General features: G+C 40.7%; 1 protein-coding gene, 1 long non-coding RNA gene and 2 other non-coding genes across 6 annotated transcripts; 1 reads left to right on the top strand and 3 right to left on the bottom strand.

The window, feature by feature from the left end:
- Positions 1-15,076: 15,076 nt before the first annotated feature.
- TRNAA-AGC lies at positions 15,077-15,148 on the bottom strand. Its single transcript has one exon. It is a non-coding gene; the product is annotated as a tRNA-Ala (tRNA).
- Positions 15,149-17,349: 2,201 nt separating this feature from the next.
- NDUFAF6 (NADH:ubiquinone oxidoreductase complex assembly factor 6) lies at positions 17,350-46,481 on the bottom strand. Of its 3 annotated transcripts, none has more exons than XM_032468308.1 (9): positions 46,228-46,481; positions 41,948-42,047; positions 34,208-34,330; positions 30,119-30,175; positions 28,478-28,580; positions 26,728-26,861; positions 25,962-26,063; positions 22,986-23,042; positions 17,350-20,758 (listed from the first exon to the last, which is right to left on the bottom strand). In XM_032468308.1, the coding sequence occupies exons 1-9, from the start codon at positions 46,422-46,424 to the stop codon at positions 20,630-20,632; spliced, it is 1,002 nt and encodes a 333-aa protein (XP_032324199.1). In that variant the 5' UTR covers positions 46,425-46,481; the 3' UTR covers positions 17,350-20,629. The 3 variants fall into 3 exon arrangements, with proteins under 3 accessions (XP_032324199.1, XP_032324200.1, XP_032324201.1); XM_032468309.1 differs by having other exon boundaries at positions 41,944-42,047; positions 46,228-46,366; XM_032468310.1 differs by lacking the exons at positions 34,208-34,330; positions 41,948-42,047; positions 46,228-46,481 and adding an exon at positions 33,342-33,599.
- On the bottom strand, positions 24,936-25,069 carry LOC116659928. Its single transcript, XR_004315300.1, has one exon. It is a non-coding gene; the product is annotated as a small nucleolar RNA SNORA14 (small nucleolar RNA).
- LOC106730553 lies at positions 46,461-81,595 on the top strand. The gene is made up of 3 exons (XR_001367016.2): positions 46,461-46,697; positions 78,274-78,347; positions 80,119-81,595. It is a non-coding gene; the product is annotated as an uncharacterized LOC106730553 (long non-coding RNA).
- The last annotated feature ends 31,991 nt before the right edge of the window (positions 81,596-113,586 follow it).

Here is a 113,586-nt window from a genome sequence, read left to right on the forward strand (position 1 = left end):
AGGGCGTGTGCTGCCCTGGGGGAGGTGAGGCTCAGATCCAATGGGTGGGAGGGGAAGGAAAGGCCTGCCAGGCGGAGGGGAGGCAGCAGGAGGCCCAGAGCCCAGGGAGCATGGTGAGCAAATGCCCTGGCCTCTGCCTCCCCTCCAGTTCTCCAGTCATCCAGGTAGTTTGTCTGATGTGCTGAGTCTGGGAAGGACATGAAGAGGGACAAGTGTCTCGAGCTTAATTAGCCACACTTGACGTCCCCTCCCTACCATTTTGAGGAAAAGAAACAAAGACTCAGCAGAGTCCAGCACGATGGGCCCTGGGCCCAGCAGGAACCCTCCCAGCTCTGCCAGCTCCAGCAGCCCCGGGGTGCCTGCGGCTGCCCCTCCACCTCGGAGTCCTTCCTCCGGCTCCTTCTGCCCCTACTGACTGCTTACTCTGATCTCTTCTGCGCCATGTGGCTTTGGTTTATGAGTGGCCTCTGTGGTCCCAGGGCTGTTGCCTCGCTGCCATCTTTCAGTGGCTCCCAGCTGCTTCTGCCTTGTTGGCTCTGAAAGGGAGCAGGACCTTGTGGGCCCCCACCCCACCCCCAGCGCTTGCTTGTGGCAAAGTCTCCCAGGCCTCCTTGACTCACAGAAGAGCAGGCTTAAGCAATTGATCAGGACAAGCCTGCAGGCGCTGGGAGTTGGGAATGACTCTGGCCACTTGTCTCAATGATTAGCTAAGATTATTCCTTCATTTCCCTTTAAAATTTTCATGACTGAACAGGATCTTCGGAGATGGCTTTCTGGGGGTTGCTGAGTCCATCAGATTGCACCACTTTTTTTTGTTACTAAGGCTGTTGCCCCCAGGATCATACCTCTGCCCCTCCCTCAAATAGAAACCAATTACTCTTATCTAAGTATCAGGAGGCAGCTGCTGAGAAGAAACAAGAATTGGTCAGAACCCAGTCCAGGATGGTGGAGGATTTGACTTCCAGTGGACCTTGAGCCTTATTATATGCTCATTGTAAGATAATAGCATGCTAAGTGACACACCACCAGCGCCATGACAGTTGACAATTGCCATGACAACAACCGGCAAAGCCATAAAAGGACTGAAAAATTCAAACAAGGACTGATTGGCTCCATCACATCCAGAACGAGGACATGATGGTGGAAGCCTCTTATAAAGATCCAGGTGGCGGCCTAATCAGGACCAGAGCAGTTCTCACCGCCCATCTTAGCTGACCGCTCCCAGCTCGAGCGCCTTTTCCCCACTTGAGAGCTTTCTCTTCCCTTCCTGCTCAAGCACTTCCCTTCCTTTTCCCCTTCTGAGCAATAAAGCAGCTGTTCACTTTGTCCCTTTGCCTCTGCTGTGTGAATTCTTTCACAGTCGGTGGCAAGAACCCACACTGTGGTGGGCCTCCTAATTGAGGGGTCCCTCCATCCGCTAACAGCTCCACCTGCTAAGAGCGGTGTGCTCGGCTCAGCTGACCACTCCATAAGCCCTTCTCCCTAGATCCTGGTCTGCCCCCGTGGCCTGGCTGTCGCCGGCTCCCTTTAGATCAGGTGGGAGCAGGAAACGGAGCTGCACATCTAGACTCCTCGTCCGGAGCGCTGTCTCTGGGCATCCTTGCTTATGCGGAGAGCAGGCACTTCTCAAGAGCTTTACAACCAGAAGTAAATCCCCGTCGTCTCCCACAAGTGGGGCAGATGCCTCCCCCGTCATAGCATTTACAAGGTTGGACTGTACCTGCCTCTTTTCTCCCTGGCCTCCCCCCACCGGCCCCAGAGTGTGCTAGTTTGCTAAGGAGGCCATAACAAAGCACCACAGACTAGGTGGCTTACACGACACGTTTATTTTCCCATAATTTTGGAGGCTAGATGTCGAGTATCAAAGCATGGACAGGGTGGGTTCCCCTGAGGCCTTCTCTCCTTGGCTCATTGTAAATACTGAAATATTTCTTGTGAAAGCTATGACGTTGGGAATTTGCTTCAAAATAGTAATGCAGGGAGAACTGGGTGAGGGTTGGAGTGAAATAATATTGAAGAGGGACCTTCCTTACCAGAACCAACTGGAAAATTCCAGGGAAACACTGATCAGGTCATCTACCCACTCCTGCCCGAGGAGATGCCTAAGGTCAACCTGGGGAGAAAAATCACTCCTCAGAAAAGGGGGTGCTGATCTAGGTGGATAAAGTAATAGTCCGTTTTGAGGCCTCAAAGAAATTGTTTTTATTTCCAAGCATTTTGAGGCTGTATGTTTGGTCCTAGTGACCTGATAGGTTAAATTTTCCCAGACAGTCCCAATTTTATTTAATATAATTTTTTCTCAGTAAAGATGATTTTTAAGTATATAACTAAATATGACTTGTTTTTGTACACCTTTGTACAACTTCATATGAACAAATGAATGGCAAAATCTGAAAGTCACTTGTCAAGTCTTGTGTCCTTGGTTTAAAAAACCTGGTGTGTTGCTCTACTGTTGAGCACGCTAGAGAAATTAGCAATAATCTCTGAATCTTTCTTCTTTACTTCTGTCATGTGAGCTTTTCATCTGTCTCTTGACCCACTTGAACGGGATCCTGGTGACCTTAGATTCTGCTTGTGATTGTCCAGGTCTAGGTGTTGCTGACCTACCAAAAATTGGTGAAGGATGTTTGCTCAGCAGTTGAGAAATAATGGTTTCCACATTAGGCCGTATTTGAGAAGTGCTGGCTGCCTGAGGATCATCATTCTAACTTTCTTTGAATGAGACTCTTAAGATGTGAGGGCAGGAATTTGGGGTTTACAAAGCCTAAATCAAGATCCCCCTCTTAGGCTGAGACTCAATACAAGGCCCTGATCTAACCGCTCTCTCTAATGGTGGAGGGCAGGGGCGGAGGCTGGAAGGAGGACCCTAAGGGCAGGAAAAGGGCAAGGAGGCAAGTGCACACAGGAGGAAACCACACCGGGCTTGGACGCGAACTATGAGAGGGGAGAGGAAGAGACGAATCTGAGAAACTGCGAAAGAAGAATCCATAGAACTTGGTAACCAAATGGACCTACAGAGAGGAGAGGAGGGGAGTCGAGACGACTAGATGGTTTTCATCTGTGACACAGGCAAGGGCTGCGCCCAGCCATTAAAAGCAATGCAGAAGCTGGGAGCGAGCACACGTGCTGCAAGACCCTGAGACTGGAGGAGACAGAAAACCACCTTCAGGTGGTTGGAACCCCAGGCTCACTTCTAGTTAATGTTCAGGAGGGAAGGGCAGGGAGGTAGACTCCCCAGCCCCAAGTCAAAGACCAGCCCAGTTAGGGGTCAGAGGGCACCAGAGCAGCCGCACAAGTCGGCACCACAAGGGACTCCCGGGGATCTTCACGTACTTGTATATGGCCCTGAAAATGCTGAGGCTAATCAGCTCAAACAGATCCATTTTTTTCTTTCCTTTTCTCTTCCTTTTATTTTTTTTTTACTACGGAAAATTCTTAAACAAAAGTGGAAATAATATAATGAACCCCACATGTTCCCATCGCCCAGCCTCAACAAGGATCAAATTGTGGTTAATATTGTTTCATTCCCAACCCTCACCCACTTCTCCCTGCATTAGTATTTCGAAGCAAATTTCTGTGTGTCGCAGCTTTCACAGTAAATGTTTCAGTATGAATTTCAAAAGATAAGGACTCTTAAAAAAAATAAGCACAACACCATTACCTTAAAAACACACCTGCCATTATATTTAAAAATTAAAAACATGCCTTTAAAACTAACAATGATTTATCAAATATCCAGTTGGGTTGAAATTTTCATTTTTTAAAAGACAGTTTATTTGAATTGGGATCCGAATGAGAACACAGATTGGGACTGACTGATACATTCTTAAATCTCTTTTACTCTATGGATTCTCTCTCTCCCATCCCCTCTCTCCACGTCCCTTCCAATTTATTTTTGAAGAAATGAATTTGTTTGCCCATGGAGTTCCCACTCTGGACCTTTCTGGCTGCATTCCCTTGGTGTATGTTGGCATGTTCCTCTATCCTCTGTATGTCCTATAAATTGGAAGCCCTGATCAGATTCAGACCCATTTTTATTATAAACGTTATGCAAAAAGATGCCCAGTGAAGATGCTGGGGGGAGCCACGGCAGTGCACGGGATTAGCAGGGAAGGGTGTAAAGTGAGGGGGGTCTGAGGACAGACCCCTGAGGAAGGGTGACATTTAAGGGACAGGCAGAGGGGGGGACTCCTGGGAAGGAGGGGTAGAGAGGCAGCCAGGGTGAGGTGGGATCACGGGGCTCAGATGGGGTGATCCCTGGGGAGCGCACAGGTGTCTTCACCCTAGTGCCTCCCCAGTCCCAGCCCGCACAGGGGAGCTGAGTCCCAGACCCCGGCAGCTGGAGGTGTTGCTAACCCCGCCTTACCTGCAGCAGAATCTAGCAACCAGCCGTTCTTCTGAAGGTGCTTCTGGCAGCTCAAGAGAGAAAATGGACAGAAACCTGCTTGGCCTCTGGAAGCACAGAAACCCTGCCGGGGATGACCCAACACACACAGCTCCTGGCTTCGGTCGGCATCCCTTGGCCCCCAGGAGACGGGTGGCTCAATGCCAGATGCCCCTCCATTTGAACGAGGCCAGGCGGTGTCCTCCTGGCCCTTAGTGTGTCCACCTCTTGCAACAGTCCCTGCAGCGGCCGTTGCAATTACACCCTCGCCCGCTGGCTGGCTGGCCTGGCACCTCCCTGCAGAGGGCTCATGCTTCCCCAGCTGGTGCCGGGCTCCTTTTTCCGGTGCTGGAGAGATTGGGTGATTCGCCTTCTTTCCCTCACTATGCAGGGGCCCTGCTCTCCTTCAGAGGGTCCACCACCCACTATCCTCTCTGCCGCCCATACCACTTTCTTGCTGGCCGTGGAGGTCACTTATTTATAGTCACTCTTGTGCTAGGCTTCCAATGAAGTAACGCACCACCAGACAGGCACCTGGCCTGGGGTCCGTGGCTCAGACCTCTTTGGCTACCTGTGCCCCAGAAGCGCCGATTTGGCTACTGTGCCCAGCCTCTCGGAAGAGCCAGGAGCAACAAGTCCTTCTCTGCCTTGGAAAGCCCTGGAAGAGGCTGGGCTCACCACCAAGGTCTCTCTTCAGAGGGAAACGCTAGTCAGGGCTTCTGAGCTGTAGCAGGAAGCCTGTGAGCCGCCAAGCACAGTTAATTCAGCTTCCCCTGTCTAACTGCCCAGGGGCCACCAATTAACAGCATCGGTCACTGCTTCGCTTGGCACCTAAGGCCTGTGTGACAAGGTCAGCTCAGTACCAGTGGATCCCTGATAGCGCTCGTTAACCCCGAAGTGTAGATTAATAATAAAGGCTACAATAGCCCCAACCATGAACGCCTAGACTTCCAGGGAATGGAAAAAGGAAAGCATGGCTCTGATGGGCCAGAGAGGGTTCTGGCATGGGGAGCAGCCCTGCACGGGTCTGGGTGGGTCTGCAAAGTGCGGTGCCTCAGAGTGAAAGCTCTGGGTCTTAATAAATGGCCAAGACATGGGGAGGTAGGAGACATGGAAAGAAAGGAAATTATCATTTTATTGAACATTGAGACAGGTGTTATGCTGGTGCTGGGATACACGCAAAGACCAACTTCTGTGGAGATTTTTTGTTCGTTTGTTTTTAATCATAGAGGTGGAAACTGGCTTTTTTTTTTTTTTTTGGTCCCTTCCCTCACCCTAAGATAAAGCCAGTCTGTGCAGAGCGAAAGAAGTCTTGTAAGAAAGTGGATGCCTGCAGCAGGAAGCCCCTCTGCCTGGCACCGACTCCTCTGCCAACACAGCTCACTTCCTCCCCAAAAGCCCCTGCTAGGACAGGATCTCAGCCCCAGACCAGCACAGGACGGAGGGCTGGCCCTGTTGATACAGCTGGCTCGGAGGGGCCCTGGGGCATTGCTGGAGCTGAGCCCTGGGTCAGGAATGACTTCAGCCCGATGCTCTGAAGATTCCCACAGGCCACTTAGTTACCATCTCTTAAAGTAGGAGGGACATGTCTCACCACCATCCAGACTCACCTCTGGAGGAATTCTGCCCAGAACTACATGCTGGCCATTGGGCCCCAGCTAGGCATTTCCAGGACAGGAACCGCTCACCCTGTGCCCACTGAATGTGATGCAAGTTCCCTGAAGCCCTCCCAGAGAAGCAAGCAAAGGTTGCTGGGTCAGGCCTGATACAGGGCCAATGTCTTAAACCCCCCTGCAGGCCCGGGAGCCCCCAGGACAGCCCTGGGTGCCATGCAAGCCTGCGAGGCTGGCTGGCTGACGAGGTAATGCGCTATGAAGCCTGCCTTAGGCTCTCAGATAACGACCACATGGTAAGCTCGGTGGTTTTACTGGGCACGTTGGGCAGATTTAACTTCTACGTGATCTGGATTAGCACCAGTGTTGCTTCCCTGTTACAGAAATCGCCTTTTACTGCTTGTTGTTTTTCTAAAATTATCTTTTCCCTCTGACTTAGACAAATAATATAGGGAAGGTGAATAGAGGGGGGGAAATGGGAAAAAATCATGGGAGCTATGCCAAAAAAACACCAACCTGAGGACAAGGGGAAGTGTGGGAGAGAGGGCTTTTCTGTTTTTAATTGCACATCAAAGTGCTGTAGAAGTGAATTAGGACACCAGAAATTCTCTGCCCAGCTTCTGGTTGTTGATACATTTTTGATTCTTATGTGTAACATTAACAGTTTTAGTGCGTATTAATTACGTGCCATCTGCCCTATTTATTTTAAATATAGCTCTGAATTAATGGGTTTTTATGTGCTTTTTATTTTGTTTATATTAATCTTTTTAAAAAATAATCCAAGCTGGAAAGAAACTCTGCTTTCATTTTTAGAAGCTCATTCTCTAAAGTTGGAAGAGACAAAAATGTATTTCTTCTCTTAAGGTTATTTGTTTGATAACCTGAATTCATTAAAGCTTCCAACATGTAAAAGACTTTGGCAACAAGATTCCAACAGATAAAATCCAGTGACCTGGTTTTCTCTTAAAGTGACAGAAATGGGTATATAAATAAATAAAAATAATAAAATACATGTAGCACTTATTAAGTACCAGGTGCTGTTCTAAGCATTTCATAGGTATTAACTCATTTAATAGCCATGAAAATTCTAGGCAGTAAGCACTATCATTACCTCATTTTATGGATGAAAGAAATGAGGCAAGGAGGTTAGATAACTTGCTAAGAATCAAACATTAGGAAGTAGAGGAGCCAGCACATAAATCCAAGCTGCCTGGTTGCAGAGCCACATTCTCGTCCCACAGTCTATGACTTAAAAAAACAAAACAAAACAGGTCTTCCCTTAGGACACAGAGGTCCCTCAAGGGAGCTGCTCTGAACCCTGAGGTTCCTTGTCTGGATATGAGTTTCATGAGTTGAGGAGCTCCTGGAGGCAAGAATGACGAAGGTGCAGAGAGGTTAAGTAACCTGCCCCAGACTGTGTGGCTGGAATGTGGCTGGATCAGGTCTCAAAGGCATTGTGCCACATCAAGACCATAGGAAACTGCTTTGAGATATTTGTAAACAAGATTCTTGGAAAAAATTTAACATTCAATAAATCAACAGGTTTTTAAAACCATCAATGATGTGAAAGCACATCTTTAAAGTAAACCTCATGCATCAATATAAGGTCATAGCCTCAGTCCTATGGCAGAATTCTCAGCCTCAGTAATTTCAGCATTAATAGGTAATTGAGATTATGTACAAGAAAGTTTACAAGTTTGCTGAATATTATTGAAATGTTATCTGGCTCCATAAGTAACTGATTTGTTGTTGTTTGTTTGCTCTCTGTGTCTCCCACCAGAGTATAAGCTCCATGAGAATAACCACCTTCTTCACCCTGTTTCCCTGCTATAGAACAATGCCTGGTACACAGCAGGTGCTCAATAAATGAACATTAAATGAATGAATGAATTTGCCAGCCTTGTTGAGGCTGTGAGCTTGGATAAGCTCTCTGAGAATGAGACTGTGGACAATGACAAGAAACGAAGAATCTTGAGGAATTCTGCCATTCAGAGGATGGGGGTAAAAAGAGGAGTCAGAAAGTTTTTAGTGGGATGGAGGGCAAATCAAGAAAATGAAGGATCATGAAAGTCAAGAGTAGGGAGAAGTGTGGGAAGTTTGGGAAGTGGTGAATAACATTAGGAAACACTGCAGAAAAATTTTAAAGGATGATCATTGGGAAGACACCATTGCATTTGGTCTTTGGGGCTGGAAAAAAGGCAGCTGCAGAAGAGAAATTGGAGTGGAACCCCATTCACACAGGAATTAGGGAGTAATTAGGACACTAGGCAGGAAGCTTGGCAGTGAATAGAAGGAAAGAGAGTTGACAATGTTGGGCATTTGCCTGCAGAATGCAAGGACATTGTTAATTCATTAAAAATATGTCATGTTTCACTTTGTCACTGTCTCAAGTGGGGGCTCCCTCTCACTCATCCTTTGTCCTAAAAGAACAAAAAGGGCCTTGAATTCACAAGTGCCCCAGTGACGCTTCTGAGACCTCAGGCTTTGGAGTCAGACTGCCCAAGTTCAAATCCTACTTCTTCCTATTACCAGTTATGCGACTTAGAAAAAATTACTTTACTCCCTAAGTTTTCTCATCGGTAGAGATTCAGTCACTGAATATCAAGTTCCTACCATGTGCCAGACACAATTCTAGTGGGAGACGTATCATACCAGAGATAAACAAATCTCTGTACAATTCCAAAAGCACTAAGGCAACTATTTAAAAATTATATCTTGACTTCTGCTTCCAGGAAGATGGAGTGGATGTGCTTTCCCCTGTTGTCCCCACTTAAAACTCTGGACAATGTATTTAAGACATGAGAAGACTCTGAAAGGCGGAGAGCAAAGGCAGACAGGTCAGACTGTGGGATCCGAGGCACAACTCGGTGCTGAGTTCCCTGGGTTTTCTTCATGTGTCCCAGACTTGGAGCTGAAGAAGCTGGCATCCTAGAAATGCCAATAGGAGCAAACAAGCAAAAAGTCCCCAATAAGAGTCAAAAGACCAGGAAAGAGGCAGCCTAACAAGAGTGAAAACTTTTAAAACAGTAACCACTTACACCAGCCAAAAACCACAGAAAAAATGGTGGCTCCACTCCCACCCACACCAGCAAAGGGGAATTGGGAGCCTAGACGTCCTACTCAGCAGGCTGTACCAAAGGTCCCCAACTGCACCCATCCCCGCCACCCACACACACACTGAGGTGGTAGCTGAGAAGCCCGTAGGGAGCCGGACTTTCATCCCCACCTGATAGTAACAAGGCCCCCGCCCCCATGGTGTTCGTGGAGACCACATGGGGCATCTGAACTCCACCCATGGCTGCAGTAAAAGGCACCCACCCCCCCCCTCCCCTGCTGGGGCGGTGTCAAAGGAGGCCTAGTGGAGAGTCAGGACTTTGACCACTGCCTAGAGATAATGAGGCCACCCTCCTCTGCTGTCAGTTAGGGGCCACATGGGGAACAACAACAAGGCACCCCTCCCCCTCCCAGCAAGGGGGATGCCTCGTGGGATCCCGACCTCCCGCCCCTGCCCGGCAGTCACTAGGAACCCCTTTCCTCTCCAGTGTCAGCAGAGGTCAAGTGGTGAATCTAGACTTCTACCCCAACCTGGCAATGACAAGGCAGTGCCCCTCCCTTCCTCTGCTAGGAATCAGAAGAGTCAGTCTAATCAGAAAGGTTAAGTAAGATCCAGAGTCTCATAACATAATATCCAAAATGCCCAGGTTGCAACTGAAAATTACTCATCACATCAAGAGTCAGGAAAATCTCATCTTGAAAGAGAAAAGGCCATCAGTAGGTGCCAGCACTAGAACGACAGAGATGTTAGAATTATCTGACATATTCTCAGGCAGCCATCTTAACAATGCTTCAACAAACAATAATGAACGTGCCTGAAACATGGAAAAATAGGAAGTCTGAGCAAAGAGACAGAAAGTCTCAGCAAAGAAACAGAAGATACAAAGAAGAACAAAGTAGAAAAGTAATAAAAATATAACTAAAGTTAAAAACTCAGTAGATGGGTTCAACAGCAGAATGAAGGGGTCAGAGGGAAAAAAAAATCTGTGAACCAGAAAACAGAGCAATAGTAATTGCCCAATTTAAACCATAAAGAGAAAGCAGACTGGGAAAAAAATGAACAGAGCCTCAGGGACCTGTGGATGCATAACAAAAATCTAACATTTATGTTGTCTGAATCCCAGTAGGAGAGCAGGGCTGAAAAAATAATTAAGAAATAATGGCTGAAAACTTTCCAAATTTGGCAAAAGATATAAATTGACAGATTCAAGATGTAAGTATATCACAAACAGGATAAACCCAAATAAACCGCATACCAAGTTAAGCTTCTCAAAACTAAACACAGTATTTGTTCTTATATTTAAGTACAATTTTATGCCACTGAAGATAATAATAGAATTTGAACAACAAAAAAATCCTAGACAAAAAATCTTGAAAACTAAGAAAAACAACGTCTTACATAAAGAAGAAAAACAACTTGAATAATAGCAGATTTCTCATCGGAAACTGTGGAAGCCAGACGGAAGTGGCATAACATTTCTGAAATGCTGAGATAAAAGAACTGTCAACCCAGAATTCTATAACCAGTGAAACTATCCTTCAAGAATGAAGGGGGAATCAAGACACTGGCTGAAGAAAAACTAAGAAAATTCATCATTAGCTGACTCACCTTAAGAAAACGGCTAAAGGAAATTTTCTTAACAGAAAGAAGACGAAAAAGAAGTCTTTGATATAAGAAAGAAAGAACAGAAAGAGTAAATAATATGAATAAATACATTCCTGCTCTTAAGATTTCTAAATTATGTTTGATGATTGAAACAAAAATTACAGCACTGTATGATGTGGTTCTAAATGTATGTAGAGGAAATATTTAAGACAATTATAAGTAGGGGAAGGCAAAGAGATGTACAAGGAAGTAAGGTTTCTACACCTGACTTGAACTGACAAAATACTGACACCATTAGACTGTAAGAAATTATACACATGTAGAGTAATACCTGGAGCAACCACTAAAAAAGCTACAAAGCAATAACTCAAAAACACTGTAGCCATATGAGAATGTACAGAATAATATAATTATAAAATAAAAATTAAAAATAAAACAGTACAAATAAAAATAGAATCCAAAAAATTTTCAAGTAATCCATAAAAAAGCAAGAAAAATAAAACAGAAGAATAAGAAATAAAACAGAAAACAATAAAATGGCATATTTAAGTTCTAACATCAATAATTACATTAAATGTAAATGATCTAAATACATCAAGTAAAAGACTGGCAAAATGGATTAGAAAATATGACCCAAATGAATGCTGTCTACAAGAAACTCACCTAAATATGACTATATAGGTAGATTGAAAGCAAAAGGATAGAAAAAGACATTTCATGCAAATTTTAATGAAAAGAAAGCAGGAGTGGCTATAATATCAATAAAGTACACTTTAGAGCAAAGAAATTTACCAGAGTGAGAGAGGGACATGACATAATAACAAAAAGATTAATGCACCAAGGAGACATACCAATATTAAATATGATGGAGGCACCAGTCAATAGACCTATAATATATGTGAAGCAAAAGCTGACAGAATTTAAATAAATAGGCAAATACATTACAGTTGAGGAAGTCAACATCCTTCTCTCCACTACTGACAAAATAACTAGACAAAGAATCAGCAAGGGTACAGAACATCATCAAGCAACACAATTTAACTGACATTTATAAGACACTTCCCCCAACAGCAACAGATACATATTCTTTCCAACTGCCCGTAGAACACATGCAAAGATAGGGTTATGTCCAAATTTCACAATTTAAAAAAATCCACTTATAAGACCACTGATACTTTAAATATTTATATATAAATATTGGGTTTTACTGGAGTTAGTTTATCAAAAACAAAGATTTCAAATGAAATTTATTTCATGCTCATTGGGATTGATGTTGACCACATCTGCTGTAACTGATAACTCCTTTCTTCCTTTCCCAGATGGAGCACAGCAAACCAAGGCTGGGAATGCACTCACTTTAGGAAAACTGAAGTTATGAAAATCTGGATTTACAGAGAAGATTGTTTTCACAAAAATTGGCCAAAATATTGTTCATTTAGAAGCTCCCCAATTTAAGCCTAAATTCTCTTTCCTAACTGAATAATACCGTTTACATTCCATGTCTACAGGCAATTTCTAATATTCACTAAAGCACACATACAGCAGCTCCGATGAAGGTTTGCCATTTACTTTCTCTGGGCACACAAACAAACTCACAAGCATACACTTGATCACTATTGTCACACAGCAGCAAGATGAAACCTGAGCCTGTTACTCAGCAAAGGAGACATACACATACACTTCTTCAAGCTCTCAGCCTCTCAGTTGACCAGAATGTTCTGGTTACGAGTGACAGAAATTCAACTTAAACTTGCATAAGCAAAAGAGAAGAATTTCCTGGAAGGCTCATAAAACCAAACTGCTGGCAGGACAAGGGGTACCAGTGGAAATCAGGGACAATGGAACCATGAATGAGATGTCTTTAGGACTCTCTTCCACTCTCTTTTTAAATTTCTACCTCTTTCTAAATATACATTTCATTTCTCAGCTCTCCACACGGCTACAAACATGGTCACCAGTGGCTCTTGAGACTCATCTCTTGCCATCTCTGTCTCTCTTCCTAATTCTAGCTCAAATACCTTCAAGGATGAGAGACATACTGGTTTCATAGGCAGCAGGCGGTAGGTATGTGCTATAGTCAAACATGGCTCCATCCACCACAAACACCTCTTCAAACCTTCACCCTCCTGGTGAACACTTGTTTTATTTTAAAGGTTCCATTTAAGCATCATTTCCTGTAAGAATTCTTTACTAGTCTTCTCCTCACAGTAGAGTTCTAACACTGTTCTTTGGATCCCTACACACTCTCATGGATCCTCTGATGCTTTATTTTGCTTACTCGTTTACAGCTCTTTCCACTAGACCCTGGCATCATAGGCATCTTTGCTTCCCCAGCCCCTAACAGGGCAGCCAGTTTGCTGAATGACTGATGGTAAATTTTTTAAACACAAAACTCACTGGGCAACTCATTCCAAGTGTAGACAATGAGGGGTTGGAACTACTAATCCGCTCATTAATGTGCATGAAGTAGTGACTACAGTAGCAGAAGAAATTGCTGATATCTGCCCAGGAAGAACAAGGAGTCCTGCGCCAGGATAAGGTCACATTTAACATTTAACTGCATTCTCTGCTCCCTAGTGTGCTTTCCTTGGTTCAGGAGAGAGAAAACACCAAACACAAAGTGTCATTATCAACCTAAATAGTGACTTAAATCACTACTAAATATCTAAGGAGCTATATCCCAGAAATGTCACTGAAAAAAAATTCCCATCTGGGCAGTTTGCATCAGGATTAAAAAATGTAAAAATCAAGACACACACACACAAAGCGAAAAAAACACTTCCTCTTTCTCTCCCTTGAACAAAGAGGGAAAAAGATGAAGAGCTAAGTGAATTTTTATTCTTTAATAGTGGGAGGAAATTTACCAGCGCCAAGAAAATGCCCTTTGCCCCAGATAACAAGGGCTCCACGCCTTAGGCCCTCTGGACAACTGCAGAACCAAGCGCAGGCCTCCCAGTGACCTGTGGACTGCTCTGAGGACAAGACAGGAGAGTGGCCTTGCAGCAAAGCGGTCATCCCTCAGAGCCACACCTGCCCCAATTTCCTTTTCCCTCCTGTTTCTCCATCTACTCAATGTATTTTCTAGGAACATTCTATGAGCCAGTACAGCTGCACTGGGGATTAGCTGCAATAGTAAATCTTCCCTGGTGGGAGCAAAACACGTATCTTTGACCTCCAGTTTTCCACCAGGACCCAGCTGGATTGGTCTGTCAGAACCCATACAACCCTGCGGCTTATACTGGCTTAATTTTCCCTCTGACATTCAGGCATAACAATTTCATCTATTATTCATCCATCCTCACTCTCTTTCACTCTCATGCACAGGCACAGACATGAAAAAGTCGGAGAGAGTAAGAACTAGCTCCCCGGGGAAAGTTTAAGAGGTGAGCGGAGCAGCAGGGTGGGACGTCAGTCCAAACAGGACACTAAACATCACTGGAATAACTCAGAGACACATTTCCACAAGCAATTCCTCACATAACTAGTAAATGTGAATTGGTTCCACATCCACAGGTGACAGTGCTTTGAGTGGGGGAAAATAGGCCTCACCAGGACCACTCTTATCCACACTAAATGAATCTTGAAAATTCATTTAAAAGTCGACCTCATATTCCTTGGTCAAGTTCAAGTGCCCACTTCTTTTATTATAGCTTATATCTGAGTTAGCCAATGAGAAAACAAAATGGAAATCTTGTTTTATTTCATACCTGTCCAAAACCAAGAGAAAAAAAAAAAACCAGTGAAGATGGTTTGGAACTGGGTTTCAAGTTTTGGCTCAGAGGCATGCTAACCTGCAGTGTGGTTTACAGGCTCCTCTCTTCTGTTGTCTTCTCACTGTCTGAGGAGGGAAAAAGAGAAGGGAAAAACAGGAAACCAAGACAGTGAAAGAGAAGCTGATGGGGTGGACTGACATTTCATTGATACTCCAGAATATGCCACTTTGGACAAATAGTAATTTTAAAAAGAAAACAGATTTATGAAAAATAATCAAGTGTGACTATCCACTTGTCAAAGAGCCTTATATTTTTAATAAAAGGGAGGTATGAAAACACTTCTTCAAAAAGTGACCCCCTCTAATTTATTTAAAATATACTTCAGATTCAAACGCAGATGGGAACTGAATACACGCTCAAGATGGCTGATGGTATTGCTCACCTGGAACTATACGTCACATCCTGCTTCAAACTCACTCCACGTGGACCTAAAAGTAAGAAATCCACACACAAAAAGTACTAAAAGAAATCATGGGAGGAAAATTTTTTAGAATCTTCAAGTGGGCAAAGAATATAAAGAATTAAATCAAAGAATAATCAATTGGCTTTTACATCTATGAAAAGATGTTCAAATTCATCCATAACAAGACAAAAGCAAATGAAACTATTCTGAGGTGTTTTTTTTTTTTTAACTTACTTATTTTAATGGGGGTACTGGGAATTGAACCCAGGACCTTGTGCATGCTAAGCACATGCTCTACCACTGAGCCATACCCTCCCCCAAGACTATTCTGAGAAGTGATGTAAGTACATAAAGGTTTCCTGTGTTCTGTCCTACTCAGGAAACCCTTGTAAATACTGACCAAGGTTATTATGCTGGCTTTATAGAACATTACCTGGAGTGGTGGCTTAAACAACTTGATTTGGTTATTAAAGGAAAGTTTGACTTCAGAAGGCTGGAGGCCTTCGGTACATTTAGATTACAATTCCAAAATAGGAAAGATAACATATTCCCACTAAATTAAAATAATATTCTATAGAATAAAAATTAAGAATATTTTTCTAGTATAATCTTTTCCAAATTGTATTACTAAGCTAAAATGCAGACTAAAAAACATTATACAGAGGACAATTTCATACATTATATGTAGGCCAAGGAAAAAAATTGGAACATAGACCAAAATATTAATAGTGGTTATCTCCTACCTGATAAAATTATAGTTGAACTTTAAAATGTTTTTCCTTTGTGCTTTTGTATTTACTTTTTCTCCCAAGATTTCTGCAATGAGCATGTGCAAGTTAACTTGTATAAGAAGATAATAAACACATTAATTTTAGAAAATGATCTCTAAGGGAAGAGGGCATTATACATTCCCCCCAATCCAAGATCCACACAGACCTATTTCTAACCACCACGTGGAGTAGTTTACAAGAAAGCGGTGGAGGAGGTGTCTGGATGGATGTTGATTACATGAGAACCTTCTCAACTCATTAGTCCACTTAGAAGATTAACATAGGATAAAACCACTGCAACAAGAAACAAATGTAAGATAGAGTAAAATAGCTTCTCAAATCATTAACGTTGTGTTCCTGAAGAATCTTTGCAGCATCCATAAAAGAGATTTTGTGGCTTTAGAAAGCTCTTGAACTTGCTCTCTGAGAAATTCAATCTGTAGGCCCGTGTTTATGCACACAGGATATTATTATATAACTAAGCAGCTGGGAAGATTAATTGTGATTAAAAATAAAAGGGAAAACACACAGTACACCAAGGCAGGGCTGTTTAAGGAGAGAAGGGCGACTCAAAGGAAAACAGTGTTTGTACAGGGTGGTAAAAAGTCAACCCACAGACTTATTTGCTAAGGATCAAACAGGAGTAAAAATATTCTATGTCATATTTGATTCAAAAGGTACTGCTTATCCAAAGATGTGATTACACTAGAAATAATGCAGGTAATATTTTCATGAGCATAGACACAAAATACATGTATTATGGACCATTTGTGAAGTTATTTACTTTCAAATCTCATGCCACTCTTCAAATCCAAACACCTTAATGTGTATATGATTTGTTTAGCTTTCCAGCCTCTTTTCCTTCCTCATAACCTACTTTCTGATCGTACCCAACAATCTAGTTTCTTGAATGCCATATACTTTCTACCTAGCACATCTTTGCCCTGACCTTCCAGTTTGTCCTTTACGTGTCAGCTCCAACCCATTAACACTTCCTCAGAGCCCAAGACCCCACCTGGCACTATGGCATATTCATTCAGACCAGAAAAGCTTACGGAGAAGCATCAGGATCCATGGTAGGTTCTGGGGATACAAAGATGAACAGAACATTGCCTCACGCTCAGAGAACTCTGGCTGAGCGAGGGACAGACGTGTAAACAACAGTTTAAATACAGCTGGCTTGTAGGGAGAAAGCATGGCTCTGTTTAGTGACGCCAGTCTCAGGTTGGCAATCACTTGTTACTAATTCGTCGTCCATAAATTCTCCTAAACCACTGCTTGCAAACTCAAATTCTTACGGAGTAAGCAGGTAACATCAATCAGGTTGGGTGTGAGGTCATCGCTCATGCTGAGACCTGTAGCCCAATGGAGAGAACTTGTCCTGTCTAAAGGCATTCAATTTCTCACTTTTTCAAATGCTAGTCCTGAAAAACAAAATATGTCTGCAGGCCTGATTTGGTTCAGGCTGCTAATTGGTGACTTCTGCATACCAAGATTAACATCATTTAATGTTTGCTACATGTAGGTCACTCTTCTAGGCACTTCACACGTATTAACTCACTTCTCACAACAACCACTGAGGTTATCCTGATTTTGCCCATTTTGCAAATGGAACAACTGAGGCACAGGGGGTTCACACAACTTGTCGGTTACACAGCTATTCGGGTGGTGGAACTGGGACTTGAACCCAGACAGTCAGGCTCCTTCAGGGCACGCTCTTAAAATAACTTCACAGGACAATACTGCTCTGTTTCTAAACTTTAAAAATCTTTATTCATCTTATACTACAGAATGAGTTACATATTTAATAATGAGCCAAACATTATGCCTTTTTGTTGTTGAACAAATTCTTTTAATTGGTAGATTTGATGTAAAAATTTATGCCCATCTATTCATTGTTTCATAAATTTCATTACTCTCCCTGCTTATTACCATTGTTCTCATTTGAAGGATCTGAATTCTTTAGAAATAACTTTGCAGTTATACACAAGAAGTATATGTTCATTATAGGAGAAAGCATGTAGAGTGAGGAATTCAAGTTACTTACGGTGTTCTCACAATCACTTCCCATCTCCTCTCCCCTCCTTCTAACCCACCTCGGACATCCTCCTCAGTTCTGGATGCTTGTAGGCTTATTAGTCCTCCAAGCAGTAGGATGTTTTGTTTTGTTTTGAGTAACTGCATAACGTTTACAACCTTATGGATCTTTCTGGACAAGGCATCGATCAAGCCAGTGTCTCCAGAGAAGGCCTACTTACATGAGCTAGAACAAATCCAAGGACATCTATGGATTTGGGGGGAAAGTGTAAACTCCCAAGTCTTTGATCTTAATTCAAAATGTTTCACTATACCAGGAGATGTAGTCACTTTTTATTCACAAACTTTGCTAAGATCTCTGGATATTACATTATGTTCTTTTTACTTAAGTAAGTTGAAGCCAAAAAAATGAAGAGACTTCATAGAGGCTATGGGTCCTGCCTCCTGACCCTTGTTCCTACTGCTCCCTCAGCCAGAACCTCCCTACACACCTGTGCCCCCTCCCCAACCTTCCTGACACTCCTCACCCGCTACCTCCTCTGGGAAACCCTTGACCTCTGAAGTGGTTACGTGTCCCTCCTGTATATATACCCAGTGACCAGCACCTACCATCTATTTCAGTTGCCTATTTATTTCTCTCGTCTAATTTGTAGTTGGAATTTATGTAGTAATTATACTTTTTAACCTAATTTGTACCTAAAATTTATGTAGTAATACTTACTTCTGAAAAAAGTTGTGCCCTTGAGCACTTGGCTGTTTATTTTACTCTCAAGAATGGTAAAAACACATGGGTCGTGGGCTTTGGCACTGAACTAATGTGGGTTTGGCATCCAGCTTTAGTTCTAATGGCTGTGTGACCTGGTACTTAACATCTCTGAGGCAGTTTTATCATTTGAAAAATAAGGACCTACTTCTTTGTGAAGATTGAAGCATGAGAGCCCAGAGCACATGACCTGTCCAAGTTCGTGCTAAGTGTTACCTGCTGCTGTATCCCTTAAGAGTCATTTAATTGCATCAAAAGGAAAGAAAAAATATTGCTATCTGATTGGAAACTACTCAAATGTGTTTCATGATATGCAGCTTCGCCTACAGGGAGATTAATACTTAGCAGTTGTTATCTGTTGCTGTCTACCTATTCAATATCAAGATACATTTTAAATGGTTTGAAAATGTATCTCCTTTAAATGCTCTAATGAAAAAGAAGAGATCTGAAAAATGTAAAACAATGTTGGCACCATTTAAGGGAGTATCTTTTATGCCAGGAAATTAAATAAGAGTACAGTAAAGGTCACTGAATAAGACTCTATCTTAATCTCCAAGAGCCTGGAAACCTCAGTTCACCAAATCGCTACAAGCATTAAATTTAAAACGACTTAGAAAGTATTTTGAAATTATTTACTTAATAGTAAATTGGCTTCTGAGCCAGTAAAAAAAAAAAAAAATCCAGTAATCCAGTTGAGTGTTTAAACCCTTCTTTTTAAGACCCTTAGGCAGGAACTAAGATGCTTAGCAGCTGACTGCTGCCAGACTTAACCTGGTAAGACCCACAGTGCTTACTAATAAATGCTGCCTCCAATGAACTTTTCAACTCTGGACCATTCAGAATCTCAAAAGGAAACGTGTCCCATTTCCTTGAACTTGCCTCTTTTAGACAAGCTTTAGCTCTCGAAAGCCACAGAATTAAACAAGAAGATATCCTTTCAGCATCAGCATAAACCAACAGTATACTAACGTATATAACCGCACTGAATATCCATTCACTTATACATTTATTAATCTCTACTTATTGTAAACCAGAAGCCATTCTAGGTGCTGAGGGATCCCACGATGAATAAAACAATGTATTCTTGCCCTCAAGCAGCTCTCAGTTTGAGTTTAACTTACAAAAACGTAATATTTTAAGCTGTCATTAATTCACAATTGAAATAGGCACAAATTCACAACTGAAACCAAAGGTTTAAGAGAGATGGGACAGAGAAATGGTACAACAGAGGTGGGAGTGGACAGGAGACAAGATCACTAAAAAGACAGGAAAAGGAAACGGGGACAAAAATCCTGGTCTTGGGAATCAGAGATTCAGAGTCCAGATCTGCCAATTATCAGCAATGCAAACAATTTTGCTTTTTGCAATTAGTCTGTATTTTTTTAACTGAAAAAAATTCCTTATTTCATAGTTTTAAAGATCAAATGAGAACACTGATGGAAGTATATAGCACAGAGCTTATTACTGGGAAACTCAACTAGCATACTAGCTCTTAAAACTGTAGTATATAAATAAATAAATAAACAAACAAACTGTAGGATCCCCGTAATGAATGTTCAATACAATTTTGCTAATTTAATTTACATAAATACACATTTTGTTAACACAATTCTGTTCATGATGACGATAATGCCAGAGTGAAGCAGAGGGGTAACAAGTTAAGCTTTCAAGTTAGCCAGACCTAAAGTCAAACAGGGTTCCAGCACTTGACAGACAGCTGTCTTTCCTTAAAGAAGTTATTTTATCACCATGGACAAGTTTTCACAGGGTAGGCGACTGACACTCCTCAAATATTAACCTCGCTCTTCATGACCCCTAAATAAACTCATTTCCCAACTGTACTGGGTGCCGGGGGCTTGGCTGCTCAGCACGCAAACCTGCCTGAGCCCTTTCCCCTTTCTGCTCTGAGGGTGAGGGAGGGAGGAGACATGCCTTTCCCTCGCCCTCTGGTGGCTGAAGCACGGCCTGCGGCCTAAGCACAGCTGAGACAATGCTCCCTGGGGGCTTCAACTTCACAGGATGGCACAGCACACGCTGCCTGGGCCACGGTGACAACGGTGGAGCCTGCGGCGGAATTTTGGCACCCGGGCCTCACGGTAACTTCTCACCAATTCTGTGAGCTACATACACTCACTTGATAAATTCACTTTCTCCTGCTGTTTGTAAACAGGAACCCTAAACTAGTACACTTTTGTAAAACTAATAAAACAGTGCCAGGAAATTATTTTAGTATCTTTTTCTCCATGACTGAATGTACAAAGATAAGGGAAGTAATGCATTCTTCTGCTGTAAAGATGGGTGGAATATATCAAAATCCACTTTTTGTATTTTCTTTAAGTAGTCCTCCAGAGCAACCTGGAAGAAGAGAGTAACAGTCACTAGATCACAGAATGATTAAGACTTTTCAAGAAACCACAAACAAAGACAAAAAACAAGTGTTAAAACTATTTTAATTTTCCTAAGATGGTCTTCTACATACCAAGAATGTAAGTGAGAATTTTAAAAGGGAGAGAGAAGAGAAAGACATCTTCTGAGAAGTTTCTACTGAAACAGTAAAACAGTATCACAGAGGTAGTACTAGAAATATCTAGCCAATTCTGATCATAATTTATAGTGTTCTGGTCAAAACGTAAAAGAGAAATTATTTGCCAGGTCTTATTACCAGATTCTGTAGACTACAAAAGGGGGGTGTTTCAATGAAGGAAAATGAACAACCCATGGAAATGCACTGTGCCATGACGGGGAGTTGTTTGTTTAAAAAATTATTTTGTGAAACAGTTTAATGGGTTTCCATGTTCTTGCTAGAAAACAATTTGCAACCAGGGAGAACAATCACAGGTCCTCATCAATGTCACCTCATGCCCCCCCATCGCCCCGCCCCAATCACACAAGCTTGGCAAAGCTTTCACTGGGGTTGGGGGGCAGGATGGAAAACACTGATGATGGGCAGTGCTCTTGATGGGTTTCAATTATTTTATTAACTTGTAAATTTTTATTTTACTTCAGCAACTTTTTTATTAAACAGAGAAGCCACTTAGTTTTGCACTGCACAATTCTAAGAGGCACAGCTGTCTTCTAGGCCCGTGTGCACAGCTCCCTCTAGAGTTCTACAGCACCACCTGTGTGACCCCACAGAGATCACGCTTGTCCAGAGGACTGTGTTTCCTCCCAGACTTTTCTTCTACACGCTATAAACAGATGAATGCACATTCAGTTCAGTCTCTACTTTTTAAACCCTAAACTTCTGTATGGCAGGAGATATGTGCATTAACGTGCACAGCATCAAAAAACCTGGAAACAGCCCAGAAGTTCTTTGACAAAAATAAATAAATAAAATGTGAAATGAATATAGCTAGATGTGATAATACGGATAAATCTTAGAAACGTGTGTGTGTGCACACACAAGTAACCTAGAAGACATAAACAGGAAATAATTCACTTTTATAAAACTCAAAAATAAAATTAAGCAATATATTGGTTAGGACTACATAAAATGGAAAAAGCTTTTTAAGAATAAAAGCAAGAGAATAACAAGTACATAATTCAGGATAGCTACTTGAAGGAGGAAGGCAGAGCAAAGGGAGGAGATGCGGAAGCACACAAGTGCAATTTAATAGTGACCCTCTAGTTCCTGGGTGGAGGGGTGAGTTCATGGATGCTGCACTTTATAATATATGCATTCATATACAGACATAGTCGTCTGTAGATCTCAAGTAAAAAAACTTCAAAAGAGAATTTAAAAATTTTGAAGACATTTTAGTGTACATTTTTTCATATGCTCTCTTTTTTGATAAAAAGCTCATGTTTTTCATAATGTTCAGTAACCCGCTCTTTAATCACTTAATATATTGTGATTAATTTTCTATCTCTAAGAATTTTATTATGTTCATTTTAATAGCTTTATAATATCCAATTATAAGGAATAATTAATGAAACTAAGGTACAAGCATATGACAGAATATTATACAGCAATTAAATATTGTATCAAGAAATATTTTTAATGATGTGGTTAAATGCTTGATAAATAGGACACTGGCATATAAGTGTGATTTTAACTATACACAAAAATTCATTTAAAAAAGAACAGAGTAAATAAATAGCATTGCTCTCTGGGCCCAGAAATTACAGGTATTATCTTCTAATATTATTTTTATATTGTCCAAATCTCTACAATATGGTCACTATGGAGAAGAAATTAATAGACTATTAAGTCATACTCGTAAGGCTATAAATAGCCTAACACTTCAACGAGGCAGTTTCTCCTATGATTCCCACTTTGCCTAGGTGTAAACTGAGGAACACAGTGATTAAGGAAGTTAAGGTTCCACAGCTAGTAAGAGGCAAAGCAGATTCAAAACAATGCAGTCTGGCTGCAGTCACACTAATGACAATTCTCACCTGCCTCTGGGGAACACTGGCACGACCTTCACCAAAGGCAGAATGTAACTAACAAAACCCACCATAAGGGAGGAAAACAAAGACTCCAAAGTAAAGAACTGCCCTGGGACCTTTATAAAATAGAAAAAGAGATTACACACATCTGCTTCATTAATTAAACAGTCTTTTCTGTTAATCTACTTACTGTCTGAAGAAAAGCAGGAAATGCTTTCACAGGAACACTTTTGTGGAAAGACCTAGCCTAAAAAAGGAAGACAAAAGGAAACTGGTTTGAAATATAAATATTTCTGGAAATAAACACTCTCCCTCTGAAACTGAACACAGAGCAACATCAGCAGCTTGCAACAGCACAGCGAGGGCCTCTCTCAAAAGCAGGAAAGTAACTCTCATCTCCTGCCAGTTGAGATTAATTTGCCAAACCAAAAGGAGTCAGGAAAAAGTACTATCTTAAGAATTCTTACAGATTGGTTTTGGCATTTCCAGCTGCCTTATAACTCTGACCCCTCTAGCTCTGTGGTAAGGAGTAAATGAAATCCAGGTGAACGTGGGTTCACTTACACGCAGGTTTTTTTCCAACAGTAAATTCTACAGTACTACCCGATCCTTTGTTGGTTGAATCTGCCCATACAGAAGAACCTTGGATATGGAAGGTCATCTATAAATTATACGTGGATTTTCAACTGCACAGAGGGTTGGAGCCCTAAACCCCTGCGGTTGTTCAAGGGTCCTCTGTATCGGCATTACAAGTCCCAGCACCTCCCCAGTTTAGATCGTCATTCTCTCCGGTCTAGATGAATATAATATAAGATCCTCATAACTAATCTTCCTGCCTCTGACCTCGAACCTTTAATTCATTCCACACAGTCAGCCAAATTCATGTCCTTAAGCCATTGTTTTATTTTTACTTTAACTCCCCAACAGATCATATCTCAACTATTCATCTTGGAATTCAAAGGCTCCACCTCTAATCTCATCTTTTCAACCTAACTCCCTACCACCCTGGACGACAGAGCCCTGATCCAGTCAGGCTGACGCCCACCAACCTGCACTCACCAAGCCCACTTCTGTCCATAGGTCTTTGTTTATATTGCCAGATACCATCTCTACTTCCTGACTCACTTCTTAACCTGCTATACTATGGTTTTACCTCATCTATTAAAATTGCTCTCTCCAAGGTCATCCACAATTCACTAACCACCATACCCACCTCCTCGATTCACTGCAGAATGCAAAACTTCAGTATTCCCTGTCCTTAGAATTTGCTCCTGCCTCGGATTCTGTGACACGACTTTGCGTTCTCCTACTTCTTTGATCAGTCCTTCCTTCTCCTTCTTCCTAGTAAATGGCCCTGTCTCCTCCTACCTGAGAAATGGAGGTGGGCTCAAGGTTCTGCCTTTGGTCTTCTTAATCTAAATGTACAGTCTCCTTGAACACCGTGTCCACACTTAGAGCTTTAACCATATGTCTTCCATCTGGATGACTCCCCAATCTCCAGTTCTGACTTCCTTTTAGAGTCACAATCTTACAATCTGCATTGTAGCCCACCTCCCTAAACACCCTGTAAGCCCTTAAAGTCAACAATGTCCAGCAACTAGTTCAAAGTCTACCCACCAGCACCTAGCACACCACTGCTTTTTTACTGTAGTCTCTCCCTGGCACTGCCACCATCTATATCTGAATTCTGTGCAGCCTTCGATTTTCATGCTCCCTGATCCTGTCACAACCTAAACAGTCACCAAGTCTAGTTGATTCTACCTCTGTCATATGTGTGTGTGTATGTATGTGTGTGTGTGTATATATATACATATGAATGAATATTTGTATATTCACATACATACATATATAAACATCTACCTTCTCTAAATCAGACTTTTTTTTTAATGACTTATTATAGCTTAATTAAGTGGTAAGTATTAAATACGATCATCACTTCTTTGTACCTTCCAGGATTTAACTCACCTATAAATTTTAATCTCAGAAACTATTTTGACTGAGCAACCTAGACATAAGTTTCAAAAGTATTTCTTATTGCAACAAACTTGCTCTTCTATTGTTGCAAATGAGTGTATCTCCAAAATTCAAAGATCACAATGGTTTTGGTGACACGATTTCCCTCTTGTAAATCTCTCTCAAAAGATGTTGCAGGTATGAAATAAGACTGAGCCACAGAGAAGCGCAGCCCTTTGGACTCCCCTGCAATTTTTATAGCATTCACTCATATCTTGGAAGTACTTAGAGCAAAGCTACCAAGAGGGTTTAAGAATGCAATAAATCAGACACTCTTTAAACATGGAAATAGGGAGATTATTTACTGGAGATTATTAGAGTAAGCAGGATGGAAGATGAATTACAGCATGGTGAACAGTGCCAGGGTAGTGAGGGCCTAGAGGTAAAAATAAATGTAGAATACTTATTCAAAAAAGGTTAATGGGGGTGGGGGGAACGTATAAGTCAGTAGCAGAGTGCATGCCTAGCGTGCACAAGGTCCTTGGTTCAAGCCCCAGTACCTCCATTAAATAAACAGATGAATAAACCTAATTACCTTCCCCCCCAAAAAATAATTTTAAAAATGTTAAAAAATAAGTAAAAATAAGTGAGGTTCTAAAAGGCATTCAGCAGGTCCTGAGTCAGTTTTAAAATACGAACTTATCAAACTATGTTGATCACCTTACAATACACCCATCTCACCAGTTTAAAAAAAAAAAAAAAGGTTAACAGGGAGGGAAAAATAAGAAACAGAAGAGTCCAATGGGCTGCCTGTAACCTCAGAAGGCAGTAGCAAAAAACGAGAAGGTAAAAGGGACAGGTTATCACAAGGACCAACTGAAAACACCAGCTGGGAACTGCCGAGGCCACAAGGCCCTGGAAGAGGCAGGGCAGCGTCAGCGCTGACCAGGCAGAAAGTCACACCATGCCCTGGAAGACAGAGCACACTGAGCGCACGGGTCAGCGAGGGGCCTCCCTGAGGAAGCTGAGAGGGAGAAAGGGGGGTTTTGAAAAAGCAGGAAGAGTTTTCAGTAGTCCCTGAGGTAAACTGATCGGGATTTCAGTGAGAGACGGAATATGGACAGCCGAACAGAGAAGAGCAGAACTGCGTTCTAGGAGAGCCCCAGCCAGAAACGAGAGTTTCCAAAGTCACTGGCAGAAAGAGGCTACTTACATGCTTCAGGTGCAAGTGTGCCTGGCTGGCAACGTCATATACCACATCTCGCACATTTTTATCTTGGCTCTTCCGTAGAAAATCCTCTTGTGAAACACCATGCTGTGTGGGGAAATACACATAACATTAGGAACTGAAAAGCACACTTAAAACTAACTTAGCTCAAGAAAACAGGTGATAGAACAGAATGTACAATATAATGCCTATTTTGTTTTTTAAAATATACCTATATGTAAGTGTGTGTGTACAGACACACACACACACACAACACACACACATACACACACTCTCTCTCTCTCTCTCTGTCCTGGAAGAACACGCAACAAGATGCTAAGTAATGACAGTTAAAGGTGGGACAAAATAAACAAAAAAAGAAACAAACAGGGAAGAAGTTTAAAAGAACACACAATCTCAACTAGAAAACAAAAGTTCTCATAAACACTATTGTTTTACAATGGATTACCTCTTCCTTTAAAATAAAACAAAGAGCAGGCCAAGATGAACACTAGGAACAATCACTTAACTGCCTGGGAGGGAGCAAGGCATCAGCATGAAGCTACACCAAGTGAGTTCCCTGCACCTTCCTACAGCTCCACCAGACCCCCGATGCCTGAATGACACAGCTCGGACTTGGTAACTCTGAAGCCAAAAAGCAATAAGCATTCATTTCAAAGCAGGTACTTGAACAGACGACACAAAGAACCAAGGAACATCCCTCTCCATATTCTGGAGGTGAATTACTCGAGGGCACAAATGACGGCCTTACCAGCACACAAACATCCATGGGAAGGAACACCCTTCTTCTGCTACCGTGATAGGGCGTTGCTCTCAAGCAGGTGACAATGCCTTGTGCTTTTCCAATGTGACTTGCAGCATGATCTGCGTGAAGATCTTTTATACCTAGGATTTTAGAAATTAAACAATAGGGGCTGCTTTTTCCTCTTTAAATGCGTAACAAATCAACAGAAGCAGCACTGAAAAATCACCTAAATGTGTAAAAGCTGTTTCTTTCATCTTATGTTTTATATCTGAAAAACAGGATTTATGTGAACAAAACTGGACACAGACAAGCTGACCATTTACCACTAACAGGTTTCTGAACTTCAACTTTTAAATAAGAGTCTTCCTCAGACTCCAGCACACCAAGAACACATTTGGAATTTTAATCAGCTATCGGAAAAACACCGCAAGTCTTGCATTTCTCCTCCTCAGTGCAATTTCCATATGACCTCATTTTAAGTATATGCTTAGCAAGCATTCTGCACTTTGCACCCTCCTTGCATTGTGTTGGCAAACATGTCACTGAATGTGCAGGCAAAACAGCCCTGGGAAATCTGGTAGGGACTTGCTTTACTATTTTAGGGTGACATAAAGACACATTAACTTCTCTAAATGGATGGCATTCCCCTTGTCCCAAATAATTTCCTCATTACAATACTCATTGTAATAAGACCTCACCAACTTAGCACAGTCAAAGGAGGACAATTATCATCTAAATTGCATAGTTTTTTTAAAGAAAAATCTCATAAAAACTTTTAGACATGTAGTTTTATGTCTTCTTCTTTTTTAAACATGAGTAAGTATGGACAGAGAAGGAAGAGGGAGGCCTTCCAAATGGCAGGAGATGCTTAAAAAAATAAAGTCATCTGCAATTACCAGATTATTAATTACAGCAGTCTCATGAGGTAGCTAAAGAACTTTTATGAGAGCTGAAGTATTTTGATTGGTCTGCATTCCATTCCAAAGAAAGGTATATATTATATTCCCCTCCTTACTCAAAAAAAAAAAAAGAAAAAAAGAAAAGAAAAGAAAAAGAAAAAAACAAAAAGCAGCTGTTTCTTTATAGTTAGTATGAAGAAAAGCTTCAGTGTTAAACTGGTTAGACTGTCATATTATGAAAGAGTAAAGTCCAAAAGGTGTTTTTTTAACAGTTTGGACATTTCTTAAAAACTAAAAATAGAGTTACCATATAATCCAGCAATCCCACTCCTGGGTACATACTCAGAAAAGATGAAACTCAATTTGAAAAGATACACGCAAGGGGAGGGTATAGCTCAGTATTAGAGTACATGCTTAGCATGCAGGAGGTCCTAGGTTCAATCCCTGGTACCTCCACTAAAAATAATAAATTAATTAAATAAACTTAACTAACCCCCCCAAAATAAAATAAATTAAAAAAAATACATGCACCCCAATGTTCACAGCAGCACTATTCACAACAGCGCAGATATGGAAGCAACCTAAGTGTCCACCAACAGAGGAATGAATAAAGAAGACGTAGTATGTGTATACAGTGGAATACTACTCAGCCATAAGAAAGAATGAGATATTGACATTTGCAGCAACATGGATGGACCTAGAGATTATCACACTGATTATCACACCAAATCACTTTGCTGTATACCTGAAACTAACACAATATTGTAAATCAACTATACTTCAGTCTTTTTTTAAAAGGTGTTTTCTTTAAAAAAAAAAAAAAGAGAAGTATAAAATAGGAAAAAAAAAAAACTTACCCAATATTTCTAACGTTAAATAAAGAAGAGAGCTCTGTGTGTTCTCACCATAATCTTCCAGTTCCTGGATATTACGATATGGTTTGTCATCCAAATTCTTTTCCTACAGTCAAACAAAGTGCTTTATTTGCTAGATGAATTGTCAATATTTTATTTTAATATTTCTGGACTCTCAATTCTATTCCATGACAATATATATGACCTATATGATCAATATATACTGATCTATATGTCTATGCTATGCCAATACTATACAGTTTGATTACTGTAACTTTGCAGTTAAGTCTCAAAACTAGGAAATGTGAGTCCTCCAATTTTGTTCTACTTTTTCAAGATCGTTTTGGTGATTCTGGGTCCTTTGCTTTTCCATATGAACTTTAGGATCAGCTTGTCAATTTCTACAAAAAAAGGCAACTGGAATTTTTATAGGAATTGCACTGAATCTTTAGATTAATGCAAGGAATTGATCCCAGTCCTTTACTTTTATTTATTTATTTATTTTTAGAGGAGGTACTGGGGATTGAACTCAAGACCTTGTGCATGCTAAGCATGGGCTCTACCCCTTAGTTGTACTCTCCCCCAATCCCAGTCCTTTACTTTTAAATATTCCTCCACACAAATGCCAAATGTTATTTTCCATTAAAAATGTTTTAAAAAGATATTCTCCATTATCTATCTTGAGTTCTCTAATTTTCTTTACCTTATGAAAACAGAAAACACCTGAAAAAAAGATCTTCTTAGTGCTAATTAACTCTACAGGCCAACTGAGCAATTTTTAAAATGTTAAAATCATTATCTATCTCACTTTGGCTTGTATTATTATTATTATAACCTGTGGTTATTAATAGATTGTATCCAAATAAACTAAGTAAACTTACATTTTCATGACAACAGTAAGTGATAAATATCAGGCCAACGAGGATTTTAGCCAAAAATGTTTCAGAAAGATTACACAAGTTAGTCCAGGTCATCAAGCAATTTGTCCATTTGGCTGGACTAGAACTCAGGATAGGATTCTATTCACCAGAACCATCAGACTTTCCTTAGTCCCTCCGCTTGGACAGAGATCCAAGCACTGGGTGTACATAATGATGTGTACAATTAATCAAGTTTTGATGATATTAAGGAATTGTCCTTTTTTTTAAAGTTATGACAATCATATTGTAGTTATATTTTATACAAGTTTTTATTTTTCCAAGATACATGTATATTTGCAGATCAAGATGCCTGGGGTTTAGTTTAAAACAACCCAATAGAGTTTAGTGAGGGAAGCTGGTAGAATATAGAGGAAATAATTGGACACTTGTTTATAACTATTAAAGCTGGGTGATAGATACATGAAAGTTATTACACTATTCTCTCTACTTTTATATGTCTGAACATTTCTGTTTTAAAGAAATAGGTCACGGTGTGCACATGCACACCTCTGCCCGGGTGCCTGGCTTTGCCTGTCTCAGGGTGTGGGGGTGGGCGGCTGAGGTGGGTAGCAAGTAGTGATGGAGAATGGATAAAAAGGCATAGTTCTCTAAAAGTTTCCCTCCTCCAAAATATTAATATACATATTAAAACAGTTCCTCTATGAAGAATTAGCTTAAGGATTAAAAAGGAAAAAAACTTTAGACTTGAGCAATTTCAACTTACTCTTTCATCAATGATTTTCATAAGCCACCTTTTAGTCAGATTATGTCTTCTGACAGCCTAAAACAAATAAGAGTTGTAAGTTTTCACAGTGTACTAGAAATGGCTTCTGCAGACCTGAATAACATAAACAAATCACACATAAACAAATCAAACATAAAACTAAGTAAGGGAAATTATAATAACTTATCACCGGATAGCAAGCTATGTTCAAAAACTAGAGGAAAAGAAAATGTCCCTAGAAAGCATTTCAAAACATTTCCAAGTAAACATAATTTATCCAAAACTTTTCTACTAATTTGTCCTTTTTCCCTTACACTATTAGTAATTTAACAATTCTACTTTCAAAACAAAAGCAAGAATTATATATTGATGTAAAATGATTATAAATCAATAAAAAATGTTTAAAAAAAAAAGAATTATATATTGAGCTTCTCTATGTGATATGCCCTAACTTCAATGTGCACTCATTACACACAAACTTTTCTCCATAAAATGAAGATTCTATTTAATGAAAATGACTACTTACCCAAATAAGAAGAGTAACTACAGCTCCAAAGAAAATTATCTGCAGGGTACAGTGTTATTTCACAAGTAAAGATACTCCAGTAAGAAAGAGGACACCTAGTGCTCAAATCTTGGTCTCCAGTACCATTCCCTCCAAAGGAAACAGGACTCTAGAGAAATGGGTGATTCCAGAGCTGGGGCAAGGGAGAATCAAGATGATCCTAGGCTACTTTACTGTGCCAGAAAATAGAAAGTGCTCAAAAAAATGATGGGGGGCATGTTAGAACACAGAAGTCAGTCTGAAGGGACTCCCACTGTCCAAATCTGGGACTATTTGAACACCAAAATAATTAAGTATAGCAATGAGTTATAAACTGCTGAAAAAAAAATAGGAATACATGAGTCTATACCAATAATTAATAAACAAATAAATAATATAGATGGGTGACAGCTCCTGCTTATAGTAGAGTGCCAAGTGGTAAATGTGGGCAAAGCATTAGAGTTGGGAAATTATCATTCTGCAATCATAATAGCAAAGACTGAATAAGACAAGAACCATCAATGAATGTTAAGTTGCACAGGAAATTGATGAGGAACAGTATACCTGCATTGTCTTAAAGTTGATTAGTTACAATGGGAGTTATAATCATACAGTGGATTACACATTGGGAAAACCAGGAAACATTTTGACTGGGTGATGAAAATTAACAATGCCAATAAAGGACAGATGGACAAACTATGTCTATGTATGGACATGATGCCCTGAGAACACATCACCATCAATGCAGTGTTCTGGCCAAGAATGCATAACCTGAATCTAATCATGAGAAAACATCAGACAAATCCAAAATGAGGAATGTTCTACTACCAAAAAAAGGGGGGGGAAAAAAAAAAAGGGAGGGGAGTATACACTTCTTCAAAAGTATCAATGACAAAGAAAAGTTATGGAAATGTTCCAGATTAAAGCAGGCTAAACAGACATGACAAAAAACACATGAACCTAGACTGATCCTACACTGGAGGGGAAAATTTCACTAGTGGATATTATTTGGTCAACCGACAAAATTGAAATACGAATGGAAAAAGTGTAATATCAAAGTTATATTTACTAAAGTCAGTAACTGTTGTAATTACATAAGAGAGTGGCCCTATTCTTAGGAAATACTAAAGTATTTAGGGATAAAGTGCCATGATGCACGCAACTTACACTCAGATAATTAAAAAGAAATTATATGTATGAGAATATATATAGAGAGAGAGCACACTAGTACACACAAATGATTAACAAATGAGATAAAATGTTAACACAGGTAAACCTAGGTAAAGGATACAGAGGTGTTCTTATACTGTTTTAAATTTTATGACCTTTCTGAAAATTTGAAGTTATTTCCAAATAAGTTTTTAAAAACCCTGTTTTCTCCAAGTTAACATTAAGTATAATTACTTTCCCAATAAACAAAAATAGTAGTGAAACATCAAGTCTTAGGAATATCCTATATTTCAACTGAGACTCCAAGATGTCACTGATACGAAAACGTAAAGGCTGACATGCTCCTCAATACACATTCACGTGACAAAGGGTGGAAGTGAGGAGAATGGAGCTCATTCTGCCTGGCAGTAACCTAACAGAAGCTAAAAGGACTGCATGGAGCTGATTTCCAAGTGCTCTGAGCACTGGTGCAATTACATAGCAGGACTCCCCACACGCCTCTCTCCCCAGTCCCAGCAATCAGCCTGGGACACCTCAGGCATTACAGAGCCCTGCTCTTATTTCATTCTGTCCACATCTGAGGGGGTGGGGCTTGTTTGATCCTTGTTTCCACACCATCAAGCACCATTCCTGGCACATAAAAGCACTCAATAAATATTTAACCACTGAAAAGTCAGGTTCCTATTTACTCAAGACTGATGCTGTAACAGCTGCAGTTTCTCAACCACAAAATACAGTTCTTCTGATTCTGAAGGAAATCAGAGATCAAGATAAAAAATAAACATTTATAAGAAAGGTGAAAACCTGCTGAATAAAGTATCAAAACTTTGGAAACAAAAGCCAAATAGAATAAAGACCTTGGCTATAAATAACAGAAATTATAGATATGCAACTATTCTGTACTCTAAAAGCACCAATGAAACAGTGCAGTAGGAATGCATTCTAGAAAATACATGTCACTGTTTCCCTATTTAATCTTCTAAAGAACCCGGCACTCTTCAAAGAACCAATGGGAAGCGTGACTGCACAACGTACAGTGAGCATATGCCTCAGCAGAACGGGGAGGGACAGAGAATGTGCAGTCAGGACAGCTGCCCTGAACACTACCTACTTTTTTCAAATATTCATATTAACCTTCAATACCTGTCCTATCAGAAAGCTGCCCAACATTAAGCATCAAAAGTTAAGAAGCGATTAAGACTGGACGAATAGGCATATACGCAAACATTCTGTAATTCAGATATGTCTTCCTGGTTTTTTTTTTTTTTTTAAAGAAGCCAAGGCAAGATAAATTTGTGTTAAGGAAATCTCTGATCTTCCACGTTATTTCCTGAAAAAGGCTAGAATATTCAACGCAAGTCTTAACATAAACCTCTATCTAGTGCAGTTGGGTTTGTATATAAAAAAACGAGTTTCTGGATTTTTGAGAAAGTTTTCTCTAAACACAGTCATGTAGGTTGAGGTTCTTGTGCGGGATGAATAAAGGTAAACAACTAATCTAATACTCACAAGCTTCCCATCCACTCTTTCTTCTCAGCCCCTGGGGGAGGGGCCTGGCTTTCCATCCTTACTGGGGCTCTGTGAAGTCAATGCGGGACCCAGAAACAGGGCCTGCCTCTGCTGGTGCACAGACCTGAGAAGAGGTGCTCCACTGTCAGGTCTGTCAGTGGCTCCTGTTACAGAACTGTCTTCTGGCACTCATCGTAGTACAGTGGGGACGCAGCTCAGGGATGAAAGGCACCTAATTCCCTTAGTCTGTTCATAGTTCAGCGTATTTCCAAATTGCATGGCTGTTTACGAATGAGGAATCCATACAGCTGCTTTAACGTAAAACTAATTACTACATTCATCTAGCTTACAAATAATACTCTAGCCCAAAGATTTCCATTCTTGAATGTCTAAAATTAATCAACAAATAGGCAACTTTATCAAATTAGACAAGATAGTGTCAGATTTATGTCTGGACAATGATGAGAGCAGGTCTCCCTTCACAAAAGATCAATGCATGTTTTTCTACAGCCCAGAGTGCAGGGTAGACAGAACAGAAAATGTACCTGCCATTGCTTCAAAATTTACAGGGTTTAAATTCTGCAACCAAATATGTGGAAAATAATTTATAAGATAAAGAGACCAGATTCCTCTTTCTTCTTTTAATAAAAAAATACACTGAAGATTAGTGCAAATTATTAGTGGATGATTTTTAACTCTTCTGTCAAAACTAACATATGTCTGAACACTACATGAGCCTAAGAATAGTTTCAGAATAGATTCCCCATTGCCATTATCCAAATTGTACGTAACAAAAAGTATGTTCAAATAACATTCTTACAAATGAAAAGTAGCTTTCTCTTTCTTTCTTTCTTTTTTTTTTTTACCTTCCATAGTTCAATGGCCACAGGCTGGTGTGGTGGATTGTCACAGTAAATATCATCCACAGTTTTCTTCCAAAACTGTATTCGCATCAGTCCTATTGTTTTCTCAGAGACTGAGTCCTTAACCTGCAAATGAGGTTTAAAACCTTTAATAAATGTAATTCATAGTCTCAAAAATCAGTATTTGTAACTGTATAGCCATATAATTCAGCCAAAAAGTAAGTTTAATTCTATACATTTGTTTTCTTTTTTCTTTGATATATATTGGTTAAATTATTACCATCATGAGTTTCCTAAGTAAATGCTGCAAAGCATTTGGTGCTTATTCAAAAGTATTTCTAAGATCTGCACTTAAAAATAGGAGACATTCTTCTAAAAAAATAAAAATTGCAAGAAAAAACAAAGAGAGGGAGGGGGAATATTTAGTTTAAAAGAAATTTAAGAGAGAGATCAATCAGTCACAACATGCAGACCTATTTGAATCCTAATTTATAAAGAGAGAGAAAAAAATCAGGAAAATCTGAATACCAGGTGTTTAATGATATTAAGGAATTACTGTTAAATTTTTCATATATAATAATGGTACTGTGGTTATTTTTTTTTAAGTTAGTTATCTTTTAGAGATACATACTGAAATATTTGCAGATGGAAAAATTTATCCGAGACTTACTTCAAAATAACCTGAAGGTGAGGATGAGGTGGGTAGGGAATAAAGATGAAAAACAAGACTGACCATGAGTTAGCAACAGTTGGAGCTCGGGGACAGGGTTATATGGAGGTCCATTATACTACTCTCTCTAATTCTGTATATGACTGAAATTTTCCAATAAAGTTTTTTTAAAAAGTGGAAGAGAAGAAAAACAATCTTCACTAGGTTAGTGATAGTAAAAATATTTTTAAGGCTGAAGATAAACCTAGGAAATACAATCAAAGGATTTTTAGAGGAAACAGGGAAGGAAGTAGACATTTATCAAATGTCTACAAGTACCAGCCCTGTGCTAGGTACTGTTCCAGAGATTACCTGATCACAATCCTTACAACAAACTCACAGGGTCCTTATCAACACCCATTTTACAAATACAGAAATTATGGCTCAAAAAGGTAGAAGTTTATCCCATGCTCTGTATACTCACAACTCTTATAATGGAATTGGAGGACAGGTAAAAGATTGTGGGTGAGGACATCTCTTGGGTTGATAGAATTGCTGTGTATCATGACTGTGGTGGTGAACACATGACTCTAAGCATTTTTCAAAACCTATAGAACTGTACACCACAAAAACTGAATTTTACTGTATGTACATTTAAATAAACTCATTCATTCATCAAGTAATTTTTTAAAAGAAGATTACTAGACTATCTCCCTCATTTACTACTGATTAAAAATGGCCTTGTTAGATTCAGGCAAGAATCAGCAATGCCTGCTAAATCTAGAAGATAAATTTTTTATTTTTAATTGCGCTATAATTGACACATAATAGTATCTTAGTTTCAAATGTACAACATGATTTGATACTATGTATATATTATGAAACAATCAGTAGTCAACATCTGTCACCACACATCATTAGAAATTTCTGTGTGTGTTGAGAACTTTTAAGATCTACTGTATTAGCAATGTTCAAATGCAGAATACAGTATTAGTAGCTACAGTCACTATACTGTATGTTACATTCTCAAGGCTTATTTTATTTATTTTATAACTGGAAGTTTGTACCTTCTGATCACCTTCACCCATTTCATTCATTTCCTACCTCCTGTCTCTGGCAACTACAAATCTGTTCCCTGCACCTATGAGTGTGGGGGGTGTTTGGTTTTGGTTTGGTTTTGGTTTTGGTTTTGGTTTTGGTTTTGGTTGGGATTCCACATATAGTCAGATCATATGGTATTTGTCTTTCTCTATCCAACTTTTTTTTACTTGGCATCAAACCCTCAAAGTCCATCCTGGGACTCTGACCAGCTGCCCATTCCAGCCCCTCTTGCTCCAGCTTTGCCTTTTACTAGGGCTGAGATGCTGTTGTCAGGGGACTGCACACACCTACAGGGATAGGAGCTAGCTCAGACCAACCCTCAGGGCTTGTGCCCCAGCACCTTAGATAGGGTGGTGACTGCCTTTGAAGGAACACAGGAAAAGCCCCAGCTCACACCTGGCTCTGGCTGTAGCCCCTTCAACTCCAGCCCTACCTCCCATCAAGGTGGTAGCTGCCAGCACGCCCCAGGAAAAGTCATGACCTGTGTTCACTTCAGATCTAGCTCTCCCATCAAAGCAACTGGGCACAAGCAGACTGTATAAGGATGGTCCCACACAAGGACACTCCTTCAAGATTGTGACAGGTAACTGTTTCACATAATTTCATAGAGAAAGAGAAAGTTAAACAAAATGAGAAGACGAATATTTTTCAAATGAAAGAACAAGGAAAAAACCCAAAACAAACTCTAATGAAACACAGATAAATAACTTATCAGATTAAGTAAGTGTTCAAAGCAATAAGAAAAAGAATGCTAACTGAACCTGGGGAAAGAATGGATGAACATACTGAGAATTTTAACAAGGAACTAGAAAATATAGGAAAGAACTAGTCAGAACTGAAGAACACAAAAACTGAAGTGAAAAATACACTAGAAGGAATGAACAGCAGATTACGTGACAGAAAACACATAAGTGATCTGGAAGACAGACCAATAAAGATCACTCAATCAGAACAGAAAAAAGAAAAACACATTTTAAAAAATAATGATAGTTTAAGAGACCTCTGAGACAACATCAAGTGTACTAACATTCACATTACACGGGTCCTAGAAGGAGAAGAGAGTGAGAAAGGGGTAAAAAATATATCTGATGAAATTATGGCTGAAAACTTCCTGAAGCTGATGAAAGAAACAGATTTCCAAGTACAGGAAGTACAGAGAGTACAGAGAGTCTCAAACAAGATGAGTCCAAATAGACCCACACCGAGACATATTAAAATGGCAAAGTTAAAGACGAAAAATTTAAAGGCTGCAAGAGAAAACCAGACAGTCACATACAAGGGAATCCCCATAAGGCGACCAGCTGCCTTTTCTGCAGACACTTTGCAGGCCAGAAGGGAGTGGCATGATATATTTAAAGTGCTGAAAGGAAAAAACCCACAACCTGGGATGCTCTGTCAAGCAAGGTTATCATTCAGAAGTGAAGTACAGATAAAGAACTTCTCAGACAAGCAAAAATGAAAAAGGTTCATCAATACTAAACCAACCTTACAGGAAATTTAAAAAGGTCTTCTTTAAGTGGAAAAGAGAAGGATACAAGAAGAATTTATAGGGGAAAAAGTCCCACTAGTAAAGGCAAACATATACTAAAGGCTGTGGATCAACCACTTAAATAAGCTAGTATGAGGAACGAAAACCAAAAACACTGTAAAAGCAACTGTAACTACAACACACAGTAAAGGGAGACATGAAGATGCAAAATATGACATCAAAAACACAAAACATGGGAGAGGGGAGCAAAAATGTATATCTTTTGAAACATATCTGAACTTATAATACATCAGTTTAAATCAAGTAGATATAATTATGGGTCAGCATATATGAACCCCATGGTAACCACAAATCAAAAACCCAGAATAGATACACAAAAACCGGTAAAAAAGGAACCCCAGCATTTTACAAAAGAAAATCATCAAACCACAACAGAAGAAACAACAAGGAGAAGAAATGAACAGTGAAGAATTACAAAAACAACTGGAAAACAAGTAATAAAATGGCAATAAGTACATACCTATCAATAATTACTTTAAATGTCAATGGACTAAATGCTCCAATCAAAAGACATAGATGGCTGACTGGATAAAAAAAAACAAGACCTTTAAATATGCTGCCTACAGAGACTCACTTCAGGGCTAAAGACACAAACAGAGTGAAAGTGAGGGGATGGAAAAAGATATTTTACGCAAACAGAAACGACAAGTAAGTGGGAGTAGTAATACTCATATTAGATAAAAAAGACTTTAAAACAAAGGCTATGACAAAAAAAAGATTATATAATGATAAAAGGAACAATACAGGAAGAGGACATAAGATTAATTTATATATACATAACATAGGAGCATCTAAATATATAAAGCAAATATCAACAGACATAAAGGCAGAAATTGCCAAAAGCACAACAACAGTAGACTTTTAACACCCCATTTATGTCAATGGACAGATCATGCAGACAGAAAATCACTAAGGAAACAGTGGCCTTGAATGACACATTAGACCAGTTAGAATTACTAGGTATCTCTAGGACATTCCATCCCAAAACAGCAGGATACAAATTCTTTTCAAGTGCACATGGAACATTCTCCAGGACAGATCACATGCTAGGCCACAAAATGAGTCTCAGCAAATTTAAGAGGACACAAATTGTATCAAGCATCTTTCTGAATCACAACAGTATGAAACTAGAGGTTAATTACAGGAAGAAAATCAGGAAAAACACAAACATGAAGACTAAAAAAACCAATGGATCAATGCAGAAATCAAAGAGGAAATCAGAAAATACCCCAAGACAAATGAAAATAAAAGCCCAACTTTTCGAAATCTATAGGGCACAACAAAAGAAGTTCTAAGAAACTGTGTAGTGATACAGGCTCACCTCAAGAAACCAGAAAAATCTCAAAACCTAACCAATGATCTAAATGAATTAGAAAAAGAAGAACAAAGCCCAAAGTCAGAAGAAGAAAGGAAATAATAAAGATCAGAGTGGAAATAAAGTAAAATAGAGAGAAGGGCAGAGAAGGGGAGGGAAGGGGAGGGGAAGGGGGAAGGATCAAAGAAACCAAGAACTGTTTTTTGAAAAGATAAACAAGTTGATAAGCCTTTAGCCAAGCTTATTAAGAAAAAGAGATGATGCAAATAAACAAAACAAGAAATAAAACAGGAGAAATTACAATTGCTATCACAGATACAAAAAAAGCAGAAGGGAATACTATGAACAGTTACATGCCAACAAATTGTACAACCAAAAATTAAAAAAGGACGAATTCCTAGAAACTACACTCTTCTAAAACTGGATCAAGAGAAATAGATAATCTGAACAGACTGATCATGAAATTCAATCAGTAATCAAAACACTCCCAGCAAACAAAAGTCCAGGATTGGATAGCTTCACAAAGAAATTCTATCAAATATATAAAGAGGAGTTAATACCTATCCTTCTCAAACTATTCCAAAACACTAAAGAAGAGGGAACATTTCCATATTATTCTATGAGGCCACCATTACCCTGATACCAAAACTAGACAAAGACACTACAAAAAAAGAAAATTACAAGCCAATATCTCCGATGAATATAGATGTAAAAATCCTCAACAAAGTACTGGTAAACCAAATTCAACAATATATAAAAAGGATCATACATCATAGCCAAGTTAGACTGATTCAAATGATGAAAGGATGGTTCAATAACCACAAATCAATTAATGTGATATACCACAATAATAAAACAAAGTATAAAAATCACATGATCATCTCAATAAACTCAGAAAAAGCATCTGACAAAATTCAATATTCATTCATGACAAAAACTCTCATTAAAGTTGGTATAGAGGGGACATATCTCAACATAATAAAGGCCAATTATGATAAACCCATAGCTAACATCATACTCAATGGTGAAAAGCTTTTTTTCTAAAATCAGAAACAAGACAAGGATACCCACTCTGACCACTTGTACTTAACATAGTACTAGAAGTCCTAGCCATGGCAGACAAGAAAAAGAAATAAAAGGAATCCAAATTGGGACTGAAGAAGTAAAACTGTTAACTATTTTCAGATAACATGATACTATATATAGAAAACTCTAAAGTCTCCACCAAAAAACTGTTAGAACTAATAAATGAATTCAACAAAGTTACAGGATATAAAATTAGTATACAGAAATCTTTTGCTTTTCTATGCACCAATAATGAACTATAAGAAAGAGAAAGCAAGAAAAAATCCTGTTTAAAATCACATCAAAAAGAATAAAATACCTAGGTATAAACTTAACCAAGGAGGTAAAAAAATACTTATATTCTGAAAACTAAAAACATCAATGAAGAAAACTGAAGATACAAAAAAACTGAAAGATATCCCATGTTCATGGATTATAAGAATCAATATTGTTAAAATGTCCATACTACCCAAAACAATGTACAGATTTAATGTAATCCCTATCAAAACATCCATGACCTTTTTCACAGAACTGGAACAATCCTAAAATTTATATGGAACCACAAAAGACCCTGAACAGCCAAAGCAATTTTGATAAAAAAGGATAAAGCTGGAGGTATCACGCTTCCTGGCTTTAGGCTATACTACAAAGGTACAATAGTTAAAACAGTATGGTACTGGCACTAAAACAGACACATAGATCAGTGAAACAGAATAGAAAGCCTAGGAACAAACCCAAGCACTTATGGTCAATTAATTTATGACAAAGAAAGCAAAAATATACAGTGGGGAAAAAGACAATCTCTTCAGTTAAGTAATGCTGGGAAAATTGGACGGCTACATATAAAAAAATGAAATTAAAACACTCTCTCACACCATATACAGAAATAAACTTGAAATGGATTAAAAACCTAAATCTAAGACCAAGGAGGGAGGGTGTAGCTCAAGCAGTAGAACGCATACTTAGCATGCTCGAAGTCCTGGGTTCAATCCCCAGCACTTCCTCTAAAAATAAATAAATAAACCTAATTACCTCCCCATGCCAAAAAAAAAAAAAAACTTGATAAATAAATAAATAAATAAATAAATAAATAAATAAATAAATAAATGTAAGACCAGAAACCATAAACTCCTAGAAGACAACACAGGCAGATCATTCTCTGACATAAGTCACAGCAGTATTTTTTTTTTAATCTTTCTCCTTGGGCAAAGAAAACAAAAGCACAAATAAACAAATGGGGCCTAATTAAACTTAAAAGCTTTTGCACACACCTGAAAATACACCAAGGACAAATAGCCAGACTGTATTATACTCTGCAGATTCACAGTATCTAGCTTCAGTCGTGCCTCAGTACTATACTCACATCCATTTATGCATTCCTAATTCACTTCCTATCAATAATCACCAGAGAGGCTGTGTCAAAACTTGCCATTCTCTTGAAGACTCCAAATCCTCCCATGCTCCCTCACTCTCAATAACTGACCTCTCCATTTAATTTACTGAGAAGATCAAGGTTATTCTATTTCAATTCCCTCATTTCCATCCTCCATTTCGGTTTATACCAGCACACATTCTTTCCATTCTAAGAAAAAGAAGGGTCTCTCCTTCCTTTGTTATCCTTTAGACAAAAGTGTGTTAGTACGACGTTAGATCTGGGTTTGCTATAATTGCTTCCATTTTCCATTAAAGCTAAAACTCAATTTAAAAAGTGCTTTGAAAAACTGCTAAATACATGTAAATCATGCAAATGTTGGAGAGGATAAGCAGTAATACTCTGATTAACCTATTCAATTAACAGACAAATTAACATTGCACAGTTTTATAATATCCTTAGAAAAAGAAATTTAAAATTCCAGAATGGCATTTCCAGAAACATTAAGTTCATCAGCTAGTTTCATTTTTGGAATTGAACTGTTAAGCCTAAGCAGCAGGACAAAGAAATCATCAGGAGAGAGCTTAAACACATCTAACATATAAATTACAACTACATTTCTTTATTGTTCAGCATTAAACATATTGTATCACCATTTTTGCAAATAATTTTTAAGTTATTTTAATACCAGCCTGAGCCAGTTCCACATTAAAGGCTCTCAGTGCAAAAGCAGAGCTTCTGGATTCTGCAGGGAGCAGCAGGGAACATAAATAGCCTTCATAATCTCGTTTCCTATAACAAATAAGCAAAAAAAGATAATTACTTTTCACTTTTCAAACTGCACACAAAAAAACGCTGACCAAAATGAATGGAAAACAAGGCTTCAATTCAAAATAGGCCTAAAATTTCTTATATTTTATATCTGTTTCTCTACAATTACAAAAAATGTATCTGCCTCCAATCCTAGCCCAGTGAAAAAGAAATCAATCTCTATTAATTTATTCTGACTTATATAATATGTACACATTTACCTGTTTCAGAATCACTTTGCTTTTAGTAAGAATTCAAATGAGCTACAGACACATGAACTCATGGTTTTGAATACATAGATATAAAGACAGAGAACAATATGGGTGGGGGTGGGGGGTTTGTTACAGCGTCTGCTGAGAGAGCCTAGAAGCAATGATATCCCCCTCCAAAACCCCTAGTGTCAGACCTAACACCTAGATCTCGGTTCCTCCACTGAAAGAAATGAGGGCTTTTTGGAGGAACGACTGGCTTCAGGGCTGGTGCAGGGAAAATACAAGATAAGCTTGAAACATCTTAAGCAGAAAGTAAAGAAATATTCAAAGAATGGAGGGACTTGACAAAAGGACAAAGAAATTGGCTTGACAAAGTTTTCACTGACCAAGTCTGGGACAACTGAGCACCAAAAAAATAATGATAGTAAGAGATTATAACAGGACTCCATGAGCCCATACTAATATAAATGAATGAATAAATAAATAAAAAGAGAAGGAAACACTTAACCAGTACAATGCCAACTGATAAACCTAGAAGACATGACTGAATTTTTTTAAATCACCATTTGATAACTATCAAAGTCATAACTAATTCAGGCAAATATCAATAAATGTCTGAAAATGTTACATAGGTGAAAGTGACAGAAAAAGAGTATTTACATGGTATTAAAGTATCTCCTCACAAAATAAGTATTTGCTAATTTAACATTCTTATTAATTAAATTTACAGGGGAGAAACCTGAAAGACACCTTCTCAACCAAGTAACAAAAAGTTTACCCCATGGTAATAGGATAAATCAACATCACAATACTGTGAAAAGCACAGCGTAATTTGTGTAATATTCCTGCAAAAATTGTATAAACCATGAGGAAATACTAAATAAAGCCAAATTGAGAGTTTACAAAGTAATCTGGCCTGTTCCTTTAAAAAAAATTGTCAAGCTCATAAAAGATAAGACTGAGAAACTGTTCCAGACTGGAGAAGACTAAAGACATATGACAGCTAAAAGTAGCACATGGTCCTGGATTTATGAAAGGCATAATAAAATAATTAGCAAAATTTGAATGGAGTCTGTGAATTAGATGGTAATATTGGATCAATTTTAATATCCTGATTTTCATGGCTGTACTATGGTTAGATGGGGGAGAATACTGGTGTATTAAGAAGTACACACCAAAATATTAAGCAGGGTAACAGGGCACCACATCTACATCTTATCCTCAAATGGTTCCGAATGTTGACAATGAGAGAACTTTGGTGAAGAATATATTGAAGCTCTATGTACTACTTCTGTAGTTTTTATGAGAATTTAAAATTACTTTAAAATAAAAAGTTAAAAAATAAAGTCCTTACTATATTCATTCTAGGACGATCTAAGTATAATGTCATCAGACTTATCAGACTGCCTATCAACAAGGCTACCTTCACTGTAATACACTGGAATTTTACTGTAACATTACCCTCTACAAAACAGTATTCTGGGTCCAACCTTATTCCATGAAGTTTAGATTCCGAAATTCAGACTACTCCCACTTTTCAACTGATTCACATTTTGTCGTGTGGCTAACAGACAAACCTTCACAATTTCCTCCAACTTCCACATGAACGAAAGGAAGAGAAGATGGAGTAGTACCTTTCTATCACAATACAGCTCTACCAAAAAGAATCTCACCATATGCGGTTTCAGCTACAAAATGGACAGTTCAGGTAAACAGCTCCATAGCTTATACTTTTAAATACATACAGATGTAAATATTTCTAAATTTTATTTTATTATAGAAAGTCTCTGAATTTCAAGTGTTTAAAACACTTTAAAGTTAACATGAAACTGTGAGAAAACACTGAATAGGATTCAAAACTACAATGTTAATTTCCATCATTCAACTAGGTATCGAAAGAAATGATACCAGTCACATCTATTTCCTAATTTGCAAAATGAGGCTTGATAACTTACCCGCTTCATATCTCCTAAAAATAACCAATATGTGAAGTACTTCAAGCTTCTTAAAGGAAAACGAAAAATGAAATGAAGACCTAACAGAAGTCTAACAATCTTTGGGAAATAAGATATTCTACACAGCTAAGGGTCTGCTCTGTTAATTTTTTAAAATTATTTTGGCTGGAAGTTTTTCTAAACAATATTACCCACTTCTTTATATTAAATAGGATATACTATTTAACCATTTCATTAATCAGGATCATTATTACAAATGTTGCTTATTGGTATATAAGGATATCCTTTAAGTACCTAACCAAGGTCCAGTTACCTGGGAACAGTTCCAGACAGAAATGCAATACTATGATGGTTTTATACAGGCACTGCATTAGACACAGAAGATAGGTATAGACTTTGGTCTAGCAGGGAGAAACGAACATATGAGAAACAAGCATATCTGGTAGCATATCTAGGGCTGCTGTGCTATTTCCATGGACCTGAGCCATCAAGGCACAGGGGAAGAAGTGGTTCCTCAGTGAGGCTGGAGAACAAGTGTGCTTCCAGATGTCACCACCAGTACCTCTCCATCTCCTTATTTTAGCACTCCCAAGGCCTGAGGCAGCATTCCCCAAAACCAAACCCCAAGAGGCCTATGTAAAGTAGGCCTGAGATCTTCCCAGGAACCTGGATTTCCAGAAGAACTCCGGCTGCCTAACCTGAAGTTATGGTCTGGTATCTTTTTTGATATTTGGAGGCCTTGCATGAGATACATGTTTAAAACAACCCTGCATACATAATTTCAGAGGCCAAATCTTGCAAAGATTAAAGGACAACTAAAAGCTAAAAGTTCTAATCTTCCTTTCAAGGTTCATTTTGTTTTTATTCTTAACTATTTATTGAGTGTTTGTTATGAACCAGCATTTTTATATACATCATGTAATTTACTCATCACAACCATGCTATAAAGTACGAGTAGAAATCTACAAAAGAGGAAATAGCTGAATCTTAAAGAAACTCACTTTCCCAGGTGACAGAGCTAGCATTAATAAACTCAGATAAGGTCTGCCTGCCAAATCCAGGCTTTTAAATAAATCACTACCATCAGCAGCCTCCATTTCACTTAAATACCAATATGGACAGAATAAGTATCTGGCCATTCGTAAATACATATTTGGGAAAAACTGTCATGTGATATCCACAGACTATTACTAGAAGAATACGAAAGAAATTAGTAAGAGTGATAATTCAACTTGGATAGGAAAGTTAGGACACTAAAGGTGTCAAAGAAAAACGAAACTGAACACGTGGATATGGGTGGTATACGTTTTGGTAACTTGAACTTACCAACAAAAAAAAATGGTAATTTAAAAAAATTTATAATCTTTTTGGCTTTTTACAATTCTTAATGCCCTGATCTCCAATCAATGCTACCTTGTTTCTCCTGGAAGTAATCAACAAGTAAATAAGGTGGGGTAGGAACACTATTAAAAAAAAGCGATTATCAATTAAAAATAATAATAAATACATATTTAAAAGCTATTTTAAAAAGTGATTAAAAACAAAACAAAATACAGAAATGCATGGGAATTTTGTCCTTACGCTACATTTTGCTACAACGGAATTCAAAAAAAGTTGGATTTACTAGCCCAATTAAATCCAAGGTAGTTAAATTATTCTAACACTTCTCAACAGTCCTTGAGACCAGGTACTCCGGGCCTTTTTACCACTGTTATGAATCAACGGCAGCAGAAGGGCAGCGGAGGGTTAAGATCTCGCAGTTAGGCCTGAATTCCAAGTTAGGCCCCTGCTCAGACATGCCAAGTGACCTGATTGATCACAATTTCGAGACCGGTGTGAAAAATTGCCTCACTGCCCCCAGCACCGGTACTCCGCGCCAACCCGAGAGCACATGCAAAGGGACGCGAGGAAGGTGCAGGTCCGCATGTCCCGGCCTGCCCCGAGGCCCTCTGAACTGCTCTCCGACCTCCCGCCCGGCAGGCCCGGCTCACTCACCGCAGCAGCTCCAGGCAGTAGCGGTCAGTGCCCGAGGCGTCCGGTCCGCTGGCCGCAGCCACGCTCCGCCCGGACCCCGCGGGCTCCGGGAGCCGCCGTGCGCGGACCCATAAGCCTTGGGGCGGCCTGCGGCTGCACAGGCCGGGAACACCAAGCCGTAGCGGGGCCCACGCCGAGCCCAGAGTGGAGGCCGCCATGACACCGACGCCGCGTGCCCTTCGACCCCGCGCAGTTGGTGCGCGGCCACGCCCCGCCACGCCTCCGGCAGGTCCGTCTGCGCACCTCTCAGCGGCGGGAAGGGACCGCCGAGCGCCGCCCAGAGAAGAGCCAGGGGTCGCTGTGGTCCTCTGCATGTGGGCCGCCGCCGCGCTCTTGGGCCTCGTAGGTTCCAGGAAAGCCCTGCCTAAATCCGGCGAATCCCAGCTATGCTCTCCTCCCTTCCAGGTCCTTCTGAAGATGTATTTATCAAGGTAGGAGGATAGAGAATAATTTGACAGTTTACTAGCTTGATTTTTTTAAACTTTTAAATATTTATTCACTTGGTGTGTGAGCCTCTTTTGGTACTCCCCTCAGACCCCTCAGATATTACAGTTGGGTCTAGTTACCACGACCTGACCTGGTCCAAGCCAGCAGCTGCCTACATCTGGATCCAGTGACACCTCTTGGCTCCAGAATTAACCATACTTTTCGAGCTGCAGTAAAGCCCCTCCAGGATAATAGCCTCTCTTTACCTTTCAGCCTCAACCCTGGCTGTTTGCATTTGTGGCTCAGCTTAATGTTTCTCCTTGAACCCAAGGGAGAGTACTGTTTGTCTCGACCTGGTAACTCCAGCCAGTTCACCCCACTTTGGTGTTACTCCCTGAGACTGCCTGTCTTCAGCCTGGCAGGCCCGCAGGCCCTCGTGCATAGCTCTCTTTCCGCTCTGGGTTTCGGTCCTTTAGCTCTGACAGACACGCTAGTGTTTTGGATACAACAGTTTAAACCTGCTCCGTTAAAAAAAAAAAAAAAAAAAAAAAATCCCTCATCTACATCTCTAGTTCTGGTCTCGTGCCTAGCTGGACTGTTCCCTCATGCCATTACTTCAAAGTCCATATGCCTAAAAACCACATCAAAATAACTTCTCTTCTTAGTCTCTTTATCTGTTTGGACAATGAAGGTGTCTGCCTTCTTAACTACCAGGGTAAACACTTTGAAGTCATCCTTACCTCTTCCCTCTTCTGTATCTAATGTAATCTAACAACTGGACAGGTCCTAGCAATTCTTTTTCCTTCACATACTCACATCCATGGCGGCAGAGCTGGTGCAAAACTACATCGATTCAGGTCCTGGCTTTACCTACTACTACCTCTGTGACCTTGGGTGACAGACTTACCTTTTCTCATGCCTCTGATTCCTCCCCTATGAAATGGAAATAAGAATAGAACCTACTGCTGAAGGTTCTTGTGAGAATTAAATGAGTTAATACATTTAAGGCACCTAGGGCAGTGGCTGGCTCATAAATAGCACTCAAAACAAGTCAGCTATGTAGGGAAAACATTAAAAAAGACTGCTCGGTCTGCGCAGTGGAAAGTTAGACATTGTCCTGATTATGGGGTGTTTGTGCCTTTCATTGTCTTTGAAATATTTTACAATTCTGTAAATCACAGAATATTGACAATAATGCAAGTGATTTTTGTCCATAAATATGCAAATTACACCCATGGGAGAGTCAGTTGATTATGTTCTGTGGATACTGACCAGTTTTACCAGTTTCATATCTATGGAGCAGATTTACTTCAGCATTCCTGACTCCCTATATGTCTGGTAGTTTGGTTACTTCTTTGAATTGGTTGCAGCATTTTACTGGTTCCCTCACTAATTAATGAAATTTTTGACATGTGTTGATGTTGACTTTATGTCTGTATGAAAGCCATGATTATACAGTTTTGTTAAAAATTATTTTTAACAAGTATCATTAATTATTATTAGCTTTTCATTTGTTTTATTTCCAGTACCCCAGTTTCACATCTTTCTGATGGACCTATTTGTTTTCCTGTCTCCAGGCCAATCAATCTATATAAAAAAATACAACCACTTCTAGTAATTCTAGTAATTCTAGATGCATACTAGAAGTATTATGAGCCTTTAGGTATGTAAATCTGAAAGCAGAATTCCAATTTATAGCAATAGAGGAAAAATTAAGAACTCTTAAAATTATTCTATAGGTGTTCACTGTCACCAACTAACATTTTTTGTTTTTTGTTTGTTTTTAATATTTTATTTTATTTTGTTGGTGAGTTTGGGGGGGGAAGGGTAATTAGGTTTATTTATTTAGTTATTTTGATGGAGGTACTGGTGATTGAACCCAGGACCTCGTGCATACTAGGCATGTACTCTACCACTGAGCTATCCCCTCCCCACCAACTAACATTTTTTGAACATCTATAATTTGCTAATCTTAAAGTTAATTTTCTTGTACAATTATGAGCAATTTCTTGGTATCCAAATCAATATATTTGAAATATACATACATTTTTTGGATTCAAGAGTAAACAAGTGTATGTGGTCCACGTCCTCAAAGAACTTATTCTTTAGTGGTAAAGACATTTAAACGAACAAAAATCATCACATATAAGTATGTAATTACAAAATGTGATAACTTATGTTGTATTAGTATAATAAGGAGATAGGTTCAGCTGCTCAAATAAAGACACGAAATAACACTGTTGTAAACAAAGTAGACGTTTATTCCTTTTCGGAGGAGCAGTTCGGTGAAAGCAATTTAGGGTTGCATGAAGGTTCTCAGGTCCTGGAGACCTAGGCTCCTTCAGTCTGGTTGTTCCGCCACTTGAGAGGTATCACCCTCACCTGCGTGTCCAGGATTGCCCACTGCTAGTTCCCTATGCCAGCCAGCAGCGAGCGTAAAAGGGTAAAGGGCTAGAAACTCTTCTCTTTAAGACAGGAGTTCCTTAATCATTTTTGTGCCATGACATTTCACAGTGTATGTGCTATTTTGAGCTTTAAATAATAAGATCTAGAAATGAGTCTAATTTCAAGTTTCATATTGGTGATGAACATAAACAATACTGAAAAGTTATTTGTGATTCAGCTGATGACAAGACCACGGTTACTCCTAACACTTTTGGGCTTTGTTGCCTAGATTCATAATTGAAGGCAATGCTAAATTTTAGTTAGCAGTTAATGAAAATAAAGGTGTAGTTTTTTTTTCCTATTCAAATTCACAGACCCCTGTGAACTCTATCCACAGCTTCCCTGGGTTAAGAATCTCCTGCTTCAGGGGAAAAACCCTGGATTTGAACATACCGTATCTGCTCATATCCCATTGGTCAGAACTTAGTTTTCCACAACTGCATCTGGAAATAGTCTTTATTCCAGGCAGCCATGTGCCCAGTTAGAAATCAGGGGTCCTATTATTATTGAAAATGAGGAGAATGGATATTGGGGAACCACTAACCAAAAAGAACCAGATACTATGAAAGAATTTTTAACAGGGAGTCCTAATCCAGATCATGGAGTCAGGAAAAGTATCTCTGAGGAGGTGACAGTTAAGCTGAAATCTGAAATATAATTAATAAAAATAGTAAGGATACCTGTTATCTATTGAGTGCTTACTACGTGCTCGGCATTCTTCTGGTATGCTGCCGATATTAATTCAGTCTCATGGCAGCCATATTCAGTTTAGGGTGACCGTTCGGTTTTAGCACTGGAAGTCCTGCATCCCAGTAAATCCCTTGGTCTGGGGCAAACCAGATGATTGTCACTCTGTTGATACTCTTGTTATCACCCCCATTTTACAGAAAAGGAAACTAAGGCATGAAAAGGTTAAGTAATTTGCTAGTAATTGGCAGAGGCAGGGTTTATACCTAGGAAGGCTGCTCCAGAACTCACCTGCTTAACTACTGTGTTGGTTTACTAGGGGGCCTTAACAAAGTACCACAGATGGGGTGGCTTAAACAGCAGAAATTGATTTTCACACAATTCTGGAGGCTGGATGTCCAAGGTCAAAGTGTTACCAGAGTTGGTTTCTTCTGAGGTCTCTCTCCTTGGCTTCTAGATGGCCACCTTCTCCTGTGTCTTTACATGGTCTTCCCTCCATGTGTGTCTGTGTCCTCATCTCATCTTTTATAAAGACACCAGTCATACTGGAACCCTAATGATCCCATTTTACCTTGAATTACCTCATTAAAGACCCTCTCTTTAAGTAGCAGTCACATTCTGAGGTACTGGAGGTTAGGGCTTCAATATACGAATTCTGGGGAGGACTCAGTTCAGCCCGGAACAACCACTATATTATACTGCCAGGCAAAGGGGTGGGGGTGGGGCAGTGTTCTGCAAGAGGGAACTGCATGTATCCAATTCCTGAATCAGTAAAGGGTTCAGCGCACTCAAAGAACAAAGTGAAAGCTTTTGTTGAGTGGACCGTCTGAGGCTGGAGAGGTAAACAGGAACCAAATGATGTGCCATTTTGTAGCCTAGGTTGAGATTTGAGGATTTTATCTGAAGTGCCCTGGGGAGCCACTGAAAGAATTAAAGCAAGGGTTTGACATAATGCGACTTGGATTTTAAAAGACAACTCTGATGACTGTTTGGAGAATAGATGTGAAGCAGAGAGATGGGTTAGGAGTTTATGACTGCAGACTGAGTCAGAATTGTTGGTGACTTGGACAGGTGTAGTAGTGGAGATGGAGAAAAGCGGGTGGATATCAGACATTTGGTGCAGGTAGCAACAACGGAACTTGCTGATGCACAGAAGTTGGCAGGAGAAAGATACTGCCTGCCTCCTCCACCTGGGAGAACCCTTTTTGTGTATGTATCGGAGGAGCTGGGCCCCATCCTCAGCGCACAGAGGTCCATTCAGTGAGCAAACAAACCAAAGCACGGTGTTTCCACTTCCATCGCCGGTGACTGGTCCAGGACCATGCATGTTTCCCAACTCTGGCCAAGGACACTTGTGGCAAAGTCCACTCTGGGGCTTCTGAGAAAACTCACTCACCAATAAAAGGAGACATAAGGTGCAGTCTACTACTTATGAAACATTCTTGCCAAGAAGGTTTAGCATAAGTCTAAGCTTCTAAATCGAATTTTGAAGTTTACAAGAAATACAAAGACGAGAGGAACAAGATAAATGACACCATGGGGAAGCATATCAGAATAATTCAAAAGAAAAATTCAATGAGAAAACAAATGGGGGAATGTTCTAAATTTAATAAAAGGACCAAAGAAATATAAAACCAAATGCAATGTGGGAAACTTGGTTGGATTCTGGCTTGAAAAGGATAAGCTATAAGACATGTTTTAGGGACAGCTAAGGAAATTTGAACATAAGGCTGAACATTAAGTGGTGTAAGAGAATTACTGTTAATGTTTCTCAAGTATGATGATATGTGGTTCTACAGGAGATATCTTTACTCTTAGGAAATACAGGCTGAATTGTTCAGGGGTAAAGTGTAATATCTGCAACTTATTTTCAAATGATACAGGAAAAAAGTATGAACACGTATACATATATTAATCACCAAGTGAAGGAGAGAGATTAAGTAATTGTGGCATGTGGCAAAATGTTACCAATTGCTGAATATAGGTGGAGGGCATATGGTTAGTCATTGTACCACCCTCAACTTTTCAATATGTTTGCAATTTTTCAAAATAATACCTCCTTTTCCTCTGGACTTCTGAACATGACCCCTGTAACTGAAGCAGCCGTCTTGTAGCCATGAGGGAGACGAGTCTGAGGATCGAGCGGAGATGCTGACGTGGCTCTGGGTCCCTGCTGACATCAGCGAGTAGATGCATTTTCAACCCCTGGAACTGCCCTTCCTCAGAACTTTTTATTATGTGAAATAATCCATATTCCTTACTACTTAAGCCATTTTAAGTTGAGCCATGATCTCTGTGGAGGCAGGAAAAAAGACTGAAAGTAGAGAAGCCAAGGAGGTAAGCCCAGAAGCCAAAGAGAAGTGATGTTACAGATACAAATCCTAATTCACATGCAGTTTTGCCCTCTGCTTTTAAAAGTATTGTAATGTGAATTCTCCCATACCATTAAAGTTTATTTATAAACATTTTTATTTAATATGTTTGCAGCAGGTAATATATTCCTGTGGTAGAGTACATGTGACCACAGATTTTTATGCAGCTACTCTCATCAAAGAGGTGGAGTCTTTCTGTTTCCCACCCCTTGAGTCTAAGCTGTCTTTGACATTTGCTTTGACCAGTAGAAGATAACAGAAGTGACATGGTGCAAGTTCCAGAGCCTGCACTACAGAAACCTCGCCGCTGCTGCTGTCCCCTCTTGAGCACTTCTCTGAGTCTGCCATGAAGGCAGCTGGTCTAACCTACAGGTAAGAGGTCACACAGTAGAAAACTAGGAAAGAGCCAAGACCAACTGCCAGACATGTGAATGAGGTCAGTTTGGACCTTTGGGCCCACCAGATCTCCCAGTTGAATTCTCTCGTGTGACTGAGGCCAGGGAAACAAGCAGAACAACCCAGCCAACCCACAGAACTGGGACAAATCATAAATTTTTGTTGTAAGTCATCCAGTTTTGGAGTGGTTTATTTACTAATGCAATTAGTATTACTAATGCAATTATATTACTAATGTAATTTCCATGGTGCAAACAACTTTAAATATAAAAATATACAAGTGAGGATGTGAAGAGATATTTTTACACCGATGTTCAGAGCTGCATTTTTCAAAATTGCCAAGGGGTGGAAGCAACCCACATGTTCAATGACTGATGGATGGATTAAAGATGTGGTATATGCATACAATGGAATGTTATTATGCCTTAAAAAGAAAGGAAATTCTGACACATGCTACAACATGGATGAACCTTGAGGGCATTATGTTAAGTGAAATAAGCCTGTCACAGAAGGACACATGCTATATGATTCCTCTTATATGAGGTACCTGGAGTAGTCGAATTCATAGTGATAGTAAGTGGAACAGAGAGGGAGGAATGGGGCGTTATGGGTACAGAGTTTGTTTTGCAAAATGAAAAGAATTCTGGAGATGGATGGTGGTAAAGGTTGCACAACATTGTGAATGTACTTAGTGCCAAAGAACTGTGTGCTTAAAAATGATTAAGATGGTAGATCACAACTCTTTCCCAGGTTGTTTTTGTTTTGACTTTTCTTGTGGAATCTTGCCATGTAGAAATTTCATAATATATGTTTATAGAGTCAAACTTACCAATATTTACTTTTATGGCTTCTTTTATGTCATTATTAGAAAAGTCTTCCTGATTTAAGAAGAAATTTTAAAGAGTTTTTCCCTCTTGTTTTCTTCTAGTACTTCTGCTTTCTTCTATAGTACTTTAGTACTTCTGTAGGTTCAGTTTTTATATTTCTTTCTTTTACAAAGGCGTGGATCTAACTTTTTTCATTTGTCTATCCTAATTGTCTTACCATCATTTATTCAATAGCCCACCTTTTCCTCCTTTGACTTGAGATGCTTCCTTTTTCACAAAATAAACAGATGTATGTATTTTGTGTCTATACTGTTCCATTTGCCTATTACCATTCTAGTGCTACACTTTCAACTATTGAGGGTTTCAAATATTTTGATATGTATCTGGTAGTATTAGTCAGTCCTCATTGCTCTCATCCCTTCCCAGAGTTTACCTGGCCATCTCTTTCTTTTTTTTCTCATTATCTCGCTCTCTCTCTTTTTTTTTTTTTTTTTTTGAAGTATAGTCAGTTACAATGTATCAATTTCTGGTGTACAGCATAATGTCCAAGTTATGCATATATATAATATACATATATTTATTTTCATATTCTGCTTTATTAAAGGTTATTACAAGATATTGAATATAATTCCCTGTGCTCTACAGAAGAAATTTTTTTATCTATCTTTATATACAGTGAAAAAAAATATATATAGTGGTTAACATTTGCAAATCTCAAACTCCCAAGTTTATCCCTTCCCACCCCTTTTCACCTAGTAACCATAAGATAGTTTACTATGTCTGTGAGTCTGTTTCTGTTCTGTAGATGACTTCATTAGTGTCATCTTTTTTCTTTTTTTTTTTAATTCCACATATGAGTGATAACATGTGGCATTTTTCTTTCTCTCTCTGTCACTTAGAATGACAATCTCTAGGTTTATCCATGTTGCTGCAAATGGCACTATTTTATTCTTTTTTATGGCTGAGTAGTATTCCATGTATAAATACAACACAGCTTCTTTATCCAGTCATCTGTTGATGGACATTTAAGTTGTTTCCATGTCTTATCTATTGTATATAGTGCTGTTATGAACATTGAGGTGCGTGTATCTTTTCAAATCAGAGTTTCTCCAGATATATGCCCAGGAGTGGGATTACTGGATCATATGGTAAGTCTATTTTTAGTTTTTTGAGGAATCTCTGTACTGTTTTCCATAATGACTGCACCAAACTACATTACCACCAGCAGTGTAGGAGGGTTCCCTTTTCTCCACAACCTCTCCAGCATTTATCATTCATGGACTTTTGAATGATTGGTGTTAGGTGATACCTCATTGTAATTTTGATTTTCATTTCTCTGATAATTAGCAATATTGAGCATTTTTTCATGTGCCTGTTGGCCATTTGTATATCTTCATTGGAGAATTGCTTGTTTAGGTCTTCTGCCCATTTCTGGATTGGGTTTTTGGGGGGTTTTTTTGTTATGAAGTGGTATGAACTGTTTATATATTCTGGACATTAAGCCTTTGTCAGTCACATCTTTTGCAAATTTTTTCTACCATTCTGTAGGTTGTTGTTTTGTTTCGCTATGGTTTCCAGTACTGTACAAAAGCTTGTAAGTTTAATTAGGTCCCATTTGTTTATTTTTGCTTTTATTTCTATTGCCTGGGTAGACTGCCCTAGGAAAACATTGCTAAGATTTATGTCAGAGAATGTTTTGCCTATATTTTATTCTAGGAGGTTTATGGTGTCTTGTCTTATATTTAAGTCTTTAAGGCATTTTGAATTTATTTCTGTGTATGGTGTGAGGGAATGTTTTAACTTCATTAATTTACATGAGGCTGTCCAGTTTCCCCAACATCACTTGCTGAAGAGACTGTCTTTTCTCCATTGTATGTTCTTGCCTCCTTTGTCAAAGATTAATTGACTGTAGGCCTGTGGCTTTATTTCTGGGCTCTCTATTCTGTTCCATTGATCCATATGTCTGTTTTTGTGCCAATACCATGCTGTTTTGATTACTGTAGCTCTGTAGTATTGTCTAAGTCTGGGAGGGTTATTCCTTTAGCTTTGTTCTTTTTCTTCAGTATTGCTTTGGCAGTTCTGGGTCTTTTGTGATTCCATATACATTTTAGGATTATTTGTTCTAGTTCTGTGAAGAATGACATGGGTAATTTGACAGGGATCACATTAAATCTGTAGATTGTACCTGACCATTCCTGTTGGTTTTTTCTTTTCTTTTGACTTTTTGGATCAATTTTTTCTATTAAAAAAACTCTGAAGGTATTTTTATTGGAATTATGTTAAATTTATAGCTAACCTATGGAAAACAGTTACTTTTATATTGAACTTTCATGAACATTTTTGATGACAACATTATAATTCATCTTACCGACAGATGTAACACCATCAGTTTAACTGTGCTCTCATTATTCAGTCCTTATATTTTCTCCAATTTTTGATTTTATAAATAATTCTTAGATAAACCATTATAGTTGGAGCTTTTTCTATAGCTATGATTATTACCTTATGATAAATTCCTAACAATAAAATGTGAGCTTTTGAGATATCTGTCATTGTCAAAATTCTTACCAAAGAAATTTTGTACTCCCACAAACTGTGGAGGAAAATTATAGGGTTATTAAATTTTTAAAAAGTCTTACTCCTCTAGTAGGTGAAAAGTGATATCTCACTTAATTTTTGCTTATCTGATTATTAATGAGATAGAGCATTTTTTGTTTGCTACATATTTGTATTTAATTCTCAGTGATTTATTAACATAATTACGCATTATTTGGTAGTTTATTTCAAAGTAGAGTTTTTTTCCTTACACATTTTACTGATGATGGTCTTTAATATTTTTTCTTTTTGCTCTGTATGAGCTTTTATGTGTTAAGCCTATCAAATCTATTTTAAGTGTTTATCATATTTGTGCCAAATACTTTTCCGGCTTGTTGTTTACTTTTAGTTGTTTATAACATATTTTATTGGATGTAATTTTTTTATTTAAAAGTTGTGTATAGTCACTGAATAAGTTAAATAATACAGAACCATATATACTAAATAACTATATATATATATATATATATACACTAAACCCTCTCACTCATACTGCTAAGAGTAAGTGTGGTGATTTTTTAGACATTCAAAATTTTAAGCTTTTTATCTTGTCAAATCTACAGAACTTTTCCTTTGTTAATTTACTTCATTTGTTTATACTTAGTAACACCTTCCCATACAAAAATCAGGTGGAAGGGGCCAGAGGGAGTATAGAGAAACCAGGAGGGTTATCTGGGCAAAAGATTATCATGGCTTGGACTGGGACTGTGGCACAGAGATAAAAAGAGGTGGATAGATCAATGTATAATTTGGAGGTTGACTTACAGAGAGATTGATGGAGAAAAGAGAGAAATAAATGGTGGCCTAGATTTTTAGCATTAGTGAATGGTAGAATGAAGGTATCTTTTTCATGTTTGTGAGCTGAAGAATGTGAAGTCTTTATGGGTGACTGAGGATACTTTGGTACATGATACTTTCCCAGTAATACTCACCAACATGTGATCCCCTTTAGCAGGATCCTGAAGTATGGCCGGTACACCCCTTGGCTCCCTGTGGCTGCCCTTGGTCTTTATTCTTTGACCTGCCATGTTTTAATGTGCCTGCCTACTTGGTAAGAATGTTCTTTTTGTGTTTACAAAGTGTTCTTGTGTTTGTCACGCATTCTCTTTGATGACTTCTTCCTAGATATTAAATATGGGTAGACTTTTCCCTTCCCCAGTCAGTGGGAGCTTGAGAAGGAGTGTCTTGGGCACCAGAGGATCACAAACACAGGTGGGAGGCACTCTTCAGTGCTTTCTATGGATTATCAGATTGTTGCAGTGAGGGCCCTTGGGCAGTTCCTGAGCTTTCATGCTGTATAACTCAACACCACCTTTTATTTCAACATCAGGGTCATCAGAGGAGAACTTGATTTATGAGTGCGTGGCCTGAAATAGCTAGTTGGAACTAATGAGTAAAAGCATAGTCTGCGGGTTTGTTGTTGATGTTGCTGTTGTGCAGAACAGTGCCCTGTGAAGCTTTGAGTCTGCCTTGAACTTCACAAAGAGGTTCAGAGCACACGGTCATTTCAGAACATCACAGCAATGTCAGAGCGCCTACATAGGGGAAGAAATTAAGTTCATTGCCTCTGACTCTTGTACAGAGTCATCCAGTACAATCAGCCTGATGCCTGTGTATGACTTCTCTCCCTTAATGGCCCAGAAAAGATGTCTCTGGCTTTCTGCCAAAAGGACACACCCTGAGTTGCTTCTCTGAGAGTGAAGGTGGCTTGTGTAGAGCTATGCTATGCACATGCTCCCTTCTGAGTCTTCCAGCAACCGGTAACATGTGCCAACAAGGGAAAAGTTTTGCTAGAGTTAGAAATGTAGTCTGTGGTCTTAGAACAGCTGTTCCAGGCAAAACTAACTGATCCTTCTAGGGAAATAAGCAGCCTGGGTCTTTCAAAAATTACATTCTAGCTAATCCACAGTTCTGTTGCATAACCAAAGGTCACACCTGCAAGCAAATTAAATGTTTGTCACTAAGGATATTTCCATTTGGCAAACAAAACACTGTGGGATTGTGCTGTTCCCTCTTCCTGGAATGTCCTTGTGTGCTGTATCTTCAGAGAGGCCATTTGGCCACGCTCCCAAATCCCCAGCCTTTGACCAGTCACCTCCTGCCTCCTCAGACTCCCGAGAGAGCTATGCATGGGGACAGTCCTGGCAAGTGGACACTGTTTATTACGCTGTTTGTACAAGCCCCACTGCTGAGCTTGTCTGGATCACTTCAAAGGCAGAAGGAGACGCAGACAAACCTAACAAAGACGGTCGGGCACACGATGTTAATCAAAGTGATAAAACAGTAGCCGAGGCTTTCCTGAAAGCCTGGGATATCAGAAAGCTTGTCCTTGTCAGCGAAAGTCCGCAGTGCTCTTTTCCCACCTCATAAACTTATACTCATCACCCACTGAACCCCAATTCAAATGCCTCTTCCTTTCTGAATTTTCCTTGACCACAGCCTCATCTGAGAGAAATGAGTTGTTCTTTCGTTTGTGATTCAACAGCGATCCGTGTGTTTCTCTTTGATTGCTTAACTAGGTCTTACTGTGGTAACCTGTTTACATGGCCCTCTTTCCCAGGCTCCAAAAGTTTTATTCCCCTTTTTATTTCCAGTACCTGGCTGAGTGCCCAGCACTGGGAGGTGTTCAGTATATTGTTCTGGAAGCCATAGTTTTTTGGCACTGGAATCAAGACACCTGGTTGTGCAGTTTGTGCACTGCACAAACCTGCCCAGGTGTGGGGGTGAGTGGGGCAGGTGTACCGTGGTCTGGGGCTGCCCAGAGCGAGGGGAGCCTTCCTCTTCTCATAGAGACACAAGTCGGTAAGGCTGCATGAGCCCTGAGGGGGCACCTCCTAATTTGCACCAAGACACTGTATAGACTTGCACTCCTCCCTATTGGAAGAGCAAACCAGCCACTCTAAGGATGGCAGAGTATGAAGAAATTCAGACTTGAAAGGAACAGTTCCCCTTGTGAAAAGTTTCCACTACTCATTTAATAGTCAAGCCTTCCGGTTACCTGATTTTGGAGAACTTGTTGTCAATTATGAGTAAGAAGAACTTGAATGCATCATGCTTCTCAGTGTAATGTATTTATCCTCAGTTACTATTTTATAAAATACACAAGGATGCAGTTTTAGACTTGAAAGAAAGTTATCTGTTGATTTTTTTTGAGAGCATTTAATACTGGCTGTAAGCTTAGTATGGAATAGGCACTGGAAACGAATAAAATTGGCTGATGTCACATACCTCATGTGTGGCGGGTTTCTCATTTGCTAAAAGGGTGTCTGTCATTTCTGTCAGAACCAAGAAGAAGCAAAGTGGTCACTGCGTTAGCGCAGATGGAGTCTCATCCATTTCGCTCTTCAGTTTCCACTGTGGTCTTACATGGCCAATTATTCAACGCAGAAGCTGTTATTTTTTTCAGTTTTTCTGTTTGTTTCTCTGTCTGTTCCCACCCATGTACCACAAGTAGACCATCAGCCATTCTGGGGATCACACTGCTAAATGCTCCACAAAATCATGTCTGTGAAGAATGAAGATTGATGGTGGTCCCTGCACAAGACACAGACAAGACCTGTCGTGGTTGTCTTGTGGTTGTGGAGGGCTGCCTCTGCACAGATTGTTTTGAATCAGAATTAAAGAACCAAAGCTTGAAAATAGATTCCTTTTCATATATATTAGAGATGGTTCCAGGTTATCCCTATGATAATGTCATTCCAATATGGGAGAGTAAAGGGTGGAGTTAGAGTTTTGTAAATGCCTTATCTAAGCCACAGCCCCTGCGTCAAGTGCCCTGGGGGGAGTGGCATCTCTGTGAGCATCACTCACTGTGTGAATATGGTTAGAAGCTCAAGGGCTTCTGATATCACTTCTCTTTCTTCTTGTCTTCTTTCTTTAGGAAACAAATCTCAATCTTGTTTGTTTTTACTCTCTGGATTTATAGTAGAGTACGTAGTTGCTCAATACATCTTTTTAAAATGACAGTTAAAGAATGAAGGCATTAATGGATAAATGGAGATAATATGTGACAAAAAATTGTCTCTTCTGTGATATTTTGTTTATTTAAAAACTCCAAAACAAATATGTCAAAACATTAACATTTTCTAAACCAAGGCTGTAGATTTGAGTATACATTTATCTTACTCTCCATACTATTTTTCATATTTGAAAGTTTCTGTAATATTTGAAAACCAAGCTGAGGAATGAAGGTGATAGTGGTATGACAAGTAATGCCTCTCTTCAGGGGTCTCACCACTCAGTTAGGGAGTTGTTCCAAGGGCATGTGATTGCAGAAGCCTGTTGGACTGTACATTTTTAGGACTTGACTGGCAAGCTGTTAAAGAAAAAAGCAGCAAATAACTCTAAACCTAGAAAAGCAGGAGTTGACACTGCTTGTCCAGTTTGCAGGATATCCTGTGAATCAGCAGATAAGCACTTCTGGTATTTTTAACACATACCCAGCCTCTGTGAACTATGAAATGTGGTCAAGAACTGGATGGACCTAGGCAACATGTGTTGAAACAGGATGGAAAGGGGCAGGGCACAGCCATTCAAGGAATGACAGCAATTAACACCAAAATGGTGGAAGATTCAACTCCCAGTTGGCCTTCAGGATTAAGATAGAGGGAGATTTGACTTCTAGTAGACCTTGAGCTTCATTATATGCTCATTGTGTTAGATAACATACCCGCAGGCACCATGACAGTCCCAAGGCTAGCCACAAAAGGTCAGAGTGGGCCGTGGCCCAGTTCCTGGGAATCCCAGTCCTCTCCCCAGGGTAGTTGTAATGGTCCCACCTGTAGGTGTGTGAAGCTACTGAGCCCATAAAAACCTGGCAACAACATGCCTGGCCGCCCTTTTTCACTCCCTCCTCTTTAGAGACGGTCTGCACTCTGCCTATGGAGTGTGTACCTACTTTTACTTTAACCTGAGCATCCAACCCCCACACCTCTTTCGTTGCTTTTCTCTTGCCTTTTGAAACAGCCTACACTCTATGCAATGTGTATCTCTCTAAATAAATCTATCTTTATTCAACTGTGGCTCACTCTTGAATTCTTTCCTGCACGAAGCCAAGGACCCACAGTTGGCGGGGCATGCCCCAGGAGCTCAGCTGAGACCTGGGACTCGGCCCACCTCACGCCCACATCCGTTTTTCCTGCATCAGTATTGGCTAGCTAAATACCGGGGGGAGGGGGGTGGCGGGTAGAAAGCCTGTTGAAAACTGTTGCAAAATATCTCTGTCTGCTCCTTCAAGCCAGATCACTCTTCTTCTTCTCCATCCTCCTCTCTTCCTGGAATATTAGCCTGTATGGACCACATCAGTGGATGCTCATGACTCTGCCTTCTAGTTGGGTTCAGCTAGAAGTCAAAGGGAGGGAAAAAGGAGAGGGAGGTCAAGTTCTTAATCCCTTTGTTCCCTTCCTGTAAAGTTGCATCCAGCTGGCTGTGTCCCTCCACTAAAGGTCATTGATCTTTTCATATAGAGTGGAAATTCCACATGACTCTGCCTCTCTCTCTCTCTCTCTCTCTCTCTCTCTCTCTTTCTCTCTCTCTGGTCCAAGAACCATCTCTTCTCACCGCTTTGTGCCTGGGTATTTAGGGTTCATTAAGAAGCATGAGATGTCTGCACATATACACCTTTGAAAACAGTCCGTTTGTATATAAAACACCCCAAGTTAGCCTCTTCTGCATGTGCCATCTGCTTTCTATTGAGACTTGGATTAATCAAAAGCTTGGAACATGACATCCAAGTTTTACCTCCTCACCAGTAGTTAGCACCCAGGTTTCTGTCCTTCACTTAGCTTAACTTAACTTCAGAGAATTGTCTTTAAATACTAAACTCCTATCTATACCTGGCATCTTCAGCTCTTTCTAAATCCTTTCATCTTCTTTCCTACCATGAACTTATAGAAACAGAAATGTTAAATTACTGTGAAACACTTGAAAACATTGTCGGCATGAAATAATTGCAATCATCCTTTAAGAAATTCCACCTTCTGATCACTTTTGGTCATTTTATGATCTTCATTTATTAATATATGCAAGTAATAATCAGAGGGGGAAATCTAAACATTCATTCTATCATGCAATGATGAAAAGATAATTTGTGTGACTTAGTTAATTTGCAATATTATGGAAAGAACAAACAATAGAAATAGAAGTGTCTGGGATAATGTCCCTGGGCCTGGCCAAGGATGTCTGGTGATATCCAAAGCTACTTACAGCCTTTGCACATATTATTCCCTCTGCCAGGAACACTCTCCCTCCCTCTCCCGCTCTTCATCTGGCTAATTCCTATTTATCCTTTAGTGCTCTGAAGCAATGTCACAACCTCACATAAATCCCTGGTCCCAATCTAAATTAACCCCCCCACCTCTGGTCAGTTTTCTTTAGTAGAACCCATTTTTTTTTTCCTTTTTCATCCTTATCACAAAATAAGGTATATATTTATATATATGTTCATTGTCCAATGTCCGTGTCACCCATGAGGACAGAAACCAGGTTTGTTTGGTTCCCCACTATATTCACAATTCCTAACACAGTGCCTATCAATGTTAGGGTCCCAGCCAATAGTCATAAAACAAATGAATGCACAAAGTTCTTAGAAAGGAAGAACCATTGCATTTATGAATTATAACTCCATTTATACTACTGTTATCAAATGTGGATTATTCGCTCCCCTTAAGTTTAAGAGTATGTCAATATTATATGTATTGCTGTATCTACTGTAGGTTTGCATTTTATGAGTCATATTTTGTTCCAGGAAAGCAAAAGCCCAGCCAAGACCTTGCCGTAAATAGCCTTTAAAAAAATAAGTCCTTAAACAAACAAACAAAAGATAAGTCCTTTCTTAAAGTTATAATTAGATGTACTAGGGGATGCCTGCTCTTTTTGCCTGCACAACTTCTCTTCCCCCTTCCTTAAGTTACAGAACCGAGGACCGCCATGTATGGCCTCTCTGGGGCTGTGCGCTCCCCAACTCTAGGGGGTCCCGTTCACATAACTGTAACTGTACCAGAGTTCTGAAGCTGTGCAGCATGGTGGCCCTGACATAACTCATTCTGTTGGTAAACGTTCCTCCTTCACAGATTGTCCGGCCTATGGGGTGGCTCCCTTGCCAAAGAAGCGGACATGTGATCCAGGACAGTCAATCAGAGAACTATGTCTAGAAATCACCACTGATTACTGTGGGACGAGGCACATGACCCAAGGAAGCCGACCAGCACCCTTTGGGGGATTATGTGGACCTCAGCCTCCCTCCTGAGATTTCCAATACTAAGAAGCATGAACGTATAGAGCTGGTAGGGCTTCTTTTGCCATATAATAAAAAGCCCTCCTGCAATGAAGAAAACATAAAGGAAAGCAGAACTGAGAGAAGGAGAAAAGGGAACAGATTTTTGTTGATAGGAGTTGCTCTGCCTAAGCTACTCATGGGCTTTTTGGTTATGTGAGCTAGTAAGTTCCCTCCCTTGCTTAGGATGGTTTAAATTGGACGTCTGTCACTTGGAACCCCAAGAGTCCTGGGTAATACAGATGCATAAGTGAAACCGTAAGTTAGGAACTTTGACCTTGTTTTCTGCTTCACAGAAAACTGAATATGCTTCTTGTGACAATAATGATGTCATTTCTGCACCTACAGCTTTCTGGTGGCTTCTCATTTTACCCAGAGAAAAAGCCAACTGTCCACACATGGCCAGTAGGTCCTACATGGTGTGACCTTATCTCCTCCCACTTCCCCCCACTTTGCTCACTGTGCATCAGGAATCCTGACCTTGGTGATCCTTGCACTTGCCAGGCCTTCTCCCCCCGGAGGGCGTTTGTGCTTGCTGCTCCTCTGCCTGGTATGTGCTTCTCCCAGGTGTCTCCCTGACTGTATTCTGTTGTCAGCTTATATGTGAACTTCCCTCATCACCCCATCTAAAAGTCTTACTTCCCCTCCCTGTATTAGTTTCCTTGGGGTACCACAACAGAGTACCACAAACTGGGTGGCTGATTCAACAGAAATTCATTGTTTCACAGTTCTGGAGGCTAGAAGTCTGAGATCGGGATGCGGGCAGATTTGGTTGGTTCTGAAGACTGTGAAGGAGATTCTGTTCCATGCCTTGCTCCTAGATTCTGGTGGTTTGCTGGCAATAGTGGGCATTCCTTGGGTTGTAGAAGCATCATCCAGATCTCGGCCTTCATCTTCACATGGCATTCTCCCTGTGTGTGTGTCTGTTACCGTGTCCTAATTTCTCCTTTTCATAAGGACACCAGGCATATTGGGTTACGGCCCACTCTAATGACCTGATGTTGACTTGATCATCTGTGAAGATCCTGTTTCCAGATAAGGTCACATTCACAGGTACTGGGGCTTCAGCATCTTTTAGGCGGACACAGTTCAACCCACAACACTCGTCTTATGCTGTCTGATTTTTCTTTATAGTATATATCACCACCTGACATGTTATAAACTTATGTTCTTACCGATTTAATGTCTTCTCTCCCTCAACTAGGATGTAAGTTCCATGAACATTGAGATGTAATGTTATAGCCACAGTTTTAAACCCAGTGCCTCGTATACAGGAGGTGTGCAATTAAAATTTGTCAAATGAGTGAATTCTAAACAAGAAAATGGGCTCTCCTATTTTAAAATATAAAGTCTGAAACTTCTTTCTGCATAGTCAACTATTTGAAGAAACTAAGGCTTCTCAGATGTCTTGAATGTGTGTATTAAGAATCTGAGATTCACTGGAGATCTATAAAAAATCTGTCACAAGCTAACAAATACCATTCCTCTGAAAATAGAAGGGTGGGTAGGATAGAAACACTCAGAGGAGGAATGGAATTTGGGAGTGGTAGGTTGAGAGGGGACATGTGAGAAGTGGTGGAAGTTGAATAAGGCTGAGTGGTCCAGCTCCTGCAGAATCTAAAAGTAGTGATCTTTTTGCCTGACTTCATGATAAACGTATGCCCGTGGCCTCCAGCGGAGTTACATTGTTTTCATCACCCATTAAAAAGTAATTTTAATGTGAAAACAAATTTTGCCTGCTGCAGGTACTAGAAGTGCCCCCTCTGGCATCTGCTGAGATGTACTGTCTGTGCATATCTTTATCAAGTTGTATTATCATTGTCTGTCTTTCATCGGATGGCCCCATTGGAGTATGAGCTGAGGGGTAGGGAAGTGCATCTTTGCTAAACCACAAGCAGTCGAAAGACAAGTGAAAAATTAAATACATACATATATGCAGCATACACAGATACAAAAGAAGAGTTAAAGAGCTGTTACTTACATTAGGCTTTTAGAAATCAGTAAGACAGTTGACGCAGTGGATCAAAGGAAGTGCTGATGCCATATAAACACAACAAGTTGCTCAATCTTGCCAGCAGCCAGGAAAATGCAAATTAAAATAACGGCAAAATTGAATTTTTGCCCATCTACTTGGCAAAAGTTGAAAGGATCGATAACTTCCAGGCTTGTGAGGGTTTGGGTAATCAGTCACTCTCATACTTTTGGTTGTGGGACAGTGTGTGGAACTACATGTTCAAATTTAAAATACACTGACCTTTTGACCTAAAAATCCTACCTTTAGGAGTCTCTCCTCCAAAAAAAAGACAGCCTTCAAAATAATACATATAAATAAAAAAGTCTCCAGAATTTGAATATAGAAAAGACATAGAGGTGCCCACTTAGTTTTAAAAAAAAATCAAGAATATGATGTTTTTGGTACTTCTGAGTTTATGGAGTAAAATTCCTGCTCTCTGTAAAATTAATTATCAATTAAATAGCACAAGCAGCATTTATCAAATGTCAGCTGGAGGCACAGGGATGTTGTCTCACTCCCTACAATTCTGTTTTCAGAGGTTAGTCATTAATAATTAAGAAAATAACTTCTCAGCGTCTACCACTTCCACCCTAAACCAGTCTCTGATGTACATAAGCCATTAAACCCCAAGGATGAGCTTAGAAGGTGCGAAATTTACCCTTAGAAGGTTAGAAGGGCATGCACCTAGGCAGTAAAATTCTAAGCTTTTGCTCCCAAATTTCACTCTGTACTCTCACCATCCCTAGTTATTTCTGTTTGTAATAAGAAGGGGAAAGTGCAGCTTAGAGGAAGAATTGCCATAGCACTTTTCTCATACCGAGGGAGTGGCTTAATATTTTATATTTACATCCAGGGAAAATGCCGCATAGGCCTCTTTGAATAAAACAGATGACTCCCACTAGGAAAGAAAAGTTATTCTTGTCACGCTGAGGTGCTCTGCGTGACGAAGTAAGAACTAGACTTTTCCTAGGGATAGGGAGAAGGTGAGGGTCAGGGAAATGGGTGAGCTCTGAGGGGTCTGGGGAGTGACAGGAAAGGCTCCCTCAGATGTGTGATGAAAGCGGGCCCAGCGGGGACCCTGGAGGTGCTCCCTGCCCCCTGCCCAGAGCAGCATGGTTGGCTGACAGCCTTTTGAGAGGAGATCAGCTCTTTCCTGGACAGCCCCCAGCAGTGACAGGTCGGTGGTGGACAGGGCCCAGATATTTCTGCCAAATAGAGGACTCCTTTACTGTACAAGCTGTGCTCGAGCGCCCCTTGTTTTGACAAAGCTTTTGTCAAGTTCGTCTGGGTCAGATGACTCCCCTGCTCAGGCCGCTTCCCTCCCCTTTGTCTTCTCAACTTCTGCTCCCCAGAAACCTCTCCTACCCCTTCCCTGTGTCAGCACCTGCTCACCTCGGAGAGCCTTGACTGGCACAGCCAGAGACCCCTTGTTGGCCACTGCCCAAGTTTCACACCAGTGGGATTTTTTTTAAGACTCTGAAAGGAACTATTTCTCGTTTTAATTTCAAGTTTGAGAATTAAAACCAAATAATGCCCGTTTTTTCTCTGCCACACAGTCACTGCTTAACTGTAGATGCTGACTGGCTTTGTCCGAGTGAACAATAGCAGAGTCCCTCGGGAACATACTCCTTTTCTTTTCTGTTGTTAAAGAGAAATGAAAGACATTCCGGGGGGAGAAAACCTGCAACTATTGATAAAAAAAAAATCTAACTTTTATGAACTACAGAGTCCTAATTTTAGAATAAGAAAAGACCACCAAATTTATTCTAATTAAAACCCCTCACTTTGCATCAGAAGGTTGGTCCGTGGAGCCCTTGAAAATTCTAATCTAGATCTCCAGTTACAAAAGCAAACAAACGAACAACAAGAAAACAATTCTGCAACCGTCTTAATAAAAACAGTTAACCATTCCAGTAATTATAACTTGTGTTTGCATTGTTCAGAATTACCGTAATACTAGGTGGTAACGCCCATCTAGATAAACTAGCATTTATGTTGTTAGAGTAGATGATTTTTAGTTCAGTGTTTAGGATCCAATTTTTTTTTTCAAGTTAGATATGTTTTTCTTTTCACTGTTTTCAAGCTTACCCGTTGTGTTTCTTCAAAGGACAATTCCATTTTCATTTTCAGAAAAGCAACACATGAGACCACTTGGCCTTTCTGGTCTATGTGCCGGGGAAATTGCGATCATGTGAGTTCAGTGCAGTGTATTTACTGAGGGAAGGGCATTCTGTGTTTGGTTAAGAAGAGCAAAAAAGCTTTAAAATTGTGTAACTTTTAAAGGAAACATTAACAAATAATTATTACTTGTTTAATAAACTTTTAAATGAAGTTGACTTTCAAAATGGCTTTTGTGTGCTTAATAGCGGAATACACTTGTCCATCCCCTTTATTCTAAACACTCCTTTCTCTGCCCTCTTTTGCGATCTCTGCTGAAATTACATCTCCACTTGGCTCTTTCTCCTTTACAAACAGGAGAAGCTCACCTTCAGACCCAGGCTGCCTAACCTTCATTATCTGCTGTCTGCTGGTGCTGGCCTAGAGCAGATGAGGTTGTGGTGAGACTTCTCAGGCTTTTAAGAAGACCACAGTGCCTAGACTTCTCTGTTGCTCCTTTGGGGATCTTGCTGCACCATCCACCCTCTCTCGTCGGTGACCCACTGACCCAGTAGTGCCCAGCGCAAGGTGGCTGATGATCTAAGTCCAACTATATCTGGTTTCTTTCAACACCATGGAACAGCCGACTTGTATACACAAAAGCGTGGTTTCAGCTACAAATTACATACAGATGGTTGAATATCTTTTCTGTGCTACTAAAAGTGAGACAGGATTTCCCAAATCAGAGGCAATCACATGAGTGATTGGTATTTACTGATGTATGTATGTATATATGTATTGTATGTTGGCTAACAGTGATGGTGTCTGTGTTCAGAAGCATGGAGTTCCGGATATTTCCGCATCTCTAAATGTATATGTGTAAATGTTCATGTTGTCTATATCATAAATGGAAATTTGCTTTTCTATTTAAATCTTAAAATAGTAGTTTAAGTGGGAATTACCCAATAATATTAATTACCATTTTTAGTAATAGGTCAAGGTAGAGATTCTTTGTAAGGAGCTTATAATCTAAACAAGACATAACAAACCAACAACTATAAAATTAGCTCAGAAAAATTGAGTCTTCAACGTTTAGGGAAGAAACTGGCCTTAGAATTTGCCCTTGGTTGCATTTACCCAAGCTAGGATTATTCAGAGTTTTTCTTTTCACCACCGAAATAGATGAGACTTGATGATGGTCATCTTTAATTCATGATGTATTACTAAATAATAATGTGAGTGCAAGGAGGAGGATGAGAGGGCACAGAGCTGGAAGGCTAACTGGCTCAGGGCCCACATTTATAAAGGGCCTGGAATTACCTCCAGAGGAGGCTACACAAAGGTATTCTGATGGGATTGAAAAAAGACACCCCCATCCAAATTTAAAATTGAGATTCCCTGACTAAGCTACATCACCTTTTGTGTACTATAGGTTTTTAAAATTAAAATTTTAAATTAAATTTAAAAATTGATTTTAAACATTAAATTTTAGTTACTTAATTTAAAAATAAAATTTAACTATATTAATCAAAAATAAAATTTAATTTTAAAAATAAAAATTAAACCTTTTAATTATCTTCTTTAACTAGCAAAGCTGTTTTGTTACATTTTTAGTGTGTGTTAAAGGTATCAATTATTAAAATGTAAACATTCAAAGCACCACCAATTTTTAAACTTTATTTTAGCATTTAAAAAAAGTTTAGTATACTAGGAACCTCAGAAATAACGGAGGCGGCTTGAATCTCTGTCAGCCTTTGAGAAGCCCTGACATTAGAATGCAAATATTTCCATGAGGTGGCAGGAGCATTTTCATGTAAGCCTAAGGAACTATGACTAAGAAATCTGAAAATAAGAAAATTATAGAAAAGAATGAGTTGCATGTTTCAAATGAAATGCATACGTTTTTGTTTTTCCTCTATGCTGAATTTTGTGGACATCAACAAGTCTTACTACTCTAACCTACTAATACATATTTGAAATACACAGTATTTGCACCTTTAAAGCGTGCTTTCTCAGTCTGAAGTCGCTAACTCACCATGGTGATCTTGTAGAAATAGCATGTTTGTGAATCGTGAGTGTTCAGCCAGAGTAAACTGCATGATGAACAAGGGTTCTTGGACACTGAAGCCTGGAGTGCTAATAAAACCTGATACGTAAGGTTCCTTGAAAGACAAGTCTTACAGAGATGTCTTAAAGGAGAAAGGAGTGACAGTTAAAACAATAGGAAAGTCAACTCTCATGAATTAGAAGGGAAGGTTAATTCTGGGTAGCAGGTCAACCGAGGTCACTGTTTGAATTATAAATATCTTGAAAGGGAACTTCTTCCTCTTGTCTGCCCCGTTCCCACAACTGCATTGTCTCCTGGGGAAGCAGTCATGGTTATTTCAGCAAATTCAGTACAGAGTGCTGCAGACAACCATTTGGGAACTGAAATATGAAGCAAGCTGTCCAATTGGGGTAGGGAAATTACATCTTTGAGACCAATGGGGATTGTTCTAAGGACATTTAAAGAGGAATAGGGGAGAAAAAGATACAAACAGCACCAAATGTGAAAGGAGGATTTGAGTCTGAATTCCATTTCTGCTACAGGGTTAACATATCCCTGATGGTCTTAACTCAAGTGCTTAAAGTAAAAGCAGATGAAAGGAGGAAGGCTCATATCATTAGCCAGACCCTGGGGAGCCCAGAGCTCTACATGCTAAAATATTGAGTAAAGATGGTACAAGTTGTAACTTTCTAGGATTCCACAAAAGGCAGGTGGAAAGAAGATGTAAAAATCCACAGTGATAGTCCAGGAAAGAGTGTAACAGTCACAGGTAACTAATGACTTGTTTTATGGTGACAAGAACTATACTTAAAAAGAAAGCTCTGTGAATGGCCCCCGATGTCCTTGGGTCTCTGCGTCACAGCTCAACGCGTCTAGCTTGGTGAGGGTCTCAGGGTCGGGGTATGCTCTACGTATGTGATTTCAGGTATTCCTCATAGCACTATGAGTTGGGGATTTTTATTCCCATTTTACAGGTAATGAAATGGTCTCAAAGAGAAATGTCAAGTCATTTGCCGAAGACTGGGTGGGAAAGTTGGGCTTTAGATCCTTCTGACCCTAAAAATGATGCTATATCTTCAATATTATTCTGTGTCATTCTTACTACTTTAAGGACTGCTCACAAATTAACCTGACTTCCCCTTTCTTCAATGGGAATCACCCAGGCTTGAACCTTGGAATCGTCTTTGACCCTTCAAATCAATTATCCCACAAGTATTTATTGAATACCTACTACAAGTTAGGCATTAGGGTTAAAGAATGAATGAAATATAATGCCTGCTTTCAGAAAGTATACAGCTCATACATGGAATCAGTTACTTAACCTTGTAGGGTTCGTTTATCACACAGCTACTCCTGTCTTTCTTTTCTGAATGTCTCCCCCTGTTCAGGACCTCACTCCCTGCTGCTTGGACTGTAGTCCTATACTGGTCTCTATCTGTTATTAGCAGAGGTCACAGGAGAACCACTCACAGAGTTGTGAGCAATGTGAAGAATTTTTTTTAAAGTAATGAGGAGACATTCAGAAACTAGCAGTGGTGGGAAGCAGTGACCACGCCTAGAGCCAGACTGTTCCGGAGCTGCCACCCCTTCGGAGCTATAGTCATGGAGGGAGGCAGCTAAGAAGCCTCTCTTCTCTTGCCCTCTGAGTTGCTGGTGCTGCCCTCTGCTTAAACTCGGAAGCCAGACGACCCAGGTCTGCAGTCTGCAGAGGTCAGCCTCCCTGTGCAGAGAAGTGGGGAATGAATGAAGGAGCAGCAAATGGAGAATAACCAGCTCTCTATCTATTCATTCATCAAAAAATACATACTGAATGTATTTCATGACAGGCACCGTCACTATAGTGAGCAGAATGGATCTTTCCTTCACGGAGCTTATAGTTTGGTGATGGCCACCAAGAAAAATCAAATAAAACACTAATGAGCCTGATTCAAATGGAAGTAGAGCTATGAAGGAATGGAACCCAGTTCAATAAGAGAGTATAATGAAGGAAACTGAATCAACTTTGAGAGCCAGGAAGGCTTCCTCAAGTAAGGGACAGTAACTAAGAGATGAAGGAGGACATTAGAGAGGAAAGAAAGAACTGGAGAGCTCATTTAAGCAGAGGGCAGCATAGGTCAAAGTGCCTGCTTGTGGTAGGAGGGAGCAAGGCTCATCTGAGGAACAAAGAGAAATGTGGTGTGAGAAACAGGAATGCTGGAAGGACAGTGGCCTTAGTGAAGCTAGGAGCCAGAGCTAGGGCAGATCAGGGGAGGCTTTGTGGGCCAGGTTAAGGATTTAGGTTTATATCTTAACAGCAAGTGGGAAACCAACAGTTTTCATTCAGAGAGGGAATAAGGATGGGAAGCGGACACAGTCAGATGTCAGAACTGTTTGGGGAGATCACTCTGGCTGCAATACGGAGACTAAAGTGGAGGGAGGTAGAGACCAGCTCTAGGCTATTGTGAAAGTCCAGTGGGTAGAGAAGGAGGGCACAACCTGTGATGGTGGCAATGGAGATGGAGGGCAGTGAAGGTGTTAAGAGTGATTTGGGAGGGAATGTAGTTTGATGCAATCACCAAGGAAACCAGTATGGAGAGTCCTTAAAAAACAGAAAATAGACTACCCTGTGATTCAACAATCCCACTCCTGGGCATATAGGAGGGAACTCAAATTCGAAAAGATACATGCACCCTAATATTCATAGCAGCACTAATTACAATAGCCAAGACATGGAAGCAACCCAAATGTCCATCAACAGATGAATGGATAAAGAAGTTGTGGGGTGTGTGTGTGTATACACACACACACACACACACACACATACATACACACACACACACACACACACACACACACATACACACACATATATATTTCTCAGCCATAAAAAAATTAAATAATGTTGTTTGCAGCAACATGGATGGACTTAGAGATCATCATACTATGTGAAGTAAGCCAGAAAAGGAAAGAAAAATACCATATGCTACCACTTATATGCAGAATCAAAAAAAAAAAAAGAAAAATGACATAAATGAACTTATTTACAAAATAGAAACAGACTCACAGACTTATTTGTTTACCAGGGGGAAAGGGGGTGGGGAGGGATAAATTGGGAGTTTGGGATTTACAGAAACTAACTACTATAGATAAACAACAAGGTCCTACTGTATAGCACAGGGAACTATATTTAATATCGTCTAATAATCTACATTGGAAAAGAATATGAAAAGGAATATATATATTAATGTATAATTGAATCATTCTGCTGTACACCAGAAACTAACACAACATTAATCAACTATACTTCAGTTAAAAAAGAGTGATTCAGGAGCCCCAAGAGGACTTGGCAGTGCATTGTGCATGCGGCTGGATGTAAATAAAGTGCCAGGGTGACTCCTGGGTCTCCACCTTGTACAAATATTAAGATATTCACTGAACTAGGAAAACATGGTAGGCCGGGTTTGGGGATTGTTGTCAGTTGAATTGTGTCCCCTCAAAAAGTTATGTTAAAGTCCTAACCCTAGTACCTCAGAGTGTGACCTTATTTGGAAATAGGGACTTTCCAGAGATGACCAAGTTAAAATGAGGGCATCAGGGTAAGCCCTAATCCAGAATGACTGACGTCCTTTTAAAAAGGGGAAATTTGGACATAGAGAACGTACAGAGGGTAGACCATGTGAAAACACAAGGAAAACACCATGTGGAAATAAGTCAAGGAATGTCTGAGACTACCAGAAGTTAGGAGAGAGGCGTGGGACTCATCACTCTCTGATGGGACCAACCCTGCCAGTACCTTAGTTTTGGGCTTCTAGCCTTCAGAACTGCGAGACAATAAATTTCTGTTGTTGAAGCCACCCCGTTTGTGGTACTTTGTTATAGCAGCTCTAGCAAACTGATACAGGAATGGAAATCAAGAACTTGCCCCTATACAAACTGAGTTTAAGGGGCTATTTGAGAAGCAGTACAGCAAAATGGTTGAAAGCATGGACTAGGGAGCCATCTGCTTGGTTGTAAACCTAGCTCTGCTGTTTACCTGCTGTGGGAGCATACTCAAGTTAAAATCCATCAGTCTCCTCATCTGTAACCGGGAATACTACTACCTTTCTCATAGAGTTACGAGAAGCGAATGAACTGGTTATAAAGCACTTAAAACAGTGCCTGGCACATAGTAAGCACTATAGAAGAGTTTATTTAAGTGAAGACAAATACATAAATCATCCACGTATTGAATAGAGTTGGTTAGGAGTCGAATTCAGAAGAGAGTTCTGCATTTTAAAAGTGGGGGTCACTGGCATGTAACTGACACCTGTAGGGAAGTACACAGTGGCCTAGAGAGAGACTGTGGGATGAACAGAGATTAGGGCTTCTGGCCAAGTCTTGACATCTCCAACATTTAATGGCTGGGTAGAGGAGATTGAATCATCAAAGGAGACAGGAAAATGATGAAAGAAAAACCACAGTGACATACCATCTCACGGCTACCAGGATGGTTGTTAGGGACTGACTTATGTCCCCAAGACTTCATGTGTTGAAGCCCTAACTTCCAATGTAACTGTATTTGGAGATAGGGCCTTTAAGGAGGTAATTCAATTAAATGAAGTAATAAGGGTGGGGCCTTCGTCCAATAGCACTAATGTTCTTATAAGAAGAGGAAGAGACACCAGATATCTCTCTTTCTACCCACATATACAGAGAAAAGTCCATTTGTGGACACGGTAAGAAGGTTCTCTCTGCAAGCCAGGAAGAGAGGCCTAATCAGAAACCAACACTGCTGGTATGTTGATCTTGGACTTCTAGCCTCCAGAACTGTGAGAAAATAAAATTCTGTTGTTTAAGCCACTAGTCTTGCATTCTGTTATGGCAGCCCAAGCAAATTAATTCTGGCTATAATTTAAAGAATAGAACATAGTAAGTGTTGGTGAGAATGTGGAGAAATTGGAACCCTCATGCATTGCTGGTGGGATTGTAAAATGGTGCAGCCACTGTGGAATGCATTATGGGGTGTCCTCAAAAAGCTAAAAATATAATTACCATATGACCCAGCATTTCCACTCCCAGGTGTATATCTAAGATAATTGCAAAGAAAGACTCAAACAGATACTTGCATGCCAATGTTCCTTGCAGTGTTATTTGCAGTAGCCAAAAGATGGAAACAACCCAAGTGGTCATCAACAGATGTGATATATGCATACAATGGAATATTATTCAGCCATAAAAAGAAATGGATTTCTATTACATGCTACGTCATGGATGAACCTTGAAAGCATCATGATGAGTGAAATAAGCTAGCTACAAAGGACAAATATTGCACAATTCCACTTACATGAGGTGTCTAGAATAGGCAAGTTGATAGAGATAGAAAGTAAATGAAAAGTTACCAGGGGCTGGGGGAGAGCAAGATGGGAGTTATTGCTTAGTGGGTACAGAGTTTCTATTAAAAAGTTACGGAAAGTGTTAGTGGTGATTATTGTACAACATCATGAATGTAATTAATGTCATTGAATTGTACACTTAAAAATGGTTAAAAACACAAATTTTATGTTATTTATATATTTTTTATTTTTTTAACATTTTTTATTGAGTTATAGTCATTTTACAATGTTGTGTCAAATTCCAGTGTAGAGCACGACTTTTCAGTTATACATGAACATACATATATTCATTGTCGCATTTTTTTCGCTGTGAGCTACCACAAGATCTTGTATGTATTTCCCTGTGCTATACAGTATAATCTTGTTTGTCTATTCTACATATGCCTGTCAGTACCTACAAATTTTGAATTCCCAGTCTATCCCTTCCTACCCACCGCCCCTTGGCAACCACAAGTTTGTATTCTATGTCTGTGAGTCTGTTTCTGTTTTGTATTTATGTTCTTTCAATTTTTTTTTTTTTTTTTTAGATTCCACATATGAGAGATCTCATATGGTATTTTTCTTTCTCTTTCTGGCTTTCTTCACTTAGAATGACATTCTCCAGGGAAATCCATGTTGCTGAAAATGGCATTATGTTGTCATTTTTGTGGCTGAATAGTATTCCATTGTATAAATATACCACAGCTTCTTTATCCAGTCATCTGTTGATGGACATTTAGGCTGCTTCCATGTCTTGGCTATTGTAAATAGTGCTGCTATGAACATTGGGGTGCAGGTGTCTTTTTGAAGTAGGGTTCCTTCTGGATATATGCCCAGGAGCTGTTATATATATTTTTTAAATGTCTTTCTTTCTTTCCTTCTTTCCTTCTTTCCTTCTTTGCTTTCTTTCTTTCTTTCTTTCTTTCTTTCTTTCTCTCTTTCTCTCTTTCTCTCTTTCTCTCTTTCTTTCCTTCCTCCTTTCTTTATTTGAAGTATAGTTGGTTTACAATGTTGTGTTAGTTTCTGGTGTACAGCAGAATGATTCACTTAAGTATACATTCCCTTTCATATTCTTTCTCATTAGAGGTTACTACAAGATATTGACTGTGATTCCTTGTGCTATACAGTAGGTCCTTGTTGTTTATTTTTCTTATATATGTTAGTTAGTATCTGCAAATCCCAAACTCTCGATTTATCCCCATCCCATCCCCTTACCCCCTATAACCATAAGTTTGTTTTCTATGTCTGTGAGTCTGTTTCTGTTTTGTAAATAAGTTCATTTGTGTCGTTTTAGACTCCACATATAAGTGATATATGGTATTTTTCTTTCTATTTCTGGCTTACTTTACTTAGTATGATGATCTCCAGGTCCATCCATGTTGCTGCAAATGGCATTATTTTATTCTTTTTTATGGCTGAGTAGTATTCTGTTGTATAAATATACCACAGCTTCTTTATGCAGTCATCTGTTGATGGATATTTAGGTTATTTCTGTGTCTTGGTTATTGTAAATAGTGCTGCTGTGAACATTGGGGTGCATGTGTCTTGTCAAATTAGAGTTCTCTCTGAATATACACCCAGGAATGGGATTGCTGGATCTCATGATAAGCCTATTTTTAGTTTTTTGAGGAGTCTCCATACTGTTTTCCATAACAGCTGCACCAAATTGCATTCCCACTAACAGTGTAGGAGAGTTCCCTTTTATCTACACCTCCTCTAGCATTTATCGTTTGTGGACTTTTTAATGATGGTCATTGTGACCCATGTGCAATGTAGTTTTGATTTGCATTTCTCTGAATATTAATGATATTGGGCATCTTTTCATGTGCCTGTTGGCCATCTGTATATCTTCATTAGAGATATATCTGTTTAGGTCTTCTTCCCAGCATTCTTTGATAGGGTTCTTTGTTTTCTTGTTATTGAATTGTATGAGTAGTTTATGTTCTGAAAATTAAGCCCTTGTCTGTCACATTGTTTGCAGATGTTTCCATAGGTTGTCTTTTCGTTTTGTTTATAGTTTTCTTCTCTGTGTAAAAGTTTATAATGTTGATTAGGTCCTATTTGTTTATATTTGCTTTTATTTCTGTTGCCTGGGTAGACTGCCCTAGGAGAACATTGCTATGATTTATGTCAGAGAATGTTTTGACTATGTTCTCTTCTAGGAGATTTATGGTGTCCTATCTTATGTTCAGCTGTTTAAACCATTTTGAGTTTATTTGTTTGTATGGTGTGTGGGAGCAAATAAGCTTCTTGACTCTTGTCAATCTAGTCTTATTTAAAAAATGATCACAGTCGTGTAAATCAGAGGAAGGCTGACAACTGTATAGACTATTAGATCTTTAGACACTGAATACTTCATAATTTCCCAACTTGAAGATAGTGCCTGTTAGTGGTTTGTGAAATCAGTGTAGTGAGTCATCACTGGCATTTAAAAAAATAGCCTAGAATTCAATAGGAAAAAAACAGTGCATTTAATGAGGGTATTGTTTCATGAAATTTTGTTTCCGTTTTGCACACACTGTGTGATGTTGTAAAACATTTCTTAACTCTGGATCGTGGTCAAAAAGTTTGAGAGCCACTGATCTAGTCTTAACACAGACACGCCCTGCTGTCCAGCCATAACAAACCACTGTCAGTTCCCCAAAACACCAGGCCGTTTTCTACTCCAGAGGACGTGGCACTTACTGTACCTGAAATGGACTTGCCCTCCTTGTCTATCTGAGGCCCCTGGCTTATTTTTCAAGATGCTACTCAAGTATCTTGCCTGTATGCCCTCTGTCCCCCTTGTGAGCAAAGCCAGACTCCCTCCTACGTGCTTCCACCCCCACTTCCACCTGAGGCATCGCAGTGCTGCGCTCTGGGTGGTGGTCACTTCCCAGGTGGCCGCCTCTTCTCCTAGTGTGGGCTCCTGAGACTGGGGACTTTGTAATCTTCCCCTCGGTATTGCCAGGGCCCCATACAATGCCTGTAACACTCAGTACACGAATGTTAAATAATTACAGGGAAAGACCTTTATGAGGACCAAGATGACTCTTTATGTAATGAAATAGAATAGCATCCAGATTTTCAGTAGTAAGTGAAAAAAAGCATGGTGCAGTACAACATGCATAATATACTGCGTGTGTGTGTGTGTGTGTGTGTGTGTGTGTGCACGCACGCGCGCATGCACCCATTTGATTGCAGAGAACAGCTTTGGAAGAATAAAAAGAATACAAAGGAAAGTGGTAACAATGGTTGCCCCCGGGGACAGGCATAGAAAGGAGACTAATATTTAACTATCTGCCTCTTGATTTTTGTGCCAGGTGCATGCATTACTAATCACTAAAATGAACTAATATATATTACTCCAAAATACTTTTATAGGCAATGAATGTAAGAAAGGCAAAATTTATGGCTTCCAAACATCCCATAATGTAAAAAGGCATAATTGGTTTTTCTTGACTGATTCTTTTAAAGCCTTTATTCTCTAAGCTTCAAGTAACATTTTCTGTTTTACAGCAAAAAGGAGAATTGGCATCTCCCATAACCAAGAGAGCAGCCCAGGTGTAAGAGGGAGACTGGAGTGGATGAAAGTAAGTTTCTGTGAAATAAGCAAACCTCCAGTCTTTATGGAAGATGCAGATCCTAGGAAGGCCTGACTAATGAGCATTCTAGCAGTTGTCAAAAAAGGCAGTTGTAACAAGGGATAATCTAAGCTAATTTTGTAACCCTTTGAAGAACAAGGTTCTTCTGCCAGTCCTCTGGCTGGGCTTTCCAAATTTCATCTCTTTAAAATATTCTTTTATATAAGCCTAATTGTTAGAATTAAAAGAGCTGCTTATTACAGACTTGGGTTTCTATGGCAACTGTAAAAATAAACGCCAGTGTCTGAAGCATTGAGAAAAATAATATACACTAATAATAGGTAGCCCTGTGAATCCTTTTAATATGACAACTAATTGAGAGTCAGCTACTCTACATGTTGAAACGAGAATGGCTGCCGAGATCTGCAAACTTTTTGAAACCCAGCAAAACATCCACTGTTAAAGTCACTGAAATGATTCTGAATCAAAATATATGTTCCAAGTGTATCTGTTAGTGGAAGAAAAGATCATTTTCCCTTTTACAGTAAATGCTCAAAAATCTATCATGTTTCTCTCTAGCATATCATCTCGCATTTTTTTTTTTTTGCCTTTTTTCTTTTCTTTCTTTCTTTTTTTTTTTTTTTTTTTTTTTTTTTTTTGCTTAAGTGCTTGCTGAATTCCTGGCGGGGCGATCTTGGCCCCAGGTTGGGGCCTGCCCTGTGGCCGGGTGTGAAAGCACAGGGAACATCCTCCGCTCTGCTGCCTCTGCCATGTTCCTCTCCTCAGAATGGGGGATGAACTCCAGGCAGAGTTCAGCTTCAGACAGTGTCCCTGAGATGGGCCCTACCTGGTTCATGTTTGTGAACATTAGTTCTTTTCTGAAATAAGTTCTTCTGTTGATTTACTGTAAAGCAAACGGCGTGATCCTTTGTGTTAGTTCGCTAGGGCTGCTAGAATGACTGCCACAGAGTGGTTGCCTTAAACAGCAAACACTTATTTTCTGACAATTCTGGAGGCTGGAAGTCCCAGAGCAAGGTGGAGGCACAGTTTTTTCTTCTGAGGTCTCTCTCCTCAGCTTGTAGATGGACACCTTCTCATGGTGTTCCCTCTGTGTGTGTCTGTGTGCTGATCTCCTCTTCTTATAAGGACATGAGTCATACTGGGTTAGCCCCCCCCCCACCCCTCTGCAGAGACCTGACTTTAATTTCATTAACTCTTTAAAGACTGTCTCCAAATACAGTTACATTCTGCAGTACTGGGGATTAGGACTGCAACATATGAATTGTAGGGGACACAATTCAGCTCGTGACACTAAGCATGCTTGTTTACAATGTGACTTTGCTGTCCTTTCCATCAGAGTAGGCTCTACCCAGTATGACTGGTGCCCTTGTAAAAAGAAGGGATTAGGACACAGACATACATAGAGGGAGAAAGTCATGTGAACATGAAGGCATGTCATGTCATGAAGAACATGTCATGGACATGAAGACGGCCATCTACACGCCAAGGAGAAATGCCTCCGAAGAGACCAGCATGGCTGACACCTGGATCCCAGACTTCTAGCCTCTATGATTGTGAGAAAATAAATTCCTGTTTTGTAAGCCACTCAGTCTGTGGTATTTTGTTACGGCAGCTTTAGCCAACTCCCACACTTAGAGGGACAGGAGGAACTGCTGCAGCTATCTTTTCTGCCACACGCCCGAGACCGTAAGCTCCCTGTGGTTTGGGGTTCTGTTATTCTTGTGCATCATCAGCTTCGATAAATATCCCTTGTTTTTAGGTTGTTTTTCAAGGCAAGAGAAGAGAGAGAAGCCAGACAAGATGGTGAAAGATCAGAGAAATATGAGAGACCCAGAAGAATGTTTGTGTCATGGAAGCCAAAGGGAGAGAGAATCTTGGAAAGAGATCTTTGGAAATCTCAAGGAGGATGGGGACTGAGAAATGGCCACTGGAGTTAAGTCAGTAACCGCACACCAAACAGTTCACAAGGTGGGAGGAGCTGGGATTGCTGGCAGGGAAGTGTTGGCCAAGGAGAACTTTATATTCTTACCATCTATTTCTACTTTTTGAAATATTTTACCATAAGAATATATCCTCATGTAAAAATTTTTAACATACAGTAATTTTTAAAGAAAAAAGTCAGAATCCTCTCTGGGCCTTCCACCCCTGCTTTCTGCAAGTACCTACTTCTGGGAGTTTAGAGCACATGCTTGTACACGGCTAGGAGTGCAAAATGGCACAGCCCCAGGGAGGGCAATTTGGCAACAAAAAAGAAAAAAACATTTAAATGATACCTCAATAAAGTTCTTTTAAAAAGTTACAAATGCGTAAACCCTCTAGATACACTCACAACATGCAAAATGATACTGTGTACAAAGATATTCACTGTAACTTTATTTGTTATAGGAAGAGTCTAGGAATAATCTGTGTCTTCCAATAAGGGATAGTTAAATAAACTGTGCTACAGTCACACATGGAATCTCATGCTGCTGCTAAAAGAAAAAAGAAAAAAAGAGAGAAGGAAGCTCTCCTTGTAGTGATATGGAAAGATTTCCAAAATAGGTTAAATGAAAAAAACAAGATACAGAGCAGTTGTATGCTCCTTTTATGTAAGCAAGGAGGCAGAAGAAGAATACACTTATACATAGTAGTGTAATATATTTTAATTTACATATGTTTGCATAAAGAAACTCTAGAGTGATAAGAAACAAATGGAATTGTTTATCTGGAGTGAAGGGTGTAGACGGAGACAGGTGGGATTATTCTAGATCATTTTCTCACTTATGTACACAGTGTCATTAGATCCTTAGAGCAAATCTGAGGCAAGTATTATTCTCCTGATTTTACAGAAGAAGATTGGAAAGACTAAGTCACTTACTTGCCCGGTTACCAACTTACACAGCTGGTGAACATGGAGCCCAGTTCCAGCATAGCTCTGCCTAACTCCAAAGTCCATGCTACAACATCGTTCACACTGTGCCCTGAGTAAACGTGGGCCCCTCGTCTTCAGATTTATGATCTGAAGTAAATGACATCAAAGGCAGAATAATCAAAGGTCAGAGGCGAACACATTTTAAGGTGTTTATACAAATACAAGGGACTAGAGATCAGGAGACATTTTTTATCAAGTAGACTGGTTTTACTGGCAGTTTGTATTTCTGTATTTGTTCCTTTGTTGACTTCCTGGCTTCTCAGATGTCTATTTTGGAATAAATAAGTGGAAGAGGGGGTGGAAAGTTGATCTACTTTATGTGGTACATACAGTTTCCTCAGGCAAGTAATTTTTTGTTGAGGCTTTTGAAGTTCAGGGTTTATGCTGTTTAGTTCCTGGACATGTTGTCCAATAAAGTGACTAGAGGTATAGGAAGGGAAATAAAGATGAAGAAAAGTCCCTTCGTGGGTAAGTCTGCCACCTCTGCTGCCCAGTCTCCTGGATCTGTCTGAGAATAAATGGAAAACTCTGGAGTTTGTTCGTGCACAAGAAGGCTCTGGCACCCAGTTAAGTTATATTGTGTGTTCTAGATCTTTTCTTAACTCATTTTGTCTTTTTTGCCCTGCTATGAGGAAATGTCTCTTAAGCTAGATTTATTTCCTAAATAGGATATCCAGGCCTTGAATGAAATAGCTCTTGCTCTGAGCAGTCCAGATCCTAAAGTCCTTCAGTTATGTACTCATGGCTGTTACTTACATGTGAGACCTGAGTGGTCCTTCAGAGGGGTTCTCAATAGAGCTTTGGGGGTTCAAATTAGAAAGTGAAAGGGAAACCCCAAGAACACACAGTAGGAAATCGAGAGTTCTCTCCTTAGGTTACTTTCCCCTCGATTTCAGCTGCAAGTGATACGGGTTTGCCTTGCTGCCAACTTGGGCCAAACTCATGAGTCCTTTCCCAATGGGTAAAAGTGGAAAAATAGAATAGTTGCTTCTCCCCAAGGCTGCTGACTCCTGTCCCCATCACAGTGAGTCACAATGCCAGGACCACCCAAACTTGTTGCCCTAACTGCAGACAACCTTATGAATGCTTTGCCCTCCTCTTGCAGCAAAGCAGGCCTCCCAGCTTGCCCCATGAGCCCTCAGTGCTCCAAGCATACTAGACCAGACCTTATGATCTTTTATTCTGGAGACCAACCCTCTTCTTGGCTCATCACAGCTCATAGAAGAAGAAACAAATCTTAGCCATGACACTGGTAAACTCTTTATAGAGTAAAACTTTCCCCTGTCTGCAGACTGGAGGAGAAACAAGAACCATTTTGATCTGTAACACCTGAAAGAGAATTACCGCTTCCTTGGCAGTGGGATGACTGCAATACCCAAATCTCCCAGTCACCGTCAGCCTCAGGGCAAGAGCCTGAATGTGCTGACTGGTAAAATGTTTACTGGCTGGCTAGAAGACAGTGTCTCATCATTTTCATTCATTAGTTTCACTGTTTATTCATTCATTATTCATATATTCACTTGTTTACACTTACTGAGAAAACATTGTATTAGGCACTGGGATTAAAAAGAGAACAAGAAACAATGCCTGACCTCAAGGAGCTTACAGCCCAGCTCTTGTTCCCTCCCCTTGTCACCCTCATGAACTGCTCCCTTTAAAAAAATAAATTTTATTTATTATTGTATTATTTAATTATTTTATTTTGGTTGAGGGTGGTAATTAGATTTGCTCATTTTTAGAGGAGGTACTGGGGGTTGAACCCGGGACCTCATGCGTTTTAAACAGGTGCTCTGTCTGCCACTTGAGCTAAACCCTCCCCCACTGCTCCCTTTTATTTGACCTTCACGCACAGAGCAGTAAGCAGCTCTGCCTCTCTGATCTCTGTAAATACCAGTTATCATTGGAGAACTCATTTAGTATATCAGCTTCTAACTTAAGGAAATAATTAAGCCTAAAAATAATTATTGTTGCATAGTTTGAACTACTTTTCTTACTTATAAAACAACTCCTTTGAGCCTCACAACATATCTGAGGTGGGTGGAAATTATTGTTCGTTTTCCTCTTTGTTTAATGATAGCTTTATTGAGATATAATTCACATACCATACAACTTACCATTTAAAGGGTGCAATTCAATGGTTTTTAGTACATTCACAGAGTTGTGAATACAGACATCACCACAGTTAATTTTAGAACACTTTCATCACCCTGCCATACTCCATAGCTAATATACTAATCTACTTTCTGTCCTTATAGGTTTAGCTCTTTTGTACATTTCACATAAATGGACTCATATGACACATGATCTTTTGTGTCTGGCTTCGTTCACTTAGCATAGTGTTTTTACAGCTCATCCATGCTGTAGAATGTGTCAGTACCTCCTTCCGTTTTATGGCTGAATAATATTTTATTATGTGGATATTTCACATTGTATTTATCCATGCATCATTAGGTGGTATATTTTACTTTATAAGTGAAGAAACTAAAGCAAATAAATGGCTGGGTTGAGATCATTCAAAGCCAAGTCTCCTGGCTCCTGATCCAGTGTTCATTCTATTCAATCCACTGGGTCCCCTAATTTAAAAGTACATGTTCATTTCTACTTTCAAAACACATTTATGTAAGAAAATCTAAAATAAGGAATGAAGCTAAAAAATTCAACTTACCTTCTGGGACCACCGCCTAGGAAGTCTAGGAGGCTTCCTTATTGTTTGCTGTTGCTATTTTAGGGGTTTTCCCACTTTGCAGGGGAAAATTTTGAGGGTGAAAAAGAAGCCAATAAAAAACAGTTCTTCATAGGACCTTGCCTTCACCGTTGCTCCTGTCTCTTTCTCTGACTCTATGTCTCTCTTCCCTGTTGTTGTCTGAGCATAAGTCGTCAGTCACTGGAACGGGCCTGTGGGGCTGAGAGAGGAAGGATAAGTTCCTCATTAAGAAGGAGCCCGTCCGAAGTGGACAGTCATCACCACTCAGCCTCAGTTGCCAACACATGGGCTCCAAAAGCCACAGGCCATATGCAAATATTATGAAATTCATCCTGATCACTCTTGCCTCCCTAATAGTTTTATACACTTAGATGAGGCCCCTGGTGGGGGGGATATCCTAATGGAAAGTACTGTAATAGAACAAGGGGGTTTTTTGTGTGCAGAGGTTTGTTTTTTTTTTTTTTTTTTCCAATTTTAAAAGAAATGATGGCTTTAGACAAAACTTTGTCCTTATAACAAGCAAATCTGTCCAGCTTTAAGCCAAATCCCAAGAGCAGCCAACTTCTGTTTTCAGCAGCTGGCAAGGGCACCCTTAATGAGCTCTGTCGACATTTCTCTTTTCTTCATCCCATACAATATAGAACAAAACCAATCCACGCTCATTGATGAGCTTTATGTGGTCATTTGAGTTTCACAGATGGTTTCTCTACTGGTATGCCAAAATCATTTCTGTGTTCTCTCCAGATAGCTTTACTGTAATGTGCAGCAGTGCTGGGCCTCGTGGTGAGTCTTCTGTGAACAGTCTACCAGAGTTCTACGTTATGGAAATCAGTCTATGTGCAAATGAAGCGATCCACAGGTTTTAACCTGGAAATGTTAGGAGAACAATCTGGTTGCAGCAATCTCAGCACCAAGACGTGTTCAGGCCACTGTAATAGCATACCAGAGGCTGGTGGCTTATAAATAACAGAAACGTACTTTTCACAATTCTGGAGTCTAGGAAGGCTGACATCAAGGCTCTGGCAGATTCAGTGACAAGGATCCACCCCACGGTTCGTGGATGGCCATCTTCTCGTGCCCTCAGATGGCAGAAGAGGGCAAGGGAGCTCTCAGGGTCTCTTTTATAAGAGCATTGATTCCATTCACGAGGTCTCCATCTTCATGACATAATCACCTCCCAAAGGCCCCACCCCCAAATAACATCACATTGGGGATTAGAATTTAACATAAGAACTTGCGGGGACACAAACATTCAGCCGATACCATATACTAAGGATAATAAAGGTGAATAAATTAACTCAGAGGATTCAAAATTAAGTACCAGCCGAGATAGCCAGGCTCAGAGAAGGAGGCTGATAAATCAAACAAGAAAACATTGTCAGACCCTATTATGCAGAATACCAGGTTGAGGTTTCAACCTCAGTGAGTTTTATGCAGTTCACCTCTCACTTCTCTGTTGTCTCCAACTTTCCTCTCTTCATGGACAGGACTGGGGCTTCCTCTTCCAGGACCTCAGTCAGCTAACCAGCTGAAACTGGGCGAATCTACTAGCTAGACCCGTTCCAGTCAATAGTGGCTGCTGCTCCTCTTATGAAATGTGGGTGCTAAGATCTGATTCTAAACCTGTTCTGGTTCTAGTGCATCTCCTAATGTAATGCTCTGTCCCGGCATGGCTAGGGACATATCGCCCCCCACAGATAAGCACCTCTGGACAGTGGACCTCCTCCAGGGGGTGCGGCTCCAAGGGAGAGGAGAGAAGGGTATATATGGGTGGGGTTGTGGGGAAAGGTCTGTGTGTGTCTGCAGTGGAAAACCCAGTCTTTTCCTCCTGTTTTAAGGGAAAGCCTCAGTTCAGTCTATCTCCTGTGTATTTATTTTACTACTTGTGCAAAACACTTCACTTCTGACACTTCTGATCGCCAAATGTGGGGAGGGAGCATTTTCTCCACAACAACGAGCAAGTCTCTGGCACCAGCTGGGAGTCCTACAGTTTAACTTAATTCTGACACTGTCTACCCAGAGATAGCATCAGATCCCACAGGGTAAGGGCTCCGTCCCACAAGACTGCCCCCGACTCCCCACCACACACACACGCATGCACACATGCACACGCATGCACACGCACGCACACTTCAGCTGAAAGCAGTTGAAAGCCCAGGTGCTTTCTGTGCTTCTGACCAACCAGCTATAGACTGGAGGGTTCAACAACCTACTCCTTGAGTTCAATTAATTTACTAGAGCAACTCAGAATTCAGAAATGCTATGTTCACCAGTTTGTGAAAGGATATGATAAAAGATGCAGATGAACAGCCAGATAAAGAGATACAGAGGGTGAGGAGCTTCCGTCCCTGCTGAGTGAGAGTGTGTCACCCTCTCTGAGCCCTGCACTGTGGGGATTTTATGGAGGTTTCATCATGTAGGGGTGACAGATCATTAACTCCATTTTCAGCTCTTCTCCTTTCTCAAGAGAATGGGGAGCCGGGCTGAAAATTCCAAGCTTCTAATCATGGCTTGGTCTTTCTGGTGACCAGCCCTGAACCAGGAGCCATCAGGAGCCCACCCAGAGGAGCCTCATTAGAATAAACAACACTCCTGTCACCCAGGAAATTGCAGAGGTTTCAGGAGCTCTGTGTCAGGAACCAGGAGCACAGACCGTTGTGTATTTCCCATATCTCACAGTGTCCCACTGTAATTTCTGAAAGGAACGAGAAGCAAGACATCAAGGCATGCTAATCAAGTACTGGTAAGAACTGCACCCCAGATCTGGGAGGGGTGCGTGACCAAGGGCACCTGGAAGGGTGAACGAACCAAGAATAACCAACAAAAGTTGCATAATACTACATATAGTATGATTACACTGGCTTAAGAATTTTAAACTGTATGTTCTCAGAGATGTATCTAAATTAAAAAAAAATGAAGAATGGTAAAACATCAAATCCTGAATAATTGTTAGTTCTGGGTGGCAGAGAAGCAATGCATTCAGGGACAGACACAGAAGGAGTTTTCATTCAAGGCGTTTTAGTTTTGAAACTGAGTGGTGGGTACACAAGTGTTAGTAGCACCGTTTGTTCACAACAGTGTTTGTTTTATTTTAATTTCTCGGTTTTAATGACTAGTAATGTAAACACTGATAGATACAAGCTACGTAAACAAAAGCTCTTTTCAGTCCTCTATTTGTTTCCTGTGGCTGCGTAGTCTTTTTTTTTTTTTTTTAATTGTGGTAGAATATACATGACATAAAATTTACGATTTTAACCACATTGGTATTCTTTTAATGCTACTGGCTTACATTGGATAGATGAATAGGGAGTGGTCTCAACGTAACACAGAAACCAAGTTGGTGTATATGCAATTTTTCCAGTATGTTAATATTTTGAAGCATCAGGGCAAGCTTCCTCCCAAAGAGAAAGCTTTCTTCATAGTTGAAGATCATAGCAGAAAGCTGAAAATCCCACAGGAGTGCCTTCCACATTTAGTGGCCGATCTAGTGGCTTCAAGAACCTCTATGTTTTTCACTCTATTTATCTCTCTGGGGAGGTTGAGAGTACAGATGACAAATTATGAAGACACTTCTCATGTTCAAATAAAGTACCTTAGGAAAGCCACCTCTAGATTATATTTTTCATTTTTGTGAAAATAGTCTCTTTGGAAACAAATGTCTTCCTCTAAGGAGGAAGCAGGAGTACCAGGATATAAGGCTGCTGAGAAAGGCCCAGCCATGTGGTTGGCTGCAGGTGCCGGTGGAGGGTGAACTGTGCCGGGGTATTTGTCGGGATGGTTAGTCTTTTTATCAGGGCTCTGCTTACAAACTTCTGAAGATTTTGAGTGACCTGTTCCCAACTCTGTTTTTCCCATAACCCCTTTGACTTTTAGTGCATGATTTGCCTAGACATGAAATGTTTCAAAAATACTAAAGAATTTTTGTTACTCTCTACATACACTTGTATGTTCTAAATACTTGATTTAAAAAAATTAAGAAAAGGCTGTGAAGGAGAAATAACCTAAGTAGGGGAATTATTTATAGTCAGCCTTCCATATCCACTGTTCTGTATCCAAAGATTTCAACCAACTGTGGAGCAAAAATATATGAAAACAAAAATTTCAGAGAATTACAAAAAGTGAAACTTGAATTTCCCATGAACTGGCATTTACATTGTGTTAAGTAATATAAGGAATCTAGAGATGATTTACAGTGTACAGGAGGATGTGCATAGGTTATATACAAATACTACACCTTTTTGTATAACGGACTTGAACATCCCAGAGTTTGGTGGGCAATGGTAGGGGGCGAGGTCCTGAACCAATCCCACGCAGGTACAAAGGACAGCTGTATTTTCTTTCTTGCTTTCTGGGCTGATGTTAACCCAGGGGCTAAGCAAATCAAATGGCTTAAACAATAAGGAAAATGTATCAATTTCACATTATGTATCAAGTTCCAAACATACGGTGGCATATGTAGAGTGGCATAATGTTTTCAAGGACTGAATTACTTTCCATCTTCCTTCTCTGCCATCCTCAGCACCTTGGCTCTCATCCTCAGTTTGTTTCCTCATGGTCACAAGATGGCTGCCACAGCTCCAAAGCTCACGCTGCCACACAACTATGTTCAAAGGCAAAAAGAGTCTTTGCTTTAGAGTCTTTTTTTTTTTTTTTTTATTAGGGAGAAAACTCTTTCCAGAAGTTCCCCTGCAGATTTCCCTTTAGGTCCCTTTGGCCAGAGTTGGATTACATGGCCATGCCCTAGCTGCAAGGGAGTCTGGTAAATGAATACCTGGCAATTTTAGCCTTTAAGAGGGAGGCAGCTCTACCAGCAAGGAAAACACATTGGGAATGACTCTTGGGTTGTCATCCAGCACTGTCAGCTAAGGCAGTAGGTAACCAAACAGGTCTGTCTGCAGACAGCACTTACGCCTTTAACCTCTGCTCCATGATGTCACCTCTAAAAGTCTTCCAGCTCTTAAGTTGCATTCCATCGCAAACACTATAATATAACCACACCCTCAAACTCACCCTGTACCTTCCTGCCTCCCATCTTTGTACATGCTGTTCCCTTAGCCTGGGATTCTGTCTCCTTCCATATCTGCATTTAGACATAGAGTTCACTCTTAAAGATGCCACTCAAATACCACTGTCTCAATAATGCCTTCCCAATAACTGATCAAACTTTGAAGCTCTTCTTTCAGTCTCCTATAGCTAGGAAACTCCCCCATGGGGTCTAGCACAGTGTCTGCAAATGCTCAAGTCTGGTGAATTGAATTGCACCATTTTGCCCTCTGGGCTGCAGAAGAAGGTATAATAGAAAACGGGTTCACATGGAATAGTGTTTGGGGGTATTTCAATGAAGTGCTATTACACAGAAGAGCCACCCTGAAGATTAACATTACCTTTATTCTGTTTTACACTGTGTTTTAACTATTTAAAAAAAAAGATTTCTTACCCAAATCATGTAGGAAGTTTACCCCAAAGTAGTTATTTTCCTCTCCCAAATTATTTGAATGACTGTTTTAACCCTTTCAAATTCTTTTAACTTCCAAGCAGTGATTTTTATGGATTTTTAAACTGCTTCTCAAAGTTAGTAAAATGTTAATTAATCATTGAAGCTGGGTGAAAGCATGAAAATTCATTACACTACTCTATTTTTGTCTATGTTTAGAATTTCCATGTGTAAAATAAAAAATGAATTGGTTCTCCATGTTCAGAACCTTTGAATCCTATGGCTTTGTATTTAGTAGAATAGTAGACATTGAAATTGGATGTTACATATGGGAAATTAATTTCCACTCAATTCAAACACAAAATCTGCGGCCCTTTAGTAGAGTTTTCTTCTTTGCTTCCCCAGACTCAATGAGTCATGAAGCTTTATTCTCCTGTTTACTTTTTTTTTTTAACTGAAGTGTACTCAGTTTACAACGTGTCAATTTCTGGTGTACAGCATAATGCTTCAGTCATATATACACATACATATATTCATTTTCATATTCTTTTTCACTATAGGTTACTACAAGATATTGAATATAGTTCCCTGTGCTATACAGAAACTTGTTGTTTATCTATTTTATATATATAGTGGTTAATATTTGCAAATCTCGAACTCCCAATTTATCCTTTCCTATCCTCTTACCCACCAGTAACCATAAGTTTGTTTACTATGTCTGTGAGTCTGTTTCTGTTCTGTAGATAAGTTCACTAGTGTGTTCTTTTTTCTTTTTTAGATTCCACATATGAGTGATATCATACAGTATTTTTCTTTCTCTTTCTGGTTACTTCTCTTAGAATGATGATCTCCAGGTCCATCCATGTTGCTGCAAATGGCATTATTTTATTCTTTTTTAATGGCTGAGTAGTATTCCATTGTATAAATATACCACAGCTTCTTTATCCAGTCATCTGTCAATGTACATTTAGGTTGTTTCCATGTCTTGATTATTGTATATAGTGCTGCTATGAACATTGGGGTGCATGTATCTTTTCGATTAGAGTTCCCTCTGGATATATGCCTAGGAGTAGGATTTCTGGATCATAGGATAAATCTACTTTTTAGTTTTTTGAGGAATCTCCATTATGTTTTCCATAATGGCTGCACCAATTTACATTCCTACGAACAGTGTAGGAGTGTTCCGTTTTCTCCACACTCTCTCCAGCAATTTATTGTTCATGGACTTTTTAAAGATGGCCATTCTGACTGGTGTGAGGTGATACTTCATTGTAATTTTGATTTTCATTTTTCTGATAATTAGCGATATTGATCATTTTTTCATGTGCCTGTTGGCCATTTGTATGTCTTCATTGGAGAATTGCTTGTTTAGGTCTTCTGCCCATTTTTGGATTGGGTTTTTTGGGTTTTTTTGTTGTTGTTATTAAGTTGTATGAGCTGTTTATATATTCTGGAAATTAAGCCTTTGTCAGTCACATTTTTTGCAAATATTTTCTCCCATTCTGTAGGTTGTTGTTTTGCTTTGTTTAGTTATTCTTCCATTTACTTTTGCAAAAAGAGTACTAGTGTAGTTTGTGAACATATACCAGCTCATCAGTGATGTTAAAATTCATCACTTTTTATATGCACTTATTTTCTTTCAGTTACATACTTCCTGGGCCATTTACGGTCTTTGTCAGTCTGGTTCCACATTTGCTCAAACAAACCAGAGCGATTTCTCTTTTTTTTCTTTTTCTTTTTCTGTTTATATTTTATTTTAGTTTTGAAAAACAAATTTAATGGAGGTACTGGGGATTGAACCCAGGACCTAATGCTAAGCGTGCACTCTACCACTGAGCTATACCCACCCCCTAGAGAACTTTTATTTAAAACAAATAACTTTGACTCAGCTGACATCAAAATTTGGCAACAACAGTAACTAAGAGCAAAATTAAGCAAAATTCTTTTAGTTGAGATAATAAATTTACTGCTCAAGTGATCTCAGTAAATGTCTGTTTCAGTTCATAAACAAGGAACTAGAGAGACTGCATTTTATCACATTTTTTGGTACAAGATATACACAGTGGAGCTTCCTCCCTTGTTTCCTCTTTGAAAAGTTCTGTCTGTTCTCCAGGCTTGGTTTAAATTCTGCCTCCTCTGTGAAACCTTCAAGACTGAGGTTGCTGTTACAATAAAAACTATTTTTATTACAATCTTAGCCAACTTGTATTGAACCCTTATTATATGGAAGCAATAGGTTGAAAAACAATTATCTGCCTACTCACCAAATTCATTTGGGAGGAATATTAAAAATAGATTCCCAAGTCCCTCCCCTAGAGATCCTATTTTGGTAGTTGTGTGGTGAGCCCTGAATCTGAACTTTAATAGATTCTGCTGGTGATTCTTCAGCCCAGGTAAGTCTGGGAAACCAGATAGAATGGTTAAGCCATGGGCCCCGGACACCCCTTGGATGCAGACTGTCTGCGTCTGAATCTTGGCTCCACCACTCACAGTGTGGTCTTAGAAAAGTTACTTACATACATAAGGCTCCGTTTTCTCATTTGTAAAATAATAATAACAGTACCTAGCTCATGGCATTGTGGTGAGGTTTAAACAGGATAAAACCAGTACAAGATTTGGGGGACCCAAATTAAGATAAATAATTGCAAAACTATCTTAAATTTGCAAATTTCACAAAACCGTGTGAACACATTACTGGGGCCCCTCCCAGGGCCCTGAGGTTTAACAAGCTTCATGGACAGTCTCCTGCTAAGTAGCTGTTGTTTTGTTGTGCTCAGGCTTTGTGTGTATTGTTCCATTTAGGTTTTGCAATGACTCTGCGAGAAGGGTATTATTATCTCTGTAGTAGAGGAATCAAAACAGAGGCTGAGGGGGATGGAGTCCTGCCCATCTGCACCGAGACTGTACCAAAAACAGCGGCAACGCAAACCCAGGTCTACCATATCTCAGAGCCCACAAGTGTTGTCAGGACCACATGCTGGATATGCAGGCTCTTCCTTTATTAATCCTCTTTTCATGAGAATGACCTTGTCAAAGTTACAGAGAGATATAAAGAGGCTTAGGCTGATTGGCTTCTCTGTATCACGGTGAGACAGCAGGGAGCTGGGACTGTGCTCAGCTTTGTAGCCAGAATCTCAAGGTTAAGCAACTGATTGCTTCACCATCCTCACAGGAGGCTGACCGAGCACACCTAATGCCAGTGTTTTCATTGGCAGTGGGAGGGTGCCTTCCTGGTCATCAACCCAGTCCAGGGGCCAAATGACAGGTCAGAGGACAGTTTGGTAAATCTGGAATCAGAAATAGGAGTTGGGTGCCATGGTGAGATATTTCCATCAAGCTAGGCAAACCGAGTGTGACTGTTTCTCCAGGGGAGAGAAAGATCTGCCCAAGGAGTAGGGGTAGAGGCCAGGACTCAGAGCATCACTCTCTCAAGGAAGCACTGAGAGGAGGGTACAGCTCAGTGGTACAGTACTTTCTTAGCATTCATAAGGCCCTGGGTTTAATCCCCAGTACCTCCATTAAAAATAATAAACAAAAAGGTCACAATTACTGTTGAGATGATATGAAACACAATAAAATGTAAAACTTTAAAAAATAATAATGATAATAAACAAACCTTATTAGCCCCCAACCCAATTTTCTTTTTAAAGCACTGGATGAAAGGCAACACGTTCTTCCTCTCTAGTCCTCCTTTTAAAGTGAATCTCCATAAGGACAGTTTGTAGAACCATTTTGGTTTTAAGTGTCTATTAGGTAGCTCAGCCTGACTTAGGAAATGTATTGGCTCACATAAATGAAAAATCCCAAGGCAGAAGACCTGGTCTCACCAAGGCCAGACTGGGGTTCAAATGATGTCTCCTCTCCATGTGTTGCTTAATTCTCAGGCTCCACATGGAAGTAAGATGATTGCAGCTCCTGCAGCCACAAGGTTAAAGTTCGAGTGCAACAAGAAAGAAAAAGAGCCCCTTTGTAGTGGCTTCAGTTTAACTGGCGTAATTTATTTGCTCAGTTTTGGCCAAGCACGAGGCAGAATGTGACGTGCTGACTGCCATGGGCCTGGATCTTGTGCTGTTGCTCACGAGGCACAGGTGGAGCCCAGATACGTCATGGGCTGTTGAGGATGCCCGAACAGCCATAAAAGGCACTCTTGCTGGAAAAACGGGGAATAGAGGCAAACAAATGTCCCCTAAACTAGGGTTCCATGCTCAATATAGTAAAGTATAGTTGACAGTGTTTGTTTTCTTCTGACAATTTAACCTCATTTCAGGCACACCTTCTTCAGGATACACCCCGGTCAGCTTCTTTGGGTGCCTCCCACAAATCATTTCTTACCATGAACAACTCCTTTAACATGAGTGGTTCAATTTCCCCATCCATTATGAAAAAAGAATATACCCCTTAAATATATATATATATATATATATATATATATATATATATATATATATATATATATAAATTATTTATTTATAAAAATATAAAAACATACGAAGAACAAAAAACTTACTCTCCATAGTCTCACCATGTAAACAAAATCACTATTTCTTATGTATTTCATCCCAGTCTGCCCTCCACGGATAAAGTTTGTTTTTTGTCACCATCTTATTTTGCCATGTTGTCTTCACCCTGCACATATTCCTACTTTTTCTTAGATTATATCATAAACATTTTTCCAGATTATTACATAGACTTTATGAATATAATACCTTTCCATAGAAATTTTTTACAGGGTTATTACAAAATATAATATATTCCTGGGGAAATAATTCAAATAACACAGAAGTGCATACAATTAAAAAGTAAACTCAACCGGAGTTTAAGAATGTGGATGAAACTCATGCTGAAATCTCCACTTCCTTATGAGATCCTGAGAAGAGATTTTTGAAGCTATGAAAAGGAAGGAAGGAAAGAAGGAAGGGAGGAAGGGAGGAAGGGAGGGAGGGAGGAGGGCGTGCGGAAGTGAAAGATAAAGTAGCCACTGTTGAAAATGAGAAAGAGCTCTCTCCAAAATGGCTGAGCGCATCCCTTAAGGACGTGGAGCGCGACCCCACGTCGTAAGCAAGTCAGCGCCCCTCGTAACTTCCACGTAGGAGTTAGTGCGCCAGGCACAGGGGGAGCCCCAGGTGTGCACAGGCGGAGGTGTAGCCCAGGTCACAGAAGGTGAGCTCACCCAGCCTCTCAAAAAGGCCAACACCATCTGAAAACCTCAACACAGGCAAGAACTTGCACCTGAGAAAACAGTTACCACACCAACGAGAACTTGAAAATGGGGGATTTCAGATCCTCTCAGACAACAGTTCTCCGTCTCAGCTGTGAGCTGGAATCACCAGGAAGCTTTTACAGGTCAGATGCCCTCAACCCCCCAGACCAGACTTAGCTGCTCCGCAGACTTCACAGCCCCTCAGAGAAGTCAGAATTCTGGAGGATGGGACCCAAGCATCAGCAGTTGTAATGTTCCTAGGTGATTCCAGTGTGCGACCAAGGTTGATCTCAGCTGTTCGGTCATGAATCGTTTCCATGAAATGAAAATGGGAGGCTGTAAGACAACACATGACCATAGGGAAGAATCAGCTAAAGATGCTGAAAATAAAACACAAATCATTGTTGACAGAAAGAGAAAAATAATAATGACCTGAATATCAGACTGGACATGACCTTGAAGACAGTCTCTTCAGGTAAGTCACTTCCCGGAGTTCATTCAGCCTCTTTTCTCCCACCTGCCCTTTCTCCCTCTCTCTCTATTCCCGGCCCTACACCCTGTAAATGTAGTCAGAGAGCACCGTATAGAAGGCTAGCGGGCAAGAGCAAAGAAGAAAGTTTCTGGGAGACCAGCAGCTGTGGGTCACAGGGGTTCTGTGCACGCACTCTTCCTGATGGCCCTGGCTCACCTCTGCCTGAGCCTTGGCAGGATTTGAACTCGGGGCCTGGAAGGGACACCTGGAACTTTCAGTGAGAGGCCTTGGAAGAAGGAATAGTTGAGTAGACACCTCACTGTGCCTTCACCTTCTCTCCCCTCCCCTACCTCCCTCCTAGGAAGATACAGTCTGGCCAAAAGGACCAATTAGAACAGCTTTACCAGGAAAAATAGACTCAAGAAAGCTACCTGCAGGATGTGAATGAGAGGGGGCCCTCCATCCCACCCACCTCTCTGTCTCTGCCTGACCCCAGCGGCTTCAGGAAGGACAGAGAAAGACTTGCCCTGTCGTGGGGCGACTCGGCATTTGGCTGACACAGCTGGGGCTGGCAAAGCCCACGAGTGGTGACCTCGGTAGGCCAGGAAGGGTAGCAGCAAGGAGCTGGCATTTTGGAGACAGACCTGCGTTTGACGTCCTGGCTGGCACTTCCTCCTTTTTAGCCTGTCATGCCTTGGGTTTGAATTCCGGGTCAATGCTTGAGGCAAAAGTCCTCACTGAGGCACTCAAAGACATAGTGTCTGTTCTGGGGTTAATATTACCCACCTCCTAGTTCAGAGCTGAAGATTAAACTGGATAATGTAAAGCCCCTAGTGCAGGGGAGGTGCTCAACAGATGGTCACTCAATCTGCCCTCCTAAAGGAACCAACCACTGCAACCAAGTCTCGGTTACTAACTGGAAGTTGCTCTCTTTCGGGGAACTGAGAGCTGAAACGCACAGGTGGGGCATTCTCCAGACGACTTTATAAGCATGCGCCCTTGCTACATGCATATGTTTTGCATATTTACAATACTCTTGATATCCATTTTTAGCACTATAAGAACATCTGGATTTATACCATTTCTCCAGATATTTTTACATACATTGGATTTCATTTGGCAGTGATAGAGGGAGTAAATTTAGTTTTGGAAGACCATTAGCACTTTTCATCTACCAAGACCTTCTGAAAAAGGTAGTTCCATCCACCAGTAAACTTGCACCTGAGGGATCCTGGGCCAGGACGAGGGCTGATAACTTATTAATCTGCATAAAACTTCTATCTGGAAGTATAGCAGACATCCCTTGCAATAATTTTTTACTTAAACTTTTAAATTTTGAGATCACATGCAGTTTATAATACAGAGAGATCTCAGATATCCTTGACCAGTTTCCCCCAATGGTAACATCTTACAGAACTGTAGTACATCAGTGTATCAGAACTGGGATATTGACACTGAGACAGTCAAAAAACAGAATTTTTCCATCACCACAAGGATCCCTCTTGTTGCCCTTTTAAATCCATACCCACTTTCATCCCCTCCTTAACCCCTGGCAACCGCTTATCTGTTCTCCGTATTTATAATTTCATTCATTCTTGTCACTTGGAGAATGTTATGTAAATATCATCAAAAAGTGTACAAATAATAAATGCTACAGAGGGTGTGATGAAAGGAAACACTTCTACACGGTTGGTGGGAATGTAAATTGGTGCTGTACTGTTTTTATATTGATTACATGTTGAAATGATAATAAAATAGATTATTAAAATTAATTTCATCTGTGTCCTTTAATGGCTTTTAATGTGGCTACGAAATTCTAGTAGCTAGAAAATGTGAAATTACATATGCGGCTCGGATTGTATTTTACTGGTCAGCACTGCTCTAACCATTACAATTGCGTCATCAAGGCTGACATCGTCTTAGTCCAAGACCCCAGGAGTCTGAAGCCACGGGGCCTGGGAAGATGGGTGCTGCCTTCCTTAGCACACAGCACAGCCCTCCCCCATGGCGGTGCCACCGCTGGGGGCCTCCTCCGGGAACTCTCCCCCCATCTCCTCTCTTCTTACACCCATAGGCCTCACCCAGCTCCACCCCTCCTGGGACAGTCAGCATCAACCATCATGTCAGTGGAAATCCCTCGAAAGAATCCTTCAAGCCACGGTGACAGGAAAGCACGGCTTCCTGCTTAAAAGGGGGGAGAGCAGGACAGCCAGAGGAGGAAGAAGGCCAGATGACTACTTCAGTGCATTGTCACAGAACTATTTTATGTGCTTGTTTTTACTTGTGATGAGTGCTTTTTTAACAAGTGATCATAAGGAAAATTAGCATTTACTTTTATTTTAATGGTTTTATTTAACAAGCACTCATGCAGTGGGTGTCACATACCAGGTACTGCTGGGAGCTGTTTACAAATACTAATTCATTTTTTTTAACATTTTTTTTTGAATTATAGTCATTTTACAATGTTGTGTCAAATTCCAGTGTAGAGCACAATTTTTCAGTTATACATGAACATATATATATTCATTGTCACATCTTTTTCTCTGTGAGCTACCACAACATCTTGTATATATTTCCCTGTGCTATACAGTATAATCTTATTTATCTATTCTGCATATGCCTGTCAGTATCTACAAATTTTGAACTCCAGTCTGTCCCTTCCCACCCCCGACCCCCTTGGCAACCACAAGTTTGTATTCTATGTCTATGATTCTGTTTCTGTTTTGTACAAATACTAATTCATTTAGTTCTCACAACAACCTTATGAGGTAGGTCCTATCATTGTCCCCATTTTACAGATGAGGGAAAAACTGAGACAGAGAAATTAAGTAACTTTCTCAAGGTCACACAGCTATTAAGTGGTAGAGCCAGGATTTGAACCCAGGCAGTTTGTCTCTAGACCTTGCAGTCCTGACTACGTGGTAATTACTGGGAGTTCCTTTCAAGAAATGAATGTTTTCAATGTAACTTATTTTTACCATCAGAAATTCATTTTCCTTTCGGTTGATTTTTAGGATCTCTTTTAAAGATCACACCTTTCCTCTCTAAATCTGTCTTGCTATGCCACTGACTTAAACACTTACCCATTTTGAAATAACCTCTTTCAACTTTTCAGAAAGCAGCTTTCCAGGAGAGCTTTCTCTCCGATGCTATCAGAGCCATTATTTTTGTTTTAGCCTTTGTCAGACTGCTGCAATTTGATAGGTGAAGGAATCAAGGTCGAGGTGGCACTGATAGAAAATAAATAACACGGTTGGTTTCACAGTCAATGACACCATTCTTCAATTTGCTGGTGAGTCAGAATTTTTCTTTTTTTAATATGGTAAAGGACTCTAAAAATGGAAGGTGTGGTTCTCTGTCTTCTCCATCCATGAGAAACCTGAAAACAGAAGCGCTGCCACCAAGCATGAACCTGATGGCACAGCAGGAACCTCCAAGCCAGTCTTTGCCAAGTAGATGGGATGGAGAAGCAACCCCAGAGGGAAGGGGAAAAAAAGTGACCCACCCTTCGCTTCTGGTACTCTTTTAAAGAAAAAATTTATTAAAGAGCTGAAAAACAATTTCTAAAAGATTGACTTTTCCAGAAAACTGTAGCTACACGATCCATTGCGTGTATCACATTAAAACGTGCATTAGACACAACGGGCACCAAACCTCTTACAGCAGGAAGTTGAGAGCACATTCTGTCTAGACGCATCAGCTTCCTTTTCCAATTCCATTAGCTGTCCTTGACTTTCACTCCTTCCGAGTCAAGGCCACTTCAGCTCCAGTACTGGGGTCTCAATCAACTGACATCTAAATCTGCCCACCCAATGCCCTCTGATCTTTGACCCTGGGACCTCAGATCTGGAGAGGGGCCACCAAAAACCCAGCTGTGTGGCTGACATTCACTTTGTGGTCGGGCTCATTTTTGCTGTGATGTTTTGGGGTCCCAATTATTTTTATATCTTCTGAGACTTTATCGTTTCCTCCCACAGAAGAGTTTTTCAAATTTTAGTTAAATGCAAACTCCTTGAGGGCAGAACTTTCTGAATATCTTTGCAATCCCAGGACTTTGCACAGGGAGGTCAGCACAGAGCTCAACAAAGGCGCGCTGCAGGAGAGAGGGTCGCCAGTCTTCCTGTGTGAACTGCGGGCCACACTGTGATGCGTTTCCTTTATTCTAGAAGTACTTTTCCCCTGGGTGAGACTATAAGGTAGATAAAATTTACAATTCTACTTTTTTTTTTTCCAATTAACATGGTGTGGGCATTATCCTGTGAGCTATAGTCTGAATGTTTGTTTCCCCCTCCTCAAAATCCATATGTTGAAAACCTATTTCCAAAGTGATGGCAGTAGGAGGTGAAGCGATTGATCTGGGAGGTGATTCGGCCCCGACAGTAAAGCCCTCATGAATGGACTTAGCGCTCTTACAGAAGGTCTCAAAGAGTGGCTTGCCCCCTTCCACCATGTGAGGACGCTACAGGAAGTCTGCGACCCAGAAGGCCCTCACCCAGCCAGGCCAATCTCGGGTTTCCAAGCCTCCAGAGCTGTGGGAATTAAATTTCCGTTGTTTATAAACTCCTTAGTGTCTGGTATTTTGTTGTAACAGTCCGAATGGGCGAAGACACGTTTACCATAAATTCTTCCCATTTTGGGGTATGTATATGTGGGTGATTAATATTCCATTGCATGAAGGTACCAGAATTTCCTAAGCCATTCTTTTGGTGTTCGGCATTCGGATGATCTCCTCTTGCTATAACTATCGTAAGTAAAACCACGGCCAGCTCTTTCATCCGCATTTTGGCTTCGTTTCTTAGGACTCCCTGCGCTGGAGTCACCGGGTTAAAGGGTATGAACAGCTTTTTGCTAATTTGATAGTTTAAAACACGTCATCTTGTGGTTTTAACCTGAGTTTCTTTCCTGGCTAATGGTGCCAAACATTTTTCTTTATCTTTGTTTACTAGTTACAGTTCCTTTCTGTGAATTGCCTGTTCACATCCTTTGTCCACTTACCTATTCAGGTCTTATTATTTTTCTTACCAATCTGCATGAGCTTTTTTTCCCATTAAAAAGATTCTAACCCTTGTCATATTTACTAGTAACAGCCTCCCTCTTTCTGTGGTCTGGGTTTTAATGTTACAGTGTTTGTTTATTAACATGGATATTTACCAACTTTTTATAACTCAGTAAGTGTTTTTCCCTCATGCTTTTATTGTTTCTAACATCGAAATTCTTGAAAGAGAGACCCATACCCAGTAGGTCTCTTTCTAAACTTCACTCTCTCCAAATCCACCACCTTTCAGCTGTTGATGCCAGGACTCTTTGCAAGCTGCCCTCTCTAACATCACCATGACCTTCTACCATCTTTCAAGTCCCGTGGCCCCACCAGACCCCCTGGAGGTATCTGGAAAGTGGAGAGCACCTCTCTCCCATGGTCTCCAAGGTGGACCCCGTTGACTGCCTCCCTAGCATCATCCACTCTTTCTCATTGGTGCTCCTTCTCAGTCCTCTTCATCAGTTTCTGTTCTCCCTTCTCTACTGAGAGAACCTCGGTTTGGTTGGAGCAGTAAGGGCCCTAGCTAAAGAACTACATCTCCCAACCTTCCTTGAACGTAGGTCATGTGACTAATTTCTGGCCAATGTAAGCAAGAAATTATGGAGTGGGTTTTCTGGCAAGACTTCCTTAAAAGCAGGCACACTTGGCACTGCAGATACATTTTCTCTTGGCCTCTTCCACTTTCCCGCTGCCTGAAATGGGATAGTAGGACCTAAAGTGGCCATTTGGTGTGAAATACACACGCTAAATATGGTGGAAGAAAAAGAGAGAGCCTGGCTCTCTGATGAAGCCAACACACTTACCCTGAGAACCCCACCTCAGAACTTCCGTGATAAGAAGTGACAAATCCTAATCTTAGTCCTTGTTTTGTTGTTTTTTTTCTGTTACCTGTAATGTAACTGATGTAACCCTTAAACATGAACTTCCCCAGGATCCACCCTTCTCCGTTTATGCCACACACTTCTCCCAGCTGATCTCATCTGCTCCCATGACTTCAGGAACTGTCTGCATAATACAGACTCCCAAATTGGTGTCTACATCTCCTGCTTATCTCCTAACCTCCCAGTGTCTCCAAGAGATCCCAGCTAGGGGGCACTTAGAAGCATGTTGGAAGATAGCATGGACTGTGAAGTCAGGGAGATACAGTTTCCAATCCTGACTCCAACCTTGGGTAAACAACTGCACCTCTGAGCCTCAGTTTTCTTGTCTGTGATACAAACATAATAATGCTACTTCATAGGATTTTTATGACAAAAATACATGTGAAACAGTGCCTGGCATGTAACCAGTACTAGATCTGTTCGGATGTCTCCTCCCCATCACCCTTTCCCACCTTCCCTGCTGACTTCTGTCCTCTCACCTTCAGGTAAATGGCTTTACCAACACCCTCGTGTCCCAAGCTAGAAATCTGGGAATCCCCTTCAGCTTCTCTGTCTGTCACTCCTCATTATCCCCTCATAGCCAGTCAATGACCGAATTCTGTTGCTTTTATCCCGGAATTGTGACCATGCTTTTCTATCTCCATTATTGCTCCCTGGTCTAAACTCCTACTGGCTGTTGCCTGGCTTATTCCCATAGCCAACCACAGGCTCTTCACAGCTTATCTTCTATCCGAGTTGTCCCTTTAAAACAAAACAAAGCAAAACAAAACAAAACAGGACCTTGCCTCAACATAGCATACTGATCTTTCTTGAATTGTTGCCCACAGAATAAAGCCCAGTTCTGCAGTCACCAAGGTGTCCCCTCCAGCCCCTTGCTCTCCCTCCCCAGGTACCCACCATTCTCCAGCGTCAGGCCTTCCCTGACTGCGTCTCCACACCTGTTGGATGTGCATCTTCTCTCCCTGACCTCTTAAATCACATCATCATCATCAATCTGTGGCCCAATCATTGTTTGAGAGTTTAAACTTTTCTTCCTGCATCTCTCTTTTCCTGCACCCATTCTGAAACAATCTGTTCTTAGTCCTGGGGAAGGTGGAGAGCGGTGTTGGATCGGAGACACTTCCCTTCCTGGCTTGTATATCCCAAGCCCCCTGAACTGAATAGGGCTTGAGGTGAGAGGGTCTATCCCTGGTGGAAACAGGACCAGAGAGAGATATTTCCCTCAAACGAAGAAGAGATGCCTGGACCTGGGGAGAGGAAAGAGTGGTCACTGGGGCCCACCAGCAGCAGGGACCTGTGCCCTGCTCTCTAGAAGCATCAGAGGTTGTACCAGGCACTCTGTGGAAATACCATGATGCATCAGGGAGATGGAATCCTACAGCCAGGGTTCCTGTGTCACAGAAGAGCAGCACAGGGGACCGCAGGCCCCCACAGGCTGAGTAACACACCAGGATTTTAGCACAGCCTTGGGTAGAAGGGGAAAGCCCCAGGAAGGACGAAGACTAAATTTCCTACTAGTCTAACAGGATGGGGGCTGAGAGTGAAAATGAAGCTGAATGATAAGAAATCATGAAATGGGGTATTTAGTGCCCTGAGTTTCTTATTGCTTGAGAAGCAAGTCTCCACTCATCTTCCCCAGCTCCTGCCCTGCTCTCCTTCCTACGTGCTCTCTGATCTCTTGCTATTGTCTTTCAGCCCCAGATTTCTAGCTCCATAGACTGCTAGCAGGAGTTTTTGCCAGTCCTGACAACTTCCCTCCTGGTTCTTTGGACTTTGAGTTTCCTGTATAGCTGTTGACTCTGCTGACAGGTTGTCCCAATATGCCAACCAGCAAGTCCAGCCTGTGGCCCCCAAGGGTAGAGGTGAGGAAGGACATAGTGCGGAAGGCATTTTTTTCCCTTCTTCTCTACCTGACAACTTTATTCATCCTCAGGACCTTGCTCAAATGTCACCTCCTGGAAACCTTCCCTGACCCCTCTGGGCAGTGTTCCTTCTCTGGGTCACCACAACATTTTGCTTATACCTCTGTGCTTGTCACAATGTACTATTATTTGTGTATTTACATGGTGGTCTTTTCACCAACCGTTGAACACCTTGGGGACAGAAACCTCATCTCATTCACCTTGCACAATGTCACCTACAGAATAGGGCCTCACAAGTGTTTGTTAAATGCCATTTCTCATGCAGCCCTCCAAACTCTGACACACCATTCTATCCTTCTTTTTCTCTGTATCAGGTAGGCATGCATTCAGCTGCAAGTAACAGAGAAACTGACTACAGCAGCTTAAATAGAGATTTATTTTTCTCACGCAAGTCCGGTGGTAAGCAACCTAGGGCTATCAGAGACCCAGCCTCTTCCTATCCTGCCAGTTTTTTGTTTTTTTTTTAATTCAAGTATAATTGGTTTACAATGTTGTGTTAGTTTCTGGTGTACAGCATAGTGGTTCAGTTATACATATATATACATATTCTTTTTCATATTATTTTCCATTATGGTTTATTACAGAATATTGACTATAGTTCCTTGTGCTATACAGGAGGAACTTGTTGTTTATCTATTTATATACAGTAGTTTGTATGTGCTAGTTTTAATGTGTCAGTCTCAGATGACTCTTGTATTTCCAAGCATTACCTGTAAGTTCTAAGCAGGAAGAAATAGGAAGGTTGAAGAGCCAAGTATGTCCCCTTTCCTCAGGAAAGCACAGGCTTCCCCAGACTTCTGCTTACATCTCACTGGCCAGAATACATCACATGACCACCCCTAGCTGCAAGGGAGGCTGAGACAGGGAAGGCAAGGGAGAAAGTGGAGGAGCCTGAGTGTGAATGAGGACATTCTTGGGCCCCAGCCCAGACCTACTGAATCAGAAATGTTGGGGGTGGAGATCACAGATGCGTTGTATCAAGCCCCCTAAACAATTCTAATTCACCTGAAGTCGGAGAACCACAGTTATACATGTTGGCCAGTGTTCTGGTAGGGAAAACCCTAGACTAAAATTCAGATCACTCATTTGTTACTATAACTTTTGTTACTGGTTAGCCAGGAAACCTTGATTTTCTGATCACTGAACTGTTGTGAGGACCAATTAAATATGGTAGATGAAAACATATTAAGAGCTGTAAGTCATTGGACAATTAGACTGATTTTGAAATTGTAAAATTTCTCAGTGCACAGTTTATGTAGCTGACATAGTCAGCAGACTGCAAATGCCTGGAAAAAGCAAAACCAGCCATAAAAGGTATGAAGAGACCGAAAAGTTATGACAGTAAGGGACAAAAATAGAAATTGAAACCACAGACGTTCAAAATACAGTGTTATCAAAAACAAATGTTTGCAGCAGCCCCAGTGGTTGCTGCTACAGGTGGTTTCCATGAGAGGAAGGAGGACATGCGTGGTTTCAAAACAATACTTTGGAGGATAATGAAGTGGAGCATTTAGGGTTGGTAAGAAGATGTGGAACAAACGTAAGGGACTTGGTGCTTTGCCATTAAATATACTGAGACCCCATTGTCTGAGCTCCAAGTAGAGTGTCCATCCGTCGCTGTATTAAAACCTGCTCACTCAGGTGTGTCTACTTATTCCACAACAGTCTCGGTCACTGAGTGGTTTTCATTGGCCAGTTCATCAGCTGCTCACTAGGCACCAGGGAAGTCACGGTCAGATCCACATTTGCCTTCAGATAACCTTGTCAGGTTAGGGACTGGCCATGACTGAAATAGCAAAGCTGTACTGATGCTGGAGGCTTGACCTGTCTACTCAGGTGAAAACCACAGTGTCAAGAAGGAAAGATGAATACACTAAAAACCAACAGGTGCACAGTTTAAATGAGTGGATTCTATGACAGCTGAATTCTATCTCAATAAAGCTGTTTTTAAAAAAGAAGTGTTTGCAGTCAGAGACACCATGACACTGAGGCCGTGAGCAGGTCAGAGACAGTGCGTATGTGTGTCAGTTCACTTTGTACAAAATGTGAAGTCAAGGTTTGTTTACTGACTGATTTGTTTAACATCTGGGCTCCAACACACACTGTGCTCTCATAAGAGAGCTTGTGGAAGCAGAATCACAAAGCCACGTGCTCCTTGGGGCTGGTGAAAGAGGGCAGCAATCTGCACGGGAGAAGCTGATGATGCAACTGTCTGAAACTGGTGGTGACCTGAAGCCCAGCTCAGGTCAAATAAGTAGGCCAACGTGGGTCACAGGTTCCCAGTGTTCAGGCACTTTTGGAACTGGATTCGTGGGGGTATTTCAGGTCATCGATCAGTCAGACAGAGCCTCACCTATTTCTCCTCCTTCCCCTTCCGTGGACCTAAAACCGCCCTCACCCCAGCCGAGCCCCGAGTGCAGTGGGAGTAGGGAGCCAGGACAGCTGTAATTCCAGACATGAGCATGTTTCCACCACTATGTCCCTCTGCTGCTTTCTTGGAGAATTATTACAGTTTTGCTGGTATTGAAATGTAATTGGCAAGACAGTGAGTCTCGGGGCTTAAATTCTCGGGGTCAGGAGCAAGCCCCACCACTCACAAGTTGGTGACTGGGTAAGTCATTGCACCTCTCTTGGTCCCATCCCTGCTCAAGGTAGGCAAGAACTTTGCCTCTGTAACAGCCCCCTCTCTCCCGCGGCCAATCTCCCGTGGTACCCGTGGCCGGAACTGCTCCCAGAGTAAAAATCCAAAATAAGGACAAACCCCCCCCCCATCACCTCTAGTTCCACCTCAACCCTTTGATCTTCTTCACAGCAAAATTCTTAAAAAAAGAGAATTGCTTAGTGTTATGTGTCTCCCTCCCTGAAATTCATATGTTAAAGCCAGAACTCCCAGCACCCCAGAATGTGACTGTATTTGGAAACAGAGCCTTTAGAGGGGTGATTAGGTTCAACTGAGGTGGTCTGAGGGGGTGCCATTCCAATATGACTGGTGTCTTTACTGGAAGAAAATATTAGGGCACAGACAACACAGAGGGAAGACCATGTAAGACAGGGGAATGTGTAAGTCAAGGAGAGGGGCCTCAGGAGAAACTGGTACAGGAAAAATGGGTCGCAAGAGGATGGCCATGTCCCAGGTCCTAGGTGAGCCCCTAGGACGCACCCTGACAATTGAGGGTCCTTGGCTTCTCACAGGAAAGAATTCAAGAGCAAGCCATGGTCGAGTAAAAGTGGATTTAGTCAGAGAGATGCACACTCCGTAGGCAGAGGTTAGGTTGTCTCAGAGGCCAGAGAGGCCACGAGGCGTGGGGGTGGTTAAAGTAAAAGTAGATACACACTCCATAGACAGGGTGCGGGCCATCTCAAAAGAGAGACAGAGAACTTCATATGCTATCAAGTGGGAGGAGTATTCCAACTACTTTGGGGAAGGGGCCGGGATTCCCAGGAATTAGGCCATTACCCACTTTTTGACCTTTTATGGTCAGCCTTGTGACTGTAATGGCGCCCGTGGGAGCGCCACTGAGCATGCGACTGCATTTTAATGAGAGTTTATTGAAGCCCAAGGTCTCCAAGGAGTTGAATCTTCCACCATCTCAGTGCTAATTGTTGTGTCATTCTTTTAATGTCTGTGCCTTTCCCCCTTCCCTCCACTCTCAAAACCAGTCCTGCCTGCTGACACCTTGATCTTGGACTTCTAGCCTGTGAGAAAATAAATGTCTGGTGTTTAAGCCTCCCTGTCTGTGGCACTTTTTATGGGGGCCCTAGCAAACTAATACGCTTAGACTTTCTGTCTCTGCTTCCTCCTCTCCTAGTCCCCTCATGATTTTCCTTTCTCTTGTTAATCTATTCTCTTGTTAACCAGGATTCTGTCGCCCTCAATCCACCAGACTTGTTCACCCAAGGTTACTGCTGACTGCCATCTTGCTGGATCCAGAGGCCACTTCACTGTCCTTATCAGATTCAGCTTCTCTGCAGGAGGTCACACTTGCCTTCTGACAGCATTTGCAGCACTTGGGTTCCAGGTCACTTCACTCTAAGTTTTCACTCACCTCATTGGCTGCTGCTTCTCAGTCTTCTTGGCTGAATATTCCTTATCCTTCTGTCTTGCAAAAGTCAGAGCCCCCAGGCCCCAGGCCCAGGCCCCAGTCCTCTTCGCTGTCCATAGTCTTTCCCTAGGCATTCCATGCAGGTCTATGGCTTTAAACATTACTAAAAAGCTGATAAGTCACACATTTGCATCACCAGCCCCCACCTGTCTCTAGAGCTGCAGGGTCAAATATTCAATTGCTAAGAACATTTCCCCTAGATATCCAAGAGCATTCCAAACTCAACACGTCAGAAACTCCAGGCTCTAATTTCCCATCACATTTAAAATGACACCCAAATTTCTCATCCCTGCTTGCAAGTTTCTCATACCTTTCTTATCTCATCTTCCACTGCCCGCCCCTCCCCCAGCCCTCCAGCCGGACAGCTAGTTCTCTGTGCACACCTGTGGTGGCCTTTAGACTTACTGTCCCTTCTGCCTCTACTGTGAGTCACCAGTTAGAGCTTCACAGAGCCTACTTGCTTCTTTACATCACTCAGGGCTTGGCTCAAAATTCACCCTCTAGAAAGACTTTTCTTGACCCACTGTCTCATGTAACTCTCTTGAAGGTTGTAGACCTCAGTACACTCAGGGTACACCCATAACATTTTAATAAGCTCATACTATAATGCCAAACATTATAGTATATGCTTGATATGCATGATCTCATTTGATCCTTAGAACCATCTAATGAGACTTTCTTACCATCCCCATTTTACATGTGAGGAAACCGAGGCTAAGAGAGGTCAAACCCAAGGTCATACAGCTTGCACTAAGGTCTGACTTCAAAACTAGTGCTCTTAACCATTAAATTCAGCTGCTTCTTGCTTTAAATGCTATTCTTAATTATGGACAATATGACTTCCAGGAGTTTACTTTCCAGGATTAACTAGTTTCCATTGCACTTGTGTTTGAGCAGGTAAAGTAGCTCAGGTATGTCAGTGTGTACTAGGGCGGGGCTCATTTTCCAAACTCTGGTTTTAAACATTCAGATAATACAAAATGCAGGTCTTGTAGGGACAAATTCAAACATGGGTCTAGACCACCTCTGTGGTTCTTGCTTATAGATTTATTAAAGAAGAGGAGGGTATTTTGCTCTTAACTTAGTTGTTTCTTGGGGCTGAAGATCTCAGAAGCTATTAATGCTTTTAAGCTTCCGTTTTTTTCTTTTAAAAAAAATCCTATTTCCACAAGGTGATTAGAAATAAAATTCTTAAAATAAACTCCTTAGAAAAAGGCCAGTGTGCTGGTGAGAACAAACATTTATGGAATCCTTGCGAGTCCCGGGCACTTCTCTGCTTTGACTGTCTCTCTGAGTTGGTATCATTTCCCCTCTTTTACATCTGAGGAAACTGAGGGGCTCAGAAGATAAATAAGTGTCCGCACTACAGCACAGGAGCCCTGCAGGCTCCTGTTCCCTCCTTCTTTACCAGACAGCACGTGCCCCGACAGCTTTTGCCTCCCCAGCATGCTACATGATTGACTACCTGGGAGCCATTCTGAGACACCTGTTTCCAGGGCTCTGAAATTTAGTTCCATGATACCATGGTAAACCTGAAAAGTTACTTCTCAGGGACCTATATGCCTTTCTGGAAGTGTGGCCAAAACCCAAAAGACTACAAAGGAATTTAAGTTTCTGGGCCAGTCTTCTCCAACCCTCGACTTACGGGTCTGCTCAGGTAACCGTCAGGTACCAGATGGGGTCCAGTTCCCTTCAGCACAAGATGGCGCTAGTCCTTGAGCACATGGACTCTTCTTTCCAGCCTGTGCACTGGCTCTGCTGGCTGCCTGGGCGCCTCTCCCCCTCATATTCTTCTGTCCTCAGAGAAGCCCTCCTGACCATCCTGCCTCCCCCGCCAACCTCTCTCGAAGTCTTTTTCCAGCTTTGTTTTTCTTCCCAGCACTCATTAAGTTCTGTTTATCTGCTTGTCTCCCCTCCACTAGAGGGAAGCTTCCTAAGCTCTGAGACTTTGTTTTGTTCACTGCAGTGTCTCCAGTGCTTGGCGTAGAGTAGGTGCTCATTAAATAATCACTGAATGAATGAATGGATGCTGTGAACACAAACGCAGTAGGCCTGTGTTGGTGAATGGGTGAATGATGTTCAGTCTTTATGAGGCTGACTATTCACACCTCTCCTCTGTCTGAGCTACGGAGAGAGAGAACTGACTACTCCTACCAGAGGAGTAAACAGGAGTAGAGGCCCAAAAGAATAGAAATTAAAAACCCTCCCACCTCTGACCATCAAGACTTCCATGGCCAAAGCCATGAAAAACTTGGACATTTAAGAACACAAGTTAATCTTGCAAAATGTAATAGCTATTCAAGGTAGGTAAGTCCACCAGAAAGAATAACCCAATAAACAAGTTTTCCTTCAATAGGCAGATTGTGTAGGTAGCGTGCAGTTTACATAAGCAGCAACCATATTGTCTGCATCATCCTTTTAAGAAAGGCAGCAAGACACGTTCTGCTCAAGCTGTCCCCATAATAGAGCGAATCACGGTTACAGACCCCACCTGGGGCTGCCTCTGGCACATGCGGGCTGTTGGGCAATGACCCAGAAGTAGCCATGTGAGTGAAGAGGTAGCTTAAGTAGCAGGAGCCATGAGAGACCTTTGCTCACACACTTCAGATAATGGCTGCCACTGCCCCAGGACTGGTCGCGTCTGCCCCACCCAGTGGGTCTCTTGGAGCTTCGTGGCTCCCTCGGGTGTGTGGTGGTGCATGAGGGCCATCCTACATCATGGATCTAGGCCACATCCATTTAGGGATGACTTGTTTTCTGCTCTGCTGTAAGGATATAATTTAATTTTAATATAATTTAAAATAATTGGATACTTACCTGTGCATTCACCTAGAAACTAAAAAGCCTTTAAAGTCAGGACTTCACAGAAACTAAAGAAACCACACTAAGTCCGGGGAACTATCATCAACCACTCACAATCCAGCAAATGCAACCACAGCTTTTGAGGGCTCTTCTCCCCACACACTGCGAGCTGAATGAGGTGGTCTGGTCCCACCTCCCTTCTCCTTTCTGGTGCGTCAGCCAGAACACAGACCCTTTACATTTTAAGGATTTTATTTCTAATCATCATGATTAGATTAAAAACTAATCTGCTAGAGTTAACAAAGGTTCCAGAGTCATGAAAAACAAGTACACTATTGCGTTGGTTTCATAAATAAGCCCAGATAAATTTCTGTTTTCTGTGTATATATATATATATGCATGACTGGGACATTGTGCTGTACACCAGAAACTGACACACTGTAACTGACTGCACTTCAATAAAAACATTTTTTTTTAATTTTGAAAAAAGGAAAAGACAATCACTTGTAGTTGTAATTCAGAATACCATATAGTTGATTCCCTGGTATTTATTAATAAATTATTTGGTGTATAGCACAGGGAAATATACACAAAATGTTATGATAACTCACAGAGAAAAAAATGTGACAATGAGTGTGTATATGTCCATGAATGACTGAAAAATTGTGCTGAACACTGGAATTTGACAAAAGATTGTAAAATGATTATAAATCAATAAAAAATGTTAAAAAAATAAAATAAATTATTTGGAAGTAAAAAAAAAAAAATGTCTGTTTCTGTTTTTACGTCAGAAAGTGGAGTTCATCAAACCTCGCTTCCTTCTGTTCCAGGCTTTCTGGAGATCAGGACAGACCTTTTCTTTCCTTCTCTTAGGGCAGTAGATTTCACTGAGATTTCAAGTGATTGTTCTTCTAAAATGTGCAAAAAAAAAAATTTCTGTCTTTCCCAGACACTTGACAGCATGCTGGATGGGTCCCAGAAGCCCAGCCGACCGTATTTGTTGATGTGTAGATAGAAAATTGCCCAGGCAGACGTCACTTTTGGAGTCTCCTTAGTACAGACTGGAAGACTTGTTGCTTTGTTTGGAGGTTGCCCTGAGTAGCCACCCTCTGGGGTTCCCCATCTGCAGCATGTTGGTAGGAAACAACATTCTTTAGCAGCCTTGATGCAACTGGCAGGGCAATGGCCACAGCCTGCCTTTGTCAACAGGAGGCAGAGGCATTAGCCGTATTGTTTGTGGATGTTGGCAGAAATGTGGTCCTGCTCTGTGGTCCTTTGGAACAAAACGAGGTTGAATCCCTTTTGTTGGGATGGATAAGGCAGTGTATTGAGCTCCGTGGAAAACGGACAGGAGGACGCTGACAGATGGGGAAAGGGTCACCCCTACAGCAGGAGGTCAGCCTGGAAGTGGGTACTATAGCAACCCACTGAGAATTATACTGTGAATTAAGGGATGCTTGGATTCACCGGGTCTGCCCAGGCAGGGAACCTGGCTGGGTCTTTGTCAGCTAACAGACCAGAGGCTGGTTTGCAGCTGTGTAATTTGACGGTTTGGTTGTGTTCAGACAGCTCTGTGTTGTGGAGATGACATTGCTCCTGAGTCTCCCTGCATGTATGCATGTAAACCAGTGGCACATCAAAGAGGTGGGCAGTGGTACCATCCATCCACTCTGGGTGCAGACAGTAAACGGTCAATTTCTCTGTGTGTGTGTGCCTGTAGGGAATTTTAAAACAATAATAAAACTGACTAAAAGTCATTTTTTTATTATTATTTTCATGCTCCAACAGTTGCAAACAATGTGCAATAACAATAAAATACCTCTCCCTTGTAGGGGCGGACTTCTCCCACACCCCCTCCCCCCACCCTTAACACTGGAATAAACAAGCACCAGGTGGGAAGATTACAAATCAGCAAGAGAGTAAACAGAAAGCAAATAACTCCTAAGATTTTTAAAAAGCATCCCCAAAACTCTGCTTTGTGGAGGTTAGAGAAGGTTGATCTGTTTGTTCTGGGCCTTTCTCTTATTTAGCTTTGTGTTTTGGTTACCTGTTGCTGCTTTTAAACCCACCCCAACATTTAGTGCCTTAAAACAACAATCATTTATTTGCTTACGATTCTGCCACTTTGACAGGGCTCAGTGAGGATGGTTCATCTCTGTCCCATGTGGTGTCTGCTGGGCTTGGACCTTCCTAGAGGGCTTTTTCAGGCTGGTACCTCAGCTGAGATAAGCCCAACATCCTGGGGCTGGCCAGGCATCTCTCTTTCCATGTGGCCTCTCCACATACTTTGGACTTCCTCACAGCATGGTGGTCTCCTCTTAAGTGGTGGCTGGCCTTCCCCAGAGTATGAAGCAGAAGCTGTCAGGCTTGCTTAATATGTGGTCTTCAAAGACCTAGAACATTATTTCTGCCACAATCTGTTGGTCAAAGCAGTCAAAGGGCCAGCTCAGGTTCAAAAGGAAGAATAAACAGACTTCACTGCATCACGAAGGAGCTATTTCACACTGTTTTCACTATCAAGACAAGGTATTGTATGCTTTCACACTTGGCCTTCAATGGTGATAAATCTTACCAAGTTTGGAAAAGGTAAGTCTCAACGTGACTTTCAAAAATTAGACACAAAATTATCATTATGCCTTGGTCCTGAGGGGGAAGACAGCCTCTTCATGAATTCCTAAGAAGAAACAAGAGATTATGGGGCCCCTAACGCAGTAATGACATCTGAGAGAAAACAGGAGATGAGCCTGATTCTGTGAGATTGTCCAGTCTACAAGGTATACGCTTGGTCTACCTCCTGAGAAAAAGTCAAACGGTCTCCGTATTTTGGCTGTTACTCCTGGGTGTGTCAGACAATCCCCTGCACTTTGATTTACACCCTTTAAAACCGGTATTGTTAGAAGCAGACTGACCACAGGATACTTGTGAGGGCCAGAATGTGAATCTTTCATATACTGTAATGTATGATACACTTGTCAGGGCTGCGATAAATTTCATCCTAGGCCAGAGAACTGCATCTCAGTCCAAAGAAGAGCCACGTAAGAGTGGAGATACATCCAAATGACTCCCTTGCCTTCGCCAGACAGCTACTTCGTCTATACCTGTCCAGAGCTTTGGTTTGGAAACATTTTAAGGCCCACTGTCTTATGTGCCGCTCACTATAAATACCCAGGTCGGTAGGTAGGCCCCGTGTGAATGCCCCCACTACGCACTACGTGTACAGAAGAGAGGTCATAACCTCCCTCGGTCACACGAGAGCTTGGAAGCAGAGCCTGGGGAAGACGCAGCTCTCCTGTATCTCCTTCCTCCAGGGTTTTCTTGGGCTGCTGGAGCAGAGGGCCCCCCCAGGCTCCTGACGTCCTCGCTTCAGGTCTTGAGAGACGGCCTCTTTCTGCCTCGCCGGCCTGTAGGTGGAATGCTGAGCCCGTGGGACCGTTCAGTCAGCTCCCAGGTCAGCTCCCACAGCGAGGTGTACCCTGGCTCCTTGTTTTGAAAAGGACGTTGGGTGGACGGCATCCCTGTATCTGGAGCCCAGACTTTTCCTCCCAAGAAGGACAAGAAGTTAAGCGGGCCTGCCTTACAGCACCTCGTCTATGGTTTTACCCCTGCATTGGCCTGAACGGGCCTCTCGGGGTCTTTGGCCTCCATCACTCTCAATGCCCTTAATTTTCATCGCACAGCAAAAAACGGCTTTGCGTCTCTTTGTACCCCAAACCCTGGGCCCCGAATTAGGCCAAAGGGACACCTGGGGTCAGGGCTTTTC

This window comes from Camelus ferus, chromosome 25, assembly GCF_009834535.1.
Source record: "Camelus ferus isolate YT-003-E chromosome 25, BCGSAC_Cfer_1.0, whole genome shotgun sequence".
Lineage (NCBI taxonomy): Eukaryota > Metazoa > Chordata > Mammalia > Artiodactyla > Camelidae > Camelus > Camelus ferus.

Coding starts and splice junctions, on each gene's coding strand:
- NDUFAF6 (XM_032468308.1), bottom strand. CDS start 46,424: ATGGCGGCCTCCACTCTGGGCTCGGCGTGGGCCCCGCTACGGCTTGGT. Junction 28,581..30,118: donor TGAAAATCATTGATGAAAGA/GTAAGTTGAAAT, acceptor GTTTGACTGTAG/GAAAAGAATTTGGATGACAA. Junction 26,862..28,477: donor TTTAACGTTAGAAATATTGG/GTAAGTTTTTTT, acceptor CTAAAATCCTAG/GTATAAAAGATCTTCACGCA.